This window comes from Gopherus flavomarginatus, chromosome 1 (assembly GCF_025201925.1).
Source record: "Gopherus flavomarginatus isolate rGopFla2 chromosome 1, rGopFla2.mat.asm, whole genome shotgun sequence".
Lineage (NCBI taxonomy): Eukaryota > Metazoa > Chordata > Testudines > Testudinidae > Gopherus > Gopherus flavomarginatus.
Window position 1 is genome coordinate 89,724,290 of NC_066617.1, and position 135,160 is coordinate 89,859,449.

The following is a 135,160-nucleotide window of genomic DNA, read 5'->3' on the forward strand; positions in this document are numbered from 1 at the left end:
AAGCAGGAAGAGCAACACTGAACACAAATGGACATTGAAAGACTTAGTAGTCAAGTCACTCTTTTGCAGGTATGTAAGTAGATCTCTTTGCTACCCAAGGGAACATCAAGTGCCTTCAGTTTTGCTTCAGAGGAGGTCAAATTCTGGTTGCCTAACAAGTGTCTTCTTATTGAATTGATTCAAACATTATCTTGAGGCATTTCCTCCACTATCCATGACCTACAGTGTGACTAGGAAAATCAAAAGGAAAATATCCTGAATTCAGTTGAAAGCCCTGACCTGGACCAGGCATTTGTAGATTGTCACTACAGACTCAAGAGCTCTATCACCACTCCTTCAGAGTATATATTGAATTCTGAGGGAATATAAGGAACTGAGGGCATGTTGGTAGCCACGTCTCTCTCTTTATATAATCCTCTCTGGAGTGTTCCTTGCTTTTAGACTAAGTGCACAGATCCTAGTGATCTGAGTTTCTAGTGGGATCTGTGTTTAGTACAGAACATACAGGAACATCCCAAGGGTGTGGATATGTGTTGACAATCTCCTAAATAACTCCACATCCAATAAAATTTTCTTTCTAGTTAGAGTAGACTATGTATATAACCCTTCTGTCTACTGTGAGTTTCTCTGTCTGCAAAATGAGTGTTGAAGATTAATTACTTAGCTAATAAGTGCTAAGTACTATTTTTACTACGATCAATTGCATCCTAAAAAGATCAAGTTTAAGATTTTAACGCATAGCTTAATGTGATAAAGTTCAATATTAATTACTTTAGATATTCACAAAGCATCACCTACATTTAATATGGGATTTAACAGAAATACTACTCTAGGAAACACTTGTGGAATAATTTTGTTTTTTCAAAGATTTCTTTCTTCTCTATGAACAAAGCTCCATTACCTTTTTGTTGGCTTTTTTTTTTTAAATCAGAATTTTCTTGAGTGACATTGCCTTTGAAATGCAAATGTTGTTCAGGTTTACCCTCTTGAAGAATATATGCTTATTATAATAATAATAAATGTGAAATGTATTTCTTATGGTATATTTTCTTCAATTATTTCCTTCAAGTTCTAATTTTAGCCATAACTTTGTACTAATGGAACAGCATCAAATTTAAAATCATACTCTTGTTTGGCAATCTTTTAAGTGTTATTTTTACAAGTAACACATAAGATTGCTACAACTGAAAGGAACTGAAGAGGTTTTTGTATTCTTTTTTTTTTCCTTTTTTTACCTACTTTGTACATTTGACAGCACTTTGTATATCATCAGTTTCACCGGTTCCTCCTTTCTTGAGCAGTTGGCACTGCTCAAGAATTAAGTTTGGAAGTCAATGGTGCTCTAGATGCATGTAGTGGGGTACCCCTTATGAAGCTCTTTGGAGAAATCAAGGCCTTAGTTACTCAGTTATTTAGTTTCCCTTATTGATGTTGCAAGTCTCAGAGAAACAGGAAAGAGAAATTATTTATATAATACAAAACACATGATTAAAAATATGTAAACTAAATAGAAGTATGCAGTTGGTGGTGAAAAACCTGAATCTGCTACTAACCTATGTTTTTAGCTGTTTAGATTTCAAGTTGAATATGTGCATATATATGGATTTCTTTGAGTTCCTTCATGGTATTCCTAAAGAACTAAAACACAGCTAAAAGATTTACTTTCACTGGTTTGTTATCATTTACTGTGTGGCCATACTGTTTTGAAATATCATCTACCTTCCATGCTTTGAAAGTTGTAGAAGAATGTAGTGTGAAGACATAAACACAAAAGCCATGTTTTAAGCAGTAACTAGAGAACTCCCTACCATGAAGTTCCTACGTTTTATTAAACTCACTGCTGCAACCCATCCTGTAATCCACAGCAGTATTCTAAAGATCAAGTCTTTGAGGGGAGTTAAACAATCTTTCAGACCCTGTTCTCACCTCTGTTGAGTTTGCCCGGGGAGTTCCCAGGGCATTCACTTTCTGACAGAGTACCTGCGGATTCCAGATCTTCTTTTTGTTATGTTGGGAAATGTTAAAGATGAACCTGACTCTTCCAGAGAAGTTCTTTTGGAGTCTCCATTCCGTAGGATCTGGGAGTTTCTGCCAAGTTCCAAACAGTTCTAAATGTCTGAGAGCTTTTGAGCCAAACTTTGTCATCTGGTCTCAGTTCAGTTTGTGATTTTGTTCTGTACCAAACATTGAAGTTTTTTTGCTGCTGAATCTTTATTTCAGCATCCCATTTTTGAAATTTCTTCATGTTGGGCCATTTGGTTTTAAACTGTATTGGTGTCACAGATAGAGGTGCTCTTAGTCGTCTTTCCATGAGAAGTTCTGCTGATGATAATCCAGATGCAAGATGCACTACTATGCCAGTGGTGCTTTATATGGTTCCATTGATTTATTAAGAAGTCCTTTTAAAGTGTACAGTCTCTCAATCGCACACTAACAAGGTGATGAATGTGGGCTACTAATACAATGTTCAAAATCAAAGTCTTGTACAAATGCTAGGAATGGTGCAGTGGTTAATTGAGGCCCATTACCAGATATGAGGACTTCCATGTCTTGCAAATAGTGACTTTCATCTCTGGATGACCTGTGACAATGAAGTTTGCATAAGTATAGTCAAATCAATATATCTGGAGAATTAATAGATTACAAAAATGTATGTGTGTTCTTTCCAGGAAAATAAATCTGTGGCTACCCACTGCCAAGGTCTGTCAGGTAGCTTTGTAGAGAGTAATGAGTCTGGTAATATTTTTCCTTGTTACATATCTCACAGCCTTCTTCTAAGGTCTGAATTTGCCTACCAGGCCACCATACAGATTTTGGTGCTTGTGCCCTGCACTTGTATATCTCTGGTGTCCCTCAGGGATTTCAGAGAGCATCGCTTTCTGAGGTAACATAGCATAAGAATGCGCCATCTTTTAGAAGCAGGCCATCAGTCATGTGAAGGTCATTTTGGTCCTTCCAAGATGCTAGTAGATTTGTTGGAAGTGGCCTCCTTCACCCCCACCCTCTGTGGCAGAGTTGAGTCAGTTTTTGGCAAGTCTCATCCTTTAGTAATTCATCTCTAATTTGCTGAAGTTGGCTACTAGATGCTGAAATTGCTTCCAGAAAAAGGCTTTGGCTTCTTCTTCTTCTGTTGGTGGCTGCCTAATTAGGGCTCTAGATAGTGTTTGCTGCTATGAATGCTTTCCCTTGTATGTGTTCAATGTGGAAAGAAAACAGCATCAGCTCTAGTTGAAATCTTTGAATCCTAGATGGAAGGTCATCTAGTGATTCTGAACTCAATAATGCCACTAAGGCCCTGTGGTCTGTGTCTGTGTTAAAATTCAAGCCCAACAGATATTCCCTGAAATATTCATAAGCCCAAGTGACCGTTAGAGCTTCCTTTTCCATGTGAATATACTGCTGCTTGTTTTCTGTGAGGCTTCTTGATATGGATGCAACAGAAAACTGGGCACCTGGCCACCTAATCTAGAATCACTCAGATCCAGCTATGCCAGCTGCCTGAACTACCAAAATCAACTTTTCTTGCAGAGCTGTTTGTATTATGAATTCCACTGCTGTGCTGAGGCAGGACTGAGCCTCCTTTATGCTGCTGCTTTCACTAGTCTCCTCCCTGACTTTCCAGTTTCCCCACTTGCTAGGATTGCCAGGTGTTCAGTATTCGATCGGAATGTCCAGTTGAAAAGGGACCCTAGTGGGTCCAGTGAGCACCCCTGACTGGGCCATTAAAAGTCCAGTTGGTGGTGCAGTGGCGCTGAGGCAGGCTTCTTGCCTGCCCTGGCTCTGTGCAGCTCCTGGAAGTGGCTGGCATTTCCCTGCAGCCCCTACTGCAGGGGTAATCACCCACTGCGAGCTCCACCTCCACAGCTCCTATTGGCTGGGAACTGCGGCCAATGGGAGCTGTGGGGAGGTGCCTTAGGCATGGGCAGCACACAAAGCCCACTGGCCCCTCCACTTAGGGGCTGCAGGGACATGCCAGCCACTTCCGGCAGCCGCGCAGAGCCAGGGCAGGCAGGGAGCCTGCCTTAGCCCCACTTCATCACCGATTGGGAGCCACCTGAGGTAAGTGCTGCCTGGCTGGAGCCCATACCTTGAACCCCCTACCCCAGCACGGAGCCCCCTCCCGCACCCTGAACCCCTCATCCTCTTCCGCACACTAAACCCCTACCCCAGCCCACTGAAAGTGAGTGAGGGTGGGGGAGAGTGAATGACAGAGGGAGGGGGGAATAGTGTGAGCGGGAGCAGAGCCTCTGAGAAGGGGTGGGCCAGGGGCAGGGTCTTGGGAAGGGGCAGGGGGTGGGGAAAGGGCGTTTGGTTTTGTGCAATTAGAATGTTGTCTACCCTACCTCTTGCTCACCCTTCTGGCAGTTTGGGGGTCTCTTCTTTCCTTTACTCCTTTAGAGAGAGGCAATCACTCACTTCTGATCCCGTGTGGGGTGAGGATAAAAACACAAAAAGCCATGCTTTAAGCAGCAACTAGATAACTACCTCCCCAGGAAGGTCCTATGTTTGTTAAACTCCCCGCTGCAACACATCTTGGTCCCCTTTAGTAACAGTGGAGGACCAAGGACCCTAACTCCTCCACTGACTCCATATGCCACCTATCCAAAGAATTTGTTAACCTGCTGCTGGAGTCGGAAGTAACCCATTGATACATGGAGCACTTTTTCCTCCATGGTCATGACACTATCCATCTCTCCACAGGGGTTTTATGTCCTTTTCTAATCTCCATAAAGATGAAGAACTGACTCCAGGCCTGAACTTCAAAGTTAAATTTTATTTTTAATTTTTTTGTGGTTGAATTGGAGGGGAAAGGTTTCTGCACCTAACAGTTTCTTTGCAGTTTCTGATTTGCTAGAGGAGGCACCATACTTCTGCTATCCTTGAACTGCAGCTGGGGAGGGCAGTCTCCCACATGAACCCCTCTCACCCACAAACCTGATTTTTGTGGAGAGTAGAGGTTGATCCTAGAGTCACAAGGAGCTTTTCTTCTCTACCTGATGGACTGGAGCTTTAATTCAAAAGGCCTGGAAACTGCTTTAAAATTCTTCCATGACTTTTCATCAAACAAAGAAATTGCGAACATGCTAATCCTGATATGGATGCAAGACTCCAGATGTCATTGCCATTAGCTTGATTCCCATATAAGACTAGCATTTATTTATGCATGCATGCTGCTATAGTGCCTAGCTGATCAGGGCCCCATGGCATGTGGCACTGTATAAACACATAACAAAGAGTTTACAATATAAATAAATATTCTAGCTTTTATTCTAGAGTGACAAGCTTGTAGAATGACACCCTGAGGTAAAGGATGGCCATGGACTGTTGTGTCTAGAAAAGTACAATTTCCCTTTAAAATAAGGAATATCTTTTGTGAGTACGAAGTTCAGGAGCCCGGGGAGGTTTCTTGGACCAACAGCTACAGACAATTTTTCTGTTGTCTTCAGCCTTTTATAAGAAGTGATGGGGTGGGTCTGTTGTCTTTTTTTAAAAGAAAACAACATTGACAATTTAGGCTTAGAGTCTCCTTTCTGTTTAAGGCCACGTTGGGCTGCAATGCTGCACAGCACAAAGTAGCTTAAACCATCCAGAGCACTGTTTCTCAACCAGGGTTATATGTACCGCTGGGGTACACAGATGTCTTCTAAGGGGTACATCAACTCATCTAGATATTTGCCTAGTTTTACAATAGGCTACATAAAAAGCACTGGTGAAGTCAGTGCAAACTATAATTTCATGTAGACAATGACTTTATACTGCTCCATATACTATACACTGAAATGTAAGTACACTAGTTGCTTTCCACTTGATTTATTTTATTTATATGGTACAAATTAGAAAGTCGGCAATTTTTCAGTAACAGTGTGCTGTGACACTTTTGTGTTTTTATGTCTGATTTTGTAAGCAAGTAGTTTTTAAGTGAGGTGAAACTTGGGGTACTTAGGACAAACCAGACTCCTGAAAGGGATAGAGTAGTCTGGAAAGGTTGAGAGCCTCTGATTTAGAGGTTCGCAGTGAGGAATTCCCGTGAATTCCTCCTGTCCAGGGATTTTTTTTTTTTGTTGTTTTGTTTTTTTTGCTGGCACAGCACTTTCCTCCTCCCCTTACAATGGAAGAGAGGTATACTGAGAGTAGGCTAAAGCCATGTTGGGGCTGGAAGTGTGAAGCTGGTGGGCAGAGAAAAGCATATTGAGGAGTTTCCAGCCTCAGTGCAGTCTCTTTTGGTTGAAAACACACACACACCCCTCTCCCTCTACCTGGTCAATTCAGTTTGTAGTTAAGACTCCTGGATTCCTGTTGATGTTAGGCTCTCACAGAGCAGCACCTGTGAGTAACACTTTCCATCTCTAGTTGGCTAAGAGACTCTGTCCCATTCTGGAGGATGATGACCTGGTCTCAAGTTATACACACCTGTGTCACTTCTCGGCAGGACTGCAACTATGCAATACACCTGGGCATAAAGGCTTCAATGCCTAGGAAACTCTGACTAGTACAGAATACTATAGAGCAGGATGTGGCCAAACTGCGGCTCGTGAGCCACACGCTACTCTCTTACAGTTAAAGTGTGGCTCATGGAGCGGGGGTGAGCCCCACCACCCCATCCCCACAGGGCTGAAGCCCCAAGACCTCACCTCCTTGCAAGGCTGGGCCCTGAGCCCTAGCAGATGCCTCCCACAGGGCAGATGCCATGAGATCCCCACCCCCATACACAGAGTAGAAGCCCCTAGTCCCACTATGCCACCACAGGGTTGAAGCCCTGAGCTCCATGAGGCACAGCTCTCGAACTTCTGAAGATTGTTGTATGCAGCTCAGAAGGTCAGTAAGCTTGTTCACTGTGCTTCAGAGCATCTCCTCAGCAACACAGGTTATTGTGAGCATATCAAACCTGTCCTCTGCTTTCTACAGTGGCTTCCCATGGACTGTTGAATCAAGTTCAAAGTCTAGGTCCGTATCTTCAAGGGACTCCATCGCCTGGACCCAGCTAATAGAACACCTAAGCTCCAGGAGGAAGATAATGGCCACCAGCTTTACTCCTCTGGCAGAATGGAATACTCTGCCAAAGCTCATCTTTGCATGAGACAGAACTTTCTCATGGGCTGGTTCAAGACTGTGGAATGAACTCCCACAGGAACTCAGAAACATCACAGACTTCACTGTCTTCTGCTCCAAGTGCAAGGCACTTTGCTCTGTCCTTGCCTTCTGTAACAAAATACTTAGCTAGGAATATATTTTTTAAACCAAAAACCTACTGAAATAAGACACGCCACTTCACATTCCTCTCCCCTGGGGATAGGGTGAGAGAACAAACAGCATGTGACAGATGTTGGTCACATTAACTAAGGCACTCAGATACTATGGTGATGAGCATAGTATTAGATCCTGTATAGAACAAAAGAGCGTCTGGTGGAGCTTATGTCTGCTACACCTAGTCTTCTGCTGGGGTACGTGGCATTGTAAGAAGTTAGAGCAGTCAGGGTACTGCTCTAACTTGTGCAGAAGCTGGGCTCTGGATCTCTGCAGCCTCGCTTCTCCATTATAACTGAGCTGCAGGTGGATGTAGCTGAAAATCAGAGACTTCAAATGCAAAACTAAAAACAAAGACAGAACCCTAAAAGAATCAAAGTTTTTATCCATTTTGGGGGGGAAACAGGACAGTTTCATGGTAGCCATTAATTCCAGTTTACACTATGCTCTCACTTAGCAGCTTCTGTGAGTAATGTTTCCAAGGAAGAGGCCCTTGAGCAAACAAGTACTTGTGTATTCATGCCACTTTACTACAATTTTGCAAGCAAATAGGTTTACTTGTCCACCTGTTTTTGCATGCAGTTGTGGTAAATGTAGATAATTGCAAGCACAGTTATGGAAAATGCATGTGTAGAAGTAACCATGAAACTATACATGCATTTTTAAGTGGACCTCTACTCACTGAAAGTGTGTCTTGGTAATTTGTTCTGGATTTCTTCTAGACAGTCAGTGTATATGCTGTGCTACTGGTTCCACCTCCTCTCAGTAGAAAAAAAACCTTTCCACATAAACTTGTGAATTGACACATAGATATTATGGTGATGGGCAGATTACAAATGTCTAGATGGAGTTTTGGTTAGTTCCCTTCTAGCTGAAATTCATATTGTAGGAAAATACTCTTTTCGTTAAGTAAGGAGCATTGTGAATACAGTTGCTACATAATGCAGTCATGAAATTCCAGTCAGTGCCCCATCAGCTTCCAGTTTTTAAAAATTAATATGTGCAGTCCTCCAACAAATACAACTAGCACAGATGGTAAGCAGGGATCAGAGCTGGCATATTTCTTAACACATCTGATGCTTTCATTCATTAATGAATGTTTCCAAGAAATAAAATATCACAATTTGAGATATCCATATTTTATCAAGATGGAATGAAAGCGGAAACAAGGCAGTAAAGAAAGTTGATGTGTACTAACACTGGCCCAAATAATGCACGCGTTTAACCATACTCTTTAGGAGGATGCGGTAAAGATCCAATACGATCACAATGATTAGTCCATATTAGTGGTAATCTGCATTGCTGTATTTACTGTGTTGCTTTCTTTTCAGTTTGAATGTAAGACTATTACTTTATAAGTTCCACTTACTGCAGAACTGAAAAGGCATATCCTTCATCATGATCTTAAAGCTGATCTAAAATGTTTTTTACCTTCCAAGACTTTAGTGGTGGGCTTTGATTCTTCTATTTAGAGGTACTGACTTTGATGATGCTTCAAGCAAGGAATTACATTCCTTTAACTGCTTGAATAGTTAGTGATGTTGCCAACTGGCAGAAAAACAAAGTCCTGAATCCTGAAACTGATGGGTAAATAGAAGTTATGATTTTGTTTGGAACTGTAAAATGTTGGTTGATTATGCACATTTTATTGAGGTATGATCTTAAACTTTTAAACATTTTTAAAATATTATGGTTTACTTTTCAGAATAGTTTTCAGTTTGAATAAGTGCAATTGCAGCCCATATGTCATGGTTTCTGCAGTGGCTTCCTTCCAGGGGAGAAAGAGTAGCCTGGGAAACTACACAAAGAGCCAAGAGGATCTCAAGAAATCCGCTGTTTAGAGGGCAGAATCATGGAATGATTAGGAGGAAACTACATGAGTTGAAACTAGTGAATTTTCTTACCTCTTACAGAGATTTTCCCTTTCTCCCAGGGGAGAATTTAGCTATTTTGTGATAGTTCAGCAGAATGTGCATTAAAGTAAAGGGGAAAGAATTGAGGTGCAGTACCTGAAGAGTCTTTCATTTCTGTTACAGGCAGAGTTCATAAAGTGAAGAAGTGAATTGTTCCTACAGTGTATTAAGTGTTCCTTTTTTCCCCTGCTTGCTATTGAACTGCTGCAGAAAGGACCTGAACCACTTGGTACAGCAAATTATCTTCTTTAAAATATATTTTAATAAATAACAGATACTCGAGACCTCTGGATCTAAAAGCATGAGCCATCACTGCTTGGGCTAACAGATAGCTAGGATCGGACCTGGGAACTCAGGATCTAAAAGCATAAGCCTTTCCTGTCTGAGCTAAAAATCCCAGTTCTGTTAGCTCAAAGGCTGCTAGACTAATAAATGTCTATATGGTCTAGTCACTAGAGAGAACAGAGAGCCACACTGAGTAGGCATGGGTTACCCCTATGTTTCAGTTTTGATAAAAGAGGAGGAAAGATTGTTTTGAGCAATCATCAACTACATGACAAAAGAGGTCACTGTCATGGAAAGAGATGTAATCAAACATATAGCAACTAAGGATTTCATTATTTGGTAAGTTTCATGATGTTTGAGGTTTTCTGCGAGGCAAGTGTGCAGAAATATGTAGAAGAGAACATAAAATTCTGTTTGAACTGGACTTTTAGTAAAAGATCTATTCTAAATGCCCTGTTTGCTCCCTACTGCCTCAAGAATTTTTGATTTGCATTTTCCTTTAATGATGTTAATTTCATAAGAGTTTCCTGGATTTAAAAAAGAAATGGACAAACTTCAAAAGCCTTGAATAAGCACCCAGAAAGTCAGATGTTTTTGTGAATCTTATATGAACTATCCACCCTTCTTAAAGTGTGGAAAATTGGACTGGAAATCTCATAGGAACTTGATTTCTCTGTGAATTCTGGTATTTTGTTGCTTCCATGAATAAAGCCCTGCAAATCTGCAGATATCCACTTTATATCTGTGGCTATCTCCAGGCCATGTTTGCAGATCGTTGTATCCACACAGGACTCTGGCCATGAGACCAGCTTTTCTTGAAGTGTGTCAGGATTTTCATCTCTGATCATAGCCAAATGAGGAAAAACAGAGGTGTGTGAAAATGAACTATAATTAAAAAAGTGATCTGAAGCTTAAAAAATATTCTGTTTCAGCTGGCTCTTGTGTTATCCAAGTTAATTTGCTCATTCCTGCAGTTTTGGTACAAAGCCATTACAAATGCTCTTTTTGCTGATTTATTTTTAAACAAGAGTTCTTTCTTAGACATGTGGAAGCTGTCTATAAAATGATTCAAACTTGTGTTAAGGGACCAACATTTTGCTTGTGGATATGTGGGTTTTTTAGTCCTAATCTTTAAATCATGTGAAACTGAAAAATTGAAATCCTTACAGGAAGGACAGGAATCTAGTCACCTGTGTTGGCATGGTGAGGCTGAGGAACCTAAACAATGGCAGTATTGTTGTTCTAAACATTGAGAATCAGAGAGTCACCTGACACTAATTTGCATACAGTACTTCAGTGGTCAGTAAAATGACCCTCATGGAGGTTGCTGGGGAAAATTATTATAAAGTTAGGGGCAGATTCTGCCATCCTTCCTCACAGTGTGTGCTGCCTTACTTTGTGAGTAGCCCCATTGATTTCATTGTGATCATTTGCAGAGTAAGATATTACTCAACCTAAGTAAGGGTGCAGAATCTGACTAATCGTCTGTTTCTATTCTAAATATGTGTTGGGAAACTATTCAAATGTAATGTTTCACTTACGTGGTAAAAACCCTCTTTGTGCCAACAACCTGTATTGGCAGTAAGTATTAACATACTTCATGTTCAAAGTTATTGCTTGCTTAATAGATTTGAATACCCACCAGTAGGTTTTAATAGCCATCAACCAAAGCCAGATGCACAATCTGCCTCATAAATAGATGACATTAAAAATAAGGAGTTTGATAGTGCATCACTAGATAATATATTGAGTTTGCATTTATTTTCTGAAACATATGCAAAACAAAGTTGCCTGTAGTTCCTTTTTAAATTAGAACATCTGTTTTACTGTTACTACATTTTATGTGTTTGATTTTTTTTATATTTGTTCATATGAATTTTGCATTAACTTTTCTTATTTTCATACTGAATTGGCAATCTCATTTTTATAGCCAACTAGAAAATTATTTTCAATGGTAAGAGTTTATTTGCAATACATTTATCACTTCGTGATATGAATTCAGTATCTCTAAGAAGTTAGACAGTCTTTGACTCAGAAGAACACAAATTCTCATAGGATTAGAGCAAACTATGACTGGGATTAACCCTGTATCCTCTTACTATTAAATGAGATTGGAGAGAGAAGTAGTGAAATACTTTATATACATTTTATAAACTAAAACTCCATTTTAATAGGGCAGATAAAATTGTATACTTAATTGGGATCAGTGTTGTGAAGGAGACATCTACATCAAGGGGTTAAACAGAAACTATTCTTCATGTTTGTTTGGTAAGGTTATTATTTTTTGCAGTACAGAGCATAACATACTTTGCCAAAAACAATGTAATTATTTTTTACAGAACACTTTTAATAAGAATAAACTGTTACGAAAGAGGCAGAAAAAATATCACTGGCATAAACATTGTCTGTAGATGAGACTAAAATAATTAAAGTGAAATTGCTTTCATTTATGGCTAACAAGCTCAGGCATTTTGCATGATCTAAGCTATATTAAAGCTTTTTGTGAAGAGACTATTTTTTGTATGACGGGTGCCTTAATAGAAGTATCATAGTTTATGGTAAAATAGCAGTACAGTTCAAGTTAATTACATTTATTCAGATGAAGTAATATTCTACCAAACTATTCTACAAAAGCAGAGGGAGAAATTACTGAAACCTTTTTGCCAACGTTTATCTGTTTCAATTATTTTTGACAGTATGTATTCTGTGTCTGCTTTAGCTACAGTACCTTTATATCGACAGTTGGTAGCATAAGCCTTTTAAAGCACAAAGAGTAGCAGCTCTTCAGCCAATCTGTGATAAAAGAGAAAAAAATGAAATCACTATGGAAACTGCAGGAAGAATCTAAAAGCTTTCTTTATAAAGTAAATGTCTGATGTTTGTGACTGCGGGGGCACAAAATTCATAAATCTGTATGATGCTATCATTTCTGATTTGTTATCACAGCACATGCCAAGTCTAAGCAGCCTGACCTTAGCTTTATTAAGAGCTTCCTTTTTAGAAATAGTTACTATTCAACAATGGAAAGACTGCAGTGCTGCAAGGGGGGGAAACTAATTTGTTTAAAATATGGCTTTTTAAAAAAAAAAATCTCACAGACCTCAAGGCTTAGAGAGTCAGGAACACTGAGGTTTTTAGTAATGCAGGAACTGAGGGAGCTGAATGCATTTCAGAAAACTTATGTTTCATTTCCATTACATGCCTGTCTTTGATCTCAAATTGAAAATCTCTTGACCTTCTTCCTCCAATCCAGAAGCAAATAAATACGAAAGAAAAGGAAACCCCCTCTTCTTTCAGCACACAGGGCCTCTAGGACTGAAAAATGAAGGTGACTGCTACTATGAACCTGTTTGGACACCAGACAGCAACAAATACCTGTCTCAGTGGAGGACTTTAAGAGCACTGCAGAGATCTGCAGGCAGTGCAGAGTATCTTGGCTTACACAGGCCACGGTCTTTATTTCAAAACAGTACTAGTCGTGCTTTCTCTGTACCTGCAACTGAAGAACTAGAGGAACAGGAGGACAGCAGTAAATCTTCTAATCCAAAACTCTTCATGTAGCAGAAAATACCTTGAAGTCTAAGCAGGATGAGACTCTTGGTGAGTAGATCTCTACCATTACATTTGTTGCTGTAAACTTGTATGGATACTTTTCTGCCTTGTGTGTCTAGTGCAAGTAAGACTAAGTTTTTGAGGAGGGAAAGGCAAGGGAGACGGGGACAGTGTGTTCTTCCTTTAAGATTATGGCAAATGTCCTGTAAATTTTTGCTTTTCCAGTATTACTGTCCATTGTATTTCATGTCGTGTGTGTGTTCCCATGCTGTTTTAGACATTTTATAAACACTACTAGCCTGCTGTTTTGAGGCATTTATGAACAAATAGTTCTCTTTGACTAAATGAAAGCAAACAGGTTTGGTGTTAGTTCCCATATTATATATTTAAGCCTAATATGTATATCTCAATAACATAGTATTAAACATGCTGATAATGGCTAGAGAAGCACAAATGTTTGTCACACCACTTGTTCCAAGGCTTCAAAACATGTGGATATTTTAACTTCTATGGATTCAGTTTAAAATATTGATGCTAAATGTATAACAGGTATGATTTGAAATTATTTCACGGAAAAATAATTGATGTGGGAGAATACAGAAAAAAATCTCAAGTATTTTCTGATTTTAAGGTACAAAGGTGAATGCTACTGTGGAGTATTATATTATTAACTGTAAAGCTTTGTAGATTAGCAAAGGGGAAACACTGACAATAAAATTGCTTGCAAAAGCTGGTAAATCTTTAATAAAAATAAATCCTAAAAATTGGCTTCTTTGTAGCTTTTTATGCACATACTGAAAACTAATTATCTGTGGAGAAAATCTGACTTGGTAGAATAGAATTAAATTAAATTGCTTTTTAAAATACTTCCTTAAACAGCGCTAGCTAGGGAGAAGTTCAGTAATCTGAATTGTAATGCCTTTGCTACATTAATAAATCATGTTGCATTCTGCCTTTTATCAAAAGATTCAGAGGAGGTGAACTGCATACAGCACAATGAAGCTACAAGAGAAGCTCTGACTGTTTTGTTTTCCCCCCCACTTCATCAAGCTACTGTACACATGGCCTTTCAAGATGAGCAACTCCCATAGAACAGGACTTACTGTGGTAGGTCAAAATTGGCTGTAAGTCAATGACAGTAATAAATGAATCATCAAATTGTAACGTGTAGGATCCTGCTTAAACATACTATATCCAGTATTTAAGGGGGAAGTGATATAGTGTCCTTTGATGTTTACCACATTTGAATTATTTTTTTGAGAATTTTATTTTTTCTTGTGCTGTTTAGGGTTATGTATTTATTTATTGACTAACTATTGAAATGAATAAGACTAGAACTGACATACAAGTGCATGGAAAAGAAACGGTTTCATTTACCCAACAAAGCTGCAACTAGAGCCTCCTTGTAGCAATTTATTTGTGGTAACACTTAGCTGTATGTGAGTTCTAGGCACAATGCTGAATGAGATGTTTAAATGAAGCTTTTTACTGTGGCTGAGAACAAGATGTAAAATATATTTTCTGCAAGTAAAGAATTCTAAACCTTGCAAAGAAAAGCTTTTTTTGAAGATGGGGTACACTGACACAAATCCTAAAAACTGGTTAGCTAAAATGAATTTTTACCAACATATCAGGTACCAAATGTATAATGTGTTGATATAGGAATATGAGCTGATGAAATATATCTTCGACACTAGTGTGCTACATTGTTATGTAGAAGCTTTGTAATAGTCTTGATGAGTTCTAATCTTTGACATTTGCTTTTACAAAAAGTCTAGTTGATAATTCAGCACCCTAATTATGTTTCTATGAAAACAGTTCAGAATATATATATATATATAAAAAGTTATTAACTGAGTTACATATCAGAAGTGTCTCTTTGGAGAGTTTAATTATACTTTTTTTGAATACCTGTTTTTATAGCATAATTTACAAATATAATTGAGCATATTTTTATTCATCAGTTTTTCTAAACTACACATTGTACTTGTCCAAATGCTAAGCAAAATAGGCACTGGCTCCACTCTAATATTTACATGTTTTATTTTTGTAGTTGGCATTTATATTTTAAACATTTGCTGGAATAATAAAGACCAATACTTTTAAACATATGTGTGTTTTGCAACAAGTAACTTTAAAAGGAAAATAAACAAGTGAAAAGTAAGAGTTTTGCTTTGTATTAAGAAATCAAAGTCGTTATGTTAAATGTAAATTATATCATTTGGGAATACTTTCCATTCATTTTGCAAAGCAATCTACTAGCAAATTTTAAATTCATAAATGTTTATGTCTGTGGTAAAGTTAACTTTTTACACATAATTTCTGTACAAACTGAGACAAAAGGTTAATTAAGGTTATATGCTCTGAGATGTTATATGTATTTCTGAGTATATAACATTTACATATAGTTGATATATTTTTTATTCTGTTATCTGATTTGAATAATTTCTTAGTACATGGCTATTTACTACAAAACCATTGAAACATTGAATCCCTGAGGGGAAATGGATACCTGATATTGGTATGTGGCTTTGTGTCTGAATGTATAACACTCTGAGTTAGCTGAAAGAGAATACTGTAGCAGTGTGTCCTCAGGTAAAATTCTCAGACACAAGATTATTATGTAATATACAGTAGGAGTTCTGTTTTCTTTACAGTCATCTCTGGGGGAATATAATCAAATATTTCATATCAAGTCATGTGGATAATTGAGGGTAAATAATTGACATTGTGCCTAGTGAATTATAAGTGTATAGCACCTGATTTTTTTAATGGGATTTGTGCACTTAATTCCCTATGTATATTATTGAAAATGCCCTCCTTAGAAAAATACAATACTTGAAACATAATTTCTCATATTTTGTGCTTTTACAAAAAAAGATTCTCATTGGAAACTGCTATAAAACACAAACTCTTGGGTATCAATGAAAAGTCACATAGAAAAGGTGGAGTTTATTTATCTATAGTAAAGTGCATGTTATTGGGTGCTTGTGATTGACTTGGCTGGAATGAAGAGCCTTCCTTTATATCTAAGGTGGCTTTAAGGAAGTGTAGTAAAACTTCCATAAGAAACGTCTCTTCCCTTTTACTCATACCATAAAGAATATTCTTTCCTTAATGGACATGGTGAGGAGAGTTCTTCCTATAATATCTTTAAGGATAATGGGAAGGCCATTATGCATTTGCAGGAAATGTGGACTGATCTGTCTAGTTTATCTTGCTATAATGCACCCAGCACAGTGATATCTCAGTATTGAAAATTTTTCTTTTCATATGCCTCCTGCAGTTATGATGTTTTTGACGTGCATGTCTATATAAGCTAAAATGCACATTGTTAAAACATACTCTAACAATTCTGCAAGACTTGTTCTGTTGAGGACCCAAGTATTGGAAGAAATATCATAGATTTGGTTCAAAATGAAATATTCAAGGCTAATGTGCTTTGATAGGGTCTAATCAAGTGTTGACATCGAATGTGACCACACTCAGACATTTGTCATGTGATCAAAGCTGGAGTTTAGAGTGCTCTTTTTACAATACAAAGTTAGTGGTCTTCATTTTGCTTTTCCCAGAAGTAGCACTCACTCTGCGTAGAAAAGAAATTGCCACATTATGGTACATACAATCAAGCTGTTCTTTGGAATTGCAGTGGATGTAAATCAGTGTAGCTCTGCTGAAGTCAATGGCGCTACACAGATTTACGCCAGATGAGGATGCCAGCCCTTTATCTTTCCTCAGCATTTTTCACCTCTGCCTTTTAATAGCAAATTCTTGTTTGTTATAAACTTGCATAAGATAGAAAGGGGAATCATCTTAAAACTCTCCGAAATTGGTAATAAAATGTCCTTTCTAAAATGGAGAAAATATTCACTTTTAACATATGTATACAGTCAAATATTCTTTACATACCACTGCAAATACTTCAGTTGTTGACATAGATAAGTTCTTTCAACATTTTCTTTCTATACTGATATTCTGAAAAACTAGAATGAGACATTCAGGAGTAAACCTTCAGCAGAGCATGAGAATCCACAGTCCTGGCCATGTAAAATGCGCCCGACACTGCAGAGGATTTTCTGCCCTGCAGGGTGAGTTCCAATGAATGACATTGATTTCCTATTAAAAAGTCACTCCTCCCTTCTTTCTGGACAAGGGTAATCTTAAAAGGCCACTTGACTATTATCATTAATGGGGAAGCACAATAAAATCCTCACTCAAGTAGAAAATATTACTTTTCACCTTTAAATGACCACTGACTGTTTTTCAAAGAAATTTCATAAAGCTTGTGCCGTGCACTTTTATGGAGCACACATGAGAAAAAACTGTACTTGTGCCACAGACAGTAACAACCAATATTCTCTCCTGTTAAAAATCCGTGTTTCTCAAGTGATATCTCTAATTTGCATTTTTATGATCAGTGGTAAAAATTATTCATCTTATATTTCATATTTTATCTTGGTCTGAAAGATTTTCTTTTCTGCTCCCCGCCCTTTATAACTTTTAACTTTTGCCTTTTTTAAAAACAAAACAAACAAGCTCCCTCCCATCCCCCAAAGTATTTACTCACTCGCTTGTGCACATATACAATGTTTAAAATAAAGTTGAGACTGGCTTAAACAGAGGAAAAAAGACATTGAGTTTAAAGGCTAAAATACTGACCTGACCGCAACCCACTCACTGGGTGCCCAGTATGCAGAATCAGTCGTTGTTCACAGATTATAGTATTGTCTACCGTAGGCCTAAGTGGGTGCATAAAACCCAGAATATTATCCTTAATTTATGAGCTTGTGAGTTTTCTTGATTTTTGCCTTTACAATTAAACTCTTAACTTATGTTGTATGAAGCTTGTTTTGCTAAAACTTGTGTATGAAAACCTTGGTGACAGAACTGGAGGTGGACTAGGATGGTTATCCCTCTATCCTGAAATGAAATTGTTGACTAGCTAGATAACCCTTTCTAACATTGTTTCCTTTTGGGATTTCTACAGTCACCCCAAATTAAAACCAGGCGCTGACTTCCAATGGAAAATCTTCTGTACGTTAAAGATAACATGTAGTACTATGTCACGCTGACACTAGACAATTCATTTTTATTAAAAACTAGAATATTTGCATAATATCTGTAAAACATGTTATGATTATCCAGAACTGTTTCATTTAGCCTTAAATTATGAACATTCCATAAAGCACAGTGCATCAGTTATTGACCTGGTAGAATTTTGAATTCTTTATTACTATTGGAGTCTAATATTGCTATACCATGTCTAACATTGGGCTCAATCAGATTTCAGAACAAGAGAGCCTGAAATGAAGGTAGTATTTTTTAAGTTTAAATGGGAACATTTTTATGTATAAGACACCAAGCTCATTTCTTAACCAAAATGTAGTTATTTACAATTCATTTTTTCCCATGGGGATATAAAGACACTTTTGTATTTCAGCAGAAGTAAAGCACTAGTAAATAAAGAGTTAAAGTGAAGGCAGGCTCACTGGTTTCTAGAGATCTGTCAGAGTCTGAGTGGCTGGTTACATATCTGTCTTTGGAACAATAGCTACCTGCATTCTGCACGGACTGCTGGGCAGGCACTAGCAATCTGGAAAAGGTCTGTCTCTGTTAGAGGTTTCTTAGAGAGAATCCTTAATGACAGTCCAACTTTTCATTTGGGGAGGGGGAGAAATCCTGTCTTCTCTCTTGACGAAGGACAGAGCTTTGATCATTGTCATTCAGCCTTGACTTGGCCTGAGGTTTAGGTTCTCAGCCTAGAAGACACTAGGCTATCTTTTCTCTCTCTCTCTCTCTCTCTCTCTCTCTCTTTCACACACACGTTTGCTGGTCTATGCAGGCAGATTAGTGTCACAGCTGTAACTGAGGCACAGAGCAATAAACATAGCAGAAGCAATTTCCATGGTGGCAAGAGAGGGCACGGGAGGTGACAACAATGAGAAGGATCTCTTCTTCTGACAAGTTTTAGGTAAGAGAGAATATTTATACATCACTCAAGTATTTTATATCCTTCTAGAGGAGTTAGAAGTTGTTACGTTTAAAATGTTATTAAAATATTTTACTTTACTGCTGTATCCAGGCTGTTACTAGCCTATAAACCAGTAATTGCAGTGCTTTGTGTTACTAGAATGATTGGAGAAAATAGGCAAGGTTTCTCCACTGGCATAGTAGCTATTATAGTTGATGTTTAGTGAAGGTTTCTTCTAATGTTCACCTTTTTAAAATTCACCATGAAGCTTCATTTCAGGTAAAGTAAAATTATATATAGCCATAATAAATACACAGATGCAATAAAATGGTGTGTTGCTGGCAGTACCCATGCCATATTAAAACAGTGCTCCTTCAGCCCTAATTTGTAATTATTTTTACACTGTTAACTGTACTGGGGTCAGAGTTTTAAAAATTAATGAGGTTGCCTGCTGAGTTCAAATAGTATTATCTATGTGAGCTGCTGCTGCAGAAGGATGAAATTATTCCAGCATATTTTTAATGCAGGTATAACCTTCTGACTTTAATATATTACTTTTGGAACACTTTCCATTAAACAGTAGTTTATACACTCTGCAATGAAAAGGGGATAGCGATCCATTTTAATAAGGACAAGCTGTGCATAAGAAAAATGCTTTTCCTGTAATGACAAGACGAGAACATTTGATAGAATGTTTTTAATTAAAATGGTTTAGATTATTACAGTTGCGATCAATCATATTGTACACTTGTTAAATGTTTACAAATAACTAATGTTCCAAAGACTGGAACAAAAACAAAAAACAATGTTTCCTGTTGAAATAGAAAACTAAAATACTAGACTGTGTAGTGGGTTTAAAAGAATGGATGGAATAACTTAAAGAATAAAGTGAAGTAACTACAGCATGAAAGGCGGTTGTGATAAACTGGAATAATGCACCACTGTCTTCAATCAAATATTAACCAGATAGTATTTCAGCACTTAAAAGTAGAATTTGGAACTAATTCTCAAATGGGGAGGAGGGGGGAATCTGTACAATTCCCATATTGAAATAACAAACTTTCATATTGCAGGCTTTAAAGCATTGGTTATATGGTCTGTAATCTACAGTACATTGTTTAAATGAAGGGAAAATGGAAGGCAGTTTGAAGCTGAATATACAGGAATCAGTGCTAAAGATTCATTTTATTCAGAGTCTCCCATTTACAAGACCGATTCTGAGCTTCCTGTGATATATTGTTATGTAAATATGGTGCAGCAAGGGAAAGCAGCACTATGGAGATTCAATTTACTTTGAAAGTTGTTCATTATAGAAGGGATGAATGTTATTTATTTGATGTGATTCAAAGGCTAGAAATGACTTTTTCATTGTGAAGCCTATTGTGATGGGTGCAGGGTGATCTAATCTTTTTAATTTTGGCTTTCACACCAGTGGAGATGAAAAGAGATCTAAGCTCATTTATTGGTTGCTAAGTCCTACTGGAGGACTAAGTACCATTCGTGGTTGCTATGGCCAATCTGACCTCAATCTATGCAGTTTTAGGGACTTAAGCAATCCTTTTTTATTTCGGAGCATGTACCTTGATTTATGTCCAAAATTGAGCCCGAATGTCTTTGTCTGCAAGTGATAAATGGTGGCATACAATTCATCAGTTCTTACAAGTAAACACTGCTGTCCCACTAAAAATATGTTTTGTTCTGAGTTAATGGTATGGAACAAGCCAGTCTCCACAAACAGCTATCTTTTATTGTAGAGAGCCACTGAAACTTGGAGCAAAGTGAAGGAAATTGGCATTCATCTTCTTACATTAGCATTTCATTTGTGCTATCTGATGATGAGACTCTATGCAGGTTGACAATGAAAGGCTAGCATTCCATATCCCTATCTGAATATATAATGGATAGATTCTGAATGCATTTATTCTGTAGGAATAGTAAAAAGTCAGAAGTGCTTTCTCTGATAGTGTTTGTCTGCCACTTCATTATCACTAACTCTTAAAGTACATGCAGTCAAACAAACTGGGACTTAGCTCAGGGAAATTCCCAGTTTCAGTTTGAGGCAAGTACCTTGAATTCAAATAGTATCAGATTTTTGTTACTTCCAGAAATGTTCTCCCTGTGTGATACTTAATGGTGCTTGCACCTTCATGTATTACAGAATCTCTTTCAAAAGAAACTGCTGTGATTAACAGGTTATTGAATGCAGAGTGGGTTTTAGGAGATGAATAGTAAAATGTTTCTTATATTAAAATTACTGGTTTGATTTGTCATTTGGCGTATGCATGCTAGGCTAATGTGATAATGATCCCAGATTAGCAGAGGCAAAATTGTTTTCTGTTTATAGCATATTTCAAATACTGATAATGCTTCATAGTACTTTTCTTCAATGAGTTGTTAATTTTTGTACTAAATTGGCTACCTAGATTACTACTATGAAGGGGGGAAATTAAACAAATCAAGTCTTGTACCTGGTAGCTGACATTGTTAAAAAAGGTGAAACCTAATCGGTAATTACACATTTTTAAGCACAAAGTGGGTTTGAGGCTATTCCTCTTTCTCTTCATGTAATAGCTTAAAATAGGAGTTTCTGAAGAAAGTCATTACTCTTTTTTTTTTTAAAAAAAAATCCCTCTTGTATAAGAAGTGTAAGAAAAATATAATAGCCTGGCTCAATGGCTAAACCACAGGCCGCTGAGAGAAATTTGGGGCCCGGTACATCAGGGTTGCTGGGGCTCCATGCCCTGCCATTTCACTTTATTTACACAGATGTTAAACATGTTGGGTGGGCAAGCTTGGGACCCTGTGACAATTGTCCCCCTTTCACCTCCTCTCAGCAGTCCTGATGATGGCCCAGATCCTACTTGGATAGAACAAAATTAATTCCCCAAACAATCTGAGAATTTCTGTTTATTGTCTTTAAAATATTGTTTTTAAAACCAAAGTAGTGCATGCTGATCTTTTCATGTTACTAAGATCTGATGCATGTTTTTCTCATGTAGCTTTCAGTCACAGAATAGAACAAGGGTTAGTGTTTTGTTTGAACACACAGAACTATTATTTAGTCTTCCTAATCTCAGAGCTTCAAATAAGAATTCACTGCAACGGCAGAAAGTTTCTCATTAGATTAGGCAGGTACTAATTGCCACTAGAATCAATGCCCAAAGAAATGGAATTAGTAAGGTGGAGCTTTACAGCACCATTGAGCTGCTTTTCAGCATTGGATTGATGGTAGAATTTGGCAGGACATTCCTTGGGGTTAGTATACAATGGGGCTACTGCTTCAGTGCTTCTGGGAGTAGTACTGTGTTAGTAGTTAATGCTGAAGGTGGTCTAAAAGACAGGAGACAGAAAATAAACTGGTTAATCTTTTTTTAGTGTTCTAATCATAACACTCAGGTTTTCATTTATTGGATGCTTATAACTGTAAAAATCAGTATTGCCTGGCTCAGAACCAGCTTGCTGAAATGTTTACATTCAAATAGTACCAAGCACAAAGGCCTTAATGACATTTTGATGACTTTCACTTAAGATGTAATAAAAGCAGAATGTAATGTAAAAGCATAGTTTAAATAACTAATCTGCAATATTCTCATCTTCAAAACAGGAGTGGAAACATCATCCTTTCCAGTTTACAGTTTGCCCATGTTGATATTACAGTATTTATAATTTTTTCCCCCCAGTTTATTAGTTGTATGTAAAATTTGTATTTCAGAGAGTCCACAGCAATTTAACAGAGATTAGAATATTTGCATTGAATGCTTCTGGTGTATATTTGTGACCACACTCAAACCAAGTTCTGTGTCAACTGGGCTCCTCTTGTGGGTAACTATGACTCACAGGAGTAGCAGCATCAGGCCCTACAGTTTTTATTCTGCAACTTTTATTATACCTGTAATTCTCCAGTGTCATTTAAATACAAGTAATCACTGATACCACTGCTTCAAAATTCTAGATTTCTACTTAGAATTCCTCCACTTTACACTTTTATCTTCTTACTTAACTGATGCCAAATACAGCAGTATTGATTAATCAAAGGAGATGCTGTTTAAGTGTTTCAGTTGTCACACTCCCATTGGAGACTGAGTGCATCATTTTCACCACTGACTCATCTTCCACTGGTCCATAACGAGAGACTTGATTTCTGGGCTTGGGGCTCCCTGGAGCTTATGAACCAGGTCATATTTATTTGCTGTATAGTTTTAATATCTGTAGCAATATACTGACTTTCTCTTTTGGAAATACAGTGTAATCAAGATATGTTTCAAAGGTGCAGATAGTTGAAGGAAAATTGGAAATATTTTTAAAACCTCATAAAATCAGTGCTGCTCTGTTAATACAGTTAATCATTGTTCTTTTCTCTCTCACTAGATTAACTGGTATATTAAGGGCCAGATTTTGAAATCTGGGTGTAGCACTGTGGAAACCTGTATTTGATTTTTCAGATCATCTAGTTGTATATATAAACAGGTAGGCACTTGCAAATGTATGTAACCTTTAGCTTAGACACATGGATTTTTCTGGATAAACCCATTGTGCTCTGCTTTGAAAATTTGACTGAGTCTGTATTTTCACAAGAGAAATTTAAGAATATAGAAATCATAACAAAATAATCTTACTGAAAATTGTCAATTGCATAGTGTAGTTCATATTTATCCTATGACACAAACATGTGCTATTGGGTGATTGCATGTTCTTTAGACTCCTCAACTGAGTGACTTTCTGTGATGGAACTTAACTTATCTGTAAGAAAAGTAAAAAATGTGTGTGAAACAAATTTCTCCTAAAACTTATCGGAACATGGTAATTTCTGGCCTAGATTCTTTTACACTGTAATAAGATATTTTTGCAGAGGATTGAGTGGCTCAAGTGATTGGTATGTCACGTAGATAAATGCTTGAACTTGGCACAGGTTGGTGATAAAGATTTATTACCATTTGGTGGCTGTATGGCCACAGCATCACCAGTCTGGTTCCTATCCCCCTCTTTTCTTGCTTGCTGTAGATCCTTGCCCCTTCACTAGCACAGGTACTGGATTTGATTTGGCTTCCAAGCCAGGCCCACTGCTATTGCTCTGCTCCTCCATTCTCCAGAACAAAACCCTACTCTCAAGTTCTTCTGTTTAAAATATCCTTCAGTACAATAGCCCTACTGTATCCCCACCATTTTAGCACAAGACTATCCTGTGCACTAAGTGTGGTAATGGGCTTCTGGAAAATACAGTATGTAATCATGTCAGTAAAGGCAGTATCATAATGTATACATACAAGGGGACAGAACTAAGGTTGCACAGGCAACCTTAATTCTGGCATTTCCTATCTGAAATGCTTGGCTTCCCTTGGTAATATTCTTTTAATGTCATTTTTGTGTGTTTTTATATACTCACACACACACTGAAGCCAATCTACAGTTTCCATGAGAATTATAGCTTTCAATATCATGAATTTTGTGCATGTAAAATCTCAACTATAATGTTGCACTGTCAAGGTTGTTTGTGTTTTGTTTTCCTACTTTTTCCCCCCCTTATTCCTCTCATTCACCATTCTCTCCTTCCCCCTGCCACCGGCCAACATCAGCTGACTCTGCCATTGGCCTGCTGGGTTAGTTTGGGCAGGTCACTTTGGCTCTCTGTGCCTCAGTTTCCCCATCTCTGGAACGGCAATAATGACACCAACCTCCTTTTTAAAGTGCTCTGAGACCTACTGATGAAAAGTACTATATAAGAGCTAGGTATTATTATTACATTGCAACAATCCTTGGTGAATCTGCATCCCTGCTCGCACTTAATGTTTGTATTTTTTTGGGGGGGGGGAGGGTGTTAAGTGTAAAAGCTGCTAGAATGATTGGCTGGGCGCTTATTAGTGTCCATGTGATTTAAAATTGAATACATACATAATTTTATTAGTCAAAAATCACCATTGGAAAGCGGTGTAACAGTACTGTACCTTTCCTCTCATTCTCCACCTATTCAGTTTGTGCTGGAGGTGAGTAGGAAACATGTTTTGGCTAGTGACCTGCTGGATGATTTCTCAAGTGTTGCATGACTGCTGACTATTCAAACATCACATGCTCTGAGGTTGTGTCCACAAAAGAAAAAGAAGAAATAATTCCAACTATATTTGCCCTCTGGCGTTTATAAGTTCTTTGATCCAGAGATGTTCATCTTAACAGCTCCAGAATCCATCTGTGCTTAGCCCACGATTCCTTAGCCTTAAAGTATCTGTAACAGATGATGTGCAAACTAAATTAACTCCTTACAATACTTTATGCCCTAAGACTGAAATTCACCTCTCCCTGCATAAAGGGTTGCCTGCAGTTCAGCCTATGCATACCCAGGTGCCTGCCCTCAAACCTCCTGGTGCTCCTAGTGTCAGACAGCAGCAGCAGAACCCCTCCTCTTGCTTTCTGTTTTCCATCTTGAAAAGGATCTGATCAGATTTCTCCCCAAACAGTGTACTGAGTGCATTTATCACATTAAAATGTAGATCCATCCACAATTCAGTCTTTTGGATCAGAATTTCTCTCCCTGTTCATAACCAATGTATATAGATGTGCTAGATATGCATTCAGTTATTTGCATATTCAATATGCCATTCTATATTCAAATTGTGAAAACATTAGTAAAATAGATTGGGTGAAATTTCCAGTCTAGCACGCTCTCTCTCTCTCTTTCTTTCTTTCTTTTTAACGTCTTGTGGTTTTTCCTCCAGGTCATCAAGGCATTTCCTTCAGCTTCTTTTGCTCTCTTATCATGTGTGTTGATCATGGCTGCATTGCTTTCAAACCTCTCCTCTAGAGAGGTAAGAGAAGTTTGCAGTTTTTCATTTCTCACTGGTAATTCCTGAAGCACTTCTACAAAATAATCTTTATCTTCAATAGCAGTTGCCATCTTCCTCTCGGCCTGCCGCAGCAGAAAATGGCAGCAGCGTGCTCACTGCTGAGGGCATAGACTTGAATATAAAGAAATCAATTTTCTCAGTTTTATTCATGCCTTTTGGCATTTTAAATGCTTGAATCTACTTCTCAGAAATTGCCCTATTCTGAGAGCAAAGGGAGGAGATCCTGTATCAGTAAAACATGCACGTGTTTTTCTGAAAGAAAGCGAGAGAGAGGATCTGTAGTCTTAGGTACTTATATAGCCCCTATTGCTGCAGTATCTGAACGCTCTTTAATCCATTTATCCTGACAACACGCCTCTGAAGTAGGGAAGTACTATTGTCCCTATTTTACCCTTACTACTAGACCATCCTTCCTCTCTAGGACTCGTGAAAGGTGCTAAATTGAGGTCCTCTGGTCACAGAACAGGTGTAACACAGGCAGCAGCAGTGTGAACAATATGCCTCAAACCTGGCCCAAAGGAGCCACAACTGAAAAAAGACTGCATACTATTTGATCCTAAATGTTCAAACCAGTGTGCCACTTATGCCCGTTGTGATGCAGACACCTCTCTGCTCAGCAAGCCTGAGATATATTACTTTAGCAAAGAATACTAATTTATAAACAGCCATCAAGTAGTGACAACTTTCAGCCCTAAGCTGCTGACTTGGGCCTCCATTCTGCAACTGACTGCAGTAGTGTTCCACATGGTCCAACAGGACATCTGCATGCTCTTAGCCGCAAGATTGGCACATTACAGATTGAAGGATCTATGGTCTGTCAGCTCAGAGGCTGGCAGTCCCTCTTCTCGTAGCATCATGATTTGTTTGAATGGACCAAGTATGAGTCTTCTGCTATCAAGACAAGACAAATCCTCCTTACTTTTCACTCAAATGCAGGAAAATCTGCAATAAAGATTACTTACTCACTTCTTTTAAATAGTTCCCAGACATTAGTGATGGAGAGTTGCTCCTCTTCCCTGAGGATTCCCACAAGGATGGATCTTGCCACCTCTTATTCAACATTGACTGTATGTAAGAACACTAGTAAGGATTGTGATCCATACGGACTCCACTGCTACCAATAGGCAGACGATACCCTTTGACGTTCAGTGTCTCTGTTTCAACAGAAAAACAGTGCAGAACCTCTGAAGACAGACTGCCCAAGAGAAAATGAGACCTGTGCTAAGAGTAACTGGCTCACGTTTAATCTACATAAGATGGAAGTGATATTGGTTGGCAGAGGAAACCATTTTGAGGCACTGGCTAAAACAGTGACTTCACTGAATGTGTCTGCTCCCGTTTGATCAGAGGGATGCAGTCTCTGCATCCTACTGTACTCATTGCTGCTTCTGGAATTCCAGGAGGGACAAGTGGCAAATAAGGCCTTCTTTTACTGTTAGCTACCCTGCTGCAGTCACACTCTGTTGCTGATTTAATGACAGTGACTCATATTTGTCAGCTCAAGATTCCACTTTCACAATATATTCATCTTTGGGTCAACTCTAAAGGTAGCTGGTGGAGAATGCAGCAGACTGAACATCTGTGTATAATCCTTCCCCCTGTCCCCCCCCCCACACACACACTCTCTCTCTCCCCCCCCAACCTCTTTGAGATAGCAATTCTCCTGGAAAATTGACCACTGGCACCTGCTCACTGTGTAAAAGTGTCTTAAATTGGAGTGTCTTTCTAGGGGTAACTGATGTAGAGCAGCTAGATACTACAGTAATGAGTGCTTTAGAAAGATGTTTTACAATAATAAAGTGCTATTACAAAGCACTTAGGAATGGCCAGCCAATCAGATTGCTCCAGTGGGTGAATGTCCCTATGTCTCTTTCCATGACTGATCATTGTTCTCTTCAGGGGTGGGATCAATAATTCTTTTTTAAAAATCCCTTTTTCCTACTGCTCTGATTTAAGGAGCCACAGCACAGCTGCCTTCATTGTGCTGGCCACCAAGATATTGCATTTCTGTCCCCTATGCTGTAAGTTTCGGAGGAGAGAAAGGTGTCATCTCTTCCCTCTCTGTCACTCACTTCAGTTGGTTGCTGCAGCTCAGTGGGGAGCACTGGAAGGGAAGGCGCAGCTGCTGTGCCAACCGCTCAAGAGGTGGCCCCTGTTCTGAGCACCATCCTGTCCCACTGTGCTCACAGAGTGAGAGGAAGAATCATTAGTTGATCTCCTATCTGCACAGCCTCCCCTTGTGGGGGGAGGCTGGCAATGCAGACTTTAACAGACTACAGCAGCCATTGTCCCCAGGGGTATGGCCCGGCCAGATTTGGAAATGACCGAATGTGCAAACTCCAGAACAGTCCTGGTGAGACTGGGAATGCTGCTGCTACGGTTTCTATGGAAACAGAAGGGGATGATGGGAGCCAGCTGAGGCAGCTAACAAGAGCTCAGATTCAGCTGCTGGATGCTGATTTGATAATATGGACTTTTAAAAATAACTCTTTACCTTATTCCCCCACATCCAATCTCTGTTTCCATAGAAAGGGATCAGAAAGGTAGTAGGTTGCCAGCAGCAATGAATGAAAACTCTTGCTTGTCACTTTCATCAGCTGTCTGTCATGTGAGACCTGCAAATGCCAGTTTGCTAAAACCAGCTGCAGGCTCATAAAGTGTGTAGTAATTGTAATTTCAGAAGGAAAAAAAAGTGTGAAAAGCATTTTAAAGGTATTTCCCCCCTACTATTTTTGCCCCTTTGTTGAATGGAATGACTTCAAGGATGGCATATTAGCTTTTTCCAACCTATGAAGTTACACCAGATACCAGTACGGTCAGAATATTTTTCACAGATTGTGAAATCTCTTCTTGTATAATACAGACATTTTATAAATAGATACAGATATAATATATATTCTCAGAGGAAACCCAGATGTATCCATGCTCTTAACTGTGTATGTGGCTGGGTGGAAAAGAAAGAATATGGTTAATTTGTTATTCCTTTTAATTTGTCTTATTCCTTTTCATCTTTGCTAATATCATCCCTGCATTAGCATGTCTTGGTCTCTTAGCCCCAGTTTCATAATGTTTCAAGTTAATTTTTCTGGAGTCTTTCAAGTGATATCTCATGTGAAGGTCACTAAGTTTTGATAAAAAAGAGAATTCATTACTAAACCTTTGTTTATTTAATTGCTCTGATTTTTTTGTTTAAGATATTTTTACAGAGGAGGCCTATAGTAAAATCTTCTGTATACAATTAAAAAAACGACTATAGATTAAATTCAGCACCCATTTAGTTCAATGAGAATTATGCACTTGCATTTGACAGGGCTGAATTAAGTGTAGCGACTGTTTCTAGTTTGGTAGATAGCTCCTGTTATTATTTTGCTAGTTGAGTGCTGCTAAATCTATTTTTTATTTACTTTTTGAATGTGATCTTGGGATTGAATTATGATGTAATTTCCTAATGGTCAACCTTCTTTAATAATTTAGTCACTTAAATAGAGATTTTGAAACAAAAGAAATCAGGACATTTGAGGGTGGGCAGGGGGAGAGAGCAAGAGCAAGCTGTCTCTCTCCCCACACAAAATATATCAGCAGCTGTGTTAATGTTATTATTGCAGAATCCACCAGTGAAAACCCTAAAACATAATGAAATAAGCAGCTAAGTGATGTAACATTTTGTCTGTGCTACTCATCAGTTTTGCTTCTCAGCCTCAATTACCTCCTTTACATCAGCCATGTATCTCTAGCCTCATCTGCTGCCTTGATGTGCCAGAGGGCTCCCTCCCCAAATTTCCACTCTCCCTGTTCCCCAAGTCACACACATATATTCCTCCTCACCTCACCTGTGGCCGTGCTGAGGCCTGTATCTTTTCCAGAGACTACTCTCAGACCTTCTGCTTCCCAGCCTGCTGGGTTATTTGCATAACATAGCTTTCTGGTGAGAAAATGTTGACAAACATGAAAATTAATATTTTAGGTTTTGTTTTTCAAAATAGCCCGTGGAAATTGTCAGCTATCTTGGCCAAACTCAGGTTCAGAGGAATAAATGTGTGTGTCTAATTAAAAAAATATCAGAAGTACCTATAATCTAACATGATATCTGAGTGTGTGTATGTGACAGAGAGGGAGGGAGAAATGTTTGGAGATGGTGGGGACTCTGGTTGTTTCATTAGAGGAACCCAAAGTATTGTGAGAAAAACAGGGCAAAATTTCAAAAAGAGGCATTTAAAAATATTTCTTTAGCACAAGTTAGTAAATGTTTTTTCTTAAAATTTACATGGAAAATATAGTTATCCTCTGAAGAGTTATTGGACCAAATTTAAAGATCTTCACTGTATTCATTGAAGTGTGAAACAAAGGGATTTTAGTTCCACTTTCAGTGCAAATTTCAAAGCAACCTTTGCTATGGAGACTCTACCAACACCTCCAATGATACAGATAATAATTTAAATTTTTATTTTTTGAGAAAAAGCATAGCATAAATAAATGTACAGTTTTAATTTGAGCATTTTTCAGCATCTTTAGCATTTTTCAGAGAAGAAATAATTGAGTTCTGTTTACTATATTAACTTTACTTTTACCTTTGATTTACTCTGCCTTCCTGCTGCTGATTATAATATATTTAGCTGTTGCTGTGCTTCCAGTTCTACATACTGATTTGTCCTCCCAGAGGCATGGAAAATTTGACATGCAGTTTTTGAAATATTGTACTTATAGCTGTTGAAATGCTTCTAAAACTATAAACATCGTTAGCTGCTAAATAACACATCAGTTGCTATAGTGTACTGTGTTTGCATACACACAGGTATGATTGTAGAGTACTCTGAATAGCATCGAGTGTGTAGTGATAATATAGCTATTATAATAGGTGAACGTACCTCAAAATCATATGATTTGTTTGCTTTAAAATAATCTTTACCAAAACTGCCACCTTGCACTGTCCACAAAAGGACTTTCTTTTATATTTTATTCCTTTCTCAGAAGTGTTTGCATAAAACTGCAGCTGGCCCTGTGAAAATAATTAAAGCTACCATTTCCTCCTGATTCTTTCATTGAGACTTAGGCTCCTAAGGCCTAGATTCTCAAAGGTATTTAGTTTCCTAATTCTCATTGGTGAAGTTAGGCACCTAAATACCTATGAGCAAGTGGGCCTTAGTGCCTGTCACTTTTGAAAGAGGGACATAGATTCTTCAGTCCCTTAGCCACTTTTGAAAATTTTACCTCACTGACTTTGCCCAGTTTGCTTTTAAGGCTCCTGCAAAGTGGCAATGATGGGACTAATGTCACGGGAGATTGGTAGAAGTACCTAAACCTTTACCAATGTGGTCTGAGGATCTATATACCTCTCTAGGGTTGTTGTTTTTTTTGTATTAGCACCCATCACCATAATATCTGACCACCTCCCTTGAGCAAAACTGCTATCTTTTATTTCTTCTTAGTGTGACTCATTCCAGCAGGGGTAGTTTTAAAATGAATGTATTTATATATGAAGTGTGATAGTGTTGCAATGTCAGCATATAAGAGTGCTATTGCAGTACAGTTAGTGCAAAAACATGAGTTCTGGAATGCAACAAGGCTAATAGTCATTCTTATTTCAGCCAGGAGTGGGTTCCTTATGCTCTTGTGAAAGTTCTGTCTTCCATGGATCTTAGTCTCTCTCTACTGCTCAACCATTTCATTTTTCCAGTGGAACTTAGCCATCATGGGAGGCAATGGTTATGGTGAATGAGAGAAGACGTCTTGTAGAGTTCTTGGATAAATCCCAGGCACCCTTCCACATCATTTCTATTGTGCTGGAGAGCCATATACAGTGCTATATGTATGGTAATCAGTCAGACTCTGTAACTCTGCTGAGGTGGCTGTCTAAGGCTAGAGTCAGCTATTTATTACAGAATCATTGGGGTTGGAGATGGAAACAAATCTATTAGGTGGCCTATTCCAGTTCCTGTTGCCAATGCATTTTAATGCATTTTCTCTCATTTAGTTTTTAATATCCCCAGAAATTGAGCTTTTACCGTGACCTTTTACCTGGTTCCATACCTTAATAGAACCTGCTTTCCTAATACATTTTCCTCTTAATTTTCCCTTTCTTCATTTCATCCCATTATTACTAGTTATAGCTCCTTGTACCACCCTAAATAATTCTTCACTAATCTTTTAGTGCTGAATCCCTTCAAATATTTACAGACTATTATGGTCCACACAGTCATCATTTAGACAAATGATGCATATTTACCATTTTTAATCTTTCCTTATAAATTAAACATTCCGGTCAATTTCTTTGTTTCTTTCTGTACTCTTTCCCTGATGGGGGAAGATGTGTGGGGGGTGGGGGATACTTGGTTTCTAAGGAGGCAGTATCACTTCAGACTAAGCTTAGGGCAGGATAGATGTCTGAATTATTTTAAACTAGGAAAACTAAATAACTGGTGAGGTAATTAAACATAATTAGTAGTTACAACATCTACAGTTTCTATAGTTAATTTGGTTATAGTAATATCTAATACATCTGTCAGTCAAGTCAGAAAAAATATTAAAGCCCCATGGCCCAAATAAATTCTTCAGCTGACAGCTCTTTCATGGGGCTTTGGGAGGGGAGCTATCAAGCAGCTGATTCCCCACCAACACAACACCTATTGCAATAGATGAAATGGGAAATGAGGCAAACTAGGAAATGGATAAGATCATCAAGTTCCTCACATCATGGGCTGTTCAAAGACACCGTACACAGGGCCTCCTGCCTCTGGTCAATTCTTCTCTCCAGTGATGGGCGATCTCCATTTCACTTTAACTGCATGTATTTTTTTTAAATAACACACCAAGAGAACTGACCAGGTCTCCTCAGTCTTCCCCTCCTGCGGTTTATTTGAGGAGAAAATGCGCAGATTTGAATGGGGAGTAACAGTGATCATGGAGCCAGAATCCCTTATATGAGCTCACTCCCAGAACAACTTTGTAACTCTCAGTCATGGTGTGATTTGATTTATTTATTTGCCATTACACAGTCTGTCTCCTGTATAGGTCAGACTGGTCCACAAGTGGCATAGACAGATTTCTAGATCTAATGTGCCCAAACAGTCTGCTACAACTAAGTTATACTGATAATAGAGCCAAAATATGATTAACCTCTTTAATTTACTGAGATAAAAACAAGTAAATGAATGTACTTTCAACCATTCTTATATCATATGTCCCCAGTGAAATATGTTACATTCTACCAGCATATTTAAATAGGAATGTAGCACATCAGAGTAACATTGGAAAGAGTATCTTGTGTGCATGTGTGTGTGTTTAATTAACAATACTGGAGAAAACAGATGGTTTATTTGCTTTTTCTTTAGATGTTCCAATCTCCCTAAAATGTTTGATAGCAATTTAAATAGTTTTGAAATGTGGTATGTTCACCACAGGATGATAATCATTTTAGGTTTGGGGAATTATATTTCATGTTACCTTTTACCAGTGGTAATTCCGCTTTTGGCACAGTGCTCGGGCACTGTACACTCAGAGAAATATAAATCCAGGTTTACTTTCAGGTTTTGGGGTTCATGCAAATTAAAATTCAAGGGATGTGAATGTATATACATCAAAACTGAAATAATGATTCACATGAATCCCTGAAAAACAAAATTACCGAGTTCTCCATGGCTCTTCCTTTACCCTGGCATTATGCCTATGTCAACAGATTTGGTACCATATGAAATGCCATTCACCATTTGGAAACATTTTTCAGTTTGAGCAACCTTTCATATTATGTGTGAGGTTATTTTTGAGTGTGAACATTAAAACTTTCCTCAAGTCACGAGTTGTTCACAATGTTGGGAGTCGTGCATTGAGTAAAAATTATTTCAGCAGTAAATGAGTGCAACTCCATTAAAGTCAACGGAGTTATTCCTCCTTACTCCAGTGTTGAATTTGGGCCAAAATCTGCTCTGGTTTATACTTGTGGAAATTTAGAGTAAATCTTTTGAATTTCATGGAATTACTTTTGAATTGCACTAGTGTAACAGAATAGAGATTGTCCCTTGTTCCTCAGAGGTCTGCTATAAGTATTTTAGTGATATTAAATGGGGTAGAATTATGAGATTTTTTAAAGGCCCAGTAAGGCTGTAATTTTCCTCATTTTTGATGTCAATGTTCAGACATGAATGTATTTGATGTCATCTACTTCCGATGACCTGAAAAATTCTAGTACTGTTATGACTTGAATACCACAATATGGTGCTTAGGTTGAAATTCTGCCATCATATCTCCATTGTGTATCTGTTTGTGATGTGGGTTTTAAGTGAATGTGATTCTGAAAACATATGAGATATAAGCTTGTCTTACACACTTCCAGGTTTCCTCCATTCTTCAAAATACTGGTGTCTAGCTGTGGGAGCAGATCCCTTAAAAGAAATGTGTGTTGGTCAAAAATGGAGAAAAATGCTCAAACACCAAAGGTCTTTGTATTCTGTAGTTCTTCCCAGGTGGCTTTGAAACCAGTTTTGGGTATCTGTTACAGTTGACCTTTAATAGAATAATTTAATTGTTTGAGCCTACTCAGACATGCAACCAAAAGGATGCTGTCTGGTTGCATGCATTTTTAAACATTTGTAAGCTGAATCAAAGATCAGAATGCAAAATTTAGATCTCAGAGATACCTGTGAATTTGTTATACTCTCTTGAGGACTTTGGAGAGCTCTGAGCCTGTGAACATACATTATTCTGAATACTGTATTTTCTGCACTGAAAATTGTTTTTGATTCTGCAGTATTTGTCTTAATTTTCAGTAACTCAAAAATATGTAAAATGGAAGTAGCTTAGCAAGCATGTCGCAGTAAGATCTGAAAACTCTATTTTATGAGCTAAAGTAAATGTTATTTTACCTTTTCAAGTAGACTTCATCAGAACTTGAGAAATTATAATACGTGTCCTATAACTTCCATTTTCACAGTTATAAAAGAATGATATATATTTCTTTGTAGTTCACATTTGTCAAAAACTTTAGTATTGTAGCTGATGCATATTGTGTGATAGAATAAGTTCTGACCATGTTTGTTTTAAGTGTAAATATCATTCTTCTGATAATCTCATTGTTTTCATAGAACAATAAGATCCCAATAGAAATATTTAGAAGAATGAGAAGAGGACTGGGCATTAGGAGCTCTTGAGTTAAAAATCCAGGTTCTGTTACTTGCTCAGTCTGTGACATTGGGCAAGTCAGTTACCTCTCTGTAAGATGTAGATAGTAATAGCTTCCCAGCTCACAGGGGTGTTGTGAGGATTAATTAGCCAATGTTTATATAGCACTTTGAAGATATAAAGCTAAGATGTATAAGTGCTAATTATTTTAAAATTGATTGAATATTCTGTGCTTTATTTACATAATATCTGTTCTATATTTAGTGTATAATGATTCTTGAAATTCTTTTATAGTTTATTCCAATGAGTACATTTCTTTAGAAGTAGTTGCTAGGATACTGGCATTTCAGCATAACACTGATTATTCATCAGTTAATATTGGAGGGGAGTGCTTGGTGGTCTAAGAATTACTTTTGAACTACCTAAATTCCCTGTGAGTTTGAATCCCAGAAGGGACCATTCGCTCTTTCATCCTCCAATGGAGTGTAATATGAGCTCTGTTAAATTTTATTTGTGATGGGCTTCTGGGTAAGGCCTTTGTAAACCAAGGTCCTGGCTGATATTTGTGGACATGAAAAAACCCCATAGCTCTTTTCAAAACAGTAGAAGTTTCCCTTTGGCCAAACTTCTACTTCTTGCATAATATGTTTGCAAGCTGGTCAGCTGGCTGCCATCAACCACCCCAAACATGGTTGCATTTCAGCATTCAAGTGATTCCTATACGCTATAGTTTATATGGTGCTTTGTGATCCTTCAGTATGAAAGATGCTATATGAATGAGACATTATGAACATTAATCAAATCTAAGATGATGATCAACATTTAAGGAAATGGAAATACCAGTGACTTTGTGATCAGGTGCCTTTAATCCCATGCTCTGCTCCAAAACACCCGTGTTCAAAACTCAACCCCTTCCTGGTGATTGGCTTTTATTAACAATGTAAACTCCAGCTGCAGCCATGTCCCTATACTTGGCTGTTCCTACTGTTCCTCCATGAAGATTGCTTAGTCCCAGACCCTACGTTCCCTTGCTCCTTCCCTTATAGCCAGGAGTGCAAGTAGCTACATCTGCCACGGTGAGTCAATAGACTCAATTAGCATTTCTCTGTAGGGCTCCAGCATCTACTGACAAGGTGGGTCTATAGAACTATCAAGAGACACTGTTAGATACCACAATAATCCTCTCTCCCCTTCTCCCCAGGATAAAAAAAATCTTTTAATTTGACCTGAAATTTTTTTTAATGTTTCTTTATTTTATTTAATTTTGGGTTATTTTTACTCTTTTTTGTTTTGTTTGTTTGTTTAAATAAATCTACATAAATTTCTAAACAAATTGTGTTATCCTGTCCAGAAAAAGGTTCCTGAGTGTGCCCTTGTCAGGAGTAACTTCTCTGGGTCTGAGGTAGAGGATAGAGGCTGGATCACGGAGGCAGTGACTACCCTGTCTAGAATGTAGGATAGTTCAGTACTAATTTCCCTCCTTATTACCTCCTATATTGATAAGCGCTTTAGGAAGATGGGGGTCTGACTGACCCAAGCTATGAACTTTTCTGCCTTGTGTAGCTGGGAGAAGGTTCACAAACTATTTGGTATCCTAACATTGAAGTACAACGACACGACAGCTCTCTCAGTCAATTTAGACATTACAGCTTGGCTAGCAGCTGTGGTTACAATCTCTTTTTTCCCCATCTGTGGCCTGGAAGTCTTCTGTCTTTTCTAGGTGCTCCAACAAATTGTCAGTTTGTGGTGGTGGAAACCTCTCGTGGGTCTAAAGGGAGTTAAATCTTTTAGCCCTGCTCCTCAAAACAGAAAATTGAAGAATCTATATCGGATGAGAAGTAAAGCTTACCCCTTAGCCGTGCAGTTTATGGAGATAGGAATCGAGGTTTGGTGTATCACAGAACATCTTTCCATACAGGGTCCAGGACCAAGGTTACACAAACTCTCTCTTTTTAGGTTGTTTCTCTGTTTATTCTTTTCTGGCTGTTGTGGGAACTGTTTAAAGAGTTTAAATTTATAAAAAGATGAAAAAAAAAAGCAGCGTTCACATGATTTTACCTTTCACCGCCTTTTGCTGGCGTTTCATTCATACTCATTCCCAGCGCCCTTAAGTCTGCAGGAGTATGAATCTATTTTATAGAGTATTTGTAAGGGAGGATGAGTCACCTATAATAATTCTCCTCTGAACATCATAACAGATCAGCATTCCACCACTCCTTCCAGAAGAGAGCTGATGCTTTGAGAACATGTTCTATCTTTATCATTCAAATCCCTTTGCCACCTGTGTGAGTAACTTCACATCTTGTTTTAAAAGGAACTGATGACTAAAGCACGAGGGAGTGCTTGCCTTCCATTGCGGTGGCTGCCCCTTGTGGGACCAGAGCTTCAGGATGTTGACCTTATGGAGTTCCCACCTTGGCCTTGTCCTAGGAAGGTGGAGGCAGGAGTCGGTGATCTTTTATGATGCATTTTCTCAGAAAACAACAGTTACAGTTAACCAATATTCTTTCATAGTTGTGACTCTTACGATTACATCAAAATGTTTCTGCAGAGTTTCATCATAAGGTAAACTGCTTAGCATTTTAAAACTTGTAGAGCAGCGATCCCCAACCTTTTTGTCTGGCGGGTGCCAGACGAAGGACCGTGGCGGTGGTGGAGCATCCACCAAAATGCCGCCTAATTTCGGCGGCATTTCGGCAGATGCTCCACCGCCAGCCAGGACTTGGGCGCATTTAGATGCCCCCGCGGGCACCATGGCACCGGCAGGCACCGCATCGGGGCCCCTTGTTGTAGAGTGTTCAAGACTTTTTCTTCACTTTATCATCAATTTAACTTAATTTATAATTTGAAATGAAGCAACACTCACTCTGGCAACAGTTAAGCAAGACAATATGACATCAAAGCTTTATCATGAGCTCAACTCACAATATAAAAATTAAAATAGCACACATTAAATAGTTGACAAGCTGGCTAACTGTTAGGTCTCAAAATATAATTGTAGATTGGGAATCATTGTTGAGTGGATGTATTTCTTCTGGGGTCCTGAAGGGGTCTGTTCTTAGCAAAACATGAAATCATCACTGATAAAGTTAAACATCACTGATAAAGTTAATCATCACTGATAAAGTTAGTGGATGACACAGAAATTGGAGATGTGGTAAATATTTAAGAGGACAGGTTGCTAATACAGAGTAACTTAAATCACATGGTGAACTGGGTGCATATAAAACATATGCATTTTAATACACCTAAATCTAAATGTGTACATCTAAGAACAAAAAATGTACCTGATACTTACAAGATGGGCGATTCTATCATGTGAAACTGTGACTCAAAAAGAGATAAGAGTCATGGGGGATAATCAGCTGAACATGAGCTCCCATTGTGATGCTGTAGCCAAAAGGGCTAATGAGATTCTTGGATGCATAAACAGGGAAATCTTGGGTAGGAGTAGAGAGGTTATTTTATCTATTTGGCATTCCTGTGACTGCTGCTGGAATACTATGTCCAATTCTGATGCCCGCAACTCAAGAAGGATGTTGATAGATTGGAGAGGATTCAGAGAAGAGCTATGAGAATGAATAACGGATTAGAAAACATGTCTTCTAGTGAGAGACCCAAGAGCTCAATCTATTTAGTTTAACAAAGAGAAGGACTTATTACAGTCAGTAAATACCTACATGGGGGACATATATTTAATAATGGGCACTTCAGTCTAGTAAAGAAGCATATAACAGTCCAGTGGCTGGACACTTAAACTACACAAATTCAGACCTGAAATAAGGTGTAAATTTTTAATGGTGAGAGTAATTAATCATTGGAATAATTTACCAAGCATCATGGTGGATTTTCCATCACTGACAATTTTAAAATCAAGATTGAATGTTTTTCTGGAAGATCTGCTCTAGGAATTATTTTGGGGAAATTCAATGGCCTGTGTTATACAGGAGGTCAGGTGACATTATCACAGAGGTCCCTTCTGGCCTTGGAATCTATTAATCTGTGGATCTATATTTGGCAGGATAGCTGTTCTTATGGGTTTATATCCATCATGTCTTAATACAGGGCTTGTCACAGAATAACATGAGCGGCGCCATTTCAAACTAGAATGTCACATATATTGCAGAAAACAACCTTTATGCTTTCTCTCTCTCAGTTTTGCTGACAGAGCAGCAAAGTTACCAGAAATCATCTTTATCTCACAGTGCATTTTCATTCTACAGATACTACAGGTTTATTGAACAATCCATCGACCCTTTTGTAGTGAGTCCACTTAGTGTAGAATGGCTGCGGGGAAACTATTCAGACATCCCAGTAGAACACAACACCGATTGGAACAAATCCCTTCAGGATTTAACACAGGTGTGTGAAAAATAATGGGAAGATGACTCATTACTGGTTTTACACTAATGTTTGACAAGTACAGTGAGGGGGAATATTCTAATAGCTATTGCCATTGAGAAATGTACCATTCTATACAATAATGGTCATAGCTTAACCTCTCTGAAAACCCCGAGTTTAAAGGGACATTGTTAACCTGAAGTTTTTGAAATGTGGTTTTCTGACAGAGCACACGTTAATTAGTGTGTCCTGGAATATTTAAAAATCCCTTTAATGTATATGGTTTTCTTCTGCTCCTGGTAGATATTTAGAACTAGAAGCGTCTTGGGTGGGCTCAAGAGCAACACCAAAATGCTCAGATCCTACTCCATCCTACTCCCTCTTTCTCTCTGCACACACCTGTATGTTGCCCCCTTAGTTTCAGGCACCTTTTCAGCTTTGCTGCTTTCCTTACTGGTAAGTGCCCTGTTGGGGGCACTTGTGACTTGAGGGGTGAGCAGCAACAAGAGAGCAGTGGCCATGACCATATGTCAAAGTAAACAAGGTGGAAAAATAGAGAAAATATTGTTTCTCTTGCAATAATCACAGAGGCCACTCATGTCAGTAATAGCTACAGAGTATCGCTAAACCCAAATTGTGAGTCAAGCCTCAAAAAAATTTTGTGATGAAATTTTAAAAACATAACAAAAACAACACAAAATTTATTTGCCTTCTGGTGGTCTGAGCCTTTGGGGTTGTCATAAACAGATGGTTACGGGTTAATGCCTCTTTTACCTGTAAAGGGTTAAAAAGTTCACCTAGCCTAGCTAACACCTGACCAGAGGAACCAATGAGGGGACAAGATGTTTCAAAAGGAAAGAGGGAAGTTTTTCCTTTGTTTAGAGTTTCAGTTTCAGCTGGAGTGAAAAAGATCAAGGAACCAGCCTCTTATCAGAGTAGTAAGTTTTAGAAAGGAATAAGTAGGTTTATGTTTATATCTTTGTAACCTGTCTTATGCAATTAGAGGTAGAATCAAATTGGATATTTGGGTATTTTTTGTGTAACTAAATTTGTGCCCAGGGAAACATCCTCTGTGTTTTGAATCTGTTGTCTGTGAGAGTAGCTGGTATGCTAATCTCTCCCAGAGAGTTTTCTTTTACCTTTCTTTTCTTTAATTAAAAGGCTTTTTCTTAATACCTGATTGATTTTTCCTTGTTTTTAGATCCAAGGGGATTGGATCTGGACTCACCAGGGATTGGTGGGGGAAAGGAGGGTCGATGGTTAATTTCTCTTTGTTTTTAGATCCAAGGGGATTGGATCTGGACTCACCAGGGATTGGTGGGGGAAAGGAGGGTCGATGGTTAATTTCTCTTTGTTTTAAGATCCAAGGGGTTTGGATCTGTGTTCACCAGGGAATTGGTGAAGTCCCTCAAAACTACCCAAGGAAAAAAGTAGTGCTTGGGGGATGGTGGCAGCGATACCAGATCTAAGCTGGTAATTAAGCTTGGAAGTGTCCATGCAGGTCCCCACATCTGTACCCTAAAATTCAGAGTGGGGAAGGAACCTTGACAGAGGTGCACTCAGGTCATGTTTTCAAATGTTTCTTTGCAATCATGAGGTCTAAGAGATTATCTATTTACAAATAATAATGACAGCTTAGATTCTCATACATTCACTTGATTCCAGGAGCTGCATGTTTGAGAAAAATGCCAAATATCGCAAGATTCAGCATAATATTGAGAGTCAAAGAAGCATGCTTTGTGTTGGCCTAACACTGCTACCGTTGAAGTCAATGAGAGTTTTACCATTGCCTTTAATGGGAAGAAAGAAAGGTCACTAATAAGCACTTTTGGAAATCTCACCCAGAATTTTCAGGTTGACTGTGGCTCTTCCATAACTCGTCATTTGTTGCCTTTCATAGAGAAAAACCTGAACACACATTCCCCTATCAAATTTTTACATGTGAATTTAGTCTTAATTTAAAGTGTCTACTTAGCAACTCTAGAGCGTGATGTCTCCCATCCACAGAAGATGTGAATCGGAGAAAGGAAATTGGCAAGCTTCCCTACTCTGCTTTGCCAGTGAACCTCAGATTTGATATAGGACCAGCATTAGAGTGGAGAGAGACCTCCATGTCCATTCTCTTCCAGTTTCTTTCTCAAAATCTTTACATGGGTGACAATCAACACCAATTTTGTGGTGGAGACACATGTTCAGTGACAAATGGATCAGGTCATCCAACTGGGTTTTCACTGCACAGCCCCATCAAATAGTAAAATATTTTGGTCATGCCTGGTCTTGACTTCATTCTAACCTGAAGTCTAGAAGTGAAAAGCTATGAGGGCTCAATTCTGTTAAGTGCTGAGTCCGCTTACCCTTCATTTAAATCAGCGGGAGTTGTGAGAATTGGGCACCTCAAAGGAATGCTTGTAGGATCAAGACCTAAATCCCATTACCTCTTCTCTGAGATGTCCATTCCCCATTAGTGTTCTCTAATTTTTTTACAATAACGAGATTAGCATGAATGGGCAGGAGCATTTGGTTATTAGGCTTTTCTTTCACCTGTGTATACAGTGCTCTTGAAGAATCAAGGAAGGAAGAATGACATTGTCTTGAATGTAAATATATTCATTTTCTTACAGTGTTTCCTTGTCTTTAGGATATAGTTAGATTTCAGTGTTTTACTTTTCATCTTTGAACACTAAGCAAGTGATTATCAGTCCAATTGTATGATAAAATCTGAAATAATAGATTTAGATAATTATGATAAATGAGATAATGTGAGATAATGTAGAATATATATATGAGATGTTTGCTTAAAACTAAGCCCGAGTTGTTATACTTTGGCTTCATATTCAAAGTTTTGTGTAAGTAGCATATTCAGAACTTAAACAAGAAAGTTGTGTTCCATCATCTATTGTCAACAAATTCTGAAAGATTATTACACACGTTATTTTGTGATATAATAAGTGACTTTTTTTTAATGCTTTTAACGACTGCATGTTCTTTGTTGCTATATGTTGTTGCATAGGAAGCAGGGATGTTTACGCAGGTACGATAAATAAATGAATATTGGACTACATCACATAGGTCCTTGAGAACAAAAGAGGCTTTGCACTCAAATACCTCCAAAGGTAAGTAAAGAAAATGTTGATCCTTTTCATGCCTGAAGAAATAAAATACAAATTACAATTTAAGTGTATTAGAAATAGAATAGTGAGCAGGTTTGCTTGAAACAGTACTATTCCATTATTTTGTTCTTTTAAGTTGGTCACACTATAATTAACACTGAGTGGATAATTGTTTTTTTTTCAGTTTGGTGACCAAACCAAAAAAATTAAACAAAAAAATCCTTTTAATGTGACCTGAAATTAATTTTTTTCTGTTTCTTTATTTTATTTAGTTTTGGGTTATTTTATTTTTGTTTTGTTTGTTTGTTTAAATAAATCTACGTGAATTTCTAAACAAAATATCATTACTAAACGAAAAGTCAGAACATTTCATTTTGAACACATTAAAAATGAAATATTTAGACCTTTTAAAAAAAATCATGTTTTGGCTGAAACTATTCAGCAAATTTGACCTGAATTTGTGAATAGTTTCAGTCAACTTGAAACCACATTTTTGGCAAACAAACTCGTAAACTAAAAACCTTTGCCCAGCTCTGATTATAATGCATTTCAAGAAACCAAAATGGGACAGAAAACTTGTACACAGTTTGTACCAAGCAGGGTTTTTTTAAAGGTTATTGGAGGTTCACCAGCGTTTTAATTTTTTTCCAATAATTCTCCTATTCCTCATAAAAAATAATTTTGTATGGAAAATGTAATTTCTGCATGTTTTATATTTTTTAAGGTTAGTGTTTTTAAGGCTGTTGATTAATTGCAGTTAACTCACGCGATTAACTCAAAAAAATTAACTGCGATTAAAAAAATTAATTGTGATTAATCACACTGTTAAACAATAGAATACCAATTGAAATTTATTGCATATTTTAGATGTTTTTCTACATTTTCAAATATATTGGCTTCTATTAAACACAGAAAACAAAGTGTACAGTACTTACTTTATATTAGATTTTATTACAAATATTTGCACTGTAAAAATGATAAACAAAAGAAGTAGTATTTTTCAGTTCACCTCATAGAAATACTGTAGTGCAATCTCTGTTGTGAAAGTGTAACTTACAAATGTAGATTTTTTTGCTACATAACTGCAACCAAAAACAAAACAGTGTAAAACTATGGAGCCTACAAGTCCACTCAGTCCTACTTTCTGTTCAGCTAATCGCTAAGACAAACAAGTTTGTTTACATTTACGGGAGATAATGCTGCGCACCTCTTATTTACAAGGTCACCTGAAAGTGAGAACAGGCATTCACATGGCACTTTTGTAGCTGGAATTGCAAGGTATTTATGTGCCAGATATGCTAAACATTCATATGCCCCTTCATGCTTCAGCCAACATTCCGGAGGACATGCTTCCATGCTGATGATGTTCATTAAAAAAATAGTGTGTTAATTAAATTTGTGACTGAACTCCTTGGGGCAGAATTGTATGTCCCCTGCTCTGTTTTACACACATTCTGCCATATATTTCATGTTGTAGCAGTCCCAGATGATGACCCAGCACATGTTTTTTGATTTCCCAACACTATCGCTGCAGCTTTGACAAAACACAAAAAAGGTAGCATTGTGAGATTTCTAAAAATAGTTACAGCTCTCGACCCAAGGTTTAAGAAACTGAAGTGTCTTCCAAAATCTGAGAGGGACCAGTTGTGGAGCATGCTTTCAGAAATCTTAAAAGAGCAACATTTTGATGCAGAAACTACAGAACCCAAACCACCAAGAAAGAAAATCAACCTTCTGCTGGTGGCATCTGACTCAGACGATGAAAATGAACATGCATCGGTCTGCTCTGCTTTGGATCATTATCGAGCTGAACCCATCATCAGCATGGGTGCATGTCCTCTGGAATGGTGGTTGAAGCATAAAGGGACATATGAATCTTTAGCGCATCCTGCACATCAATATCTTGTGACGCTGGTTACAACTGTGCCATGCAAACGCCCATTCTCACTTTCAGGTGACGTTGTAAACAAGAATGGTTTCATTATATTATGAGAAAGAGAGCAAAGTTCATATTACTAAAGTAATGACTTTGTGGGAGGATATAAAAACCCCTTTGAATAGATATATAACCCATATTACTTCTTCTCGAGGTACCAGATGGACAGACTGGTAAATATTGAGAACCTCTGTCAGGTTTTAGCCTATGAGCTGGTTAATCACATGTCTTTAGTTGCCAAAAAAGAGCATTTATCCTGCAGGAAGAATTGTTGAAAGACTATTGTCGCATTATTAATAAAAACAGAGACAATACAGAATTCCTGATGCTTCAGGACAATAAGGTGAGACTGTAATGTCCCTTAGGAAACAGTTTTGTTTTATTTATTTTTTCAGCTAGTTTTGCATTTCCTTATTTCCACAGGCAACTGTAAAGTGTGGAATATGAAATGCAAATAGCAGCTCTGCAGTCATAAATGATTGGAAGTGTTCAATGTCATGTGAATGCATTAACTCATTCATATATTTCTGTTTTGTATTGCATAGGCTTAGTCTGCAGCTTTGACTAGTAGTGCACAATGCATGATGATGTACATAATGTTCTATGTCATGCAAGTGAAAAACAGTATAAGATAAAATAGTTTAGAGGAAGCATCAAGCAAGATTAGAATTATTCTTGTGAAAAAATCACTACTAATCAATAACTATAAACAGAAGAATGGATAGTGGATTAAATATGAAACTGGTAAGTATGCATATACTATATGCCTGACAATGACACATGTGAAGGTGTTTTAAAGTTAACATCAAAATATGAAAACATCAAAACATCATTATATATGATTATAATGTCAGACTGTCTATTTATTGAATTAGCATCTAATGCTGTAGTGGCCAAGCCTGAGAATAAAGGCTAGCAAATTTGTCCAGTAATATTTAACAATGGGCAATGGAGCAAGGAGACTGAATGTGTGCAAGACATAAAGCAAATGGGAGTCTTTAGGCCTCAATATTCTTACCCTTCTGACTCTCGCTTACAAGCAATCTATTTTCGCTGACACGTCTCTCAGATGAGACTGATTATTTTTGAACTATATTACATTGTCTTCATATTTAATGTTTAACATTTTATGGCACTAATATTGTTCAGAAATGTTAACACAGTAAATCTTCATATTGCGTTACTATTATGTTGTCTGATTGCGTTACTATTATGTTGTCTGATTGTAACAGAATTTTTATTGAAATTAAAAATTTATTGAAATTTCTAGGCCATGATCATAATGTCTTAGGTAATTAGGTAAAAAGTGCACTTTAGGAAAAATATATATCTTGTATTCAGTGTAATCTTGTAATATTGAGATGAATCACAATATTGTTTTTAAATGACACATTTTAATCATTGAGGTTTTGGGGAATTTCCAGGAAGGGCTATGGTTGTACAAACATTTATTTTTACCACTCAGTCTATAATTACTGGTAATCAAGATATTGAGACACAGCTTTAGTTGCAGAAATAACATAATTTAGAAAAGGTCCAGTACAGTAGGTGACATTTGGGAGTATTAGTAGGAAAAATAATATAATGGAATATAATATATAATGTGCTATTTTTCTGCCTTACTAGCACACTATCAGGTTAGAAATTAAGCAGGTAAAACTTGTATTTGCCTTAGATTAAATTTTATGATCTAATTTACTCTTCTGCCTTTTTTGCTGCGTATTTACTTTTTATATTTCACTCTGGCAGGAGACAACTGTTCTTATCCAGTTTCACTAATACAATTTACTAATTTTTTTTTCAGTGCAAACATTGCAAGAAAATGTTCAAATCCAAACACAAAACTGTTTTCAATTTTTTTAAAAAGGATATATTTTTATTGATATTAACTTTTGTAATATTTTTAAAGCTTAAACTTTGGGTTTTAACTATTTTGCAGTGTCCTTTTAAGTGCCTTGTTTGTCAAAGGCTCATATTTCCAAATAAAACCTCTGTGTATTTTAAACCATGCTTGCATACTGGTATAGGGCAGAATTTTCAAAAGCATTTCAGTGATTTAGAGCCTAAGGCCCATTTTCAAAAGTGACTTATGGCTTCAATGCATAATTAACCCGGGTAATTGGCATGTGGCTCTTAGCACCCGAGTTAACTTAGCCTGGTGCAAGTGTCCCTGCAGCAAATCCTTACATGTATTACTGTGCTCTCACTGTTTCTGCATTTGCTTGTGTGTCTAGAGTCATAACCCATGGTTCTCTGTGTTGAGATGCTCTAGGATTCTTTCCCAGTCAATTGTGGAAGAACTTGGGAGGAATTGTGGGAAGGCATTGGAGGACTATCAGCACTCAAGTGATTATGTGTGCATCCTCCCTTCAAAATGAGTGGGTTCCAGCCTGAGTTAGAGCCCAGGCTCTGTTTTAACCTATGCCCTCAGCCAGGTAAACTGGCCTAGGCTTAAAGAATAAGGAGTACTTGTGGCACCTTAGAGATTAACAAATTTATTTGGGCATTAGCTTTCGTGGTCTAAAGCCCACTTCATTGGATGCATGCAGTGGAAATACAGTAGGAAGATATATATACACAGAGAACATGAAAAAACGGGTGTTCTCTACACTGCAATTAAACACCTGCGACTGGCTGGTGCCAGCTGATTCAATCCTTTACCCTGAGCCCTGGATGCCAGAGTCAGCTGCATATCTTTAATCACAGTGTAGACGTACGTTTAGGGGCCACACAAGTTTCACTGACAGTCAATGAAACTGGATCCTAAGTGCCTTGGTCTCATCTGAAAAAGGAACTTAGGCTCTTAAGTCAGTTAGGCACTTTACCTATTGTCCTCTGTTACAAAATTAATTAAAACGTCATTCTTTTGAAATGTGATTTGACAGTAAATACCCTGGTATTAATTAGAATAGTTTAATTTATTTAATCAAGTCATGGGATGAACTAATCCAATTGTAGCGCGGTGCCAAAGTCCAGTTCAGTGTGAAAAGGCAAATTGTGATATCCTATGTCTAAACTTAAGTAATCAACATAGTCTTTGGAATGACAGCTCTAGGAATCCCAAAGCTGGAGGTGAGGGAAGAGGAATGTTTTTTGACGATCGCTGTTGTTTTTTCCCCCTTATGTTCATTCTAAGTATCTGCCCATTCTTTCTGCATTCATTTATCTTAGTCTAATAAGAAGCTGGTGAAAATATTCGGGGGCTGGGGGAGAGAGGGGCTGAATCCACTCACGCTGCAGCCAGCGGCTCCTGTGCCACAGGGCAGGGCCTGGCTCCCTGATCCAGCCTGTTGACTCTTGCTGCTCTCAGATTTGGAGTCCGCTTCAGCATCACTTGATGCACATGTCTGCAGGAAGGCAGGGCCCTCCACTTGTGATGCTCTGCTGCTCTGTCTTCCTGGCTCCGGCACTGCCAGATATGGAGTCTCAGGATCTCTCCCATTCCCATGGAACTGTCCTCCTGCCCATCACCTCAGGATCCCCATTGCTCCCAGGACTCTTGCTCCATCCCAGCAAATTTTCCTAGGGAGTGCTACTCAGGAGCCAGGACCCAGTGTCCCTTTCAGAATGGCAGAATCTATCTGCACCCATAGGCACCGATACTGTGAGTGCGCCGGGGCTGGACCCACCGGCAGCCAAGCTCCCCTCCCTCACCCCGCTCCACCTCCTCCTCCCCCTCTGAGCGCGCCATGTCCCCGCCCCACTGCCTACCTCCCAATAGATCTCAAAAATAGATCTCTAGCCCTAGCCACCTGCAGCCTATGCATAGTCTTTTTTTTTTTTCTTCAAATCTCTCTGCCTTTTTGGTTCTGCCCAACAGCTGGACAGTGGGAAAATGGTGCTGGTGTCCTTTATTGATGTACATGTCTTTTGACACCAGCTGTAAGTTAAACTGACTAGTATTCTGCAAACCCAGTCCATTTTACTCGCAGCATGTGAGATGAGTAAAGCATTTCAGAGTAGGAATCATAGCATTGTCTCTCCCATGTACTAGCTCCAGATGTCTTTAGGTGTGGGTGGGAAAGGCCATGCAAAGCCTATCAGTGTTTTTAATTAGAAAGAACCTGTTATCTTTGGATTTCCAGTCAGATCAATGGGCCTGAAATGCTGTGGGACTAGAAAGGTGAAGTGTGTGCCTCCTGCTCCTTTACACTTCAGTCCTTTGAAGAAGCACAGTTACAAATGGCACTTTGCTGCTGTTGCCATGGGCTAGTGTTGTAGCACTTTTAAAACAAGAACTTTCACTTGGAGCCCCATTAGATGGGAGAAGCCTTAAACAGGGAGAAAAAAAGTCTAGGGTTTTTTTATAGATGTTGTTAATGTTCTGTTTTTTTTAATAAAGCAAATAAAGTGCTTCCAATGACATACAAGATTTTGGAAAGCTACTAATATAGTAATTAGCTGATCTCCAGTGCCAGAATCACATTAGTAACTGGAGGGATCCCTGTGAAGCAGCAGGAGTTGGTTGTGTGTGGGTTGGTTTTTTGGACTACACCACTAACTGTGATGAGTTCCAAGGTTATTGGGAGTACGGTTGCCACAGTACCATGAAATTAAGGCAGGCATTTAATTACTGTTATTAAATTATTTGGTGTTATATCTTACAAGTGCAGCATGAAACACAATATAAGAACATCTCATTTATGTTCCAGCATGTATTTACTGTGCACTTGCGTTACATATTTGTAGAATGTACTCATGAGGAGCTGTTTATATTTTATATTAACTACGAGAGATCCCAATTTTAAACTTTAGAGTGAATTTAGTTAACCTTCTTGAGTGATCATTGTCAGTGGTTAAGGGATTAGATGGATCAATAGATGGGTGTTGCAACTTGCCATAGAGACTAGCAGATCCTGACTATTTCAGACCAAAGATGAGAGTAAATTTCAAAATTGAGGGCCCAGCCCGGGAAGCACACTGCCCGCAGCTCGCTTTCTTTTATTATACCAAAGAAGCTTCAACTTTAACACATCTACATGCTGCAGCATTGCATAGGGCGAGAGGGTTTTCTCTCATGTAGGCAGGTTGCAAGTCATTCAGAGCTTTATAAACCCAAGGCGATGCCTTAAATATCCACCTAGAAACCAACAGGTAGCCAATTCAGATAATTATATCATTTAATAAGCAGGCTGCCACATTTCACACTAGTTTCAGTTTCTGGGTGGATTTAAGATAAAGTTGGAAGAAAAGCACGTTGCAGTGGTCTAATCTCCAGGTTACAAAGATACGCATCAGAATAGCAAGAATCTACATCTGAAAGAAGTGGTCACATTCTCCTGGCCAAGTGAGGATGAAAAATGGTCATTTTTGAAACTGCTGCTGTGTGTTAATGTAGCAGCATTTTGAAATCTAACAATCCCATCAGTTTGAATTCTATTAACAAATGGCTGAGACACATCCTCAGTATAAAGTAGGGAAACATGCTCAGTATAATATGGAAGGTATCTTTGCCATATCTACAGGCTGCTTCCTGCAAGTTACCAGTATTACCTTATCTGGATTGAGTTTAAACCAGTTGCCAATGATTTCAACCAGAAGTTTAATCCATTTCCTAATCTCAACCAAACACTGGACCAGAGATTCAACAGCAGTGTCTAGATTAGGTGAGACTGATACACTTTGACATCATCACCATGTTGATAACTCTGCAGCCCATACATCCTCACTCACCCTCTCAAAAGGGGAGACAAGATGAGATGCTATGAAAATCCAGATGATAGTTCCCCTAAAGACCAAGAGCAATTGCACAAGGCCAGTTTCTGGGAAAACTACCATGAAGAAACTGAGCTGCCCCAGAGCAGTTGTGTCCATACTTGGTATGCTCTTCATGTGAGTCATCAGAACTTTGTGGTGATTGCTATTGTGTGCATCTGATAGATCTAAAAATAGCAGCGTGGTCACTCAATCTTCATCTGTTCTCAGGCTGCAGGATCCTTCATTTACACCACCACCACCTCAGTTTCTGTCATCTTTTTCATGTCTGTACTCAGAATGACAAGGGGTCATGTGAGGCATCTAAAGGTGCTAATAGTTATCTCATCACAATTTTCTCTGCAGTCTTAAATAAAAATAGAATATTAGATAGTGGATGATTGTTGGCCAGATTTCCAGCATCAAGTGACGGTTTCTTGAGCAAAGGTCATACAACAACTTCCTTAAGAAAAGATGACACCCTACCCTCCCTTGGAGAGGAATTGACAGTCATGGCTAGTAATGGCCCAAGTTCTTTCCTCACTGACCAGAAACTAGGAAGGACATTGGTTCCAAAGGGAGGTTGCGGAATGGAAGACTTGTGACAATGCCTCGGTGAACATCACTCACTTAAATTCAACCAGAGAGAATCTACCATTGGTCCCTTCCTGCATCGATGGAAGTAACAAGCTTGACCCTATTTTGTTTTGTTTTATTTATCAAGAAAAAGGCTGTTTGGATTAACCTAGCTTCTCCCCCTTTCAAAGTAAGTGTACTGATTGAGGACAGGTTTATGTTTCTATTGACAGATGTTCCATAGGCACTGTAATTTTCATAAAAAAACACTTCTGAAAAACTGATTGGTTTTCACAAAGCTGTAGCCTGACAAGCCTGCAGCTTGAAGACCATGCCAATGAATTTTATCTTGGAGGTGGAAGGCTTGCATGGTCAGCATTTAGATCTGTCTTAATTCATTGAGATGTAAAGCAGTCAAATGGAAACCCAGAGGTACTTAGTGAGGACATTTTCAATACTTCCAACTATTTATTTATGTATTATTGCAGGTGGAATCAAATCCAGTGTTGATCTTCTTCAGCTGAAGAGTTTGTCATTACCTTGGGAAAACAAAATCTCCATTGCATGCTCAATTCCCTATGGATAGCTGAGGATTGCTGTAATTTTGAAATGAGTGTTCCAATCAAAGGTCTGTATGGGACTTGATCTATATGCTTTATTAGGTTAATGCCCTAGTTTGAGGATCTTCTCTTGTTGTTCTGGGCTGAGTCTGCCAGCTTTTATGGTAACTAGTAAGAACAAGTCTACAGGATTTCCTGTTAATGTTTGGCACAAATGACTTGGTACTAATGTAAAGAAGACTGTAGCCTTTCATTTATCTGACTTACCATGCATAATATATTCATATGTATACTTCTTTTTATCTTAACGGTCCTGGTTTGGCTGCCTGGTTCACCATCTATTCAGTTTTTTCCCCTAACTTTCCCATATCCTGTTTGTGGAAGGGATTTAAGCATTCAGCTGAAAATATGAAACTGCCTAGGAACTAGGGTCTTTCCAGTTCAGAGAATTTGTTTGTGGAGACTGTCCCTCGTACTTTTTAATCTCCTCTCCAAGAACAGGAATATTTTATCTTTAGACAAGGAAAAATTATTTGCCTGTTATTTTGCTCCTCTAAATTTATAATTTGACAGGATTAATAATTGCCCTCATGCCTTCTCCTCATCCTTCATACTTGAATATTTTCCAGTGACTTACTTTATGTTCATTCTCGTGTGTGTGTGTGTGTGTGTGTGTGTGTGTGTTTATTTGGGTTCTAAATTATGCTCCGGGGATAGGGAGCTCTTTAACTCTCTCTCAGGAGGGAGCCAGGCTTCGGAGGAACAATTCTAATCTCTTGTCCGTGGACATTTACGCCTTTACATTTGGATTTCCAGTAAGAAAATATGATTGTGCTAGTTTCAAGATGGGGTTTCTCATTCTATTAAGTAAATTAAAATTATTTTTGCTGCTGTCACTGCCTACTAGTATTTTTCTGTATTTGCTTATTCTAATTTGGGTTATTATGCAAGGATTTCTGGCTATTATTCTTTTATTTTTAATGTGTATGATAATCACTTGACCTTATGTCTAGGTTTATCATTACTGTAATCTAAATTAAGATGTCACAGCCACCATCAGTCTCAGACTGACAGTTAGAACATGGACCTTGCCGTAATTTATTTCCTATTCAAGTACAAATTTTAATACCTAAATAATAATATAAATAATAACCACCTAGGTTGAAATCTAGATATGATCATACAGAATACCACCAGTCTGGTCCTCCACTGGGGCTACCTGTTGCTGTGGAATGCTCATTGTGCCTCTGGCCACTGATAAGATTTGTTTCTGATCCTCCTTCAAGCCAGGAGCAAAACATAATCTTAAAAAAAATAAATAGCTTGATAGGACTAGACAGTATCACCCATATCTGCATGAAGTCCTGGCCTTTGCTATTCTGCATATACACGTGGTCGTGAGACCACAGTTAGAGTTGCACCAGAGATTTCAGTTTAACAGGAAAGACTTTGGGATCTCTGATGAATGTTTTGGAATAGAAATAAACAAAACATAGATAACTTAATTTGGAAGGGGTTTAATTGTCTGTATATATAATATGTAGGTCTGTTTTGACTACATTAACTGGAGAAAACCCCATATTCTACTATTGATGTGGTTTAGTGAGAACAGTATTTCCACCAAGAGCGATATTTCCTGTCAAGCAGGTGGCCTGGTGTTTAAAAGCTTTGTTCAAATATGTTTATGTACTGCCATTATTTTGTGGATTTGGTGGTATTTAAGTTGATTTTAGAGGCCACCATGGACATAGATAGGGCACTCTTCCTTTCTTCCTCATTCAGTACTTGCGTAAAGTGACCTAGCAGATTGCCAAGGTGCATATTGCCATAATGAGCAACGTTTTAATCACTGGAGCACTGTGTGAAGTGAAGCAAATGACAAAATGAAATCACAAAAATGATGGCTGCTGTTGCTATAGCCTGGTGAATCAGGCATCCAGGAGTTCAATGGTAGCTTCATGCATATAAATCTGATTTTTCATTCACCTTTGCCACTAAAGACCCAGAACTAACTTAAGCACTCCAAAGGGTCAACGTACTGTAGGAGCTTCCTCCTATCACACTAAGTGCCCAAGACCAGTGAAATGATAACTCAGAGAAGCAAAATTAGAGAGAAATAATTTTCCCATATGGGGGGCATTTTCAGAAAACTTTCAAAAAGAAATTTTTTAAAAGTCTGACACATTTCTATAAATGTTTATGAAGTAAACTAAATTTGAATCTTGTTCTGCACAGGTGAAAGATGGCTGTATTAAGTCACTGGGCTTTTCCTCACTGAGCATTTTCTGGCATTTTCAACCAGCATGTCAATTAGATCTGACCTGACTAGAGTTAGATGGCACAGTGATACGCATGCCTGTGATCAATCTACAGTGTTACTCCCATCAGTGCTAATACTCCCATCAGCGCTGGAGCAATAGTGGGAGAATTTCTGACAATGCTCAGTGTATATGCAGTCATTGCATCACCTGGCTCCTGTACCTTAGCTGTGTATATACTGTAATACTGGTGAGCTGTACTATGGACATAATTAACTTAACATTTGTTTTTCTTTGGCTTTTTTTGCTCTTTTCAATCCAGTGAGTACCAGTGATGTTTTTATGGAAAAGATCAGGAATGGATTGACTCAGTTGAAAAAAGTCAGGAATTCTTTCATATATTGGAATTATTAGATTTGCCAAATAATTTTTCTCCTTCAATTTTGATTACAGATGAAATGGCTGCAAAATATTCTCCCTCATCACTGCTGCTTCTTTAATAACATGGGTATGTGTAAGTTAGGCTAGTAGTAGCTTCTTCTTTCCATCCTTCATTTTTATTTTTCCTTAATCATTTCTTCCCTTTTTTCAATTTCCACGCCAGTCGGATATGTACATGAGACTACAATATTATTGAATATAAAGACAATACCAGCAACTCCACACCTTTGTGTATATAATGGGATATTCAATACAAGGGACAGGCTAAATAATAAGTCGTGTCAAAAAAAGCCAATTATCTGAATTCCAAACTGTATAGCACAGTATGTTTACATTAAGCTTTAAAATAAAGTTTTCCTTTTCTTGAACTCTGTTTCCATTCAGCTTCTTCAAAAAAAAATCTCACCTTACATCTGTCCCTTATTATTCATAGATTTTAAGGCCAGAAAGAACCATTAGAACATCCGGTTTGACCTTCTGTATAATACAGGTCATGAATTTTCACCTAGATAGTCCTGTGCTAAGCTCAATAATTTGTGTTTTGACTAAACCATACCTTCCAGGAAAGCACTCAGACTCTTGCTAGTTTGTTCCAATGGGTAATTGCCCTCCTTGTTAAAAATCAGTGCCTTATCTCTGATTTGACTTTATCTGGTTTTAATTTCCATCCCTTGGTTCTTATTGTGCTTTTTTTGCCAGGTTAAAGAGCTCTTTAATAGCTGGAATTTTTTTCCTCGTGAAGGTAGTTGCACACTATAATAAGTCAGTTGTCTGTTTTTTATAAGCTAAACAAACCAAGGACCTTCATTTTCTCACTGTAAGGTATTTTTTCCAGTCCTCAAATGATTTTTATGGCTTTTTTTCTGAATTCCCTTCAGTGTTTCAAAATCCTTTTTAAAATATAGATACCGGCACTGGACATATTATTCTAGTATGTCTCACCAGCGCTGCATACAGCAGTAAAATCATCTTCCTTTTCCTACTCATTACATCCCTATTTATATCTCCAAGGATGGCATTAGCCTGTTTTGCCACAGCCTCACAGTAGGAGCTCTTGTTCAGTTGTTTGTCCATTATATCTCCTAAATCCTTTTCAGAGTCACTGCTTTACAGGCTACATCAAATACAATGTCCTTTTCTTTCCCCCTTCAGTTTTACCACCCTCAGTTTTCTCCTTTTCCACATCATTTCCCCACATTAACAACATCTCGTCCCTATCTTTTTACCTTCTCTGTTATCTCAAACTCCAGTTTTTGGATGCAAGTTTTCTGTGTTAAGGTGGAGGGCAGGGCTCTACTCTGCTACAGCCATTTAGTTACATTTAGTGGAATATTGATTTTTTAGCATGTGCTGTAAAAGTCAATATTTCAGTAGACAGAACAAAGTAGAATCACTATTACATGGGTCAATCAGTCATATTACATATATGACTTCAGTGCCATGCTTAGCATAGATAAATGGCCTTCTCCATGTATTCCAGTCTTCTCCTCGTCTGTTCTCTTCTTCACACTCCACAGGGAGAATTCCAGTCCCCCAAGCAGTTTCTTTCAGGGTGATTAGCTCTTCTCTCTTGATAATCACTTTTTCATCCAGACTAGCCAACATAAATTGTCTCTGTCATTCAGTTTTTGTACATGATCATCTAATTTAGATTCTTCCTCCCCAACATTGCCCATATATATTTCTTGCACGTGCTTCTGCACTGCTACTTCTATGGCTCAGCCTATGACAGTGCAGATTCTGGGTCCTACTGCTCACTCACTCCAACAGGCAGAATGATGACCAGTTACCACCTAACATTTTCTTGCCCCTCACCCCAGAGCTCTTTCCTGCCACTTCCCCAGTTTAATTTCATCCTCATTCAGAGTAACACACAGGGAAGCAACCTCTATGGCCTCCACTGGCTGCCATTTGATCTCTTCTTAGGTGGTGTTGCTAAGAAACAAAAGAAAAACCCTCATCTGCGCCTTTTATCCCTGGGTGTCATAAGCATTTTTTAAATCTCCCTATGAGTAACGTCCACTACCACAGTAAAGCAAGTCAGCAGCTGAGAGCAGTTTCTGGGGCTGGAGCAGATAGACCTTTTAAGGAAAGAGAGGCCCAACCAGCAGCAGTGATAGCAGGGGTGTCATCATCCCAAGGTGCCCCTTAAACGCAGTCATGGTGTTGCAGGTGAGTCCTTACTTGATTTTTCCCTTATCCAGGGTATCAACACGTCCAGACTGACTGTTAGATGCTAAAGAGCACCATGTGTTGGAGGGTTTCATTTCTTAACAGAAAAGCCAAGGAAAGCCATAAACAAAATGCTCACTCCCGCATCTTAGCTGGGTGACCCAGTCATTCTTTGTACATTTGTCCCTGAACTGAGCCTAGTGTTCACCTCTATCCAGACTTTTCACTAGGGGTTCTCTCAGTTCCAGTCTTTCCCCTGGTATTAGACCTCTTGCTTCTTATGGAGTAAGATCCTGCTCTGGAGTCAGGGGTCCAGGCAGGTCCGTCCACTGCAACTCTTCCAGGGACAGCAGGTGATCCTTGCCAGGCTGGGCTGCTGGCCAGTGTCTGCGAGACCCATGGCTAAGACCATGCCCTCTTGGATGCCTGCCATATGCAGTCTCTGTCTACAAGCACCTCTTATAGGCTCCCCATTCTAGTGGGTTACCTGGAGAACTCACCCTCCAGATTCCTTGCTTGGCCCTTTTACTCAGGCATTTCTTGGGATCTCCTCTCTACAACAGCCTCCTGTTTCCCTTGGGAGTCCCCGCTTCACCGAGCTTTGGTAAACTTTATTAGTTCCGGGGGCTCATTTGCTAATCAGCCACCTGTGGCAGTCAACTATTCCCAGGTGAGGCCTTCACATGGCAGTCACAGGCAGGCTGAGCCCTAGCGCCCCATAAAGGGCAGCTGCCCCATAACAGGGTGTGTGTGTTGTGTGTGTGTGGGAGGTGTTAAATGTTTTTCTTTTTTAAAGACTATATTTACATTTTTAAAAGGGTTTAATATAGAGGAATAATATAATTAGCAGTTTACTAGAGCAATCATGTCAAAAGTCATCATGAAAGATAAGGTATAGTATACTAGGATTTCAAGGCTTCATCACAAGCACAGTACGTAACTTCTGGCAACCTTCTCCTCTTTTTAGAATAAATAAAACAAACCTGTAGTACAACAATGAAGGACATATGTAAATGTAATGACTGCTTTTTACATTAAGGGAATACAGTAAAGTGCTATAATTGTATAACATATCTCTGCCTGTGTAGAGCTTTTTTTCATTGACAAATTTATGTATGTGCTCTGTTTGTGTTGTTTCACTGTTTCAGGTAAATCATTTTAACAAATATTTTATTATGGCTTCTATAATTTTCTATTCCAAGACACACGCATGCGTGCACACCCACACCCAGCAGCAAAAACCAACCACAAACCTTTAAAATGGCATTAAGGTTGAGTGTATGTATCAGTAATGTAAGGGTTAAAAACATTGCATGGATGGTGTAATTACCTGAAAACCAGGCATTACAAACCCAGGAAATTCAGAATTGAGGTTATACTTACAAGAAATTCAAATACTATAGAAATGCAGAGTCAAGACACCCCCAAAAATTTAACTCTGCCCTTTACTGATGCCTTGCAATTATCATATAATTATGATTAAGGCATTCAGTGGTGGTGGTCCCAGAATAGATTAAACTAATTCTTAAATTTATATTCATTTTTGCATATTTTCCTCTTCAGGATATCACTTTAGGGCAAAGTTGAAGTTGTTTGATTGTGCTTTTCTTAATCTGTTTGGATTTCTGTATTTTAACTTAATTTAACTCTGAAAATCCTGGGATTGTAATGCTGGATTTGGGGATTATTATTACATCCCTGTTAGTTTTTTTTAAAATATGACGTTATTGATATGTACTCTCAACCATAACTCCACTTTAACATAGTTTCTGTCTTTTAGATACCCTGGGGAGTGTTTATTAATTGTTAAAAGTTGCATAATGAACACTAAACAATAGCCCAGAAAAGAATACTATCATGTGACATTTAGAATGGTTTGAAGACATGTAATACCAACCTTAAATTCATTTTAACTTTTAAGAGCAATTTCACCTGTAAAACAGAGCAGCACAAAGCAGCCCAAGTGTACTAATGAATCTTGCAATTGACTTGTTGACTTAGAGGGCTTTCTGAGTAAGACCAGTGCTACGTGAAGGAAGGGCAGAGGGAGCCAGTTCCCTCAGTCCTAATGTTTTTCCCCTGTGCTTCTGTCTCCATTTTCCCAGCAGTGCTGTTGGCGGTACGCTGTGGAGCCAAGGCAATGGTGCCATGAGGAGCCTTTCAAACACTGATGTCCAAGCTAGCATGCAGCCATTGAACACTTAGAGTCTGTCTACAGAGCAAAGAAAAACCCATGGTTGGCCTGTGCCAGCTGACTCTGGCTCGGGCTGTGGGGCTGTTTCACTGCTGTGTAGCCTGCTGGACTCAAGCCGCAGTCTGAGCTCTGGGACTCTTCTACCCCTCGGGATTCTAGAGCCAGCCATGGGTTTTTCTTTGCTGTGTAGACATACCTTTAAAGAGGAGTGATGACTGGGCCATGTAATTGACCAGTGAGAATCCTTGAGTCGTAAATCCAGTCTCTTAAACTACTGACTTATTATAATCAATAGAATTGTTGTATGCAAATTAGCAATAGAAGAAGGGTGGAGATTGGGTCAATTACCTATACTATCACAATGGTTGTTGACCAGATCCTATCTGCAGCCTAAATAATCATGGCAAGTATAAAAAAGAATCATTAATAACTTAGTTTAATTGCAACCTATTTTTTTCAAATATAGCCTTTGCACATTAGTTATTTTTAACTATATAAAAGAAAATTCCTAAAGAACCCAGTTTTTAATTAACTTTAACTCATACATTAATTAGCATATTGTACATATTCAGAAAATGCATAGTCAGAGTATGGAGTAAGTAAGCGGGGGGAGGATACAATGTCTTTTTCATACATTGCAAAACAGTTTGAATCACTTCTTTATCTGCAAATCAGAACTTTCCTTGCGTGTCAGCACTCCACACAACTTCATTTAATAATAAAGAAGGTAATGGCTTTGTCAGACAGCTGTATTAACCTGTGATTTTCATCTGGTTGCCTCGTTATAAAGGGTGTGGTTAGGATTTCAATCCATGTTCAAAAAATGAAACACAGTGAGAGGGTGAAAGATGTCAACTGTAGTGGCTCGTACTTAGTTGGGTTTCGTTGGTCTGCATCCACATACAGCATGAATAACAGACTGGTCCTAGTTTCAGCTGTATACATAATATCTTACTCTTTCAGTTTGTGGATAAGAGTGGGAGAGGTTTTCTTATTTCTGTAGTCAATATCAGCAACATCAAAAATCTAACCTACTGTATTCTTTGGCAAGCCACAAAGCCACAATGAAAGCAGATTTCCAGGTTTGCAGTTTACTGGAGCACCTAATGTAAAGTTTTGCTGCTGTGCCATATGTAGGGTCAGCTTTGGTCATGTCAAGTTCCCTATAAGCCCTGAAGTGAATTTTTTCTATTTAGATTTGGCTCTTCTTCCTCTGACTCTGGCCTTCTCCCAGTTTAGTAGTGCTACTGTTGCTCAGGCAGATGGAGCAGCCTTATAGCGTTCCTACTGTGGCCTCAGAAACCAGTTTGTGGCATGGTGCATGAAGGTCTACACAAAGGCTGATGTTGCTGCCCTGCCCTTCTTCTCTTCACTCATGGTGATGGCAGTTATTTTAGGGTCCACCATTCTGCCCAGGGCATTGAGTCCTACCACAGGAAGAGATTAAAGCTGCACCCTGGGGGAAGAGTTGGGAGTTGTTCTGTTTTCATATCAGCAACAGGACTTGTGACTAGATATAATATCTTCCCACATCTGGACTCCATGCTGAAGGAAGAACTGAGGTGGCAATGGAAACAGGTTTCTTAAGAGCCACTGCTGCAAAGCAAGGGCATGGGGTTGTAGCAATCTCTCTAAAGTTTGCCCACTTAGCTCAGTGTTGCTGGCCAATTCCTGTGGCCACTGTGGGACCAGAAAGCCTCATCCTGGCTCTTTGAGCAGTAGCACATACCAGAGAAGGCAGGGAGGATCAATTGTACATAGAGAAACCATATTTCAGGTCTTTGCTGAGTGCCAGTAAGAGATATTGAAGGAAATGTGTGTTCTTCTCTGTGGAGAAATGAGCGTCACCCACACCACTGGCACTCTCAGCAGTCGCCATTCTGAATCCTAACTAATCTGTATTGGTATGTCCTCTGATAGCGTGGATAAGTGAAGTTCTGCTGTGTGTGTCATTGCAGTGAAATATTGATATTGCTTATCCATCTTTCAGTATCCTTTGGCCTCAAGCCAGTAATTTGAGTTTGCAATGGACTTAACACAAAATGACAAAACATAGGAAAAGAAGTATCATTCTTAACTGTGAAACTTTTTGATTGGGTGGAACATGTAGGAAAAGGAAAACTCAGGCTGGGGGAAAACTGAGTGATATTTATTGTCGTAGTCTGAGAGAGAGTCAGCCTAATCTGTTTTGGGTTATGCTTTGCTGGGGATTTTGTCACCAATGTTTCTTACTCTCTGTTTCTATGGGTGGAATTACACAAAAAATGAAATTCTGTCCCCTTCACTCCTCTTTACTCTGTAAGCAGTCACATTTATTTCATTTATTTGACTTGTAGTGGAGCAGGGCCTTTTTCATTGTGGGTAGGGGTGACAGAACCTGACCCTAAATGAAGAAAGTAATAAATTGCTCAAATAAATTATTTAAAAGGTCTAGTCACAATTATACCTAGCTTTGTGTACAATATGTAAAAAGTGTAATCGAAAATGGTTTTCATAGGTTTTAATTTTATACATAAAGTACTCTTTCTACCTGTGAATAGGCTATGCTAATAAATGGTAAGCGAAAGGGAAACTAATGACTCAGGGATAGGTTACAGGAGTCTGATTTATGTATCACAAGTTCAGATCCAACCCAGACTGGTAGTGATCAAAAGTTGTTACCAGCTGTGACTAGGCTCTACCTGGTCAATAGCAAAATGGGGAATAAGGACTTCTTGATGGAGTAAAATAGTGAGGCAGGGCAGTTGTTTTTAGCAGGAAAACCTCCTTTTTGGTATATTAAAGTCACATGAAAGAAATAGAGTATGAGAAAATAAGATGTCCACTTTTCTCCATTGGAAATAAACTGAGCAGGATGCACTCTCTGAATCTGTAGCATGCTTGCTATTGTAAATTGAGTGGGGCTGAAGACTTTGTAAGGCACTCCTTGTTTGATGATCACGGCCGCTGCTCATTTAGAATCAAGCCAAATGTTGAAAAATGTAAGTTTAAGCTTGAACACTTTCTAAGCCACTTTGGCTACCTTTTGAAAAAAACTTTAGGCCTGAAGTCTGCTTTATTCATATCAACAGGAGTTTTTTATTGACTGTAATGGAAGCAGAATCAAGCCCTTATGTTGTAATTTCATTGCTCTTGTTGAGAAATAGATGACCTAGAAGTTGAATGAATTTAATAATACAGAGAAAACAAGGTTTATTAGATTCTCTCATAAAATAAGAGAAGAAAACTCTTTAAATAGATTGTAACTCCTGCAGAGGATATTTGCATTGTTACCTAAGAAGCTCTAGAAACATTGCAATGATATCACATTTCACTATACTTCTTTATACCCAGGGAAAGACGAAGAAAAAAGATGAACCACTTCTTTGCCTGTGTTGTTGTAACATATGTGTGCGCTCTACTTAGGACGAATCTTTGACTGACCTCATTGAGATGAATGAAGAATATGGCAGATGAAATGAGAATGAGGGGATTATCCATCTGAAAACTGAGGACATCCAGTTAAAGCTCATCTTATTTTAATCTTCATGGTATGTTCAAATTTATTTCACTTTGTCAGTAAGCTAATGTGAGATAGTTTAATTGAAAAATACTCTTTTCCCTTTTCTCCGTGGGATTTATGCTTTCAAACAGGTAAAACTCAATTATCAGTAGTGTGGAAATTATGCCAATAAGCCCAAGGAAAAATCAATGGGAATATTTCCCTCAGGGCCTAGCATACTGATTATAAAAATATTAATACTTTAATACCTTTATTACTCTCATATCTCTGCAACTGAAACATATAAAGATCCATCTTATCCATTTATAAGGAATACAGGATGTGTGCAAGTCCTTCAAATGCTGGTTTGTTTGAAAAGATTTACATTTTTGACAAAAGTGCAAGGGGGCAAGGGGAAAGACAGCTGAATGCAAATTCATGTCTATCTTTGAAGGGATTGTATATACATACACATGACCATTTTGTAACCATATGTGTAAATCTGACACACAGCAGACCTGACAAGGTAGATAGGAATATCTTATGTTTTGAACTATCTGTAGTAACACTTTGTCATCTTCTGTAATAAAACTTCAGCTTTCCTAGGCTGAATTACAAATGTTTGCTCTCATGCAAAGCATAAATATAAATGTTGACAGTGTCATGCAACACTAACTTCTGTCATCCTTACCAGTAGCTTGCCACTGCATGTACAATAACAGGTGAAGCTCATTTGTAAAATAGAAACTACACAGATTGTTTGGGGGGAAACATATGTCAGTGTTGCTGGATTTCTGTTTAGTTTGACTTCTGTTTAAGAATGCAGAGATATTTTTAATTGAATTATTTTTAGCTTCCTGTGAGAACTGCACTATTTAATCGTCAATTATCATGTTCAATGTAAATTGATTTTTCAAGAACTTTTTATTACTTGGCTACAAAGAAACTTGACCGATGTGTTTTCAGCCTTAGGGTCAAATTCTTTTACAAAATGAGAACAAAAAACTAGCTTTAACAAATAAATAAATAAATATGAAAAAAGGAGCATAACCATATTGTCAGATACTTTTTTTGCCCAATCTTATCTTCATTGAACTCAGTGGGAGATTTTTCCAGTTGATTTCAATAGTAGAAGGATCAGGCCTAACATGTACAGGTGTCTTTGAGTATTTCTGACACAAAGGTGAAGAGAAGAGGGGTCATAGGAGACTCACATTTTAAAGTTTTCATTCTATGAATATATTTTAAAAAATTATAATTAAGGACGTTTATGATGTGATTTTAGCACAAATGCCTCTCGCCTGGCAGACTTGGAGGTGTGGGGCTTTGTCTGGGCTAGCAGAGGGAAGAAAACTGTTGATCCCTTACACGATTGTGCCCCCTGTCTAGAGTTGAGAAGTGGGATACTGTGGTTCATTGGCTGGAGCAGCATAAGCCTCCTGGCTCCCACTCAGGGCTAATAGACCCTTCCTCATGCCCCAGCAGCACCACTTGCACAGGGAAGAAAACCTCCCCCATTGGATTAGAATAGCACTGGGTTTGGGGGCCTTGCTGTGGTATCATGCTAGTAACCATTTGGGTGCTGGGAATGAATTTATCCCTTGACTACCAGGTTGGCCAGAGTGATGTGAGGTTTTTTCATCTTCCTCTCAGCGGCCCAGGGACCCAGTGGCTAGGTTAGGTTGTAAAATTTATTTTGTTGCAACTTGGTAGGTGCCTAGTGCAGGTACTTGTTCAGAAGGGGGTCTGGTTCCCTGAACTGGAATTGGAAACAGATTAGAAGACATCTCCTAAAGAAAGTGGGGAATTGGGTTCCTAATGTCTGGCTACAGTAGGAGATAGCCCCCTCTTCCCCACCAGCCTTAGCCCTCATACAAAGGGAGGATGATGGCGTCTCAGCAGCATCGCTGGGACCAGATTAGCTGCTATCAGATCTCCACCAGATGAAAAAAATTACAAAGGAATTACCTGCATTGGGCAAGTTAATGCCAGATAATTTCCAGATGTGTTACTTAAAAGTTGCTGCCTGGTTAAACCACATTCCTGGTGTCTTGTCTTGTCTTCCTGCGATGTATGGGATGATGCTTCAGATTTGCCATAAATGGAATGCTTGCACCTTCTAATGAGTTTTTTTTGCAGAAGCAGATTTAATGATAAAAGAAGACATAATACAATTAAAGAGATCCACAGTTCCTCATAACAGACTGCCTCATGCATTTAGCCTACTCAGGCCTGTATAGCTGATTTAGGCCTCAATCCTTCAAGTGCATGTGCCTAGGCAGACCCCCATGCTCAGAAGTCTGTACATTTCTCATTTTGGGCGCTTTAAACTGTAAACTCACAAATCATAACCATTGTAGGGGATATCAGGTTGCCATCACTCCAACTCTGGCAGTATTTTCTGGTAGGTTTCTCTATGCCGTCACATATACTTTCTTCTTCTTCATTTTGTTGGCCATACAAGGAGACAAAAACACTTTCCTCCAAATATTTTACTAATTCTACTAACATTTAACCCACTGTACAAACTTATCTACGAGGCACAAAATCTCTAACATGATTGTAAACTGAAATACAACTTTCAATATTAAACAGGATGGCAATAATAGCCTGATAGAGTAAAGCAAAGGATGGGGCAGATTAATATACATTGAAAATCAAATATAGTTTCACATTGTCATGGTATAATTCCCCACTCTGAACCTTAGTGTCCGAAAGATGGGGTACCAGCATGAATTCCTCTAAGCTCAATCACCAGCTTAGTACTTGTAGCGCTGCCACCAACCAGGAATTCCAGTGCCTGGTACACTCTGGTCCCCCCAAAAACCTTGCCCGGGGACCCTCAAGACCCAGACCCTCTGGATCTTAACACAAGGAAAGTAAACCCTTTCCCTCACCGTTGCCTCTCCCAGGCTTCCCCCTCCCTGGGTTACCCTGGAAGGTCACTGTGATTCAAACTCCTTGAAACTTAAAACAGAGAGGAAAATCCACCTTCCCTCCCTCCTTCTCTCTCCCTGTCCCAGACTCTCCCTGAGAGAGAAAGTAATCCTAACACAGAGAGAAAATTAACCTTTCTCTCCCCTAATTCCCTGGTGAATCCAGACCCAGTCCCCTGGAGTCTCACCAGAATAAAAAAAACAATCAGGTTCTTAAACAAGAAAAGCTTTTAATTAAAGAAAGAAAAAACAGTAAAAATTATCTTTGTAAATTTAAGATGGAATATGTTACAGGGTCTTTCAGCTATAGACACTGAGAATACCCTCCCAGCCTAAGTATACAAGTACAAATTAAAATCCTTTCAGCAAAATACACATTTGAACTCTTCCCAGCCAAATACACATTTGCAAATAAAGAAAACAACATAAGCCTAACTCGCCTTATCTACCTAGTACTCACTATTCTGGACATATAAGAGACTGTATCAGAGAGATTGAAGAGAGAAACCTGGTTGCACATCTGGTCCCTCTGAGCCCCCAGAGTGAACAACCACCAAAAACTAACAGCACATACAAAAACTTCCCTCTCTCAAGATTTGAAAGTATCCTGTCCCCTGATTGGTCCTCTGGTCAGGTGACAGCCAGGCTCACTGAACTTGTTAACCCTTTACAGTCAATAGAGACATGAAGTACTCCTGTTCTATTAACCCTTAACTATCTATGAAACACATAAATGCAATATTCCACGCAGTTGCAGTTTTTGCATTTTATGCTACAACTTTAAACATTATTTATTAAAAACAACAAAATGACGGAATTAAACAGACAGGCATAATCAAGGGTGACGTGTTTTTGACAGTTCTGCAGATGGCAGTAGAAAGGAGGGAAGAAGGGAGACTCCATTCCTAAAGTAGTTATTGTTACCTTTGTTAAAATTAAGGAGTGTTTTACATATTGTCTTTTGAGAATTTGACACTAGTTATTATTAAACTTACAGCTGGACCTTTTCTAGATCTTTAAGTTACAACAATTTTACTTGTGGATTTTTCATATTGTCCACCAGAAGACTTTGAACAATGCCATAGTGCAGAATGTTGCTTTTTCATCAATACGCAGGCCTCTCTTTGTTCTGTTTGATGCTTTACAGTGCACTCCAAAGCGTTCAGGCATTCAGTGCCACCACACAATCTTTGTATTGTCTTTCTGCTTAAAACTCAACAGTGCTTTTGATACAGTCTCTTGTCTGGAGCTATGCTTTAAAGTAGAGGAGACTATTTATTCTTCCAGTATTGATACAATAAGAAAATGGTAAGAGTCAAAAATTCCTTTTATGTACATGTTTTTTGGGGTTTTATCTTTGAGATTTGAGTGTCTGAATCTATGTTCTCTCCAACATATGAAATGACAGGCCATTCAAAGTGCCCAAATATTAATTTTTTTGCATGTCTGTATATTCATCTGTCAACCCTGGGTGAATTTTCTGGATTTCTGTTAGCTTGTCCCAAACGGCTGGCAAGCTGAATTTCTCTAACAGGCATCAATTCGCTGTATTAAATGCCTGTTCTGCCCTGCAAGACATATTGATTATTTTTTTCTCAGCAAAGTGACAAATACCATTTTCATGACTATAATAGAGATTGATTACAATTTTATGGAACACAGAGGGAGCTGATCTTGCAGAGACAACCTTAGGGCATATAAAAATTGAAAAAAATCATTTGAATTAATAAAGAAATTAATGAATTCATCTGTTGCTGATGAAGCCAAAGCATTTTTGAGATAATGAAACTGTAGATGCATGGTCATTGCTGAGTGGGGAGGCGAGCTTAAATGTATTTATAGCAGCTGGTGTCTGAAATCATTTGCAATCTTTAGGAGCCCAAACTTAAACGTGACTTCAAAATCTTCTTTGTCTGTTAAAGCACACGTAATTATATAATGTAGGACCAAAGTCGTATCTTTATTGATACAAAATACATCTGAAAATGTGAGGAAATGTTGAGCTTTTTGTGCTGTGTGATTCATTTTAAGCATAAAAAGAATACCAATTCCTTTAAGGCTTTTTCCATTTACCGTAGACAAATGTTCTTAGATACTGACTTTCTGATTGTCATGTTAACTTTGAACCCTTATACCCTCACACTTTAGCGATTTATTCCCTTATTAACTTCAGTGAAGCCACAGTGGGGCAAGGTGTATAAATGAGGTTGGGCATCTAAATCTGACACAAGGTTAGCTTATTCATGGCACTGACGCCACAGTAAAGCGAATTATAATACCAACAAAACTTATTCTGGGCATTTAGGTGAGGCTCTTAGGGTTTGAAATTTCACATGTGTATTATTTGTTTGGTTGTCTTAGTCCAGTAATGTAATATTTGCTGATAATCTCGTATTGATTACCTTTTGTAAAAGTAAAAACATGTTTAAAATGATGATTCATCCTTCTTATTTCCATTTTAGAAAAATTTTTATCTTTTCCTATACATACACATTTTTTAAAAATGAGATGTGAATAGCAGTTTAGCTCAGAATCACAGGCTGAAAATAAGGGGGGAAAAAGTCACAATAGTTAATGGCTACCTCTCCCTTTATTAAAAGTGTTTTTATTACTGTAGTTTGCAGTAAACTTTATGCTTTTATCACTGAAAAACATGTGAAGAATAACAACTGTACTTGAATAAAGTTTTACATTTAGAAATCTAGAGAATGAGCTAAATTTTCAAAAGGATGTGCATGATATCCAGGTGCAAACTTGGTCATAGTGCAAGCAAATTATGAACTTTCACATTTTGCACATATGACACAGGAAAACATGAAGCTTCAAAAAATACATAGTCTTGCCTGTCTAACAAACTGAAGGCTAATCATGGCTCTTACTTTCTGTCAAACAAAATCAATGTGCGTTTTTTAAAAAACCATTGGTACGTAGAGGGATTATAGTCTGATACCAAATATAAAAAAAGAAAAGCCTGCTATGGTATATGGATGAACAATGTTTTTCCAATTTTTAGTATTAAAAAGTGGATTCAGATTTTCTTGTTTGTTATTCACAATATAGTCAAAACATAATAACTTTAAAACTAACAAGTTCAAATTCTTTTGCTCTGAACGAACTACCATTGAAAGAGTCACATGTCAGATTTTCCCCATCTGTTGAAGAAATTGTCCACGAATATAATTTTATAATGGAAAATTTGGTTGTCAATAAGTAGCAGATGCCAAGAGCTGAACACCTACTATTCCTAACACCCCTATTTGGGACTTCAGTAATAATTGAAAAGAACGATGAAGCCAGTTTGTGTTTAACCACTCTTTTCACGTATTAGATTGACATTTTCCAAGCCTGGTCTCTGCCCAAAGGAGATTTTTTTTTTAAGTTTAAACAAGAAGATCCTGCTGTTTTCAGAGGAGAGGAGAGTGAAAGAATTTAGCCATTGTCTGGCTACACCAGAAGAAAGACAGGCTGCAATGGATGGATATTTCAGTGGTAAAAATAGCCAGATATAATCTTCTAGTAAGCCAAAATTAGGAAATCTTTTTCTTTAAAATACACCCCCCTCCCATCCCGAAAAACATAAACTAGTCAATTATATGATGATGTTAGGGGTACATGAACACTGCAAGTTTACGCTCTGAAAACTCAGGAAATGATTATATTGAGGTTGCAGGCACAATGTTAGTTTATCCCTCCTTAAATATACGTTACTATGCAGTCTGTAATTACATGATCATCTACTGTTTCTCAGATAATACAGTACAATATGTTATGTTCCCTTTTTTATTTTAATAGCCTCTTAATATAATGTCTTCAAAAAATTGCACATCCACACCATTTTGTGAAGTAATAAATTTGGTGGTCATAAAATGGCTACAGAGAGTGAAAGTTAAAATAAGCTCTATTACTCCCCTTTAAAATAGAGACTTTGTTTTTTAACAGAAGCAGTGCAATATATTTAGCTGCTTGTGCCTCAGTGACAATTTTTAAGTTATTTTTTAAATTAAATTTCGAACCAACACCTGCAATAAGGAAGCAATACATTAAATGGCCAAAAAAAACCCAAAGTGTTATCTACTACCCATAGAATCTAATGCTTGGAATAATTCAACTGAAACTGAATAATGTAGGTATTTCAATAATAAGTGGTGTAAAAAACCATATTCTGTGTTTAAGGGATCTGATAGAAACGTACCCCAAAACTATTGAAGAATGAGGATAGGGCCATCTAATCCTTTGCAGCTGTTTTTGCTGTAATTCGTCATGAACATTTTAGTTTTGGGGCTGTGTTCTGAAAGAAACTGTCAGTATTCCATTTTATTTATTAAATCATTTCATACAGAACCTGCTTATTTTTACAGCCGTATTTTGAAATCTGTTGAAATTTTGGAAACTGCAGGTTATTTATTTTAATTTGTTTTGTAAATATAAATCCATTTTACATACCGTAAGTAAAGTTATGAATAATGAATGTATGTGATTGATAATTAACTTATTGTTGTATTCATTCATTCTTTCTTTTTTTAAAATTATTTGTGTTTTGCATTGGAGTCAATGGGAGTTTTGCCAGAATAGGGACGGCAGGATCAAGCCCGGCATTCATGTAATAGATGAAGCACTCTTAAATCAGTCTCTGTGGAGTTATTTAGCTGTTACCAATTACTCCTGCATTGTAAACAATCAAAGTGCTTGTATCTGCAGGCAGTAGATAACCTGGAAATCAAATATATCAGCTCTACACAGATCCATGAAGAGATTGTCCTGTCAGCTAAAACAAGGGTGAAAGATGTGATTGTAAATAACACTCATAGGCCAAACAGGTTAGTGACATTTATATAAAAGAAAAAAAGGGAGAGAAGCCACCTATGGGAGTCAGTTGAAATCTAATTGAAAAGTTGGTGAAAATAAAATCAAAGCCTTAAAGTTTATTGTAAGTTTATTTTGCTTTGTACAATACTCACTTTCAGTTTATGGATTGTAGGCTTTACTCTGAGTAAGACCCGGAATAGCATGTTAACGATGCCACAAATTTGTAAAGTCTCAGCAATTTACTCTTTCTTCCAAGTACTGAAATTATTGTTACTACTTAATTTTTTATATATAGGGATTGCATTTGGAACTAAAAGTAGTGGACAATATATGAAATAGTTTAAAATTAGGTTTTTAATACTAAAATTAATCTAGTTTCTAACCCAGCATCACTTGAAACATGTTATCTTAATTGGTTTGTTGTCACGGCCACTATTCAACATTATAATATTTTTCCTAGTTTTATTTCTCATTACCAATGAGAAAAAATAAGAGCAAAATGATCAGTGTGCTATGCTGGGATTTTTAATTTTTATTTTTTTAATCTATCTGATGATTAAGTCAAGAAAGGGGACTATGTATGATACTATTTAAAATGATTCCTTTATATGAAATTAGGTCATTTTTCAGTGATCTTGAAGTTTCATTCTGCCCCAAAGAAGTCATTGATAGTTTTGCCACTTAGCATCATATTTACAGCGTAAGCAATTCTAAACTAGAAATATTGTTGTTGATATTTCTGTGCGTAGTCCTAGGCTGACCTTATTATGTGGGTTCTTAGGCTTCTATCACAGGAACAATACTTAGTAGGCTTTTGTTTCCTTTATAAGTGAATGTGAAGATGATGGTAATATTTGCTTTAAATCCATGTTTTAATGAAAATGTTTGGTAATCCAACTAACTCTAAAGGTAAAAAGAACAAATCTATAAATTGTAATTTTCCTGAGCTGAAAATTTCTTTTCAAAAGTGTGCATTCGGGACACTTTTCCTTCTCCTAAAGATAGCTATTTAGTCCATTAGTGGATTTTTTTTTCCTGCCAGCCTGGCTTCCTGTTGGCTTGACTGTGGAGTAGCAGGTGTACAATTCCAGAGTGTCTTTAAAAGTGGCTCAGCAGGGCTTCTCTGCTGTGCGTTCACAGGAGACAGCTCATCTGTTTAATCCTTATGTTTTAGTCAACCTTTCTTATTATGCGGACAGAGCTCTGATGCTCAGCTGGATTTTGACTCTCAGAATGAATTGATAGAGCTCTTTGATCTTTCTGTGTATTGCATCTGTTTCATCTTTCATCTTAATGCATGATCTTCACAACTCCAGCTAGTGCTTTATTTATTTATTTATTTTTCCACTTGAATCTATCAATTTTACTTTGTTCTCCTTTTTTGGCATTCCTTTTTATGTGCAATGAATTTGATTGCATAATTTTAATATGATAATTAAGTTGGTATTTGTATTTAAAAATAGAGAGGAAGACCAAGACAACCATGTTTATTTAGAAACATTTCCAGAGACTTGATCAAAATCCTTAAATGAGACATAAACATCTTTACAGATTTGCAAATTATTGTATACAATGTGTGTAATTAACAGACCAAGTACTGAAAGGGAAGAAGATGTAATTTCACACACATTTGGAAAAGCCCACCACTCAAACTAATAAGTCTCGTAAGTTTGGATTTCTAAGAGTATTTAGAAGTATAACTAGAACTATTATCGTATAATGCATTCTTGAGATTTCCCATTAACATTTCAGACTATAGGCCCTTATTCAGTAGAGCACTTAGATGTAAGTCCTTCCCTATTCAGGACAACACTTAAACAAGTGCTTAAAATTAAGCAAGTGCTTAAGTGTTGTCTTGAATAGGGACGCTTTTCTGAATCATGGCTTTAATCTACATCAGACAATTCTGATTAAAAATATTCATAAAACTATGTAGTAGCTCTGTTAAGTTGCATATCATTGGTAGCAGTTTTTTAGCTTCGAGTACAACAGACAATAGGGGATTCCTTTTGTTGTTTTAATGAAACCAAGAAACGTGCAATTTAGATTATTCTTTTAGTTCAACTGAAAGGCTGTAGAAGTGTAGCATTCTGTAATTGTATGTTTGATTCTTATGTTTACACCAGAGAGTTTGTGAATTCTTTTGTTTTCTCTAATATTTCGTCAATGTTCAGTTGTGACAGTCCAGTTTTTGTGTGTGTGGGTAATGTATAGTGCTGCAAGAGCTTTTACAAGTGAGCAAAGAGCTGTTGGGTTTCCACAGCCGAAAGCTCAAGAGAGTTATCAAAGGGTCTTTTCTCATGAGGGGCTTACTGGCATATTTGATTGTCATGCACTGTCCTAAATATGTATCACAAACAGCATATACAAAAATGTTTGAATGACCTGAAGTCAGCTCTCACCTACAGGGAAATGAACTTACGCTTTTGTCCACCCACATAGAATGATCCCACATAGAATGATGAACCTAGTTTGAGTTAAGAAATCTCTTGGAAATAGGCAACAACTGGGGACTGCATTTCTTAGTGGAGTGCTCCCAATGCTGAAATTCACTTCCTCAGTTGGTCTGACAAAGCCCAGCCATCAGTTCTATCTGTAAAGTCCCAGGCTCCTGTCTGAGGGGGGGATTTTTTTAGGACTAAAGGTTAGTTCTTCAGTAATGTTGCCTATAGTATAGTATAGTATAATATAGTATAGTATATCAACTAAATATTGATACTTTTAAAAAAATATTTTTGTACATGAGATTTTGTGAACAGTTCATTTTTATACACCACAAATAAATTAATTAAATTAAAACTTCTACTGTTTGTTTCAGATATGTTTTCCCCTAAAAATATAACTTAAAATTTTCAAAGCCACCTAACTGATTAGGACACCTGTTGCTTTAATACTAATTGATGTTGGTTATCCAAATCTTCTAGATGGTTCTGAAAATCTCAGCCACATAGTACATACATATGAACCATCCATTATACGTATGCCAGGACCTTGAATGCAGTACACACATTTATAAAACTGGTTAGACATCACAGATGTTTCTGAATGCTTGTGTGTGTGTGTGTGTGTGTGTATGTGTGTGTGTATATATATATATGTGTGTGTGTATATATGTATATATGTGTGTGTATACATATATGTTTATATATGTGTGTATATATATACACACACATTTTTGTAGATAATCATATTTTACTTTGTGCTTACTTGAGGTCATTGTATCATGGATAGGTAGAGCAGATCATAGAATATCAGGGTTGGAAGGGACCTCAGGAGGTCATCTGGTCCAACCCCCTGCTCAAAGCAGGACCAATCCCCAGACTGATTTTTGCCCCCGCTCCCTAAATGGCCCCCTCAAGAATTGATCTCACAATCTTGGATTTAGCAGGCTAATGCACAAACCACTGATCTATCACTCCCCCCATCATAAGAATAGTTGTCTGTAGAAAAGAAAGTGCTATAATGTGGTTATTTTGAAATTAGACATGCTTAAAAAATGTGTATTTTTCCACAGCCTAATAAACATCTTTCAACCAATTTTGTTCCTTTTATGGTTTGATCATCTTTTGGTTACTGCTTGCTGGCCCCAGTCACTAAGAGTAACTTAGATTTGTTCATTCTCAGTGAGCCTCATTTTAGAGTTTATGAAAAGGAAAATGAGGCTTTGAAGAAAATAGCTACTGAGTTGGCCCATTTGGTCGTTTTTGTGCCTTTGGTGCTGCTGCTCTAACTTCTCTGAGATTAATCAGGTGCAGTATATTATCTTTAAGAAAATTAAATAATAGACTTAAAATTAAGAAGTCCATTAAAATAACTTGGCAAATTATTAAGTCCCTGACTGGTCAGAGCTGGGCAGTTTGATGCTTTCATTGAGATGCAGCTTTACGTGCATCCAGGTCCTAAATATTAGTAGTTGAGCTTTCTCGGCTTTCTCCTCAGAGGATAATCCTTGTGAACAACAGATGTGCTGTTCTAATACTTTTTTGTTTCCTGATGGTTTGGGTATTTTAGTTTATACTGATTTGCTTCACAACACTGCAGATGTGTTCTTTCAACTGTTTTATTAAGAGTCATGTACTAAAACATGTTTCTGTTGTAGTATTATGCATGTTCCAGTTTAGTAGAGATAAAATGTCTTCTTTGAGAAGAGGCTTCTGTTGTAAGTGCACCTTTATTTTTGGAAAAATATAAAATGCTGCTTTGAAAATTAATATGTCTAAAATAGAATACTATGTTGCTTGAACAGCTCAGTATTTTTCCCCAACAAAATGGGTTATATTCATTATCTCTGTAAAAATATCCATTTAATTTAGGTTAGGTGCAGCTGTCGTTCACCGTGCATATTTACCATCACATAGTGTAATTCTTTCCAGTTTTCTATCAATGGGTGTGGGCCTGGCCTTTAATCAGGAGAGGCTCACAGGTTTTAGGAAGTGTGCCAGAACCCGAAAGTTGTGGGGAAAGGCATGGGAGAATGACTCTTCAGCCACCAATCCACACTCAATGCTGCATGCCCTACCATTATAGGAAGAAGTAATGCCACTGCCTACGGTCATAGGACTGCGACAAGTTGACTTGGACTGATGCTTGATTCCCAATAAAAGTTTTCCCTGTGTGGAAAGCATCTTTTCTTCTTCCTGAGGATGATGCAAAACTTTTCCATCCACTCTTCATTGTATAAGGCACAGGTAGCGTCTCTTTTGTGCAAGACTGTTCAGTGTCTGCAGAATCAGAGATAGAGTTCTCTTTTCTGGCATGAATGTGTTTATTTTAGTAGGCATCAATTCATTTTTTTATATCATATGGAATCTTCCTATAACACAGGTTTTTGCTGACTTGTCTGCTTTCTTGTGTGCAATTGTTACTGAGTTTTGTCTTTCTCTGCCATAGTGAGGGTTTATTAAAATCCTTCTTGCATTATGCAGTGACTTAGGCAAGAAAGTGGTTCTGCCGATAACTACAATGGGAGTGAGATTGCTTGTTTGCCCTATTGGGGAAAAGATGTATGTTGTTTCTACCGGCTGAATAGACATCAGTCCATCCACCTCCTGGATTGATGGTGCCTGTCCTATTGCCTGCAAGCCAGAAGGGATAATACAATTGGTGCTGGTAGTCTGCTTCAGTGTGGTAGAACTTGATATTGTGTCTGGTGCAAACAGTGTTTGACTATGCAGAGAAACCAAGGAGATCTCTTCAACAGGTTTATCAATACAAGAAAAGGGCAGTGGCTGACAGAGGCAAAGGAAGCTCTTCTCACTGCTCTCAGATTCATCTTTTCCTTTATCATCTTGGCTACAGCCCAATAATATCAAAGCCCTTCAAGCCAACAATCTTCTTTTTGAATAAAGTTAAGTCTTTTGCCATTATAAAAACAAACCCTAGAATGTAAGTATTATTATTATTTTTCTTATAATTTATCTGTATTACAGTAATACCCACAATGGGCTAGGTGCTAGCCAAACATATAGCCTCCCTCACAGCGCTTATGATTGAAGATGCCAAGTGTGATTTATTTCAGAGGTGGTTGAGTTTTGTAAAAAATTTGAAGTTTTTATTCTGTTCAATAAAATATACGTACATTTTGTCATGCAAGATGATTTATGATCTGCAGTAGTAAAAAAACAATATCCATTTTTATACTGTTGTATACCCTCCCCCTCATAGCCTGATTCTTGGCTAACTCAGGAACCAAACTGCTACAGGCTCTAGGGATGGCTGAAAAATAATAGTTCTGTTTTGAAAAAATGTCAGTTTTAACATTTATTTTTGTTCTATAATGAAACAGATCTTTTGAATTTTTTCATGAACAAGTGTGTGCATTTGGGTGTGTGTCACAGAGACCCACCCTGGAATAGTTACAAGGTACAGAGCAATATAAGGGAAATATGAGACCCTGAGAGCAGGGACTTAAATATGGGTCTCCCACATCCTAGGTGAATGCCCTATCCACTGGCTATTGGCTATTCTGAGGTGGGTCGCCATCTTTCTCCCACTTTGACCAGAAATTCTATCCTGAACCTGAGAAGCCTTGCCTATGAAAATTTTGTCAAAACTAATACGTTTCTACAAAACTTACATCCGACGAAGTGGGTATTCACCCACGAAAGCTCATGCTCCAATATGTCTGTTAGTCTATAAGGTGCCACAGGAGTCTTTGCTGCTTTTACAAAACTTGATTTCAGTGTATTGGCATTTTCTGACAACAAAACACAACTTTTGTCAAAAAAGTCCTGATTGCCTCTAATAGGTTGTTTCTCTGCAGTTGCACACACAGGATAGCAACTTTAAAGGGGGAAATTAATGCAGCTCTGAGCTGTTCTAACTCCTGATGGGTTGGAAAGACATTTACCATGTAGAGATGTTTCCTTCTTAGATCTGCCTGTGCTCCTGCCCCATATGTTCCTCCAAATCTACAGAGTTCGCCATGCTTCGTTGGCTTCTTGCCCTTATATTGCTCCTTTGCTCCCCTCTGTACCTTTTATTATAGTCAAGCATCTTAGGTTCCTTATTAATTGGCAGACACTTGACACAAAAAGACATAATTTTTTAAACTACTGTATTTGAATATTAAGAGCTTTCCTTTAATTACATTTTTCATTTTTATTTGAATATAGTATTTACATACTTCATTTTATATCATTTACATTTCACTTAATATTCTGTAATACAGTTTTGAGTTGTAACAAATGGAAGTCTATTATAGTTATCTTTTTACAGTTAAACCGCCAAGTACATTTATTTTATTTAAAAGTAAATGAGCTTATATTAAACTGGCTTGCGCAGTGAAGTTTTGACAGGTATCTTGATCCAAACAACTTAAAATCCTCATCACAGCTTTTTTGCTTTAGCTGGTTGTTCCTGCACCTTCATAAAGTTGTTTAATCTTGTTTTGCCTTTTCTTTGTGATCTGGGACCTTGCTTGCTACAGCAATCTCTGTGGAAAGTTCGGGAGCATGTTATGCTCAAAGCAGGTGTCTCCGTTGGATCTGGGTGGTCACAATTATGGTCCCTGTGAGATGTTAGTAGATGTGTCTTCCACTCTCTGAACCTGGAGCTGCTGCACAGTAATTATGCTGTGGCTTCCTCCTGGTTGAGGATTCTTTCCCTAGAATCTGTTCAATTCTTTTCTTGCTGTGCATCTTCTGTGCTCTTTACTCCACCATACTTCTTTCTCCTCCTGTTCTAGGCATAATGGCTAGCACCTTCTACTAAGTGGTCTTCCTCTGCTTCCTCCTTGTGCATCCCCTTTGTGAACTCACCCCAAGCTCCATACACTCCTTGCCAATGTGCTATTTTCTTGGGATACAATTTGATATTAGATGTCAATAGGAAGAACAAATGAGACTGGGATTTTCAAAGGCTTAAGGGAATTTAAAGTCTAAATCCCACTAATTTTTAATAGCAGTTGGGTGCCTAACTTCCTTTGCCCCTTTGAGAATTTGAGCCTTAGAGTACAGTTGTGTAGTGAATGAAAAAAACCAAAAAGTTTGACACATTTATACACAATGGCCAAACTTAAATGCCAGTGATGTACCACTTTGAACATTCTTTCATGCTGCCCTTTATGGATGGTACAGCTCTCCCAAATTAAGCAGTTAAACCACTACCTATTCTCCGTCGCATCCCTCCTCACTGCTGCTGTGATGCCTACAGTATACAGATAGCTGACAATGCCTAGGAAAGTAGCCAAGTGGGGATGCCACTACCGATATGTTTGTATATTTCATATTATTAAAAATGAGAAAGACTTAGCTACCAACATATAGTGCATATAGCTCATCTGTGCAAAGAATAAAATAAAGTAATATTATTGTTGCCTCAGCCTCCCACCACTCCCCCTGTTTGTTTGTTACACTCGCTTGTTGCATCTGGTCTTAAACCCAAGCTATAAGGTGGGTCTAGCTCCCGTCTCATCTTCATGTTTGTACAGTGCCTAGAACAGTAGGGTCTGATACTGATTCTGGCCTATATGCAGTAGGGAAATACATATAAATAATAAAAGACATAGTACACAAATGGTTTCTTGAATAACGAGTGAAATCCTGGCTCCACTAAAGTCAAAGGGAGTTTTGTCATTTTACTTCAAGGTTTACCTCTATAAGCAGAGGTCCCTGTTTCAGCGTTTTGTATGGCTGTAAATATTTTCCTGCCTACTTTTAGTCCAATAAGTAGCAGAATAAAATTCTATTATAAGGATCAATTTAGGCAACTTGTGTTTTGATTATTGAGATGTATCTAAATGATAGTTACATCCAGACCCCTTAAACTCTCCACATCAGACAGTTGCATAAAAGCAGAATTTCACACTTAGAAGGACAAAGCAAGCTCTGATAGCACTGTAATTTCAAGGCAGCATAACTAGATTATACCCTATACTCTCATAAACTGTTACATGTTCTATCTGCAGCTCTTTTCTCCCTGGTGTTCAAAAGTGTGTGAAATTTTTATCAATCTTTGAAAACTTTAAAGAAAAACAAAAGAAATGACTTTCAATATGATCACTGAAAGTGAATAAACAAAGCTAAGTACATGAGCTCTGAAAGGATATGTTTTTTGGAAAACTGGCTCTGATCCAAATCGTCAAATGTTCACTGCAGACAGTTCGGCCAAAACTGAAGTCCATCCTAGAGGTTTACTATAGTTCCTAGGTAAATGCTACAAAATAAAATAGGAGTCCACAAAAATGTTTGCGTGTCATTATAAATTGACCATCATCATGGACAGTACTTACGCCTAATTTTTTTAATGTAATAACACCATACCTTTACTGTTGTACAACCGTGTTTAGTATTAGTTTTTTTATTTCACTACTTGTATACCGTTTACTTTTTCAACTCCACATTTTTTAATTCACGTTTTGGTACTTCACAATATGCTTAATTTTTAACAACAATCTTGAAGCCAGGATGCAAAGCTGTCCAATTTTCTAGTAAATAAAGAAGTTCAAACATAGTGTTGCTTCCAGAGCAAGACTGAAATTAACTATCAGATTAAATTTAGTTAGGATGCTTTTATATTATGAGGTAGTAATTTATTTGCGTGTTTTAACCTTCTCACAGTGTAGGTTCCACTAATCGGAATTTATAGACAATCAAACTAGTTGAGAAGGATAATGTCTACAGAGAAGCCTTTAATGGCAGCTAACTGCTTCTATGGGCCCAATTAAGGCTATCCAACTGTGAAACACAGTCCCTTGGGTAACAGTGCAGTCATCCTACTCATATTTTTTGGGGGAGGATGGAAGGGAATATCCAGTGTAGCTGTAAAAAAGGGAGTTTTGTAAATTTTCAAATTATTTTTTTCAATTCTTTAAACTTTCAAGATACATTATTAATAAGGTCAGGGTTGAAGTTCCTCACTGCAGCTTTACATATGCACCACAGTCAGAACTTGAAGCCCTAGTCACTGTGCTAGAGATATGGATGTGCTTTTGGTCCCAAATCAATCTTGTCACTCCTCAGAAAGCAATGAAAGATAATAAGTACTATTCACCTGATTGCCTTCCTGCTCTGAGACAGCTGGTGACGTTTGTCTTCCTGATAACCAGGAGTTTCAGATCTAAGGCAGGGATAAAGAAAAGCTGGGAGCTTGCTGAATCTAAATTTGACAGTCGATGGCTGTGTAGAGGGTCAGGAGGGATAGAATCTGTGACACGTATAAGAAAGGAACAAAATTTATCTGCTCTGGTTGCAATGATTAGATGTCTCGTTGTCTGGCTTTCTTACAGTGGATGATTGATCATACCCGCCAGCTGGCTAATATCATAATTAACAAAGTTGCTACCACGTCTGAGAAGTATAATCGAAAAATTTACCAGCAGTGTGATGCCATTGTCACAAGATCATAAGCATTGCAGAGTCGACTTTTGCACTCGGGAGCTGCAGAACTATGTAGATGTGCTGAGAAGGGGTGCATTTGTACAGCTAAAGGTATGTTTGTTCTTTGCACAATAGCACTTGCTCTAATTGTCTCTCGTTAATTTAGGCAAATGTTCTTATGACTTTGAGGAGTCATTTCATGGTGCCACATGGAGAAATTTGGTTGTTTTGTCACTGGATTTTTAAAGCAGTTATAATAGAAACCAAGAATAAATCTTACCCAAAAATAAAAAGCTGAATAATCAAAAATATAGTCTGGCACTGTGCACCTTATTTTTATACTACTCATTATCTTATCAGACATGGTTTGTCAAAACCATGAATGTGGTTGTTGTCATTGCTGATTTTCTCGATATAGGTATTACAAAAATGTTGGCAGTTTATCATTTAGAAACTAAAAATATTTTTCAATTTGTATTTTGTGATATTTTCTTAGGGTTTTTATTTTAGTTTGAATCTGATTAAAAGATGAAAGGAAACAGTTACAGCACAGAGTTCTTCCATTTGTAATTTAATGTTAAGGAATGTTGTTGCTAAATAGATGGTATTGCTAAAATATATGTTTGTACTTAAGTCTATATGTAAAAACTCAGAGAACGATGTCTGAGCTGCTATCTAGAGACCCAGTTCACATTGCATTTATAAAACATTGTGTAAGCATTTCACTTATTCTTTTCTATATTTGCTTGATTCTCAGAGTTAAAAATTATTCCATTGAGCCTTTTCTTCTTTGCAACTGTATTTTTATTTATTTGTGTGCTCTACTTGGTTGTTCAGTTATGTGCCGGAGTATGTGTTGAAAATGCCAGCCTGACATATTGCTAATGAGTGTGAATATTGACAGTGACAGGAGCGTTTGTGTATGTGTGTCTGTGTGCCATACAAAAAAAACAAAAGAGGAAGAGAGAGAAACAGAAAAGGAAATACTGGGTGGTAAAAGAATATTATATTTATATTACAGTGTGTGACAATGCTATTGTTATAGTTAAACAATAATTTTGAAATATAAGTGGGGTAGTATACCAAGGTTCCTCCTCTTCCTCTCAGGGATTAGTAAGGCCAGTATAGGAGCCTTTTGCTTATTACTCTTTGTATGCACAAGTAATTGTAACTTTTCAACGTCAGTTTCCAGAATTTTGGAATTGAATTCCTTGTGATGCACTCTAGTTTTATATTAGGTCTTCATTAGGTGTTCTTTTGGACTTTTACATACTTAAGGTAAATTTTACCTTTACAGTTAGGAGCATTCAAATGATATTGTTTGACTAGAAACTGGAAGGATTGCATTACAAATTAGCTAATATGATTGACTTTTATTTTAGATAAAAAATGGAAATATCTATGCAGACCCTTTCTGTTAGCAGCTAAGTCATGTATGGTTTTCAAGATACATTAAAATCATTAATAATGAAATGTAATTCTGGATAGTATTTTAGAGAGATATTTTGCAGTCCTCAGCCAAATTAAATGCAGTAAGATATTACTTTTAATTAATAGACAAAATAAGAAGTGGCAAGTGAAACCCTCATTTTTAATGGACAATGCCTTCCTATCAAAATAGGACATTGCTGTGGCTGGAAAATGTTATTCCTATCATCAATTTCCTATTGTCAGTGGTTTTAACATAGCCTGGTATTTTTATTGCTTTTCAAGAGCAGTTTAAAAAAATTACAAATCAATATTTTGTTTCGAATAGGAAATGCAGTGAATAGCAGCAAAATAGATTAGTGATGTAATTGCAGACAATAGGCAAGATTAAGTTGCTAAAACAGTGTATTGTTGTTTTAACCTAAACCCTGTAATATTTTATGTAATTGAGACTTAATGCATTGTTAGATCTCAGTTGGAGTATCAAACCTCTATGAGGATTAGAGGGGTCCACTAAAGCAGTGTTGCAGCAGATGTGCCTGGTTTTTAACAGGATTATCTCCTGAGATGTGAAGAAATGAACTCTTGTAATAGTTTTAGAGGAATTAATAATGTTAGTAAAATGTTAATGTTGAATGTGCTAATGTAAAGAGTTAGAAGATTAGTAAAGCATTCTTTTGCATGGAAATAAGAATATAATAAATGTCCTGCAGGTGATTGGAGCTGCAGCGATTTTATTGTAGATTCAAGTTTTACTGACCTTTGCTAGGGTGATTAACCCTTCTGAAATTAAAAGCCAGGGCTAAATTATTCTGTCCAATTTAAATGCAAACACAGAAAAGAGTGGTATGTCATTCACGATTTTTAAAAAAATGTTTTAATTTTCATTTTTGCATGTCAGTGAGATGCGATTGCAGAAGGAGGAGGATTTAGTTCTCGCAAAACTAGTCCAGTGGCAAAGTGCAGAACTGATGTGCCTGTCATGGTAAAGGAATTCCGGAATAAAGAACCACTGTCTGAAGCTAATCTTTACATGCAGGAGCTAGATGGTATCAATGGAAAAAAATGGGAACTCATTAAAGAGGTATGATATATAAGTCATATTGATGTGTTTTGTCTCCCTTAGAACTTGATCCAACAAAGACTTTACACAAGTAAGCAACGTTACTCTTGTGAGTAGTCCTATTGAAGTTAACTGGACTACTCTCATAAGTAATGTTGCTGACCTGCGCAACCCTTTGCATGATTGGTCTGTAAGTAAAAAATGTACTTTTATCTAACACACAAGCATTTCGATCTTGATCCTGCAGGGGACTGAGAAATCTGGTTTTGGATCAATAAACACATGAGCGCCTGCTTAAATGTAAGCATATGAGTAGTCCCATTGAAGTTAAGATATACTCACATGCTTAGATGCTTTGACTTCAGTGATATTACTCACATTGTTTAATATTAAGAATATGCTTAAATTCCAAAGAGGCCAAAATCATATGGCAGGATTGATCCCAAAAGTACATTTGCACTTAACCACATGTGTTACTTGAGTAGTTCATTGAAACCAATGGGACTGGTCACATGCATAAAGTTTTTTGTGTTTGCTTAACTGTTTGCAGGATTGTGGGTTGGGTTGCAGGGACCACTGTACTGCCTTAGAAAATTTCAGCAGTCTCCAACATAATTTCTGATAAATTTAGGTTTTGCATTGGCTTAGTTTTGCATTAAAATTACATGTTACAAAGAGTTTTAAACCCTATTAATTTATTTATATAAAACGGTAATGTCTTGATTTTTACATATCATCTTTGCATTCTTTGGCTCAGAAATGGCTTCAGAACTATCTGACTTGTTCTTATTTAGTTTTTAAATAAACAGTAACTCCAAGTTACTCCAAGTTAGTGAATAATTTTGTAGTCATTTATAGCTAAATTGTGTCTTAACAAATCACCCCTGGTAAGGATCTGTGTATTGCTGGGCTGCCCCGAAGCAGTTCGGGAGGAAGATAGTGACTGTCTGAGGGCTTGCTGCCAACAAAAACTGGAACCAAAATAATTCAATCCATTTAAATTCATACCTTCCATTGTTTCGGTATAAATCTGTGTGTGGGATGTTCACATGTTGGGTAAGTGGCTTTCACCAAAATATCAGGATGTGTGAATTAAAACCAGTACAGTTATTTTGGATCCAGTTTGTGTGTAAACAAACCCTCAAAAGGTCACTGTTTCCCTCCCAGTTCCCCCCACTCATCTGGAGAAGGAGTAAACTGTACTAGGTTAACATCCAGTGCATCTTAAGTTCCCTGGTGTGCCAGTAGATTGCAGGGCTCAAGTCTTCCCCCGTTCCCTTCCCTATTCTGTTCTCTCCAGGCCACCTGCTTCTTCCCAATGCATGCCTAGCCACAGTGCAGGTATCTGGATCAGCTGTGTAAGGGCCACTTCATTAACCCAGCCCTTAGTGGCTCAGTGCATAGTAAAAAGTTCCTATCCTTGTCTAGAGCTCTACACTATTAAAATGATAATAAATGTGCTATCTCCGTTCCATATTCATTTTTCCCTCTTTCATCAAAGAAGAACTCATAGTGAATCTGCCAAGGTATAGCAGTCCAAGGCATTGTAGTGCAGAAATTAAAAAGCCTGAGGTAGCAGCTCACTGCTGTCTAGTCTTTTCATTTACACTTTAAACAACCTTCAGAAAGACAGGCTTCTGCTTGTGGGACCCCACGGAGAAAGTGAGGCAGAGATGAAAACTACACTTGTGGTAGAGTGACCCAGATGGAACAGCTGGCAAAAATATAGAGGGGATCCTCCAGAGTAATGAATTATACCTTGAGGCTTGGATTAGCAGCATGTTTAACTAAGAGATCCATTTGCTAAAAGGATCATTGCCTGATTCTTAATTATGGGACTTGCATTCCAATCCACATTTATAAACAACTCATTGTCTCTCTTTTGTGAGGGTTACTAATTATTAGCTATCAGCTTTTGCCTCTGCCGTTCTCAGACTTACTGTATAAAAATGATGATCCCATGTTTGCAAAACTAATTTGTATTGAAATATCATGAATAATCAAATCCACATTAGGTATGCCAAATAAATATTGAAATTATAATGTCCAAATTCATTTAAATACATAGAGTATGATATTTAGTACTACCTACTGTAAATTGAACAAGCTTGGTCTTCTCAGACCTGAGTTTCTTTAATAAGATTTCTTTTAACACTAGGTATCCATCACATTTTGCTAATAAAGGATACCTATCTAATCTCATGCATTTTTTCTTTTCATTACCATTAAATATACCCATTCCCTCCCATATTGTAAAATTAAGTGATAAATGAGAGGGAGACGAATTAAGCGTGCATGTGTGAGAAATTCTTCATGTCCTAGTCAACGTCAATGTGAACCTCTTTTAGTTATGCAAATAAGCAATAATTCTTTGATCAATATTAGCTAATACCAGCTTAAATGTCAGTAAATCTCAATACCAATTAATAAATGCAAAATGCAACCAATATTGGTATTCTAATAGAGTATTAACTTTTCCAGTGAATGGTGAATTGTGCCGTGATGGTGCTCAATGAAGAGAAGCTCTGAACTGTATTTGTTTATATTTACAGATGTAGTCAGAGCATAACAGCCAAGCCAACTGTGTACAGTACTTGCACACATTCCATCAAAACCAGCTCTGTAATGAATTAGGGTGGGGGAAAGCACCAGTTGGGTTTTATGTTGCTACTGTAGTGTTTTCGCTACAGTGTATATACTGTTTAAAGCAGCATTAGTGACTACAGCTTTTGTTTTGCTCTCTTAAGAAAACATTAATCAAGTAGAAGGAAGTTCTTTCAGAGACCAGTTCAAATCAGCTGTTTTGATGAAATACACTGTATGTCAATGTAAAGGAATTATTTGAGAGACTATGGACGACAACTGCTGTTCAGTTTAACATTTGTATGACAAGTATGTCCTTCTCTTACAAGTCAATGCAGAGGAAGTGGAAAAGAGGTGAGGTTATATCGTTGCTTCATACTGTCTTCAGACAGGATGGCAGGGGGAACTTTATATGCTTTTAGTTTCTTCTGGTAAAAGTTAGAAATTGCCTTATCCTAAATTCCAAGATATGATCATAGTAACAGCAGTCAGTGTGGCTAAATGATATTTTAACAGCCAAATACTTCAGAATCCTATTTTCTACCATACACTTTAATGTGTTTTCTTTTGAATTCTTTGTAAGGTGGATAAGGTGCACTCGATAATGTATTAATACATTTTAGTGGTATTCAACTCAGACAGCCTAATTAAAACTGGAGGTTTGTTAACCCATTTAACTACGGTACTTGAAAATTTAGCATTTTCATAAGTTCTACACAACAGCAAATTTTGCAGTACAGTGTGTGTGTGTGTGTATATGTGTGTGTGTATATATATGTATATTACTGATTCAAATAAATGCTGTGCATTTTCAAAGCCTTTACTGAGTTAGTCTTTACACTGATAATTACAAAGAGTTAATATAGTAACAAATATTTTAGTAGAAATGAATAATTTTATAATATTCATAGTATACATTGTGGATGTTAAAAAGTTTATTTGAAAGTGAGTATTTCTGAGCTACAGGATAGGTGAGATCTGCTGTAGTCTAAGAAAAGATAACATGCTATTTTGAAGAGAAATCAATTTTGCTTTATATTGGTCTCTTATGAGAACAAGAATTAGCCTGAGGTAGGCAAAATGGTAGATTAATTTTAGACAGCTGTTAAAAATCAATAATTCCCTTTGTCAATTTTTTTCATCAGGTTCAGAATTTATGGAAGACTAGCTACAAACTGAAAAGCTATTTTGTCAACTAGACTTGCATAGACTTTTGAAAGTGCCCACAACTATGAAAACAAAAGCTGAAAAATTTAAAATCAACATGTCACTTATAAAAGCTCTGTGTACGCCTGGGATTTAGCCACGACTCTGGAATATGATGATTCAAAAGGTAAAAGACTATGTGTTTTATTGTCATAATGTGTGTTCCTACTTTGAATGTATTGTCTAGTACAAAGTAAATATTGCCTTTGACATTAATATACAGTTGTTCCTATGCTTTACTAAATGTTGTTTGGTGAAAATGTAGAAAAAACCCAGAGGAACTGGTATTTAGTAAGTGGCTTTGAAAACAGAGCTGTAGAAATTTAAAAGTTAAGTAATTTGTACCAGGGAGTATTTTGATGTAATTTGATATTTACTATTTTACACTGTTAAGATGAGATGAACATGGGAAGAGAGCTCTTACATGAATGGGAGAAAAGAGAGTTTTCTTTAAGATAACTAACATATACCTTCTCTGAAGAAAATAAAATGAAAGTGTGCTGAGGGCTTTTTCATTAAGAAATTGCTAGACAGGATATGAGAGCATGTTTGACCAGCATAGCCCATAAATACACAAATAGCTGAAGAAACATTAACCTTGCAAGTCCTGTCTGATGATCATTAAACCTCTGCTCAGACATGAAACAACTGTTCTATATGGAAACATTGAGAAATACATTTATACAAAAAATACAGTCCTATTTCTGAAAATACAGGCCAATTAAACAGTGAGATTTAATTTAGATACTTTTCACTGAGGCTGCATCAGGTATGTATTAGTGCTGATTTACCTTTTATTTCCTCATCTTATCTGCAAAAAGAGACTCATGCTTATTGGAATATTACTGAAGAATCTAGCTTTCCCCCCAAATTACACACTTTTTGCATAAATGTGCCTAATTACCTGAATTCAGTTTTGATTAGCAGTGTTAATTGATGCAGCTGTGGATGGGATCTGTTTACCTAAATTACCATGTGCAAACAGCAATACGTCTGAAAGTGAATATGCTAAACTGAAAATACTAATTAACTAAGACAAATTGTTATTCAAGTCACATCTCAGAGCTTTTTAATGAAAGCCTGGATGTGTCAGAGCTTTATAATATTCAGACAGAAATGTCTATATTACATATGATTTCTAAATTTAATTCCTGGGAACAGATGGGATGTCGGCCGGGGTTCTTTTGAGTTGCTTCCAGTATTAATGTGAAAATTTTACTCTATTGGCAACATTCATGGTGTGTGTTTGTGTGTGAGTGTGTGAGGGGGAGAGAGAGAGAGAAACTCACTCTGTGCTTTGACCATATGCCAACCCAGTGCATTGAGACTGGTCTATTTTTTGACCAATGTAGTTGCAAATTTTATCCACCCACTGTCCCCAAAATGAAGATAAATATACTATTTTGCAAATTTAATAAAATCAGTTAGTAAATTTAATCACACCATGTAACAGAAAGTTTAAATAGGTTGCTCTCAATGACATTTTTTTTTCTTTTTTTTGCAACAACAACCTGTCAGCTTTCAGTCTAAGAGAAGGAGTGCTGTGTGCTAGCAAATATACATTCGTTGTCTTTTAAATTGTTGTCATGGGACAGCATATTGAAGAATTAATGTCACAAACAAGTGAAAATTCATTATTTCTTTGCTTACCTTTTGTCTGAGGTTCTCTTCCACTGATCATTACTGTTAGTAGGAGTTACATATATACATTGGAGCAGAAACCCCTAATATTATAAATATGAGCCCCTTTCTTATACCACAGTTTGTGTTCCTGAGAAACAAAATGGTAGAATACCAGTAATGACAACATGGGTGACTGATTTCAGTTGTAGACCTTGAAATGGAATTACATTAAACTATATTCCAAAATCACACACAATAGTATTTTTATGTTGTTTTATTTTAATTTCAACAGTGCACAATCTGGTGCACAGACAATGTGTTGTCCACTAGTTATAGTGGATACTACAATGTAACTATGCTGCAGTCTAGTACCAAAGAGCATTAAGCACATATGGAATGACTTAAACCAAAGTGAAGAATGAATCTCAAAATAATGTGTGTACTCTATAGGCGCATTCTCCAACCTATTTATTATTATGTTTGCGCGAGAGCTAAAATGTCAGCAAGTCTGTAATGGGGCCCCATCAGTTTCAGTACAAAGCCCAAAAATTTCTTCATAAGCTTTCTCAAAGCACAGATTACAAATATTGCGCCTAATTATTAATATGAAAAGAATTATTACAGTAGTAATGGCCTGATGGATTTAGACATCTCTGCCATAATTTCTCAACCTTGATAATAGGACTAGTACATTTACACATGTAGGGTTGTATTTTTAAAAATTGTTGCCAAATTATTATTCCTGGTGAGTGAGCCAGATTTTGTTGTCTGTTACACCAGGGTAAATATAGAGTACCTCCATTTATTTCAATGAAGTTACTCCAGATTTACAACAGTGTAATGGAGAGCAAAATTTGTCCCTAGTATTGTATGTGAATTGGATGCACAATATTATTTTCAAAGGTAGAACAGTCTTGCTTTTGCACAAGTAAATGTGTGCTACTAATGATGTTGTCAACCAGGCAGGTATTATCTATGTCACTATATGTTCTAGTAATTTACTAGATGTTGTACCAGGAAACTTCAATCAAGCCTTCTGTTACTTAGGTAGGCTCTCCTCACATGAAAACCAGCATATCTAATTATTACTTCCTATACTTTTCCTCACTGTGTGCTTAATATACTGAGTATTTTACAAGCAACTTAACAATAATGTGTATGTATGAAAAATTAAGAGACTGAGTTGAAAGATAATACTCTAAACTTGTCTGGCAAGTTTAAATATATACTTTCACTTTATCTTAAAATGCATACAAAAACCAAAACCTGTAAACCCCCAGTACATTGTTCTTGGTGATTGCCACCATGTAGACTCTAGCATCTGAACTCCACTCCTGCATGGAGCCAATAAGTTTCACACAAAATATATCTGGTCGCATATGTTTAAGATGCTGAACTGATCTTTTAGCTTAGAATCACTCTCCCATCTAGGTGGAGATCATTACTTTCCCCCTTCCATCAGCAGAGAAAATCAACAAAGCTGGTTCACCCTGAAGGTTCTTGAATCTATCTATCTTGTAATATTTTCTAGAAATGCAAATTATCCAGCTGCAAGGCCCTCCTTTCTCACCAACCATGAAGATTTCCACTGACAAATTACTGAGGCAAAAGAGTAGAATGCTAATGATGCAAGCCAAGTCTGTGCCACTGCAGTAATAGAAGTGAAGCAAAAATTCTACTCCACCACCATCACTCCAAAATCATGACTAGCTAACCTATTCTGTATAGTGAAGTGGCTCTTCAGTCCAGACTCTATAATATAGATACTTGACCCAAGCACTGACTACTACAAATTCAGATATTTCTTGGGGAGGAGGGAAAATTCCAGCCCTTCCTGCAGCAGGGACCCCATTCTGGTTTTTGTTTCTGCCCCCCCTGCACCTCCCACAAGGATTCTCTTATCCACACAGTGTGTGAGTCTGTGCCCCCTGGAGTCGAGTTCTCAAAGGCTTCCCTGTGCTCTGCTGTACAGGAAAAGACTCCCCGTGTGCCAAGTTGCAACACCAGTTGGCCTAGCTGCCCCTCTGTCATCTGGCTAGACAGGCAGCCAGGCCAAATTTAAGCGGTGTTGAGATCGTGTGCATCAGGCTGCAATGCAATTTAGCTTGGCATCTCCTCCATCTATATGGAGGGGCAGCTGAGTCAAATTTCAGTGGTGGTGTGACCATGCAAGATGGAGTGATGCTCCGACCATTCCAGCAGCAGCTGTAGGTGATTTAGCATGGGAACGCTGCTTTAAAGCAGTGGACCTTGGCCCCCCAGCTCCACAGCCTGTGGAACTTTGAGCAAGTGCAAAAACGTGGAGGAAGGTGAGATGTTTTTCCCCCTCCCCCAGCCTCTCCTAACTGGTGCCACTGCTGTGAAGAGCTCTTATGTTACTTTGCAGGGGAGATAAATCAAATATGGCAGGAATTTACAGAGCCATAACAGACCCTTTGGCAATAACCAGCCACGAGTGCAGTTTGCTCTCATCATGTGAGGTGAAGCTCAAGAAGATTTAGGAATATTTGACCCACCACCTTTAAAACACATCGGTGCTCGTCCAGGCTGTTGAATGCCAGGAAAGAACAAGTGTGTACGTTGCTAATGGAAATTATCAATGGCTCCTTCAGAGAATTGAACCTGGCAACTTTCCTGCAAAATGCAATCCGTTCACTGAGCAATGTGCATTCTCAGAGTCCTGCTTGACTCCTTATATAGTTCAGGAGACCAGCCTGCGTCAGTTGCAGAAAACAGCCTTCTTCATCCCTTCTGCGCACAGAAGGATCTGACCATAATGATCTGTATTTGTCATCTAGCAGCTGCATTACAGTAACTGTATTCTGATCTCCCCCACTGGATCTCAGGCCTCTTCTGTGGCAATCCACTGCCTTGGTTGTGATCTTCAGAACTAGAAATGGGCCAGTACTCTGCTGTATCAGTGACTGCTTTTCATTCATGGCTCACCAAGACAAATGCATCTCACAAAGCTTAGGATGAAATGTCTGAGTATTGTATATGGTTATCAGATAGAAGTACCTTTATAGACAGATGTTGGGGGATGTTTCCAAATGGTGAGGTTAGCTAACCTGTGAAGAAGTCTTTTGAGGGAAGTGTTGGAAGCATTATTACAAGAGTAATTTCAAATTAGATTGAACCTTAGCACTCAAAAATATACTGTTGGAAATAATTATTCATTAGCAGCAGGATAGACAAAAGTGATAAAGGCTTTTCTGTATTTAATTTTTAATTCATTAATGGCCCAAACTTTCAAGGTGCTGAGCACTTTCTGAGAACAATTAGAGTTGAGGGCACTCAACACCACGGAAAACTGGGCCCTACAGCTGTTCATTCAAAGGCTCCAGGTACTGAGCTTTTGCTTTCATTGGTAACATACAACATAGAACAACTCCTCTGTTTTTAACCTTTCAGATCTTCAAGACACAGGTTAATCCATCATCATCTATTTGTTGTAGATTTATTAATAACTTGTTCCACAGTGAAGTGTCAAAAAGAATAACAGCTGTGTCCCTGTGGATTAATTTTTCCATGGGATTGTGTCCTAAATTTATAAGGGTCTTTTTATAAGGGTCTAAATTTATCTTTTTCCAAAGCAAACACGTAGGTTCTTCTTGCTAATGTGAGGGAATAGAGATAGTCCTCCTGCAATTTCTATAATTTTAGGCACTTCCATGTTTCTTACTCTTGGGTTTAATGTATAAAATTACATAATTAAAAATAAGGACTTTTAAAATTTTATTTCCTGTCTTAGTTTTTATCACCATCCTTTCTCCAGGTATGTTTGAGAGGTGCATAATACTGAGTATTGCATAATATTGAGTATGCCTGTTTAACAACACTTCTCCTTTTCCCTATATGGAGTTCTATGCCTTCGAGTCCATCCTCAGACCTGTGCCCCTCCTTTCCCAGGATGTCACCAACTTCATTAAGAAGATTGGAAACATCGTTCAATACTGTGTTTCTCCTTTCACTCCAGTTGCTAACCTTGCATTATCTCACAATTACTTTCACCCCATTTCCTTTACATGCCCCTGACCTTACCTCCTCACTAACTAACCACATCCCTCTCCTTCATCCTAATCCTCTCAGCATCTTCCCTCCATTCTCCTTACCCTCAGTGTAGTATCCCTCCTCCAAATGCTGAGCTTTGAACCCACCTGTCTGTTAAACTGCTGCTGCACCTCCCTTCATCTTTAAACTCCTTGGCAGGCAATGCATAATCTCTGTCTTGATTTACCAGTATTATTGCTGTTTGTTTCTGCTAGCTAGCACCCTAATAGTTTTAAAAGAAGGCACTGACCTTGTCACAAGGCATTTCCTTTTCTCCTTATTCCCTCCTGGCATTCCTTATGTTCTACTGAAATGTCTGTCAGTGAAATATTTGGTTACCTCTTCCTGAACAAGTCTGAGGGCCTCTACTCTGTACTCATTCTCCTTAATTTTTCTGTGGAGTGATCTGAGAGACTGGAGAGTAAGGGGCCAGGAAAGCCAAGGGAGATCAGAATATCAAGGAGGAAAAAGTGGCCTCTATTCTGGGTACCCTCCTTTACTCCCAAATCCTCCTTTCTCCCTGTTTTATACAGGTTCTTATGCTTGCCCCAGCACCGTAGTCTCTGGATGCTTTCCACTAGTGAATTCAATGGCATGACTAACATCATTCTTTCACTCATCCTCTCCCCAGGAGAGTTGTTGACCATGGTCCTCATCCTGGACCTTGAGGCTATGATTTAAAAATGCAGGGCCCAAACCATTGAGCACCCTGAAGTTAAGGACCAAGACCTTGAACTTGACTCGATATTCAGTGTAGGGAATGGAGGATGGGTGCTTACGATACCCTGTATAGCTGAGATTACTCACTGCAATATTCTGGACTAGATGGAGTTTCCTGTGGACTGATGGCTTTATGCCCAGGTGTATTGCATCTTTGTGGTTCAGATGGGAGGTGATGAAGGCATGTGTAACTGAGGTCAAGGATAGGACAATCTGCCTGGATGGGACAATCTCCTGGCTAGATGTAGATGATAGAAAGTGTTGTCTTGGGATGCTGCCCTGTGAGTGCTTAGCATCAATGCTGAATCCAGGAATTCTCTTAAACTATGGAGTGAATTGACCAGTTAGGAGCATGTGCACTCAAAGAGAAGAGACTGCACCATGACTGCACACTATTCCAAATGTTTTTCTCTGCCCATTGGTGTAACCTGCTTCAACCATCTATTCTTCATCCAGGAGCTGATCTTGTCCAAGCTTTAGGCCATCTTGATGGTATGGTCATATAAAGTGAAGGATAAGTAGAGCTGTGTATCATTTGCATAATGTTGGTCCAACTCTGTGCAAATGAAACATTTGTCCATGTCTTGGTTATCCCACATCTTGATTACTGCAACTTCTTCATCTCTATCCTCTTTGACCTCACAGCCAGCTCAAAAGATAATTTTAGAAACTATCTTCTTCAGCCCTTGATCGGACCACACCATTCATGCTGCATTTCTGTACACAGAGGGAAACATACCCTTTCAATCTAAACATACTTTTGTTTTAGATTATGGGAAACAGAAAGAAAGAACAAAAATAGAGTCTCCATGAGAGAATGTCTCCTAGGACTCTGCATCAACTCTGCCTTTCACAGTGGCTCCCTGTGTCTGTAGGCAGCAGTGTTCATATGTATTTAAAGGTGTAGTACAAAGTAAACTAGTTATATAACTAAATGTGCCGCAATTGCACTCTTTAATCAGTCTATTTGGCTCTCCTTTGCATACCATATTAAGTTCAAATTTTGCATCCTCATCTTCAAGACCTCACGTAAAACCACTCCAGTCTTTATCTTGGGTCTTGTTTCCTATTGCTACCTTCACTACCTCAACTTCTTTCTTTCTTTCTCTCTTTCTTTCTCTCTTTCTTTCTTTCAGACATCCATAGACTGAAATGTCTAATAATGAAACACTTGAAATGTTTCCTCTGTCAACTCAGTGAATTGAGATTAGAGCTGGCTGTGTTTGTTAGCATATGGTTTGAATTTTCATTTTAGTAGCTGATCAGACTATAGAGATTTACATATCATATCTCTGTAAAGAATTTCTTTTCAGTTGTGAGCAAGTTCTGATATAGCATTTTTATACCATGAAAGGCTCAAACTTTTCCATTTTAGTATAATTGTAGTTTTCTGAAATGACAGAATTTCAAAAACAATATTGCAAGCATAGATTCAATTATGCTATGGTGTGTTTAGAAGGATGAAAGAACTGTCTACGCAGTTTTGCTATTTCACACTGTGTACTGTGTGTGTGTGTGTGTGTGTGTGTGTGTGTACGTGCTCACAGACATTTGCTTGCAAATGTTCTCCTCTCTCTCTGTGATATACCTATGTGCACCCCCACCCACCCTCAACATATATGTGATGGTAGTAACCATGTGAAAAATTGCTTTTATGCTGTCCCTTTAAGCACCTCACCTGCCCTTTTTCCTTTAGTTCATCTAATTAGGACTACTAACATTCCAATGCTCCAGAGCAACCATTTTCTTTTCACAAAATAACCTGCCAGAGAAGTGTTTTTCCTTCCCCCTTACATGGGGATCCCCCCCTCCTTAGTTATATTAGGCTCGGGAACAGGATGAGGAAATGTTCAGGTCTGAATCAATTACATTTATAAAATCCAATATCTCTCCACCCACCAGGCCTACCAAGTGAGAATTATATCTTTAGAAAGTAGAAAAAAGAGATTCCCAATGGAATGCAAAATACTTGCTTCTAACCTTATCGGGTCCTGAGATGTCAAACACAAAATGTGGGCATTATAAAATAGAGACAAACTGTTTTTGTTAATTTGTAGAGATTTCTAAATGCGGTTGCTTATAATTGTCATCTCCCTCTATGGCCTGTACAATTGGACTCGAGTGTAGTAACACATAATAAACATATGAAACATTAATTCTGCACCTTGTGCATATGCATTATATGGTTGTTAGTTACGTGATCACATACTATTTTCCCTGCTGGGCATCTCCTTCATTCAGTTAAAAAGGGACTTTGGGCAAGTCACTTCACCACCTCTCTTTTTCACGTCTATCCTTTCTTTGTCTTGTCTATTTAAGTTGTAAGCTCTTTGTTAGAGCTGGTTGAAAAAAAGGATATATTTTAATGAGTTTGTACACTGCTACCATGGGTCAATAATCTAGGTAGGGGGCACTAGGCACTGCTGAAATACAAATAATAAAAAATAATGATAATTCACATAAATGAGGAGATATAGAACAGAGGTATAAATATCTTTAAATGCCAACGGTACCACTTTAAACTTCATGCTTGTGTGTTAGCAACAAATATACTGTACATGAACAAATAATGGACTGACATGAGAATAGCAAGAACAATAGGAAAAATTATCTAAGAGCATCATTTTAAATTTCATTGCAAGCTCTTCAGGGCAAGAACCGTGTCTACTTCTGTTTGTACAGTACAAAGTACAACAGCTCCCTGATCCTGATCATTGCCTCTAGGTGCTGTTGTAATACAAATATTAAATAATGTAATACTAGTAAGATTGGAGGCTGTGCATGAAGAAAAAAGGGTGGCTGGCTAAAAGGAAATAAATATTACAATTGTCGAAATAATGATACAACTAAACCAGGAGCCAATATTTTATCAACTGAGAAGGCACAAAAAGCAATGTATTTCAGCAGTATTAAAGAAATGAAGTCATCGACATGAAATTCCTCCACTAATATTAGACGATAGAGAAAGGTTGGGATAAAAAGGTCTCTTTGCCACAGCTATGGGGTAAATGGTTCTACAGTTAACTTGTAAGTCTTGATAACAGTGAGAGTAAATGTTTCTATCATAACATTTTCAGGAGTCCAGCATATAGGAGTTTGCAAAGTCCAGCTGGCAGGTTGACAGATCCATTAGGCTCTGGCAGCTGGAGGGCTTGGTATATTAAGCAGGGTGTTTCTCTAGGATTTGTGCATTCTAAGGCCTCCCTTCATCAGTTCAGCCATCACTTCACTGTGAGATAGGAATGTGGCTGCAAGGCCAATTTCCTTATCATTGCAGGGGTGCAGCTGGCTTGCTCCCTCTTTGATGTTTTGCAGGTCCTGCAGTTGGTGTACAGACCAGTTTTGGAGTGCAGCGGTATTTATCTGCTTGCTAGCATAGGAGTGAAGAGGTGATTGAGTGTTTTCTGACTCTAATTGGATGTTCAGAGTTAATAAAATTAGGGCCTCATTTTTACCACATGTATTTATTCTGTGCCTTCTTCAAGGTGCGTGTCACAGACATGTGCTCTTCTCCCAGGGTAAGAATTCTGCTGACTTCAATGGGAGTAGAATTAGGCCAATGCAGGGAGTGTTTGAAAATCTGACCCATTAATTTGAGTCAAAACTACACAACCACAAATGATTTTATAAAAGACAGGCATTTCAGGCTGCACAAGTGTAAATAATACTATATGTGATGTAAAATGTTATCGTTTGGACTTTGATAGAACTAATAACCCAATTCCAGGTAGTTAAAGTAGGCTTAGAATTGGAAAAGTGAATTTTTAAAAACATTTGTAAGGCAGTGGCAGTGTGAGTGAAACATTTCATAGTGTAAGAATAATTTAAAAATTGTCATTTCAGGTTCCCTCACAACAGAACACAAAGCCCAGTAATTTCTATCATTTTTCAAGCTGTAGATTTTTTTCCACATGATGAAGATGCAAACTCATAGCCCTGAGAGATAATTTTTAAATGGCCTTTAAATGTTCATCTGCCATTATTCACATTCACTTGCATAGGCAAATAGAATTTAGACATACAATTGAGATAGAGGCACACAGACTGGGTAGCTGAACATCCAGTTTGCATTCCCAAACTACATTATTTCCCTGTGTAAATAATTGTGCAAGTTTGGGTGCATAAATTTAGAGGCTGAGTTGAGATCTCTGAAAATGTGGCCCACAATGAATGGGCAAAATGATTTATCTGTCAGTTGGTCAAATTTAGGGCCAAACTTCAGATCTCCATATAGGATTTTTTTCCTTAACTAGTCTTTTTTCTGGTCTTACATTTTGAGGGTTTCTTTGCTTTCAGTGAAAAGCAGTGAATCTCCTCTGAAGTTGTTTCTCTGTCAATTGTATTTGATAGTAACTATTTTTTAGACTGAAGAGAGTTTCAATTGTTTTCATGCTAAGACATTATAGTTTCAATTTGTGCTACTTAGGTTGGATTCAGCATGACCCTCCAGAAAGAAATTTCTCTGGAAGAAGTTTTAGAGATTGCCCTTGAAAAGTATTTGGAAGATTTAAGCCATTTTAGCCCCCAAGCCAGTAAAGAACATGCTTTGGATAAAGTCCTTAACAAAATGAAAATGCATTGGAAAGGTGTTTATTTTAGTTTTTCATCTTACGTAGATGGAGGAATTCTTGTTCTCACAGCTGTGGTATGCATATAAAAGCATATGAATCTTAAACTGAAATGCTGGAGAAACTGTGTACAAAACCTTATTTTACCTTGTTAGAAGAGCTTTAATTAGTTCCTTTAATGACTAGAGGAGAGAGCTTTCTCTTGGTTTTTTTCCCCTCTAAACATGCATGAAACATTATCAGCTCCCGCTGAAGCACATACAATATTTTAATTGCATTTCATTGTTCCCAAACCTAATTTGTTGAAAGTTAATTCTAATGATATCAGTGCCTGAGCTGAATCAGTGCTCACATGAGAGATTTGGTAAAATGAAATTTTTATACACAATAAGTCCACCAGCTTTTTCTAACTACTTTTATTATCTGTCTTTAGGAAGATGTAATTTATTTTTAAGAGTGAGTTGCTGTTTAAAACATAAACATTACAACTAACCAGTGAATGATAACTTTTTTTCAGAGCAGTCAACTATCATGGATAAAAAATAACCAGGGATTCAAAAAGCTGTGTTTCTGAGTTATTTTTAAAATAAAAAGGTTTGGTGATGGTGAATATTTGAATGGACATAGTTTGAAGGCATCAAGTATGGTTGAGCTATCCCCAGTATACTACCCAGAGCTGCATGTCTCTTCTGTGCTTTCCTTGAGTACTTTTCATTTTATTTTGAAAGGGTTTGCCATTTATTTATTTCCATCTATAGGATTTTAACAAGAAAGAAATAATAAAACTAGCACCTAACAGCTAACCCTGATCATCAGAGTCAACTCAACAAAGATTCTCCACCCACACATAACCCTCAGCCCCCTGCCTCTACATGCAGAGTAAGTGGATGTTCCTTGTAGTGGACAACATTGACTGGGCTAGAGCAGTGGAGGAAGTTGGTTTCAAGCCACAGGTCTCTCATAGAGGACGCAGTAGTCAAGATAGATCCAGTTCAGGCATCTCTGCTGATCAAAAGGACTGAGGCAATCCCTCAAGTAGGAAGGTCTCAAGCCATTTAGGACTTTATAGGTTAAAACCAATGCCTTAAACTCCATCTGGAAACCAGTAATCGATGAATGCAGATTGCCAAGCACACTGCTGTGATGTGTAGCCAATAGGAAGCACACCTACTAAATAGACCTTCACTTTCACCACCTCCACCACTTTCAGTTTATGGATTGATTAAAAGTGAAGTGCTATGCGGCGCACATTTCAGTAATCCAGTCTTCAGGAGACAAATGCATAGATCACAGTAGCACAAGGTCTGCATGTGAAATAAATGGTTGCAGTTTCCTGGCCTGACAGGTGAAAAAAGCATGCCTGACCATTGATCCTATATGATCATTTGGCAGTATCTGGGGATCTAATTTTGCTCCCAGATTCACAGATTTTAAGTCAAGAAGGGACCAATCTGATTTCTGCATCAGAATTAGAGCATATCTTTTAAAACATAAAGACATTCAATCTTGATTTAAAGAATCAAACTAATCGAAAATCTTCCACAAATTTTAGTAATCTATCCCAGTGATGGATTAAGCCCACTGTTAAGGAGTCAGATCTTATTTCCGGTTTGAACTTTGCTGAGTTCAACTTCCAGCCCTCAACAATGGGATCACAGTATGAATCACAAATGGCAGGTACAGTTTCACCCTCACCATTTATTCTGGTTGCTTCTCTCAGTATGGTGGCACTCAGATACAATGGCAATGGGCAAGTATGTAAAAACCTAGAGAGATGGCATCACTTCAGTCTTCTCTGGATCAAGCTTCAGCAAGATGGCTCCCATCCATGTCTCCCAATGGCTAGCTTGCTCAGTTGAGAAAAAGAAAGATCGGTGCTGGCAGCGTACTGAAAATGCCATAAGCCTATTTGTGCCAAATACCTGTGGAAATAGGAGAGATGGGACTGTATGCAACTCCACATTACAGTGCCCTTTCAGGAATAGGAGCAATTGCCCCACACCACCTTCTGGGGAATGCTCAACAAGAAAAGAACAACACTATAAATGTGCTGCACAATTTATTCCTGCTGAAGTCCAAAGACAAGTCAGTACCTCATTACTAATGGTATCAAAGCTCTCAAAACAAATAATTCTAAAAATAGTGAATGCCATTGAGCTCTTTTAATACATCTAGTGCACGGAATCGCTCCTCTAGAAGTTGTTCTTTTTCGCAACTACTAACATTGCTTGTTGGAGGGGTCAAGACAAATGTATAGGAACCAGAAGAAGTAGGCTAGAAGGTGGCCACTTTTGCAAAGAGGGAACCAAGTAGGGACAGCCAGCGAATGGCGTTAAAATATGTAGACAGGACACTCTTTTAAAAAATTGAGACTTGGCTCCTCAAATTGTGATATCTAAAGAATCCTAATTTTCAGCATGCAGGAGCTTTCCTGTGGAGAAATTTCTAGACTGGATGACCTCATCACTGGCTGAGCTCAAAGCAAGAGAGTGACAGAAACTTAATTTCTGCGTAGTCCTTCTGTTCTCAAAATAATGTTAGAGAAAATCAAAATACTATTGGTATGTAGCCCACAAAGAATGTTGGGGGGGGGCTCCCATGCCTTTACACATCTCTCCCGTTAAAGTATTAGATTCTCATTGTATTCCATAGACCCAGAAGACAACAGTAGCTAATAAAATACTAATTTAAGTTTTAAGGCTGAATTTGAGGAGTCTAATTAAGTTGTTTAAAACCCTAGTATGTGATTTGTTTCCTCCAGTATATGCAAGGATATTTGTCTTCCTTTGAAACTTCCTAAATTATTGACGAAAGTGTTGTGTTTAGGAACCCATGTATCTTTTTTTCCTCTAAGGAACAGCCTCAGTTCAGCTGAGAGTATCAACTTCCATTAGTGGAACAATTCACAATCCTTTTCATTCCTTGCTACGACTAACCTTTTCTGACTTGCTTTAAAGGTTTTGTTGGTCTGATGATGAATGCTACTCTCAGTTGCAATTTCTTGTTGTTCTGAATGTTTTGGGCTTAAGGGGAGGGAATATGGCTATATGGAAATATCTTCCCTATCAAAGTGGAAACAGTTTTAGTGAGCCTTTAAGTAGGTCCCATAAACATAATACAGTAGATGAACTCTCACAGCCATACTTAAAAGCCTGTTAAAAATGTCTCTGCAGTGGATGCCAAGCAAGTGCACAGTGAATAGTGTTTGTGTTATGACTGGAAGATGAATGACTTCTTAGTGAAAGAAAGTGTAATGTAAATTAAAACTTTTTCAGGGTTTGGGTGAATACCACTTTTGTGGTGGTAAATCGCCTGTCATTATAATTGCATGAAAAATGGACTGTGTAATGTTAGCAAATGTTCATATTGATTACAAGCCTCTTGTGTATGCTAAACCAAAGAATTAAATGTTTTGATTGTTTTTTTGCAAAACAGCCATATTGATAACAAAGCTTGTACTATGAATATGTTGAAGGTCATTGTTATAATCCTTTGCAGGGAGGATTGTCACCTTAAAGCAAAAACAAACAAACAAAACTAAACAAAATCTACCTAAAATTATCTAGAAAATCTTATTGTACTTACTGGGCTTCAGTTGTATATTTCCAATTCATAGGGAGTTCACTGAATACAAATACAAAAAAATTACGCCAGGTTCTCTAAGAGACATATGCTTTCTCTCCCTTTTTGTGTGCCGTAGAGAAATAAGGCATATTCTCTCAATAAAGCAAAGGACAAGCTGAAATGGTTCAAACTAAAAAGTTACCTAAAACTAAGATACTTTAGAATAGGAAACAAACGGTAGGTCTTATCTGATCCATCTGTCTTGCCTCCTCGTATGTCAGTCTATCTCTCTATACCAAGTCGATAAAAATGATTAGAGCAGGCATCTCACAAATGTACACCCTTAAACCATGAAGCCGTAATACTGTGCAGGAAAATTTTTTCTGACCTTTTCAAATTACATCCAACTGTCTGGGGAATTTCTCAATGACTAGAGGTAATAAGGTTCAATCCGTTTTGCTGGTTGGCTTCAAATTTAGCTCCTCAGAAGCCGTAACTTATCTATTCTTTTTATCATGGCCTTGGCATCCATTCAGTACTGTAATCCATGCATCTAATCTTTTTTTCTCCCCTCTCAGGTTCTCCTGGAGGATCACATTGTGAAAACTACAGCCATGAAAGGCCCTCCATTTATTGCACCCTTCAAAAACGAAATATTAGCATGGGAGGCTAAGCTGGTATGTTGCCTTTTGAGAGGCTCTTGTTGAATTTAATTAGCTTTTAGATTTCATCTCCATGCTACATCTCAGTTTTCACCACCCTATGTGATTTATGCTTCAGTAATTTTCATTATATAAAACTTTTCTCAAAGTTTGTGGTGCTACTTGCACTGTGTAGAATGCAGCATAAAGTTCTTTATGTTAAATTGATTTCACTTCAGTTTTTATTATGTGAGCCCAAATGCAATAGACACAGTCATCCGGTAAGTAAGTGAATCAACCAAGTGAGACTCACAAACAGGCAGCTGTGCTGGCCCATTCTTCATTATGCTTCACAAAGTAGAGCCGAAAACAGAAGTTGAGATCACTTTCTTTTAACTTTGTAAGAATATAGTGGTGTTGAGTGATTTTATATCTGGTAACAGCTCACTTTATTTTTAATATGTGGTATAAGTGGCATTTATTGGATGTGGTAAGGGAACACGTACATTCCTCATTGCTTGCAACAAATGAAATTTCATGTTTGTTGTCTCCAGCACGACTAATGCAGGAGATTATGGAAACCTGGCTGCAAGTTCAAAAGGCCCTGGTGATGCCGGGAACCCATGTTTTGCTCACAGGATACATGTAACCAAATATTGGTAGAACGAAAGCACTTTGAAGTTGTCAGTAGGAACTGGTAAGTTTGTTGTTGTTGTTAGCTACTGAGGGCTGGTCCACACTAGGGGGGGGAAATCGATCTTAGATACGCAACTTCAGCTACGTGAATAACGTAGCTGAAGTCGAATATCTAAGATCGGATTACTCACCCGTCCAGACGGCGCGGGATCGATGTTCGCTGCTCTCCGTGTCGATTCCGGAACTTCGTTGGGGTTGATGGAGTTCCGGAATCGATATAAGCGCGCTAGATTAGACACGATATATCGATCCCCGAGCAATCGATTTTAATCCGCCGATACGGCGGGTAGTCTGGACGTACCCTTAGAGTCTGATTCCCTCTCCACATCCTCTGTTTCCAGAGCTGCTTTTTAGACTCAATGAAAATTCTGCATGTAAGTGGGTATGAAGAACTGGTCCCTTATTGCAGTAGGTCTTCCTTAGCTTTGCTTAATCTTTAATTGTATCAGTCTAAAACAATTACTACTCTTACCTTAATTTTCAGTCATGATAGACTTTCTCTTGAATGTAAATATAGCTAGTTCTATATATGCATAGTATAGAACAGTAGTTTTCTAAACTTTATACCATGATTTTTTCTGAGGCGTTCTTTAAGACAGTGGTTCTCATCCATGGTTAGTAAACTCATGGGGGTATGCAGTGGTCTTCTATGGGGTACATCAGCTCATCTAGATATTTGCCTGGTTTTACAACAGGCTACATAAAAAGCACTAATGAAGTCAGTACAAACTAAAATTTCATACAATGACTTGTTTATACTGCTCTATATACTATACATTGAAATATTAGTACAATATTTGTATTCCAGTTGATTTATTTTATAATTATATGATAAAAATGAGACAGTAAGCATTTTTTCAGTAAATAGCACTTTTGTATTTTATATCTGATTTTGTAAGCAATGAGTTTATAAGTGAGGTGAAACCTAAGGGTACGCAAGACAAATCAGATTCCTGAAAGGGGTACAGTAGTCTGGAAAGGCTGACAGCCACTGCTTTAGGAGATCTTGGTGATTTTTTCTGAAGTGAAGGGAAACATGGTCTACTGAATAAAGCATAGGACCAGGAATTTGGAAATCTGTGTTTTGTATATAGGTCTGTGGTTGTGTGTCTTAATTAAATCATTTAGTCATTCTATGGCATGATATTCCCATCAGTAAAAACAGGGATAATACTTTTACTGATGTGTATAGTTATTATTATCATTACCGTTGCTATTACACTTATTACTATTTTTATTATTATAATGCTCCCATGCCTCAAAGGGATTGGTGAGGCTTACTTATTTAATATTTTTGAAATGGTCTGAGATCCTCAGTTGGAAGGCAATATAGAAGAGTAGAGTGGTATTATAAAGCATTCTTGATTTGTAAGAAAATATTTTGCATGTCCAATTGTTTAATCTACTTCCCTTCTTTGCAAACAAGATAACTTAAAAAAAAAAAAGAGCAACAAAGAGTCCTGTGGCGCCTTATAGACTAACAGACGTATTGGAGCATGAGCTTTCGTGGGGGAATAAGAACATCAAGTGAAAGTTTGAAGAAAAAATATGAAGTCACTATAAGGAAAAGTGTGTATTTTTCTTTGAGGAACATGATTTTTTAAAGCATTTCACATGAAATGTTTTCTTAAATTAAAAAACAAACAAAAAAAACTCCTCGCCCTAAACTTTTCTTTGCTATAATGAATCTTTTGCTGGCATCACATAGTTCACGCTCCTTGCGTGTGATCCCCCTTTTCCCCACACTGTGTCTTGTCCTCTTTGGGGTGGGGACTGTCTGTGCTCTGTGTTTGTACAGTGCCTAGCACAATGGGACCTCATTCTTGGTTGGCCCTGAGGCACTGCTTTAATAAATGTGATTAATAATCAATTGTGTTTTGAAGCCTCTTTTGACGTGTCAAAAGAGTATTCACATTTCACCATTACAATCGCAAGTCAAATCTTACTATGGTTTTATGTTCTATAACATATGTTTAATGGTCTCAAAATGGAATCTAGTAAACTGTGGTCAGTATCTAAAAACTATCACTACAATGAGCACTTGATGTTTTGGCATCTGTCAATTTCTAATAAATAGGGCTAATTCTGGACTGGTGTAGAGTATAACCTAACCAGTTCATTCTCTATCGCTTAGCTGAGGCTTTGTGGGAAAATTGGAGATTTTACATCTAACTTTTAATCCAGTTGCTTGCATACTACTGATGTTTGCAGTGGAGATATGTGGGCTATATTTTAATCTGTAGGACACCCTTATTTCCAAATTACTCTGGAAAACAGTCAGAAAACAGTCAGAATAGTCCACTCATACTGATTCTTACATTTTGAAAGTAGTTGAAACAAAGTAACGCTCCCCGTTGAGTAATACTTCCTTCTTTGCATGGTAATTGTTTTACGGCCTTGATTTCCTGTCTAAGAAAAGAAGGCTGGGTACATGGATAGTCCAAAATTATTTTGTAAGGAAACAAGATTACACAGTGGCATATTACTTTTTCTTTTCGCTGCAAAGTTTAGCTCATCTAAATCTAGACTCTGTGGTGAATATTCTTGCTACAAATATAACATCAAATACAGTTATTATGAATATGTACACACAGGCACGCGCGCACACAGAGAGTACATGTATTTTACCACCCTAAACTAATTGGTACTAAACTGAAACTTTTAAATAATAAATACAACTGAATGTCTTCCTCATTTAAGATAATATTTGCTCAATGAAGTCAGCTAAATTGATTTTTATGTTGATGTGTTTGTTTAATCTCACAGCTTTGAAGCTTCTGTAATACACTTAGGTTTATTTCTTCATGGAAAGGCTTTGCTATCCTTTATTCTGAGCAAATTAGGCTTCTCTTGGTACTATAGCATTAGATTTGCCTCTTGATACTGAGACCAGCAACCTAAAGGACCCATTGTTTGCCAAAAATATCAGAACACTGAGAAATGCCTTATGGCAGTAGCAAGCTTTAGAATCTCAAAGTAAGATCACCACTGTTGGCTGTATTTATATATCATCTTGCAATATGTGCTTTGAAAAATGTAGGCAACAACTCAGTTATTTAATATGATCCCTCTCATAATATTTTAAATTGTAATACATCGGGGTGGCATTATTTTGAGTGCATATAAGATTTTAAGACTGTCACAATATGAGTTTTCTTTTACTGCACATGTGTATTATCAAGCTTGTTTTTATAACCATGAATGTTGTGCCGATACAGTTCTGAGGGATCTTTGAGCTTTTCCTACCACTCTGAAAGTTTTCAGCCTCATAAGAATTTAAAATAAACTTACACTAGTAAGTAGAAAGGATTTCTCATTCATTTTCACACAGTTCATCACATTTTGTCAGTTGTTGACAGTGTCTGTTGCATAAAAGAAAACTTGCGGTGATGTCTAAATCTGTAAATTTCATTTATTGGAGGTGCTTGTGTAGCAGCAGCTTTGACTTATTGCCGGTACTAGAGTAGAATTTATTTTTCTGCAGTTGAAATGCAGTTATATATTTTTAATTTGTCAAAGTAAAACATTCTGGATCAATTAGGTTTCAGGAGCCTTAGGTCATGGCCTATTTAAGGGCATTATTTGGAAATAGCAACCTTTTCTTTCGAAACTAAGCCATTCTTTAAATTCAGTAAATATATTTTCATAGTATTATTATAAATCCCAAATTATATAAATATATTCTTAAGGAAAACAGCCATATCAGCAGTCTTGATTTTAATTTATTTTAGTATATTACTGGAGCTGATTTTATTTTTTCGTTCCTGATTTACAATACTGAAATGTGATGGTGGCAGCGATAAAATGATGCACAGTCATACATATATGCAAAATAATGCTTTTCAGTTTTACCTCTTTTCTTCAGTCCAGAGAAGAATATACCTAGTGGATCAATATTTTATTGAAAGAAAATTCTGTAGGTTGTGTTCAAATAGCATCCATCTATACTAATCAGTGATGCTAAAACATGAGTTTGCACTGTGCACAGGAAAGGACTGATGTGTTGTCTGGCTTTGTTGTTGATACAGCATTCTCTATTGTCTTATGTTATTTCTATTTTTATCATTAATCCATGAAAACTTAATAATTAGCTCTGTAATTTGCCAGAAAAACATGTTGATTTATTGAACTGGCTGAAGGAAAAAAATACCAGATCAATCTGGCATTGTAGGTTAATAGTACAGAACAAAGCACAGTCATAATTAGATGAGAAAAGGACTTTCCTTGTTCATTCCAGTTTATAATAAAAAGTCCCTCACCAAAGTGTCTTAGAAAATAATGCATTCAGACTGAGTGGAATTACCGCCTAGCAGATTCTATTTATCTGTAGCTTAAAAAGCAGCTGCGTTTTTGTAAAAAGCAATGAATGTGGCAGTCCTACTTAAAGGTAGAAGAAAAAGAACACCCCTTGTTTTGTAATAAGGGGATTTTCAATTTAAAAGAGAGAGAGAGCCTGTTGTGTGAAGTATGGTTATTACATTCACTGTATTCTATCTCACCCACCAGGAGGTTAATAATGAAGGAGTCAGTGAAGGAGGCCAATGGCATGAGGGTTATCTCACAGCCCCAGATGCTGGATAAGTTGAAGGAGGCAAAATCGCTTTTGGATGACATTCAGAAAGGCCTGAATGATTATTTGGAGAAGAAAAGACTATTCTTTTTAAGGTAAACAGTCCATTTCATCTGTTGGCTGTGGGCACTGGTATAAAATGTGTTTATATAAATATCTATAAAGTTCGTTTTTTATCACCTTTAGGTTTTTTCTTTCTGTGCAACGATGAGCTCTTAGAAATCCTTTCTGAGACAAAGGATCCACTCCGAGACCAGCCACACCTAAAGAAATGCTTTGAAGGAATTGCCAAGCTCACTTTTAATCATGAGAAAGAAATTACTCACATGGAGTCAGCAGAAAATGAAAAAGTAGAGCTCGTGCTGTGAATAATTCCAGCAAGTGCCAAGGGGCTAGTTGAGAAATGGCTTCATGAGGTGAATATCTTTAGCTCTTACTTAGGGGTTAGTTACTGTATAATCATTTTCTCTTTTAGGAGCAAGGAATATCATAAGCATATTTCCTAAGTAAATAGCTCTGAGAATTTATCAGATTATTTGACAGATTGAATATCAGCCTTATTGTTATTTATTACAACTAATTGACATGTGCAAACATGCAAAAATTAATTTTAATAAAGAGGTTATCAGTGTGTGAGACACTTAATAAAAGTGTGTGTGTCTGAAAGCATATATGTGACTATATGTTCAAGTCTGTGTGTATGTATTTTTGTTGTCTTTCTCCCTGTAATTTTTTATAGTTTGGAAAGATAGATTTTTTTACAAAGTAGTTTAAAGGAACGTGAAGAGATTTTTACATGCCCCTTCCCCCTCCCTAAAATCTTAATTTTCAATACATATTAAGCAAAGAGAAGAGAAATATTTAATTGACAATATGCTAACATTTCCCCTTTGGGCCTATGATCCAAATTAATCCATTTCGGTGTGAAATTAGTTTGATGACCTTTGTTTGCTTTATTTCTACCTTCCTCTGTTACACAATCAAAGTGGGTCCTTCCTCTGATATATAATTCTAGGCCAAGTCCACTTCCAGTCCCTCCTTCCTTCTTTCAAGACAGAATCAGCCCCAGGTACACATCTTTCCTTTCTCTTGTTATTGCAGGCACTGCTTTTGCCCCATTAAATCTGTCCCTTTACCTCTTGCCCCTCTCTTCGCTTCAGGCTATCAGCCAACCAGGGTATACAATTGAGAAAAGCAATACCTTATACTAGAAAGGGAGAAGAGGAAAAACAAAACAAAAACAAAAAAAACACACAGAATGTTCTTTCCAAGGTGGATTCTGTGTTGTGGGGGAGGAGGAGAAATTTGTCAAAGGAACTGAGAGTGAACTTTCGCTAAGAGTATTACTTCTGTTATGTGCCGAGTTTCTGCTGGCTGGGTGAGCAAAACAAAACAGCTCAAGTCTTCTCATGATTCCATGTTTCTCACATAACTGAGCCACATATCACCCTGCCAACTTAGAATTAATCTTTTTTAAAGTGACTGCACACAATTTAAAACAGTTCATCACGGTTAGTCAGGGGAGAGTAAGGACAGAGCTTATTTAGGCACAAATACTTCCTTCTCTACTCTCCAAAGAAAATTATTACACTTTATTTTTGTACTCATTTTCAGTACAATGTTATGTCCTTTGGAAAAACATTGGAGGTAGAGTGCTATGGTAGGTATGAGATATGAAGTTATGAGGAACTAGGAAAGGCAGATCTCACCATACTGAAAAACCTGCAGTATGTTGTTTAGTGTGTTCTCTCTCTCTCTCTCTCTCTCTCTCTCTCTCTCTCTCTCTCCAACAAAAGAGAGAGAGAGGGAGATGAGCAGCTGTGTTTATTTTAATACATCTCATTTAACCCTCACCTAAAAACAAATGGAAAGGTTTGGGAGTGCATTAATCTGGACCCAATTAGCATCTCTTTCTCCCTCAAAAGTGCAACCTGAGATTGATGAATATAAAATAGAGTTTCATATGCAGTCTTTAAATCATTTGCATGTTTTATGCATGATAATTGAATTTATTTATGCACTTCCTTTCATTTAATAATTTCCTGCTCTTTCCTGTGCTATCCACATTGTACTATCCAAGAAATAGGATTTGATAGGCAAGCAAGGATAGGAGTATATAAATAAAACTGAGTTAATTTTTGGGTCTAATGTCAACTGTAAATACAAATTAATATTTGTGTTACTTTAATTGGGTTAATGTAAAATATTTTAGTTAAAGTATATACTCTTAGCCTTTTCAGACACTTTGGATATTGCTTAGTATGCTTGTAAATGTACAAGCAAAATTATTTTCAAAAGGCCATGAAAGGCAGTTAAATTATTGTATTGACATTTCTATGACCCTAGAGACTTGTGATTCAACTTAGCCAATTAGTAGTAATAAGATAATCAGAAGATGAATAGTAATTACATTAATAACTAATAGTATTCAGCCCAGGACCTAGAGAATCAGTCTGGTTTAGAATATAATAGTACATTACAATTTGTCTTATGCAGTATTTGATCAGTAGAAATATGAGCATTGGATGCCTAGTAAATTTATCATAGGCAGGATATATAAGTTCTAGAGATCAGTTTGCCACATTACTGGCCCTGTGATTGTGCCTGTAAAGTGCCATAATGGGGAAAATTGCTTGTTTTCCCCAATTAAGCTCAGATGTCTAGTGATTCCATGGTGCTGGTGTCTGAATTCTTTACAATGCAAAGTCCATCCTTGCGATGGTCATGGCAGGAGGCTACTTTGGGAAAGGATTATTTTAAACAAAGGATTCTGGTAGTGTTTCTCATAGTTTTGATTTGTGCCAGTGCTTCTCTTGTCTCTTGTCTTTCTGTCTGTGTTTAAAGATGTATGTGGAAGTGATCTTTTTCTGTGGTGTCCTGTCTTTTTCAGTGACTTACTTGGTTTTGTGTTGTGATTGTTTCCTGATCTCTGTAGGTAGGAATGTCTTTAAAGGCTACAGTTCTGTTAATTTGTGATGTAACAATTTCAGTGTGTTTCTCGTCATTGAAATGTAGTTTAAAATGTTCAGTAATGTAGCATGAAATTATTAGTTAGTTTTGAAATGGTTGTGAAATCATGTGAAGAAAATAAGTATTTCATCTGATCAAGATAAATTCACTCTAGTGTTTTATGGCTTTTTATTCCTATGTGATAGTAATAAAGTCTCATGTAGGGATGGAAGCCATGAAATACACTGTGAAAAATCATCAACTAAGATGGGGCCATGAGTATAGAAAAAGGTATAGTTGTTGAGCTATTGAAAATTGTTGGAAAATGATTTAGTATGTCACCATGTTGATTACCAAGTTTGCATTTTATTTCTTCATCCCTCACCCATGTAGTTTGGCAAGTAAGGAAATGAGTTTATAACAGGTTGATTTCACCTTTACATCAGTGTTAAATGTTTAAATTGTTTATACTCTCTTTTATTTTCTACTCAAGATAACACTGTACATGAAACACTAAACTAATTAATTAATACTGTAAAAAAAAATAACAGAACGAAACAAAAACCCAACTTGTAAATTTCCAAATTCATGTTATTGCTTCCTAAATTAAGAATGAAACAAACTAAGGTATCCCATTAGTCCATGGTCCAGGTTTTTTTACTCCCACACTCAATAATAGACCTGAATGATAAGCTAGCCTGTAAATAATAATTCTTTTTCTATTGACATGTTTTTCTCAAAGTATACATTCTCTTCTTTTCCTATTCCGGAAATAAAATAAGGGATTATGGCTCCAAGGGCAGAAAAATCACCTGTGAGAATATTCATAATAGTGCCAACATCCCGTATATTGTTTCACTATCCAAGTTTTGTCAATCTTTGTATATCTTTCTGTCTTGGGTATCATTTTGTTTGTGGGACACTTCTGTGAATGTGAGGCATTCTTATATAACTAATTTATTTTTACAGTCTTCTTTCTGTATTCTTTTTCTAATGCACATTAATAAAAATATTTTTGTTACTTTGCCTCTTTTATTTCTCTGAAAAACTGTAGATTTCTTGTCTGTTTTCAAAAAAGGGATATACGTCTATTAATTATAAATAGGCAAATCTTCTTCTGATATAAAGCACTGGAGACAATTAAATAGAAAAGATATTTCCCCCTGTATTTCAATGGGTTTCTCACTTGTAACTTGTTTTTTTTTTTACAAATAATTGTCAGTGTGAATAAAATAACACCCCAAATATTTTAACCTTAATGAAATCACGAGTGCAGTTTGAATTTGGTAATTATCGTTTTGGTTTACAAAGATCTTAGAGGTTGTTTATATCATTACTGTCTTGTGGATCAATAGTTGTGGAATTTGCAAAGCAAGTTACAATCAGACCTCTATTAAAAGGCAAAATATCTGCTTCCTTGTGTTTTAGTGAAATTACTTCCAAGATTATAGAGGTTGTACTACCTAGACTGTAAACTGAGCTTGTTAACCAAAATAGAAGAAAAATTATACAGATAAAAATTGTCTTCATCATTTACCTCCAAACGTTTTCAGAAATATGGATATGGCAGCTCATTTTTGGTAATCTGGGAGAAGATTGTTTCAAATGGACTAATTATTAACTTGTTAGCCTCTTTTTCTCTCTTCCTCTCTATTCCCTGCCTAAGAATAAATTGTAGTTGAATTTCATTTTTGTCACTTCTAAATAATATGCAATCTGAGGATTTGTTTTCATTTTCAGTACCACAGGGAAGACTCTCTTAATGTATGTGTGCTTATGCTCTGAAAATTAACTCTACAAATGACATTATAGAGCTCTATATGTATTGCCTCCAAATGATTTCAAGATCTAAATGTGTTCAGTTTTCAAGAAAAAATATTTTTTTTCTAACTGCCCACGCTGCAGACTGAACTTGGGATCTGAAAATAAAGCAGAGTATTTTCCTTTTCACACACACAGCATCACTAGTAACAAAGGATTTTTTAGACTAAATCATGCCCTCAATTACAGCAGTGCAACCCCCTACCACCATTGTCTTCAAATTATATCCTCAGCAATGCTTATGCAAAAACATTGCTCTCAGTGGATTTGCACAGGTGTGACTAATTGGGACTTCGTAAATAAATCTGTTGATGACTCTCACAAGAATGAACAGAATCCAGATCAGTCTCTCTTAGCTGTTTTGGCTCTACAGGGTGAAAAGCCATGAACTCTTATTTTTATCATTAAGTTAAGTACACGTGACTCTGAAAACACACAGGGTACAGATTTGTTGAGTAAAAATGTCATTTTTAAATAGGCAATCTGGTGCAGTGCAAAACTACGGTAATCCAAGCTTGACACTTTCTGCTTTGAGTGCAGTATAAACCCCACTACATGTAATGGCCTCTCTCCATCTTCTGTCAACAAGAGGGGCTGAACTCAGGACTTCCAGAGCAGAAAGTACCTGCAGCTTGAGCTAAAGGGGCAGGCTCTACAGCTGGGGCTGTAACAGGCTCTCGGCCTCTGTGGATTGAGCACAGAAGGGGATACAAACACTCTCAGAAAAATGCATATACATTTCTTGACATATGGAGCAGGTTTATGCAATAGGAAGAAGATGGTGTTTTTCCTATAAGTGGTAGAAGGTTTCACCTTGCCAGGTTTGTGTGTGCCATTTGAGATATAGCACAAGATTTAAAAAGTGGGAGTGGTGGCTTCCTGGATATACCTGAAGAAAATCTATGGTATGTTCCCCCGTATTAAAGTTACAAAGCTGTCCACAGAAATAAATACAGAGGAATGCCAAGAGAGTTATAAAATGATGAAACAACATTAATCTTAAACTAGTTCCTATAACCAAGCTACCCGAATGACCTTATAGTACCTTTTCACTATGGCACCTTTCCCTTTCTGTAACATACATGGGCCAAATTGTCTGCTGGCATGACTCCATTGATGTCAATGGAGCTACACTAGCAGAGAATCTCTTGTATTTACTTGTTTGTGATTGTGGTTTATAAATATCTCACCTGTGGCTAGGGAGTGAAACTGATTTTAAGTGACTGTCCCAGGGTTTAGCAAAATATTGGTTGTCTTGTAGATGTAGGTTTGAATTAAGTTCAAACTGGACAATTTTGGGATACCTTAGTAATCTATTCAGAGGGGATTGTGGGGAGTGGAAGAGAGGAAATGGGTAACTACGGTATAGAATTCACTATTCTCACCACATTATTTCCCCCTACATGTCTGGCAAGGAAGTGGATATTTGTTTGGTTCCCCCAAGGGAAGGGATTTGTTTGTTCATGAATCCTTTAGGCCTGCATCAGAATCCATCTTTTAATTCTGCACTCTAAGGGCTCAGTGTTCCAGTCCTAAGCGACACCTTGCCTGATGGCAAATAAAGTATTTTCCTCTGTGTCAATTTGAGTAACAAGTCAATTTTCTGAAATGTGGTCTCTTGTCAGAAAAAAGGAATGTTTTGTCGTTGGGGTGAAATGTTAAATTCAAAGCTGACTGAAAGTTGTTCCTCCAGTAAAATGTTGAACATTGTTTTTTATATCATAAGTATACACATTCTGTCTATTACATGTAGTTTAATTGCTGAGCCTGAACCCAGGAAAAGTATTACTTAGGCTAGAGCTTTCCAGCCTTCTCCAGTAGAAACACAGTTTAATTTAAAAAAATTTACCGGGGATCTGAAATATAAAGACTTTTAGCTATAGTCTGTATTTATTTGGCTCACAGAAAATCTGTTGATGTAAATGCAAGTTCTGCATGCTGATAGAGTCCAGCATGTGTTTCTTACCTAGTATGGCCTATCAGGATATTTATTATTAATAATGATTTAATATCAACAATATTTCATGCTGTTCAAAATACGCAAATAAGTCATGATCCAGCATGTATGATAGGTCAGGGTTTCTCAAACAGGGGTCACCGCTTGTGTAAGGAAAGCCCCTGGTGGGCCGGGCTGGTGTGTTTACCTGCCGCATCCGCAGGTCCGGCCCATTGCAGCTTCCGCTGGCCGCGGATCGCTGCTCCGGGCCAATGGGAGCTGCTGGAAGCAGCACCTCCGGCGACCCCTGTTTGAGAAACCCTGTGATAGGTAATCTTATAGGTATCCAAGATTTAAACACTATCCTGTAGGTCTTTCTGATCACTAAAAACAGCATGAAGTTCACATGGAAGTGAAGAACAAGCCAATATAGATCTCTGAAAGAAAGTGTAATGTACTCTCTGAGGCCAGCAGTGAGGGGTTGGGCTACAGAAACCCCCTTGTAAACTGCCACCTCATGTGCTGAGACTACCTCTGAGCCTGGTTTCCCTGCCAGCTTGGGAGTTCAGTACCCTGTTTTGTTGAGCCAGACATGCTAGCCTGCTGCAAACACAGACCCACATTCCCCAAAAGCTGCAGGCTTAACTGAAAACAGGTTAAGAAGTTCTCCTGTCTCCAGCACCCAGATATCCAGTTCCCAATGGGATCAAAACCCCAAATAAATCCATTTTACTCTGTATAAAGCTTATACAGGGTAAACTCATAAATTGTTCGCCCTCTATAACACTGATAGAGAGAGATGCACAGCTGTTTATTCCCCGAGGTATTATTATTTGACTTGGGTTAATTAATAAGCAAAAGTGATGTTATTAAGCATAAAAAGTAGGATTTAAGTGATTCCAAGTAATAAAAGACAGAACAAAGTAAGTTACCAAGCAAAATAAAATAAAACATGCAAGTCTAAGCCTAATACATTAAGAAACTGATTACAGATGAAATCTCACCCTCAGAGATGTTCCAATAAGCTTCTTTCACAGACTTGACTCCTTTCTAGTCTGGGCCCAATCCTTTCCCCTGGTACTGTCCTTGTTCCAGCTCAGGTTGTAGCTAGGAGATTTCTCATGACTGCAGCCCTTTTGTTCTGCTCCACCCCCTTATATAGTTTTGGCACAAGGTGGGAATATTTTGTCTCTTTGAGTCCCCACCTCTCCGTCTAAATGGAAAAGCCCCAGGTTTAAGATAGATTCCAGTACCAGGTGACATGGTCACATGACCTGTGAGACCCCAAGCCTTCATTCTTCCCCGCCTAACTCAGAGGAAGGCTTGCAAATAAACAGAGCCAGCTACAGTCAATTGTCCTGGTTAATGGGAGCCATGAAGATTCCAAACCACCATTAATGGCCCACACTTTGCATAATTACAATAGGCCTTCAGAGTTATATTTCATATTTCTAGTTTCAGATACAAGAATGATACATTTATACAAATAGGATGACCACACTCAATAAATTATAAGCTTTGTAATGGTACCTTACAAGAGACCTTTTGCATGAAACATATTCCAGTTACATCATATTCACATGCATTAGCATATTTTCATAAAATCATATGGAGTGAAATGTCACACCAACACCACTAAATAAAGGGCAGTTGCATTCTGTACTAATTGTAGCTTCAGAGCAGCCTTTCAGGGTAACCACGTATAGAATATAGTACAGTTATCCAAGCCGGATGTAACAAAGGCATTGTTAATGGCTTGAAGGACCATACTGAGAGAGGGGTGTGTGCATTGCAAATATTCATATAAATGCAGACTGAAGGGGCAACTTCTGGCCATTGATACTACCTTGTTATTTCATTGCCCTGCTATCATTACCTGTGTCTTTCCTGGAATAATTTCCATCCCCCCAACCCATCCAAACTCCTATACTGGCTAGATACTGGAAAACTAGGCACTTCGCTATATAACAAAATGTTCATATAGTATCTCAGTTATATGACTGATGATAATAATATATATACCGTATTTAAAATACTGATCCGAAGTTTTATGATTTGTTTATTCAGTGACTTTTATTTATTAATGGGTTTAATTTGAGTGGTGTTGCTACATTGTGAGCTTGATATGACACTGCTCTTGGCATTATTTAACAGTGTAGCTTTATGTTGGTTAAATCATTTTCTAAAATAATATACACGGTATATAATATGTATATCTACTCTGTAATCTTCGTGAATTACCGCTTCACAGAGTGGATACAAATCAATAATTTCTTTTATTTAAATCAATGTTTTATTTAATATGTATATATAAATAATCCCATTTAAAATTAAATTTGAAATGATCACAACCTATGTTAGGGTCTACATTTACCATAATCTATTAAAATAATGTAAATAAATAACCATTAAAAATGCTGCATAATGAACCATCCTCAAATTTTAATAAGTTAAGGGGTATTGCTTTTTTAATTGTATACAAAAATAGAGGAAAACATCTTTTACTTTTGAGGACAACTCAAGCCTTATAAATATTTCACAATGTTATGTATTATATTAAATATATTTATTATTTTCAGTCTTTACAATGGAGCAAAAGTTGGTATTTACATTTTTCCAAATTTAAGTACTTTCCGTTTCCGTTGTGCAGAAAATCTTTTGCCTCAACTGCTTTTAGTTCAGTTTAGCTAGCAATTTTAGAGAGAGTCTTTTCATCATTTGTATTAATTCATTCAAAGTTGAGAAACCAATTTGGAGCTGAAAAGGCAGGAAAGGTTGTTTTCCTCTTCCAATTTATGAATAAAAACTATCTGGTAGAGGATGAAAACCAGTAATTTTGAAAACTTGAAGGACATGAGGCCAGATATTCAAAAGGATCATCTTCTTATGTGACATCTTCATTATTAGAGGTTTCCAACTGTGGTAGCCATTCTGTACAATTCTCTGTTAAATTTTGTGGGTTACTAGTCATTTTGATCCACCCAAGATACATGTCCATCCAAGACCTTGTTTTCTGCCTCCTCTTCTTCTGCCATCAACTTTCCCTTCCAGTGCTTGTAAACATTCCTTATCTGCTTGAACTCCTTAAAATATGTCCTGCAAATCAAATCTTTCTTTTCATAAGATCTCTGACTAGCATTTGCCAAGTCCCAAACATCTCCAGTACTTTTTTGTTGGTTATGTGTCGCTCTGTGATGTTTTCAGAATTCTTCTATAGCACCATAATTCAAAGGATTGCAATTTCTTTATTACTGATTGTTTGAACTGCTGTGTTTCACAGTCGTAATTTAACACAGACCAAACGTTAGTTTTTAAGAGTTGGAATGTAGTCTTTGTATTTATATCCCATCTCATCAGATGCCAGAATGTGTCTTTCTCTCTTGCTCTTCTGGGGCTAATTTCAGTATCCAGTATCTTTTGTAATGGAAGATGGAAAGGAATATAGACACCTAAAGATGCAGATAGGTGTCTAGTGGGATTTTCAAAAGCACTTAAGAAGCAGGATAGGCACCTAATTCCTATTTGTTTCAATGGGTGTTAAGCAACTGTCTGCTTTTTTTAGACATCTAAAATTATTTGAAAATCTGGCCCATGATGACCAGAAACAATTTGTCTATTCACAAACCATAGTTAATATTTCTTGTGTTTAATAAATCAGATAGTTTTAAACATAAAATGTTTTGATAAACTTGATTTGCAATCCCTCCCAGTATGGTATCATCTGCAAACTTAATATGCGTAATTTCTATGCTAATATCTAAGTCTTTCATGAAGATGTTGAATAGAGCAGGTCCCAAAACAGACCTCTGTGGAACCTCACTTGTTATACCTTTCCAGCAGGATTGGGAACCATTAATAACTACTCTCTGAGATGGTTATCCAGCCAGTTATGCACTCACCTTATAGTAGCCCCATCTACGTTGTATTTGCCTAGTTTATTGATAAGAATATCATGCGAGACCGTGTCAAATTCCTTACTAAAGTCTAGGTATACCAGATCCACCACTTCTCCCTTATCCACAAGACTTGTTATCCTATCAAAGAAAACTATCAGATTGGTTTGACATGATTTGTTCTTTACAAATCCATGCTGGCTACTCCCTATCACCTTACCACCTTCCATGTGTTTGCAGATGATTTCCTTAATTACTTGCTCCATTATCTTCCCTGGCACAGAAGTTAAACTTATGGGTCTGTAGTTTCCTGGGTTGTTTTTAGTTCCCTTTTTATAGATGTACACTATATGTGTCCTTTTCCAGTCTTCTGGAATCTCTCCTGTCTCCCATGATTTTCCAAAGATAATTGCTAGAGGCTCAGATACCTCCTCTACTAGCTCCTTGAGTATTTTAGGATGCATTTATGAGGCCCTGGTGACTTGCAAGCATCTAACTTTTCTAAGTGATTTTAACTTGTTCTTTTTTTATTTTATCTTCTAAACCTACCCTCTTCACTATGTTAGGCATTCCTTCAGACTTCTCGGTGAAGACTGAAACAAAGAAGTTATTAAGCATCTCTGCCATTTCCAAGTTTCCTGTTACTGTTTCTCCCTTCTCATTGAGCAGTGGGCCTACCCTGTCCTTGGTCTTCCTCTTGCTTTTAACGTATTGATAAAAAGTCGTCTTATTCCCCTTTATTCCTGTAGCTAGTTTGAGCTCATTTTGTGCTTTTGCCTTTCTAATCTTGCCCCTGCATTCCTGTGTTGTTTGTCTATATTCATCCTTTGTAATCTGTCCTAATTTCCATTTTTTATATGATTCCTTTTTATTTTTTAGATCATGCAAGATCTTGTGGTTAAGCCAAGGTGGTCTTTTGCCACATTTTCTATCTTTCCTACCCAGCGGAATAGCTTGCTTTTGAGCCCTTAATAGTGTCCCTTTGAAAAACTGCCAACTCTCCTCAGTTGTTTTTCCCCTCAGTTTTGGTTCCCATGGGACTTTACCTATTAGCTCTCTGAGTTTACCATAATCCTCCTTCCTGAAATCCATTGTCTCGAATTTGCTGTACTCCCTTCTACCCTTCCTTAGAATTGCAAATTCTATGATTTCATGATCACTTTCACCCAAGCTGCCTTCTACTTTCAAATTCTCAATGAGTTCCTCCCTATTTGTTAAAATCAAATCTAGAACAGCTTCCCCCAGTAGCTTTTTCAACCTTCTGAAATAAAAAGTTGTCTGCAATGCAGTCCAAGAACTTATCGGATGGTCTGTGCCCCACCGTGTTATTTTCCCAACAAATATCTGGATAGTTGAAGTCCCCCATCACTACCAAATCTTGGGCTTTGGATGATTTTGTTAGTTGTTTTAAAAAAAAACCTCATCTACCTTTTCCACCTGGTTAGGTGGCCTGTAGTAGACTTCTAGCATGACATAACCCTTGTTTTTTAACCCCGTTTAGCCTAACCCAGAGACTCTCAACACTTCGGTCTCCTATGTCCGTCTCCACCTCAGTCCAAGTGTGTACGTGTTTAATACATAAGGCAACACTTCCTCCCTTTTTTCCCCATCTATCCTTCCTGAGCAAGCTGTACCCATCCACACCAACATTCCAATCATGTATTATCCCACCAAGTTTCGGTGATGCCAACAATGTCACAGTTGTATTTATTTATTAGCACTTCCAGTTATTCCTGCTTATTACCCATACTTCTCACATTTGTATGTAGGCATCTAAGATACTGATTTGATCCTTCCTCCCATTTTTGCCCTGACCCTCCTTTCTCTCTGCCATTATGGCCCATACTCCCTCCTATTTCTGACCCATCTCCCAGGACTCCATGTTCTCCACTTACCTGTGGGCTTTGCTCACCTGTCCCTGTCGAACCTAGTTTAAAGCCCTCCTCTCTAGGTTAGCCAGTCTGTGTTCAAATAGGGTCTTTCCCCTCCTCGAAAGGTGAACGCCATCTCTGCCTAGCAGTCCTTCCTGGAATAGCATCCCGTGGTTGAGGAAGACAAAGCCCTCCTGGCGACACCATCTTCGCAGCCAGGCATTCACCTCCAAGATGCACCTGTCTCTGCCCGGGCCCCTACCTTTGACAGGAAGAATGTAAGGGAATACCACCTGTGCTCCAAACATCTTCACCTGTACTCCCAGAGCCCTGTAGTCACTCTTGATCCACTCAGTGTCACATCTCGCAGTATCATTTGTGCCCACATGGATGAGTAGCTTGGGGTAGTAGTCAGAGGGCTGGATAATCCTTGACAATGCCTCCGTAACATCTCGGATACAGGCCCCCTTCAGGCAGCATACCTCGTGAGATGAAATGTCAGGGCGACAGATAGGCACCTCCATCCACCTCAGAAGAGAGTATCCAACCACCACTACCCTACGTTTCCTGTTCGCAGTCGTGGCAGCAGACCTCCCAGCCCTAGGTATACAAGGCTTCTCCTTCTCTCCTGTATCAAGAAGAGCATAACGGTTTCCCATTGGGAGGGTTGGGGCAGGGGCGGTGCACTGCCTGCTGCCAGAAGTAACCAGCTCCCAGTAACCCTGAACCATCTCCTTCTCCACCAGTGTTGTGTCAGCAGTCCTCTGTGCTGGGACAGCTACCTCAGCTGTCTCCATGTGGACACTGTCCAGGAATTGCTCGTGGATTTGGATGCTCCTCAACCTAGCCACCTTCTCCTGTAGCTTCCCCACCTGCTGCCTGAGAGATTTCACGAGCAGGCACCTTTCACATTGGGTGGTCCCAACAGCCTGGATATCAGTAAGTGGGAATTGCAAATCACAGACTCTGCAAAACTACACCAGGATCTGGGTAGAACCGTCCATGCTCAGACACTCTGTCTGGCTACAAGCGCAGGTGGAGGAGAGAGAAGCAGTACTGGCACAGGTGTTGCAGGTCTTCCTAACCATCTAGGCCTCCTTCTCCCTCTCAAACTCCCCTGTCTGCAACCCCCTATCCACTTCTCTCCCCTGGTTTCAAACATAAACAAATGTATTCAGATTAATTTTACATGTATGTTAAGCTAGGTGATTGCTTAAAGAAATGTGTATGGACAAGGTATATTCTAGTTAACAAAAAGAAACATCAAATTTATTGTAAATGCTATATTTGATTCCAAATCAACATGTTTTAAGGATTATTCCAGGCAACAAGAATGAATGATTAAAATCATTTTGATTGATTTAAATCAATCCACCCAGCTTATAATTTGACTACTTAGGAAGTATTGCAGTTAATTTTAGTATTTCCTTCCTCTGAATAGAGATGTGAAGCTTTTCTTTCTAGATTGCTACACCTCAACTATCTGCTCGTGTATCACATAAAACTAAAACTCTCACTATGATGTCATTTACATTATAATACTTCTAGGTTACTTCTGAAACTGTATCAAAGTACCAACAGAACAACCCCTACAGATGACTGGTTAGTTCATAAAAACTATAAAACTTCATTTGGGATAACAGGTATTGTTCTTACCTGCTCTCATTGATGGGGAGGGGACATAACAGTTTTCAAGTACATGAAAGGTCGTTACAAGGAGGAGGGAGAAAAATTATACTACTTAACCTCCGAGGATAGGACAAGAAGCAATGGGTTTAAATTGCAGCAAAGGAGGTTTAGGCTGGACATTAGGAAAAACTTCCTAACTGTCAGAGTGGTTAATCACAAGAATGAATTGCCTAGGTAAGTTGTGGAATCTCCATCATTTGGGGATTTTAAAGAGCAGGTTGGAGAAACACCCGTCAGGGATGGTATAGATAATACTTAGTCATGCCTTGAGTGCAGGGGACTGCTCTAGATGACCTCTCGAGGTCCCTTTCAGTTCTGATTCTATGTTTCATGTTCAATATGTTAGTTTTCCAAGTAATTAGAATGAGGAAAATGTAAAAGTGCTTCTCATTTGTTTTTGCTATTCTTCCAGCTGGAAACAAATATGCATTTGAAGAAAATTGTCAGTTTTAAGAGATTGTTTGTGTCTACATTTAATCAAAGCAAGAACAGGCCAAACTAAACAAATTTGGCATGAATTATTGGAAAAGTTGTGATGTGTAAGCATAAGACAGCCCTAAGTAGCTCTCAACTTGTATGTACAGTTTCAACAAATTACTGTAGGTTATTTTTTATATCATCAAGGTAGTGGGCTTCCCCGGTGGAAGCCAGACTAGTCCAAAAGATGTGGGGATAAGTGAGAGAGAGCTGTAGGGATGTAGGGCAGAGGAAAGGAGCAGTGGAGTTGAGAAAAGCTGCATGGCTCTGGATCCAGTCCACCTGACCCCTACAAATGTGCTTCTGTAACACTCACTGTGGCTGCTATGGAGGTCCCTAATAAAACTAGACGCGAGAGCAGATCGCATTTATGAGGCTACAAGATCATGAAGCAGTTCACCAGCCTGAACTTTGTATCTCTGCTCTCACAATGCACAGCAAGCACACAGCTCCCTGGAGAGCTACCAGTGAATGTCCCCTAGGGCCAGGTCCAGCTTTTTTGCTGCCCCAAGCGGTGAAGCAGAAAAAAAAAAAAGATAAAGCCGCGGTTGGCGGCACTTTGGCGGCAGCTCTACCGTGCCGCATCATTCTTCGGAGGCAATTTGGCAGCAGGTCCTTCGCTCTGAGAGGGACTGAGGGACCTGCTGCCAAATTGATGCCAAAGACACGGACATGCTGCCCCTTTCCATTGGCCGCCCCAAGCACCTGCTTGTTGTGCTGGTGCCTGTAGCCAGCCCTGATGCCACCCCAGCTTGAGCAGCACAAAGCTGGTCATGAGAGAACGGGTGGGGAGGGGGAAACAGAAAGAAAGACATGAAAAATGAATTAAAAATGAGAGAGGAAAAATGAATAGAGACATAAAGGGAAATGAGAGGGTGGGAATGGACATGAAAAGGTAGAGGCACAGTAGCTGGATCAGATAAGAGTACAGGGAGAGGGATTCTATAGATGGAATGGGGGAGCAACCATCAACCAACTTGTAGCAAGTTTGCTTCCAACTAAAAAGGGTTGGGAACCACTGTAGTTAATAGAAGTTTTTGCTATTGACTTCAGTGGAGCAGGATCAGTTGCAAATATATTTTCCAATGATCATTGCTTGAGTAGGCACGAACAACTTTTATCACCACGTGGGCATTTGTTATTTTTCAATTTACATTTATTTTGGCTTTTTATAGAGACAATCCCATTCTCTACTAACACTATAGGACGGGGGGTATATTGCTATTAAATATGTTCAGTGCATGTATTTTACAGTTTTTGTTCACTTTCATTTTTACCATTGGGACAGAATGAGTTTTGTTATGAACTCAGGTCAGGCTTTGTTTTGTTTTGAAACGGTTTCCCTTAAAAGTTCAAGCAGAGTTATGCAATTGTCAGAAAGTATGGCTCTTTTCTGACTGTAGTGCCAGTTTGGTTTTTTGTGTGTGGGAGGAAGGATTGATTATACCCATCTTGTAATACGAAGACAGTGTGTGTTCCATGCAACTAATAACTACATGTTCAAATAGAAAGTCCCTGGAAACATATTCAGAAATGTTTGGACAACAAAACCTAATTTAAAGTTGAAGGGAGCTGGCGGGGCGAAAGACCTGGGAAAAGTAGGCTGGCAATTTCATTTTGTGGCAATAGTAGCAGAGTATTTGTGTGGTCAACAGTTATGATAATTTATATGTACTACTGAATTTTAACTGCTCATTGAACCTTTTTGTTTAATAGATTATTTGTATTTAACTAAAGGTTTGACAAATTAGAACTGTAACTGTACTGGGGATGTTGGAAGCAACAGTACCGTGTGGGAACCAGTCTGTACAATTTGCCCTTTGGGATAGTGCAAAAATAAATTAAAAAATACATATGAACATAAAAATTGTTTATATGCCAATAAATATTTATTTGAGGCTAGTTCCTTTCAGGAGATTTCTCAGAAGTTTCAGAATGGTAGCCGTATTAGTCTGTATCAGCAAAAACAACGAGGAGTCCTTGTGGCACCTTAGAGACTAACAAATTTATTTGGGCATAAGATTTCGTGGGCTAAAACCCACTTCATCAGATGCATGGAATGGAAAATATAGTAGGGAGGTATAAATACACAGCACATGAAAAGATGGGAGTTGCCTTACCAAGTGAGGGGGCTCGGTGCATAATAAAAGTGTTACTCGGAGTATTGTATAAAGGCTAGTTTAGGATTCTGACAGTTATAAGACTCAGATATACATTCTTTCTTAAAATAAATGAGTAAATTATTTGGAAATGCAAGCATTCATAGAGGGCCTGGTCCTAGGGTAGAATGGGTGTTTGCCACTGATTTCAAAAGGTACAGGATCAAGCCCACATTGACAAAACAGATTATGCCTCCTTTCTGATCACCTGAAGCTATGTTTTAAGGAATACTTTTCTTGTTCTCTTCAGTTAACAAGCACTTCTGATGGGTGTGGTTTGCTAATAAAAAATCAAATTCATTACAGCAGTGGTCCAAGCAGCTGATGTAAACTCTCCTTAGAGTAGCGTGTGCTGGATTCATATATGAGCACAGCTGCAAATAATCTGGAAACTGAATTGTATTTTTACATCAGTGCAGTTAGACAAAAATGAATTATTAAATAATTGCTATTGTGACATAAGCTTGATGCAAGTAGTGGAATTACTTGGCAGAGCTATAACCTCAAGCTACCTTGAGAATTTACAACATTCTTTAATTTTCTGATTGATTAAATGGGTTATTTGACATTTTGGCAGAGCTTTGAAATCACTGAATAACAAAGACTCCTTTCATTGCTTATTATTTGCTCTCTTCGGGCTTAATGCAGATTCTTTGAAACAAAGGTTGTAGATGCTTCTCTCTTGAGTAATTTTTGTTTCAGTTCACATTTTTACCGGTAGTGCCACATTCCTTCTAAACCTCCCCTGGTGTATCAATGCAATTCTCTATCATTTCAATAGAACATTTGAAGAGAGGTCGTTTTAAAGTGCCCAGACATTTATATTCCTATCACTTGGTGCCGATAGAAAAATTGAACTTCGCTATATGTTGTCAGAAATGTTCTTAACCCTTACATGACTGGTATTTTCCAGATTTCCTGTCAAATGAATGCTTGGGGGATGTGCATATGTGTCTGTGAATCCAGTAGGTTAATAACAATTTTTAACTTCAATTTTCTGCTGTCCTCTGTTGTCACTGGAAGAAGTAGGTGACTTAATGTCAAGTGTTTATGTTGACAATGTAATGGGTCCAGCTTAGATGCTGTAAGGTGGGCTGAAGGTCACTTGTTTTTACCAGCTCAACACTGATGAGCCAGTACATCATCAAAATACATTTAACATCAGGTAATGAGGAGTAGCTGGGGAAAGAGCTCCTGCTCTCCCTTCAGCTGTAAAGTCTTGTTCTATTAAAAACTTGCAGATACTGAGGATGCCTAACGGTACATACTGCTCTGCTTCAGAGTGCTGCTCAGAGACAGGCATATTGGAGCTTAGTGGCAAGCGCACAGACAAATTGACAGTAAAGTCTTGTTAACGTGCATTTTAATGACGAAACTCCTTGACAGTGGTGTGTAGGACTAATCTCAGTCTCAAGGATTTTCTAACATTAATAAATTATTTGAGTTTCATGCTTCACCCTCATGAAATTGTCTCTGCAGTTCCCCACTGAGGAAGTTACCTGCTATCTCTCACAAGTCTTGAAAAGAATTCTAGGGGTATCACAAACCAAGTTAAGAATATGCCTTTTTTGTAGTGAAAACATATCCCAACCAGTAGGGGCCACACAAATGTATATAAAGTGATTTGAAATCGAAGGCTGAAAAGCACTATATAAGAACTAAGTCTTGTTATAAGGATAAGCGGGCAGGTAGCAAAGCCTTTCGTTAAGGTTGCCTGACACTTTACATTATAAGACCCTTTTTTCAGTTGCTAATAACTGCTAACTTTTAACTGTTTAGGCTGAAATTTTCCCTGCTATCAGAGACATGAGTCTTCACTTTAGAGGCTGCTCTCTTGAGGTGGTCATGAAAGGTCAGTGTATAGTCAAAAATGACACCAAGATATGTTGGCTTTGGGTCAAAATGCATAGCTTCACCAAAAAACTTGACAGAGTGTTTTGTGCAATTCTGTTGTCAAGGTGGAAAGTAGATACTGCAGCTTTGCTTGGATTTGTTCTCAGCTCCCACTTTTGGAAATACTCCTCCATGACTTTTACTAAAAGTATGCATGACAAAATCATGGCCTTACTTATAAACTGAAATCCACATTAACATCTTTTGTAAGCTAAATAGATGGAGTTCCTTGAGTCTATCACTACAAGCTAGGATTTCTAATCTTTTAATCATTCTTGTGGCTCCTTTCTGAATCTTCTCTAATTTATCAACATCCTTTTTGAAATGTGTGCACCAGAACAGGACACAGTATTCCAGCAGCAGCCATACCAATGCCAAACAGAGGTAAAATAATCTTTCCATTCTTATTAAAGGTTCCCTGATTATGCATCCTAGTATTGCATTACCTCTTTTGGTTATAGTGTCACACTGGGAGTTCATCTTCAGCTGATTATCCACCATTACCCCAAAACTTTTTGAGTCAGTGCCTCCCAAGATAGAGTCCCTCCCCCCTGTGTAAGTGTGGTCTACATTCTTGTTCCTAGATGTACATTTAGCTGTATTAAATTGCATATTGTTTGCTTATGCCCAGTTTACCAAGCAATTCAGAATGCTTTGAATCAGTGACCTTTAAAGAACTTGATGTATCTATATGGGACACAAATACTTAATAGTGGGCTCTTCAGTCTATCAGATAAAAGTAGAACATGATTCAATGGCAGGAAGCTGAAGTTAGACACATTCAGCATGGAAATAAGGCGTAAATTTTTAACTGTGAGAGTAATCAACCATTGGAACAATTTACCCAGGGTCATGGTAGATTCTGACTCACTGACAATGCTTAAACTAAAATTGGATGTTTTTCTAAAAGATCTGTTCTAGGACTTATGTTGGGGAAGTTCCATGTCTGGTGCTATACAGGAGGACAGACTAGTGATCACAGTGGTCCCCCCTGGCCCTGGAATCTATTAAATGTAAAGTGACATAAAATGCTAAATTCTTGGAAAAATCAGGTGTGAGGCATCTCAAATAGGGGACCCAAAATTACTGGATACTTTTGACCTTAATCTCTCTGTGCCTCAGCTCTCTATCTGTTAAATGGGAATAACAATACCATCCCCTCACCTCCCAGAAGTGTTGTGAAAATCAATTTGTTTAACATTTGTGAAGCACTCAGATACTGTAGTGGTGAGCACTAGAGAAAATCCCATGAGGAAGTTAATAATTCTGCGTTCAAAGTGAGGCTTGAATAGTGTAAAGTAAATAAAGCTTAGGGCCACACATCAAACAATGGGAATGAAGTGAAATATTGAATAACTGCTCATTTAGTAAGTGTAGTCCATTCAGTGCACAGAACGAGGAAGGGCTTCTGTTGAAAAAATAGTATGTGGTTGTGGAATTAAGGATTGTATCATAATGCATACACACAAGGGATGGTGGGGGGTATGTGTGGCATGGACAAACTTAATTCTGGCATTTCCTAACTTTGAAGTACTTGACTTTGCAACCTTATCATTCTTTTAATGTTTCTTGCATTCAATTTTCTATATAGTTTACAGAACCACTTTTGTGTATTGACAGACTTATGACATAGATAAGGTACAGGTGTCTTCCCTAATGAGTTGTTACAGTTAAGTAATAATCAAGTTTTAACTGTATCAGTTGTATGTGTATGAGGCCTATATATTTTAACATTATACAGTATTTTCTTATTGTGCCAAAATAGCTATTGGCTTGTAAATAAAAAAAAAATGCCCCACCACACACACAAAAAAGCAACTCCAACAACAGATTTTTTCAGTTTAAATATAACAAGATCAGATGCTACGTATTTTTGTCAAACTGTTTAAAGAATATTCATAAATATGCCTTTAGCAAAGTATATTTAATCTGCCAAATTCATGAAGGCTGGGGTAAGGAGGTGAAAAGTGTTCCCCAGTTGTGTATCCATATCCTGTGCCCACTAAGCCTGTTTCTCTAGAGGGAAATTCACCCTTCATCTGGAAAGCAGACAGTATTTCTACCTGTCATCTGCCTCAAAAGCTCTGGAAAGAGGAGGAGCTGCCACTTTAATTTCCACCATAGCTGCAATATACAGCACAGTTAATCCTGATAGCCTCTTCAGGGACCCTTTGAATAAGCATTGATGCCAGCTGGGCTTGGGCTAGCCACACCCTTTTGTCATCAGTTCTCAGTGTCAAATCCTAGTGGAGACAAGTCACAGGTAGCTTTTATCTCTATGTAGCTAACCAACCCTATAATCCTAGCTGGGTTTGACCTTGACTAGTTACACTGAGGTAAAAGCTACCTGTGATTTATCTCCACTAGAATTTTAATTAACTCTAGATCACTATCTCAATGTATAGAAACTTTTCTTTTTGGAGTGAAGACATAGCCTTAGAATTTAGTCCAGTGTTAATATTGGTTTTTTGGTTTTGGTTTTTTTTCCCAATAGCATTTGCAGTGTGGATTTAGGTTTATAAGGCAATACTTCATAATTGTGAAAGCTCTCGTTCTATCCAGAGCATGAAACCTTTTATTAGTAAAGTTTGGAAAATTACCTCGGTAATTTTACTGACAAATAATTCAGTAATTAGGAATTATTTATCCCGAGTATAATGATACTTTATATCATTTTAAGTACAGCTTAACTTGTTAATTACACACTCTCATGAGACTTGCACAAAGTTGTTATAATGATGATGTGTTATTAGTTCTCCAGGAACGCTGCTTTTTGGTACAGCACCTGCAGAGAGAAATTCAAATGCCAAGTCAACACACAATATTAGTATTTAGCTTTTTTTTTCTCTGTTCAAATTAATCAGCGGAGACACTGGAATCTTTACCAATCAGATCAGTCACAATGATTTTTGTTCCTTTAGTGTTGGTGCCAATTTAGTCCTTATAACAGTGAGAGATTGCTGCTACTAACTAGACTCAATCATAGCATGGGCAGATACAGTTCAAGTGTCATCACACTGCTGTGTCAGGGGGGATGGCAATCTTGACATGAAAACAGACTCTTGTCATTTGATCCCATCCACTCCTGTGCATTCTCAATCAACTGCTATATTTTGGGGTTCTTTTGTGAGGCGGCTGAAAAGTTTGAATAAAGGAAACAAATTTTGATCAGTTTTGATTCAAACTAGTTGATAAAGTGTAGCCTTAGATACTTAGGTTAACCACTGGCCGACAGAGTACATTGTTTCTGATGACAGTTGAGTGATGTTTTGCTATGCCATACAGTGCTTGTCTAATAAGTACAGAACACTGTACTTTTACAAACACTTTGGAGGTCCTCATTGTGAGTAATAGCATGTAACAGATGATGCGCTGGTGTGCTGATGTTTAGTACTGCTAGTGACTGAGAAGTTCAGAGTTATCTACCAACTGCGACATGCCATGGCATATGATAGTCCACCCATTAGACTATATAAAAAAATAGTTAAAAGTTAAGTAGTTACAAGTAGCAAAGATTCAAGCCAAGCTATTCTTGCACAAACTGGACATTTATCCAATGAGACTGCTGCCTCAGTCCTACTTATGTTGTAAATGCCATTTGTGACTGGTTGGGTGGGTCACAGAGACCCTTGGGACTGCCACCTGAGTGCTGAGACTACCTCTGAGCCCATTTTCCCTGACAGCTTGAGACTTCAGTACCCTGTTATGTTGAGCCAGACATGCTAGACTGCTACAAACACAGATCCAGGTGTGAACCACGTCCCCCAAAAGCTGCAGACTTAACTGAAAACAGCTTATAAAGTGCTCCTGTTTCTAGCCCCCAGATATCCAGTTCCCAAAGGGATCCAAACCCCAAATAAATCCGTTTTACTCTGTATAAAGCTTATACAGGGTTAACTCCTAAATTGTCCGCCCTCTATAACACCAATAGAGAGAGATGCACACTGTTTGCTTCCCCAGGTATTAATTGCTTATTCTGGGTTAATTAATAAACAAAAGTGATTTTATTAAATATAAAAAGTATGGTTTAAGTGGCTAAAAGTAATAATAGACAGAACAAAGTAAGTCATCAAGCAAAATAAAACAAGTCTAAGTCTAACACAATAAGAAACTGATTACAGATGAAATCTCACCCTCAGAGATGTTCCAATAAGCTTCTTTCACAGTCTAGATTCCTTTCTAGTCTGGTACCAATCCTTTCCCAATCCTTTCCCCTGGTACAGTTCTTGTTCCAGCTCAGGTTGTAGCTAGGGGATTTCTTATGAGTGCAGCCTCCTTTGTTCTGTTCCACCCCCTTATATAGCTTTGGCACAAGGTAGGAAACATTTGTCTCTGAGTCCCCACCCCTCCTTCTAAATGGAAAAGCCCCAGGTTTAAGATGGATGCCAGTACCAGGTGACATGGTCACATATCCTGTGAGACCCCAAGCCTTCATTCTTCCCCGCCTAACTCACAGGAAGGCTTGCAAGTAAACAGAGCCAGCTACAATCAATTGTCTTAGTTGATAGAAGCCATCAAGATTCCAAACCACCATTAATGGTCCACACTTTGCATAATTACAATAGGACCTCAGAGTTATATTTCATATTTCTAGTTTCAGATACAAGAATGATACTTTTATACCAATTAGATAACCATCCTCAGTAAACTATAAGCTTTGTAATGATACCTTACAAGAGACCTTTTGCATGAAGCATATTCCAGTTACATTATATTCACACTCATTAGCATATTTTCATAAAATCATATGGAGTGCAACGTCACACCACTGATCTCTTGCTGTCAGCAGAGATAGACACTTTCCTTCTTTTAAACATATAATTTCTCCCCTTCCGCCCCCCCTCCCCAGCCCTTTTCAGCTGGCTGATTGGGAGACACCGATGTGCAAAATTGTTCATCCTACTTGTGAAAATGGCTTTCCTCAGAGCCCCTCCCATGCCTTATTACCACAGGACAGGATGATCTGGTCTTTGTTTTTTCACTAAGTTAAAGACTGAAACTTCCACCCCCTTAGGATGAGTTGGGAAAATTGCTGGCTTCTGTTGAAAAAACTGTTTGTTTATAATTTTTTTAAAAACTAACAATTGGTCCATTTTGTTCTATCTACAATTATACATACTATTTAGAATAGTGTAGCAAAGATAGTAAGATGAAGAATAGAACACCAAGGAGATAATGATATTGGGAGACCTGTTGGAAATGACAGAAAGGAAAATGAAGTCCTGAAAAGCAGCTGTGTTAGGCACATCATATGCAATTTATGTAGCATAGAAAACCAAAATAATAGATCATTGTTTAGCTGTATTCAAAATCTACCAAACAAAGATTGAATACTGCACTCATGTTGTTAGAGGAAGAAATAAAATTGCTTGTAGTGGTTCATTTGGGGTCATCCTAGGCAAGAGTACATTTATCATGGTAAGCCTGTATCTGTCTGTGTGAAACACTCCAAAGGGAGGGTGTATCTGATTAAGTTAAGACAAATTTTAGTGGATGATGCTTCATCTCTAGGCCAGTAAATTGAGAGCCTTTCTAGCCAAGCAGAAAAGTTTATAAATGAATAACTTTGTGCAATAACAAAATGTATCTCTTAAACTAGTGCTGGGAAGGAAGACCTGGGGAAAATTAGGGAATTCCCGGGGAGATGAAATTCATGATTGGATTCCAAAATCCTACTTACAAGCAATGCCAGCAGTCAGTGGTTTTGACAGATGGGGAAGTGCAGTAATAGATCATGTGGAATTACATGGTGGTGTTTGCATCCCTAGATCAACTTCCCAATTTTGCCTTTGAGGAAGGAAAGCCTAGAGCTGAATCATGTATGAACGAGTAAACAACAGAAATAAAATTTCTAATGGATTGTTTCTCAGAGAAAAAATGTAGCTGTCTGGGATGTACTGTATTAAAAAAAAAAGCCACTAATGAGTAAATGATGATTAAACACTTGTTGATGTCTGAGGGATTGAGACTCAAACCCCTAGATATTGTAGCAGAACAATATCCTGTAATTTGATGTGATCTTGTTTTTCCTGTTTCTGTAGGAAGTTCATGAGGATGCCCTAGGAAAAAAAAAATCTGACATGACTGTTAACCTCCATGAGCTCATTGTGTAGCTATGGGATTAAATTGCCTGGTGGCAGAGTCAAAATGGATTCACTATCCATGTTGCACAAGAGTGTAAAGTACTTGAAAGCAAACTGGAACCCAAACTGGAATAAAGTAAAACTACTAATATAATCGTACACCACCTATGAGGATAATTTCATTATAATTAACATAAATTAATGTCTTTGGACACCTGGCATACAGGTGCATATTAAACATATTATTGCATTGCATTGATATTTCATAAATTTCTTGGAAAGCTTGTAGGAACACAGGTTGGATTTAAAAAGATATTTTTTCTCTTTATTCTCCATTTTTCATCTTTGCATGACCTCACTTAATCTCTTCCATTTCTTACCATCTTCTTCTTCCTTTCTTTGCATACACTGTCAGCAAATGGGTGGAGACCATTCAAAGCTATAAATCTAGGCATGCAAGTAAAAATCTTTAAAGAAAATTTCATTGCCAAAAGCTATTCTCATTGAAAGCCTACCAGGAATTCAAAGTACATAGTTTAAAAGTTAATTATTTTTTTTAAAAAGCTGTATTTAGTTTATTTTCACTTTATGGTTGCCAAATTGCCTCCTAGCAGTTGGATTAACAAGAAAAATACCATCACACAGGCTCAGGAAGAAAGATGCTAGGTGGAAAATCCACCTACAAGAATACAATTAAGTGTCTGTTTGATCTTGAAGAGGAACAAAGGGAAATAAACCATAACACACAAACTGCTTTGGCTGCTTTGAGCATTTAAGCACACAGAAGCCTACATATACTGGAAAATTCACAGTGCGCCTAAACTATCACCAAGAGTTATTGAACATAACATGTATGTTAAGACATATTTCACATGGAAAGCAATGTGATAGGAGTTGTTCTACAAGCAACCAGCTGTGTGATAGGAGTTGTTGCCTTGCCTGCATTTCATATGACATGATGATATTGTAACAATTCTAAGAGCTATAAAGTGAACTCTTACAGATTAGTTCCTCTGCACCATGCTGGTAAGCATGGCAGATGTGACAATCTCTTCTTTCATGACTGCTTTTAGAGCCAATGATTTGTGTGGTGAGTTTTATTTACACCTATCAGAAAGATGCTGGCCAGTGTATTGCAGGTGGGGCTGGGAGGGATGCCTCTAGTTAAGCACACCTAACAACTTTCTGTTATAAATTCCAGTTTTAAATTGCATATAACTTTGTCAGACTTTTAATGGTTCATACTGAATCTTTTTTACTTCTCTGCCACAGGCTGATTTTTTTCCCTCAAGTTTCAGTGAAAATGGTTTAGTCATTTCCAAGAAAGAGCCTAATGAAAACTAAGTAGTTTTGTCAAAGATAATTTTTCCCCAACAGTTTCTTTGAAGAGCTCTAGCTCCTCCAGGAGCGGGATTTGAAACTGAAGATGAAGCTGCTGAAATTTCAGAACAGTCTACCTGCACTGAGCATGCCCATACTATTCTCTAAATGCTCCAGTAACACATAGCTCGCTGCATAGAAGGTACAAGAGATTTACACATTGGACTGCAGCAGCCCATCCCCCAGCTTCACAACTTTTTGACCCAGAAGAAGGTACGTTGGATAGGAGACCAGGAGTTCTTCCACTGACATGTTAATTCTGTGCACTTTGCAGCCTTCATTACCGAGCAAGTCCTCATAACACCTACCGTAGAAAGTCAGGAAGTAACACTCATTTTACAATAAAGTAACTGAGAAGTTGCACAAAATTGTTTCTGGTGGAACTGAGAATAAAACCCAGGTTTCTAATGTGGCAACTGTTGTTCATTGATCTACACTGCCTTTCAGAATGAATATGCCAGATATAAGTGCTTGTGTGTTCTGTCTCTTACCACTAGGGCAACCCTCCCTCCACAGCTAAGAATGTAAACCAGGATCCCTGCTTCTCAACAAATCTCTCTGAAATAGCAAATAGTTATGTAATTCACTGGCAAAGTGCTGCCATGGCCCTAGTTAGTGGGGCAGAGAGAAGATACAGCCTACTATTGTTATCAATTATTCTTCCTCTAGTTCAAGTGGCAGGCATAGATGCCAACTTTGCCCAGTGCCGGTGGAAGCTTGCACTCCCTCCTTGCCCTGACTCAACTCCACCTTTCCCAACCCCCATTCCAACCCCTTCCCCAAAGTCCCCACCACAATTCCACCCCCTCCCTGCCCCTATTCGATCCTGTCCCCAAATCCCAGCCCCGGCCCTACCTTTTCCCCAAGTGCACCACATTTCCCTTCTTCCCCCTCCCAATGCTTGCTGTGTGAAACAGCTGGGGAGGAGGCGGAGGGAGGAGGAGGTGAGCTGGGGCAGGGGTGCGGGGCGTGGAGCTGCCAGTAAGTGCAGAGCACCCACCAATTTTCCCCATGGGTGGTGCAACCCCAGAGCACCCACAGAGTCAGCATCTATGGTGGCAGAAGCCCATGCTATGAAGCTAAATGTTCTGGCTTCCTCTCTGCTGATGACCACTACTAGGATCACTGTGGTTCTATATGATGGGATTTCTTATTTTCAGTTTCCTTTAAAAAATAAACTTGGAAAACTATAAACTAAAGATGATATTAAAATAAAGTTAAGGTTACAAAGGCAAGTGCTTGGAAAATGACAGAATTAATGTTATCAGTAATTTATCCACATTTGAGATCTATTGATGAAAAGTGCTATATAAGAGGTAAGTATTATTGTGCATATGCATTATGATACAGTATTTAATTACACAATCACATATTGCTCTCTCAGACTCATGCCTCATTTGAGGCATAGGCCGATCAGTGAGTGAGACAAACCAATGGAAGAAAAGAGCGCATGTTCTCCTGTATTTAAAGCACTGGGCTGGGAACTTGAATCATAGAATCGTAGGACTGGAAGGGACCTCGAGAGTCATCTACTCCAGTCCCCCGCACTGATGGCAGGAGTAAGGATTATTATCTAGACCAGCCCCAACAGGTGTTTGTCTAACCTGCTCTTAAAATGACACATGCTCCAATGACAAATATTCCACAACCTCCGTAGGCACTTTATTTCAGTCTTTACTACCCTGACAGTTAGGAAGTTTTTCCTGATGTCCAACCTAAACTGCTCTTGCTGCAATTTAAGCCCATTGCTTCTTGTCCTATCTTTAGAGGTTAATATAAACAAATTATTTCCCTCCTTCTTGTAACAATCTTTTATGTACTTGAAAACTCTTATCATGATCCCACATAGTCTTGTCTTCTCCAGGCTAAATAAGCCCAGTTTTTTCAATCTTCCCTCATAGATAATGTTTTCTAGACTTTTAATCATTTTTGTTCTGGACTTTCTCCAATTTGTCTACATCTTTCCTGAAATGTGGCACCCAGAACTGGACACAATTCTCCAGTTGAGGCCTAATCAGCACAGAGCAGAAGACTTACTTCTTGTGTCTTGTTTACCACACTCCTGCTAATACGTTCCAGAAGGATGTTTGCTTTTTTTTGCAACAATGTTACACTGTTGACTCATATTTAGCTTGTGATCCACTATGATTCCCAGATCCCTTTCTGCAGTACTCCTTCCTAGACAGTCATTTCCCATTTTATGTGTGTGCAACTGATTGTTCCTTCCTAATTGGAGTACTTGGCATTTGTCAGTATTGAATTTCATCCTGTTTACTTCAGACCATTTCTCCAGTTTGTCCAGATCATTTTGAATTTTAATCCTATTCTCCAAAGCACTTGCAATCCCTCCCAGCTTGCTATCGTCCACAAATTTTTGAGTGTACTTTCTATGCCATTATTTACATAATTGATGAAGATATTGAACAGAACCAGACCCAGAAGTGATCCCTGTGGGACCTCACTCAATATGCCTTTCCAACTCGAATGTGAACCACTGATAACTACTCTCAGGGAACGATTTTCCAGCTAGGTATGCACCCACCTTATAATAGCTCCATCTAGGTTGTATTTCCCTAGTTTGTTTATGAGAAGGTCATGCGAGACAGTATCAAAAGCCTTACTAAAGTCAAGATTATACCACATCTACCATTTGCCCCCATTCACAAGGCCTGTTACCCTGTCAAAGAAAGACAGTAGGTTGGTTTGACATGATTTGTTCTAAGGGTACATCTACACTGGAATAAAAGACCCTTGTCACAGCCACTGCCAGCTCAGGCCAGCTGACTCAGGCTCACAGGGCTTGAGCTTCAGTGCTAAAAATTAAATATCCCCCCCTCGTGTGATCTTAGAGCTTAGACTCCAGCCCAAGCCTGAACATCTATACAGCAGTTTTACTGCCCAGCAGCCTGAGCCCCATGAGCCTGACTGTGCTGACCTGGGCCAGCTGAGGGTATTTAATTGCTCTGTAGATGTACCCTAACAGTGCAGAATCCAGCCTGGGAACAAGTGTTGGGGCAGACTCTATGGAAGCCAGCCGTAAGTTTGTCTTCCAAGGATCCCC

At 37.9% G+C, this 135,160-nt stretch overlaps 1 long non-coding RNA gene across 1 annotated transcript; it reads left to right on the forward strand.

Moving 5' to 3' along the window:
* The first annotated feature begins 39,148 nt into the window (after positions 1-39,148).
* LOC127042722 (uncharacterized) lies at positions 39,149-106,364 on the forward strand. Its single transcript, XR_007772024.1, has 11 exons — positions 39,149-39,275; positions 42,265-42,367; positions 51,059-51,198; positions 61,601-61,725; positions 79,146-79,347; positions 81,566-81,748; positions 85,456-85,643; positions 100,620-100,718; positions 101,237-101,379; positions 105,885-106,043; positions 106,135-106,364. It is a non-coding gene; the product is annotated as an uncharacterized LOC127042722 (long non-coding RNA).
* The last annotated feature ends 28,796 nt before the right edge of the window (positions 106,365-135,160 follow it).